Source organism: Pinus tabuliformis, chromosome 8 (assembly GCF_031772625.1).
Source record: "Pinus tabuliformis cultivar Carrire ecotype Pingquan chromosome 8, CPIR1, whole genome shotgun sequence".
In the NCBI taxonomy this organism is placed as follows: domain Eukaryota; kingdom Viridiplantae; phylum Streptophyta; class Pinopsida; order Pinales; family Pinaceae; genus Pinus; species Pinus tabuliformis.
This window is the reverse complement of record NC_142294.1, coordinates 641,428,416-641,572,594: the sequence shown is the minus strand read 5'-3', so window position 1 is coordinate 641,572,594 and position 144,179 is coordinate 641,428,416.

Here is a 144,179-nt window from a genome sequence, read left to right as displayed (position 1 = left end):
CATATCGAAGTGGTCTCAATTTCCGATAGGCTCCAGTAAGGCGTTCCTTTTGCAAATGCAACCAGACTTTGTCGCCCACCTGAAACTTGTGTGGCACCCGGTGTTGATCATGTCGCTGCTTGTACTTGGCATTTGATTTCTCAAGAATGTCATGGACCTGCTGGCGAATATGTTGGATGCGCTCAATGAAGCTGGTGGCCTTATCTGTTTCGGACTGGACATGAGCTGAATTCATGTGAGTAGCTGCAAGTGGCATGGCCACATCAATGGGGCATAGTGGCTGGAATCCTAAACCCACCTGAAAAGGGCTATGGCCAGTGGAGCTGTGAAGAGCTCGGTTGTAGCTGTGCTGAACATAGGGGAGGCTCTCGTCCCATGTGCGTGGATGCTTTGAGTTATACATGCGCAGAATGTGCACAATCATCCTGTTGACAACCTCTGTCTGGCCATCAGTTTGAGGATGGAAGGCTGTGGACTTCGTGAGTTTGGTGTCCAGCATTGACCAGAGACTGGACCAAAATGTGCTGAGAAACCGACTGTCCCGATCTGAGATGATAGACTGTGGGATCCCAAAGTGCACCCACACTCGTTCAAAGAAGAGTTTAGCAGTGGCTTCTGCTGTGATATTCTTCTTGCAGGCCATCATAATGGCCATCTTTGAGAACCTGTCGACGACCACAAAAACACAGTCATTTCCATGCTTAGTGGAAGGAAGGCCTGACATGTAATCCATGGAGATGGATTCCCAAGGTCGACTAGGGGTAGGCAACGGGGTATAGAGGCCTTGCTTCTTAATGGTCGGTTTGGCAATGGCACAGGCAGTACATGATCGGATGTACTTCCCAACATCCTGTCGAAGATTCGGCCAATAGAAATAGTTTTGCAGTACTGCCACTGTTTTCTCGACCCCGAAATGCCCAGCAGCCCGACTGTAGTGTGCTTCCCAAATCATCTTGGCACGCTCGCTTGAAGGAACACAAAGGTGACCGAGGTGGCATAATAGGGCATCCTGGAGGTGAAAATCTGCAACCTGCCGACCCTCCAAGAGTGTCTGGTATGTGTGGCCGAATTTTGGGTCGCTTTTGTAGAGAAGTGGCCAATCAGAAGTCTCGTGCCCGCAAGAGTTGAGCACGGTGGTTAGCGCCATGATCGGTGGTCGACTGAGGCAATCTGCAACATTATTGGTGCTGCCCTTTTTATACTTGATATTCAAGTGAAACTGTTGCAGGTATGTAGACCACTTCTGATGGCGATCATTCTGCAATTTCCCTTGGGTCTGTATGAATTGCAGAGGTCGGTGGTCTGTGTGGATGACCGTTTCCTTCCCCAAAATGTAATGCTTCCATTGTCGGCAGGCCTGTACAATGGAATACATCTCTTTATCATAAGTGGGGTACTTCCGGACTGTGTCTGAAAGTGTTTCACTGTGATATGCCACTGGATGTCCATGTTGAGTAAGGACTGCCCCAATAGCATAGTCAGAGGCATCTGTCTCGACCTCAAATGGTTGTTGTAAATCTGGTAACGCGAGCACTGGTGCCGTGCAGAGGCGATCCTTCAACTCCCTGAATGCCTTCTGTTGAGATTCAGACCAAAAGAATTTTGCTTTCGCCCCGCCCTTGGTGACTTGACTCAAGGGCCAAGAAATATGAGAAAATCCCAACACAAACCTGCGGTAGAAGTTGGCAAGACCTAGAAAGCTGCGGAGCTCTGTTAGAGTGGTTGGAGAGGGCCAATCCCGAATGACTTGGACCTTGGCTGGATCGACATGCACCCCCTGTTCATCAATGATGTATCCCAGATACTGGACCTCGGTCATGCCAAAAGTGCATTTCTCCAAATTGGCACATAGCTTGTGTTGCCGCAGTGTTTGGAGAACCTGTCGGATGTGGTGGAGGTGCTCTTCCCAACTCTGGCTGAAGATCAGAATGTCATCCAAGTATACTACTACAAAGGAGTTGGTGAATGGCCGCAAGATGTCATCCATTAGCCTCATAAAGGTTGCAGGAGCATTCGTCAATCCGAAAGGCATGACCAACCATTCGAAGAGGCCCTCCTTGGATTTGAAGGCAGTCTTCCACACATCTGAGGGTTCAATTGGTACCTGGTGATATCCTGACTTCAGATCGATCTTGCTGAAATATTTCGCCCCCTTTAGTTGGTCTAGGAGGTCATCAATCCGCGGGATCGGGTACCTATTACGGACAGTGATCTTGTTCAGCGCCCGATAGTCAATACAGAGTCTCCACGTCCCATCCTTCTTCTGTACCAACACTATCGGGCTCCCACAGGGCGAAGAACTCGGACGGATGTGACCTTTCTGTAGGAGCTCCTGAATCTGCCTCTTGATTTCATTGTTCTCCAGAACGGAGCGCCGATAAATTGGTCCATTGGGTAGCGGCGCACCTGGGGTCAGATCAATGGAGTGCTTGACTTGACAGTGCAGAGGAACCCCTGCCGGGGAGGTGAAGATGTCTTTGTACTCCTCCACAATCTTGTCCATTTGTAGCTGCCGTGCAGAGGGACCTCGTTTGGAGGCCGCGGCCACTGTCTTCTTCTTCCCTTGAGGGCGTATCATCAGGAAAACAAATTTCCTGGTTTTGGAAATGATCTTACTGCATTGTTTTGCAGTAATCAAAGAGATGGCGGCAGGTGGTGGTACCTCTGGTATCCTGAACAACTTATTTCCCAATGTAATAATAACAGCACGGGGCCTTGATTCATACACAGCATGTCGCTTCCACAAGTATGGTTGTCCTAGTAATACATCACAAACTTCAAGGGGAGCAATGTCACACAATACCTCATCCGTGAAGGGCTTGATGTTGTATGGAAGGCGACACTGCTGGCTCACGCGAAGATCTCGCCCTTGGTAAAGCCACCCAATGGTGTATGGTTGTGGATGTGCTGTGGTCGGTAAGCCCAACCGCTTCACGACCTCTGCCGAAATGAGGTTCTTTTGACTCCCGCTATCAACAATGAACTGTATCGGGGAGCCCTTGACCCACATCTGGGAGTGGAAGAGACGCTCCTCCTCCTCTGGATCTTCGGGTTCATTTTTCTGGATCTTTGCGGTAGCAACAGTGGCGCTGGGATCCGCATCAATGATCTGCTTCCCTTTTTCATACCCCTTATCGGGTTCTGACTCAGAGTCGGAACATGCATCTGATTCTGAAACCTTTAGCTCAGCCACCAGTGACTGTTTGGCCCGACACTCACTTGTGTTGTGAGTGGAGCTCTTATGGAACTCGCACCATTTTCCAGTGTCCTTTCTCGGCTTCGCGGCGTTGCTCTTTGCTTGCAGCTTCAGCTGGTTGTCTTGGGCTGTCCCGCCTTGGCTTTGTCCTTTGTTCTGTGGTTTAGGGGCACCTTTCCCCTGCTTTGGATTCGCAGATCCAAAGTCTCGCTTCTTTTGTTTAAACTTCTGCTCGACTTTGACGGCATACCGGTATGCTGCGCCGAGCGAGGGGATGTTTAGGAACTGTATTTCTTCCTGGATGTACTTGTGCAGGCAGCCACGGTATTTGAGTATCAAATGTTGCTCCGAATCCTTGATACCCAACTTTGTGCGAAGGGTATGGAAAAGATTGGTGAACTCCGGCACATCTTGGTCCCTTCCCTGCCGCAGCGTGGTCCACTTTATGTATTCATCCTCATAGCTTCCGACAGGGTAGTACTGCTCCTTGATGGCATCCCGGAACGAATCCCAGGTGGGTGCGGCTGAAAATAGTGAGCCAGTACTTTCATCCTTCTGCTCGCAGTAGGTTTCCCACCAGTCCTTGACGTGGGGGGCTGCTTTGAGAAGAGCAAAAACAATCTTTTCCCGACTCGAAAATTCATGAACAGAAAAATAACCCTCTAGCAGATTTAACCATTTATCTACGGCATCGGCGTCTATCTGACCCTCGAATATGGGGATTTCAAAATTAACTTGTACCTTAAAGGGTGTGGCGTTTCCAGAGGAGCTGCTGGAAGCCGATGCGCCGCTTCTGGGTAGCCGCTGAAGGATCTGCGCAAAGCTGTCCATCATCGCGTTCCGTTGTCGCTCGAGCGCTTCTTCGAGCAAGATTTTGATGGGATCTCCTGCCCCCTCGTCTTTCTTCTCGTCCGCCATGGGAGGCCGTCGGGATTTGCGAGGCTGGTCTTGCAAAGGTTCAACCAGTTCAAGCCCTAACTCCTTATATCCCGACCTTGTTGGGGACATGCAAAGAAAAACAGAGAAAAAGCAGACCGCTCTGATACCACTGATCCAGATTTAAACAGGAACGCAACAAATTACAGAGATAACCATATACACAAAGATGCAGCGGAAATAATACTTCATTTCATTAATGGAAAATACTGACATATGCTTACAAACAGAAATGGCAATAAACTAGCTAGGGCGATGGTAGCTTATCTCTGAGAAGAGATGTGATGGCTACATGCCTCTGAACTGTATTACAATGAGGCTCGAAGGCCTATTTATTGTTGAGAAACAATGGAAAACCCTTCACATACCGAAACCTAACCCTAGAAGATGAAACGCCAAATTGTGGGCCCCGTTTGGGTAAATTGGTACATCAATTTCCCGGGGTCGTAACTTTGGCATACGATCTCCGTTTGACGCGTACGATAGCTCGTTAGAAAGATCTATCCGAGTACTACCACTTTGGGAGGCAACATAGGGCTCGGTTGCCCCAGAATTCCAAAAAAACGTCGTTTAGGGCCTCAAAACGGCTCCGGAAGTTCAGGACCCGAAAAACTGCTAAAAATAGTAAACTGTGCTACAATTAAGGAAACTGAAAATGCTGAGAAAGACAATGGTGGGGGTCCAGGTGGACCTGGCAGGTGGCCACCAATATCCACCTGGATCATTCCTCCCCCCTTAGGAAGCAATGGTCCCCATTGCGTTGAGCTCCTCCATGAGATGAGGAAACCTCTGCTGAACTTGTTCCCTGGTGAGCCACTTGCCCTGCTGAAGGAGTTGGCCTGCTTTGACAACTCGATACAGTTGGATATGCTGTTGGCGAGTGTTCTTGATCTGTGTGTCCATGATCCGATCAGTTGCAGCTTGTTCCATGCAATCTGGATTTAATTCTGTGGGTTTGAGCTGTTCTGCAATGTCGGATGTGTCTAGCAATGGTGGAAAGTATGGCCGAAGGCGGTCCACATTGAACACTGGGTGCAGGCCAAGGAATGGGGGAATGCTGAGCTCAAATGCATTGTCTCCCATAGCCTTAGTAATGGTGTAAGGACCATATCGAAGTGGTCTCAATTTCCGATAGGCTCCAGTAAGGCGTTCCTTTTGCAAATGCAACCAGACTTTGTCGCCCACCTGAAACTTGTGTGGCACCCGGTGTTGATCATGTCGCTGCTTGTACTTGGCATTTGATTTCTCAAGAATGTCATGGACCTGCTGGCGAATATGTTGGATGCGCTCAATGAAGCTGGTGGCCTTATCTGTTTCGGACTGGACATGAGCTGAATTCATGTGAGTAGCTGCAAGTGGCATGGCCACATCAATGGGGCATAGTGGCTGGAATCCTAAACCCACCTGAAAAGGGCTATGGCCAGTGGAGCTGTGAAGAGCTCGGTTGTAGCTGTGCTGAACATAGGGGAGGCTCTCGTCCCATGTGCGTGGATGCTTTGAGTTATACATGCGCAGAATGTGCACAATCATCCTGTTGACAACCTCTGTCTGGCCATCAGTTTGAGGATGGAAGGCTGTGGACTTCGTGAGTTTGGTGTCCAGCATTGACCAGAGACTGGACCAAAATGTGCTGAGAAACCGACTGTCCCGATCTGAGATGATAGACTGTGGGATCCCAAAGTGCACCCACACTCGTTCAAAGAAGAGTTTAGCAGTGGCTTCTGCTGTGATATTCTTCTTGCAGGCCATCATAATGGCCATCTTTGAGAACCTGTCGACGACCACAAAAACACAGTCATTTCCATGCTTAGTGGAAGGAAGGCCTGACATGTAATCCATGGAGATGGATTCCCAAGGTCGACTAGGGGTAGGCAACGGGGTATAGAGGCCTTGCTTCTTAATGGTCGGTTTGGCAATGGCACAGGCAGTACATGATCGGATGTACTTCCCAACATCCTGTCGAAGATTCGGCCAATAGAAATAGTTTTGCAGTACTGCCACTGTTTTCTCGACCCCGAAATGCCCAGCAGCCCGACTGTAGTGTGCTTCCCAAATCATCTTGGCACGCTCGCTTGAAGGAACACAAAGGTGACCGAGGTGGCATAATAGGGCATCCTGGAGGTGAAAATCTGCAACCTGCCGACCCTCCAAGAGTGTCTGGTATGTGTGGCCGAATTCTGGGTCGCTTTTGTAGAGAAGTGGCCAATCAGAAGTCTCGTGCCCGCAAGAGTTGAGCACGGTGGTTAGCGCCATGATCGGTGGTCGACTGAGGCAATCTGCAACATTATTGGTGCTGCCCTTTTTATACTTGATATTCAAGTGAAACTGTTGCAGGTATGTAGACCACTTCTGATGGCGATCATTCTGCAATTTCCCTTGGGTCTGTATGAATTGCAGAGGTCGGTGGTCTGTGTGGATGACCGTTTCCTTCCCCAAAATGTAATGCTTCCATTGTCGGCAGGCCTGTACAATGGAATACATCTCTTTATCATAAGTGGGGTACTTCCGGACTGTGTCTGAAAGTGTTTCACTGTGATATGCCACTGGATGTCCATGTTGAGTAAGGACTGCCCCAATAGCATAGTCAGAGGCATCTGTCTCGACCTCAAATGGTTGTTGTAAATCTGGTAACGCGAGCACTGGTGCCGTGCAGAGGCGATCCTTCAACTCCCTGAATGCCTTCTGTTGAGATTCAGACCAAAAGAATTTTGCTTTCGCCCCGCCCTTGGTGACTTGACTCAAGGGCCAAGAAATATGAGAAAATCCCAACACAAACCTGCGGTAGAAGTTGGCAAGACCTAGAAAGCTGCGGAGCTCTGTTAGAGTGGTTGGAGAGGGCCAATCCCGAATGACTTGGACCTTGGCTGGATCGACATGCACCCCCTGTTCATCAATGATGTATCCCAGATACTGGACCTCGGTCATGCCAAAAGTGCATTTCTCCAAATTGGCACATAGCTTGTGTTGCCGCAGTGTTTGGAGAACCTGTCGGATGTGGTGGAGGTGCTCTTCCCAACTCTGGCTGAAGATCAGAATGTCATCCAAGTATACTACTACAAAGGAGTTGGTGAATGGCCGCAAGATGTCATCCATTAGCCTCATAAAGGTTGCAGGAGCATTCGTCAATCCGAAAGGCATGACCAACCATTCGAAGAGGCCCTCCTTGGATTTGAAGGCAGTCTTCCACACATCTGAGGGTTCAATTGGTACCTGGTGATATCCTGACTTCAGATCGATCTTGCTGAAATATTTCGCCCCCTTTAGTTGGTCTAGGAGGTCATCAATCCGCGGGATCGGGTACCTATTACGGACAGTGATCTTGTTCAGCGCCCGATAGTCAATACAGAGTCTCCACGTCCCATCCTTCTTCTGTACCAACACTATCGGGCTCCCACAGGGCGAAGAACTCGGACGGATGTGACCTTTCTGTAGGAGCTCCTGAATCTGCCTCTTGATTTCATTGTTCTCCAGAACGGAGCGCCGATAAATTGGTCCATTGGGTAGCGGCGCACCTGGGGTCAGATCAATGGAGTGCTTGACTTGACAGTGCAGAGGAACCCCTGCCGGGGAGGTGAAGATGTCTTTGTACTCCTCCACAATCTTGTCCATTTGTAGCTGCCGTGCAGAGGGACCTCGTTTGGAGGCCGCGGCCACTGTCTTCTTCTTCCCTTGAGGGCGTATCATCAGGAAAACAAATTTCCTGGTTTTGGAAATGATCTTACTGCATTGTTTTGCAGTAATCAAAGAGATGGCGGCAGGTGGTGGTACCTCTGGTATCCTGAACAACTTATTTCCCAATGTAATAATAACAGCACGGGGCCTTGATTCATACACAGCATGTCGCTTCCACAAGTATGGTTGTCCTAGTAATACATCACAAACTTCAAGGGGAGCAATGTCACACAATACCTCATCCGTGAAGGGCTTGATGTTGTATGGAAGGCGACACTGCTGGCTCACGCGAAGATCTCGCCCTTGGTAAAGCCACCCAATGGTGTATGGTTGTGGATGTGCTGTGGTCGGTAAGCCCAACCGCTTCACGACCTCTGCCGAAATGAGGTTCTTTTGACTCCCGCTATCAACAATGAACTGTATCGGGGAGCCCTTGACCCACATCTGGGAGTGGAAGAGACGCTCCTCCTCCTCTGGATCTTCGGGTTCATTTTTCTGGATCTTTGCGGTAGCAACAGTGGCGCTGGGATCCGCATCAATGATCTGCTTCCCTTTTTCATACCCCTTATCGGGTTCTGACTCAGAGTCGGAACATGCATCTGATTCTGAAACCTTTAGCTCAGCCACCAGTGACTGTTTGGCCCGACACTCACTTGTGTTGTGAGTGGAGCTCTTATGGAACTCGCACCATTTTCCAGTGTCCTTTCTCGGCTTCGCGGCGTTGCTCTTTGCTTGCAGCTTCAGCTGGTTGTCTTGGGCTGTCCCGCCTTGGCTTTGTCCTTTGTTCTGTGGTTTAGGGGCACCTTTCCCCTGCTTTGGATTCGCAGATCCAAAGTCTCGCTTCTTTTGTTTAAACTTCTGCTCGACTTTGACGGCATACCGGTATGCTGCGCCGAGCGAGGGGATGTTTAGGAACTGTATTTCTTCCTGGATGTACTTGTGCAGGCAGCCACGGTATTTGAGTATCAAATGTTGCTCCGAATCCTTGATACCCAACTTTGTGCGAAGGGTATGGAAAAGATTGGTGAACTCCGGCACATCTTGGTCCCTTCCCTGCCGCAGCGTGGTCCACTTTATGTATTCATCCTCATAGCTTCCGACAGGGTAGTACTGCTCCTTGATGGCATCCCGGAACGAATCCCAGGTGGGTGCGGCTGAAAATAGTGAGCCAGTACTTTCATCCTTCTGCTCGCAGTAGGTTTCCCACCAGTCCTTGACGTGGGGGGCTGCTTTGAGAAGAGCAAAAACAATCTTTTCCCGACTCGAAAATTCATGAACAGAAAAATAACCCTCTAGCAGATTTAACCATTTATCTACGGCATCGGCGTCTATCTGACCCTCGAATATGGGGATTTCAAAATTAACTTGTACCTTAAAGGGTGTGGCGTTTCCAGAGGAGCTGCTGGAAGCCGATGCGCCGCTTCTGGGTAGCCGCTGAAGGATCTGCGCAAAGCTGTCCATCATCGCGTTCCGTTGTCGCTCGAGCGCTTCTTCGAGCAAGATTTTGATGGGATCTCCTGCCCCCTCGTCTTTCTTCTCGTCCGCCATGGGAGGCCGTCGGGATTTGCGAGGCTGGTCTTGCAAAGGTTCAACCAGTTCAAGCCCTAACTCCTTATATCCCGACCTTGTTGGGGACATGCAAAGAAAAACAGAGAAAAAGCAGACCGCTCTGATACCACTGATCCAGATTTAAACAGGAACGCAACAAATTACAGAGATAACCATATACACAAAGATGCAGCGGAAATAATACTTCATTTCATTAATGGAAAATACTGAAATATGCTTACAAACAGAAATGGCAATAAACTAGCTAGGGCGATGGTAGCTTATCTCTGAGAAGAGATGTGATGGCTACATGCCTCTGAACTGTATTACAATGAGGCTCGAAGGCCTATTTATTGTTGAGAAACAATGGAAAACCCTTCACATACCGAAACCTAACCCTAGAAGATGAAACGCCAAATTGTGGGCCCCGTTTGGGTAAATTGGTACATCAATTTCCCGGGGTCGTAACTTTGGCATACGATCTCCGTTTGACGCGTACGATAGCTCGTTAGAAAGATCTATCCGAGTACTACCACTTTGGGAGGCAACATAGGGCTCGGTCGCCCCAGAATTCCAAAAAAACGTCGTTTAGGGCCTCAAAACGGCTCCGGAAGTTCAGGACCCGAAAAACTGCTAAAAATAGTAAGTTGTGCTACAATTAAGGAAACTGAAAATGCTGAGAAAGACAATGGTGGGGGTCCAGGTGGACTTGGCAGGTGGCCACCAATATCCACCTGGATCATTCCTCCCCCCTTAGGAAGCAATGGTCCCCATTGCGTTGAGCTCCTCCATGAGATGAGGAAACTTCTGCTGAACTTGTTCCCTGGTGAGCCACTTGCCCTGCTGAAGGAGTTGGCCTGCTTTGACAACTCGATACAGTTGGATATTCTGTTGGCGAGTGTTCTTGATCTGTGTGTCCATGATCCGATCAGTTGCAGCTTGTTCCATGCAATCTGGATTTAATTCTGTGGGTTTGAGCTGTTCTGCAATGTCGGATGTGTCTAGCAATGGTGGAAAGTATGGCCGAAGGCGGTCCACATTGAACACTGGGTGCAGGCCAAGGAATGGGGGAATGCTGAGCTCAAATGCATTGTCTCCCATAGCCTTAGTAATGGTGTAAGGACCATATCGAAGTGGTCTCAATTTCCGATAGGCTCCAGTAAGGCGTTCCTTTTGCAAATGCAACCAGACTTTGTCGCCCACCTGAAACTTGTGTGGCACCCGATGTTGATCATGTCGCTGCTTGTACTTGGCATTTGATTTCTCAAGAATGTCATGGACCTGCTGGCGAATATGTTGGATGCGCTCAATGAAGCTGGTGGCCTTATCTGTTTCGGACTGGACATGAGCTGAATTCATGTGAGTAGCTGCAAGTGGCATGGCCACATCAATGGGGCATAGTGGCTGGAATCCCAAACCCACCTGAAAAGGGCTATGGCCAGTGGAGCTGTGAAGAGCTCGGTTGTAGCTGTGCTGAACATAGGGGAGGCTCTCGTCCCATGTGCGTGGATGCTTTGAGTTATACATGCGCAGAATGTGCACAATCATCCTATTGACAACCTCTGTCTGGCCATCAGTTTGAGGATGGAAGGCTGTGGACTTCGTGAGTTTGGTGTCCAGCATTGACCAGAGACTGGACCAAAATGTGCTGAGAAACCGACTGTCCCGATCTGAGATGATAGACTGTGGGATCCCAAAGTGCACCCACACTCGTTCAAAGAAGAGTTTAGCAGTGGCTTCTGCTGTGATATTCTTCTTGCAGGCCATCATAATGGCCATCTTTGAGAACCTGTCGACGACCACAAAAACACAGTCATTTCCATGCTTAGTGGAAGGAAGGCCTGACATGTAATCCATGGAGATGGATTCCCAAGGTCGACTAGGGGTAGGCAACGGGGTATAGAGGCCTTGCTTCTTAATGGTCGGTTTGGCAATGGCACAGGCAGTACATGATCGGATGTACTTCCCAACATCCTGTCGAAGATTCGGCCAATAGAAATAGTTTTGCAGTACTGCCACTGTTTTCTCGACCCCGAAATGCCCAGCAGCCCGACTGTAGTGTGCTTCCCAAATCATCTTGGCACGCTCGCTTGAAGGAACACAAAGGTGACCGAGGTGGCATAATAGGGCATCCTGGAGGTGAAAATCTGCAACCTGCCGACCCTCCAAGAGTGTCTGGTATGTGTGGCCGAATTCTGGGTCGCTTTTGTAGAGAAGTGGCCAATCAGAAGTCTCGTGCCCGCAAGAGTTGAGCACGGTGGTTAGCGCCATGATCGGTGGTCGACTGAGGCAATCTGCAACATTATTGGTGCTGCCCTTTTTATACTTGATATTCAAGTGAAACTGTTGCAGGTATGTAGACCACTTCTGATGGCGATCATTCTGCAATTTCCCTTGGGTCTGTATGAACTGCAGAGGTCGGTGGTCTGTGTGGATGACCGTTTCCTTCCCCAAAATGTAATGCTTCCATTGTCGGCAGGCCTGTACAATGGAATACATCTCTTTATCATAAGTGGGGTACTTCCGGACTGTGTCTGAAAGTGTTTCACTGTGATATGCCACTGGATGTCCATGTTGAGTAAGGACTGCCCCAATAGCATAGTCAGAGGCATCTGTCTCGACCTCAAATGGTTGTTGTAAATCTGGTAACGCGAGCACTGGTGCCGTGCAGAGGCGATCCTTCAACTCCCTGAATGCCTTCTGTTGAGATTCAGACCAAAAGAATTTTGCTTTCGCCCCGCCCTTGGTGACTTGACTCAAGGGCCAAGAAATATGAGAAAATCCCAACACAAACCTGCGGTAGAAGTTGGCAAGACCTAGAAAGCTGCGGAGCTCTGTTAGAGTGGTTGGAGAGGGCCAATCCCGAATGACTTGGACCTTGGCTGGATCGACATGCACCCCCTGTTCATCAATGATGTATCCCAGATACTGAACCTCGGTCATGCCAAAAGTGCATTTCTCCAAATTGGCACATAGCTTGTGTTGCCGCAGTGTTTGGAGAACCTGTCGGATGTGGTGGAGGTGCTCTTCCCAACTCTGGCTGAAGATCAGAATGTCATCCAAGTATACTACTACAAAGGAGTTGGTGAATGGCCGCAAGATGTCATCCATTAGCCTCATAAAGGTTGCAGGAGCATTCGTCAATCCGAAAGGCATGACCAACCATTCGAAGAGGCCCTCCTTGGATTTGAAGGCAGTCTTCCACACATCTGAGGGTTCAATTGGTACCTGGTGATATCCTGACTTCAGATCGATCTTGCTGAAATATTTCGCCCCCTTTAGTTGGTCTAGGAGGTCATCAATCCGCGGGATCGGGTACCTATTACGGACAGTGATCTTGTTCAGCGCCCGATAGTCAATACAGAGTCTCCACGTCCCATCCTTCTTCTGTACCAACACTATCGGGCTCCCACAGGGCGAAGAACTCGGACGGATGTGACCTTTCTGCAGGAGCTCCTGAATCTGCCTCTTGATTTCATTGTTCTCCAGAACGGAGCGCCGATAAATTGGTCCATTGGGTAGCGGCGCACCTGGGGTCAGATCGATGGAGTGCTTGACTTGACAGTGCAGAGGAACCCCTGCCGGGGAGGTGAAGATGTCTTCGTACTCCTCCACAATCTTGTCCATCTGTAGCTGCCGTGCAGAGGGACCCCGTTTGGAGGCCGCGGCCACTGTCTTCTTCTTCCCTTGAGGGCGTATCATCAGGAAAACAAATTTCCTGGTTTTGGAAATGATCTTACTGCATTGTTTTGCAGTAATCAAAGAGATGGCGGCAGGTGGTGCTACCTCTGGTATCCTGAACAACTTATTTCCCAATGTAATAATAACAGCACGGGGCCTTGATTCATACACAGCATGTCGCTTCCACAAGTATGGTTGTCCTAGTAATACATCACAAACTTCAAGGGGAGCAATGTCACACAATACCTCATCCGTGAAGGGCTTGATGTTGTATGGAAGGCGACACTGCTGGCTCACGCGAAGATCTCGCCCTTGGTGAAGCCACCCAATGGTGTATGGTTGTGGATGTGCTGTGGTCGGTAAGCCCAACCGCTTCACGACCTCTGCCGAAATGAGGTTCTTTTGACTCCCGCTATCAACAATGAACTGTATCGGGGAGCCCTTTACCCACATCTGGGAGTGGAAGAGACGCTCCTCCTCCTCTGGATCTTCGGGTTCATTTTTCTGGATCTTTGCGGTAGCAACAGTGGCGCTGGGATCCGCATCAATGATCTGCTTCCCTTTTTCATACCCCTTATCGGGTTCTGACTCAGAGTCGGAACATGCATCTGATTCTGAAACCTTTAGCTCAGCCACCAGTGACTGCTTGGCCCGACACTCACTTGTGTTGTGAGTGGAGCTCTTATGGAACTCGCACCATTTTCCAGTGTCCTTTCTCGGCTTCGCGGCGTTGCTCTTTGCTTGCAGCTTCGGCTGGTTGTCTTGGGCTGTCCCGCCTTGGCTTTGTCCTTTGTTCTGTGGTTTAGGGGCACCTTTCCCCTGCTTTGGATTCGCAGATCCAAAGTCTCGCTTCTTTTGTTTAAACTTCTGCTCGACCTTGACGGCATACCGGTATGCTGCGCCGAGCGAGGGGATGTTTAGGAACTGTATTTCTTCCTGGATGTACTTGTGCAGGCAGCCACGGTATTTGAGTATCAAATGTTGCTCCGAATCCTTGATACCCAACTTTGTGCGAAGGGTATGGAAAAGATTGGTGAACTCCGGCACGTCTTGGTCCCTTCCCTGCCGCAGCGTGGTCCACTTTATGTATTCATCCTCATAGCTTCCGACAGGGTAGTACTGCTCCTTGATGGCATCCCGGAACGAATCCCAGGTGGGTGCGGCTGAAAATAGTGAGCCAGTACTTTCATCCTTCTGCTCGCAGTAGGTTTCCCACCAGTCCTTGACGTGGGGGGCTGCTTTGAGAAGAGCAAAAACAATCTTTTCCCGACTCGAAAATTCATGAACAGAAAAATAACCCTCTAGCAGATTTAACCATTTATCTACGGCATCGGCGTCTATCTGACCCTCGAATATGGGGATTTCAAAATTAACTTGTACCTTAAAGGGTGTGGCGTTTCCAGAGGAGCTGCTGGAAGCCGATGCGCCGCTTCTGGGTAGCCGCTGAAGGATCTGCGCAAAGCTGTCCATCATCGCGTTCCGTTGTCGCTCGAGCGCTTCTTCGAGCAAGATTTTGATGGGATCTCCTGCCCCCTCGTCTTTCTTCTCGTCCGCCATGGGAGGCCGTCGGGATTTGCGAGGCTGGTCTTGCAAAGGTTCAACCAGTTCAAGCCCTAACTCCTTATATCCCGACCTTGTTGGGGACATGCAAAGAAAAACAGAGAAAAAGCAGACCGCTCTGATACCACTGATCCGGATTTAAACAGGAACGCAACAAATTACAGAGATAACCATATACACAAAGATGCAGCGGAAATAATACTTCATTTCATTAATGGAAAATACTGAAATATGCTTACAAACAGAAATGGAAATAAACTAGCTAGGGCGATGGTAGCTTATCTCTGAGAAGAGATGTGATGGCTACATGCCTCTGAACTGTGTTACAATGAGGCTCGAAGGCCTATTTATTGTTGAGAAACAATGGAAAACCCTTCACATCCCGAAACCTAACCCTAGAAGATGAAACGCCAAATTGTGGGCCCCGTTTGGGTAAATTGGTACATCAATTTCCCGGGGTCGTAACTTTGGCATACGATCTCCGTTTGACGCGTACGATAGCTCGTTAGAAAGATCTATCCGAGTACTACCACTTTGGGAGGCAACATAGGGCTCGGTCGCCCCAGAATTCCAAAAAAACGTCGTTTAGGGCCTCAAAACGGCTCCGGAAGTTCAGGACCCGAAAAACTGCTAAAAATAGTAAACTGTGCTACAATTAAGGAAACTGAAAATGCTGAGAAAGACAATGGTGGGGGTCCAGGTGGACTTGGCAGGTGGCCACCAATATCCACCTGGATCATTCCTCCCCCCTTAGGAAGCAATGGTCCCCATTGCGTTGAGCTCCTCCATGAGATGAGGAAACCTCTGCTGAACTTGTTCCCTGGTGAGCCACTTGCCCTGCTGAAGGAGTTGGCCTGCTTTGACAACTCGATACAGTTGGATATGCTGTTGGCGAGTGTTCTTGATCTGTGTGTCCATGATCCGATCAGTTGCAGCTTGTTCCATGCAATCTGGATTTAATTCTGTGGGTTTGAGCTGTTCTGCAATGTCGGATGTGTCTAGCAATGGTGGAAAGTATGGCCGAAGGCGGTCCACATTGAACACTGGGTGCAGGCCAAGGAATGGGGGAATGCTGAGCTCAAATGCATTGTCTCCCATAGCCTTAGTAATGGTGTAAGGACCATATCGAAGTGGTCTCAATTTCCGATAGGCTCCAGTAAGGCGTTCCTTTTGCAAATGCAACCAGACTTTGTCGCCCACCTGAAACTTGTGTGGCACCCGGTGTTGATCATGTCGCTGCTTGTACTTGGCATTTGATTTCTCAAGAATGTCATGGACCTGCTGGCGAATATGTTGGATGCGCTCAATGAAGCTGGTGGCCTTATCTGTTTCGGACTGGACATGAGCTGAATTCATGTGAGTAGCTGCAAGTGGCATGGCCACATCAATGGGGCATAGTGGCTGGAATCCTAAACCCACCTGAAAAGGGCTATGGCCAGTGGAGCTGTGAAGAGCTCGGTTGTAGCTGTGCTGAACATAGGGGAGGCTCTCGTCCCATGTGCGTGGATGCTTTGAGTTATACATGCGCAGAATGTGCACAATCATCCTGTTGACAACCTCTGTCTGGCCATCAGTTTGAGGATGGAAGGCTGTGGACTTCGTGAGTTTGGTGTCCAGCATTGACCAGAGACTGGACCAAAATGTGCTGAGAAACCGACTGTCCCGATCTGAGATGATAGACTGTGGGATCCCAAAGTGCACCCACACTCGTTCAAAGAAGAGTTTAGCAGTGGCTTCTGCTGTGATATTCTTCTTGCAGGCCATCATAATGGCCATCTTTGAGAACCTGTCGACGACCACAAAAACACAGTCATTTCCATGCTTAGTGGAAGGAAGGCCTGACATGTAATCCATGGAGATGGATTCCCAAGGTCGACTAGGGGTAGGCAACGGGGTATAGAGGCCTTGCTTCTTAATGGTCGGTTTGGCAATGGCACAGGCAGTACATGATCGGATGTACTTCCCAACATCCTGTCGAAGATTCGGCCAATAGAAATAGTTTTGCAGTACTGCCACTGTTTTCTCGACCCCGAAATGCCCAGCAGCCCGACTGTAGTGTGCTTCCCAAATCATCTTGGCACGCTCGCTTGAAGGAACACAAAGGTGACCGAGGTGGCATAATAGGGCATCCTGGAGGTGAAAATCTGCAACCTGCCGACCCTCCAAGAGTGTCTGGTATGTGTGGCCGAATTCTGGGTCGCTTTTGTAGAGAAGTGGCCAATCAGAAGTCTCGTGCCCGCAAGAGTTGAGCACGGTGGTTAGCGCCATGATCGGTGGTCGACTGAGGCAATCTGCAACATTATTGGTGCTGCCCTTTTTATACTTGATATTCAAGTGAAACTGTTGCAGGTATGTAGACCACTTCTGATGGCGATCATTCTGCAATTTCCCTTGGGTCTGTATGAATTGCAGAGGTCGGTGGTCTGTGTGGATGACCGTTTCCTTCCCCAAAATGTAATGCTTCCATTGTCGGCAGGCCTGTACAATGGAATACATCTCTTTATCATAAGTGGGGTACTTCCGGACTGTGTCTGAAAGTGTTTCACTGTGATATGCCACTGGATGTCCATGTTGAGTAAGGACTGCCCCAATAGCATAGTCAGAGGCATCTGTCTCGACCTCAAATGGTTGTTGTAAATCTGGTAACGCGAGCACTGGTGCCGTGCAGAGGCGATCCTTCAACTCCCTGAATGCCTTCTGTTGAGATTCAGACCAAAAGAATTTTGCTTTCGCCCCGCCCTTGGTGACTTGACTCAAGGGCCAAGAAATATGAGAAAATCCCAACACAAACCTGCGGTAGAAGTTGGCAAGACCTAGAAAGCTGCGGAGCTCTGTTAGAGTGGTTGGAGAGGGCCAATCCCGAATGACTTGGACCTTGGCTGGATCGACATGCACCCCCTGTTCATCAATGATGTATCCCAGATACTGAACCTCGGTCATGCCAAAAGTGCATTTCTCCAAATTGGCACATAGCTTGTGTTGCCGCAGTGTTTGGAGAACCTGTCGGATGTGGTGGAGGTGCTCTTCCCAACTCTGGCTGAAGATCAGAATGTCATCCAAGTATACTACTACAAAGGAGTTGGTGAATGGCCGCAAGATGTCATCCATTAGCCTCATAAAGGTTGCAGGAGCATTCGTCAATCCGAAAGGCATGACCAACCATTCGAAGAGGCCCTCCTTGGATTTGAAGGCAGTCTTCCACACATCTGAGGGTTCAATTGGTACCTGGTGATATCCTGACTTCAGATCGATCTTGCTGAAATATTTCGCCCCCTTTAGTTGGTCTAGGAGGTCATCAATCCGCGGGATCGGGTACCTATTACGGACAGTGATCTTGTTCAGCGCCCGATAGTCAATACAGAGTCTCCACGTCCCATCCTTCTTCTGTACCAACACTATCGGGCTCCCACAGGGCGAAGAACTCGGACGGATGTGACCTTTCTGTAGGAGCTCCTGAATCTGCCTCTTGATTTCATTGTTCTCCAGAACGGAGCGCCGATAAATTGGTCCATTGGGTAGCGGCGCACCTGGGGTCAGATCAATGGAGTGCTTGACTTGACAGTGCAGAGGAACCCCTGCCGGGGAGGTGAAGATGTCTTTGTACTCCTCCACAATCTTGTCCATTTGTAGCTGCCGTGCAGAGGGACCTCGTTTGGAGGCCGCGGCCACTGTCTTCTTCTTCCCTTGAGGGCGTATCATCAGGAAAACAAATTTCCTGGTTTTGGAAATGATCTTACTGCATTGTTTTGCAGTAATCAAAGAGATGGCGGCAGGTGGTGGTACCTCTGGTATCCTGAACAACTTATTTCCCAATGTAATAATAACAGCACGGGGCCTTGATTCATACACAGCATGTCGCTTCCACAAGTATGGTTGTCCTAGTAATACATCACAAACTTCAAGGGGAGCAATGTCACACAATACCTCATCCGTGAAGGGCTTGATGTTGTATGGAAGGCGACACTGCTGGCTCACGCGAAGATCTCGCCCTTGGTAAAGCCACCCAATGGTGTATGGTTGTGGATGTGCTGTGGTCGGTAAGCCCAACCGCTTCACGACCTCTGCCGAAATGAGGTTCTTTTGACTCCCGCTATCAACAATGAACTGTATCGGGGAGCCCTTTACCCACATCTGGGAGTGGAAGAGACGCTCCTCCTCCTCTGGATCTTCGGGTTCATTTTTCTGGATCTTTGCGGTAGCAACAGTGGCGCTGGGATCCGCATCAATGATCTGCTTCCCTTTTTCATACCCCTTATCGGGTTCTGACTCAGAGTCGGAACATGCATCTGATTCTGAAACCTTTAGCTCAGCCACCAGTGACTGTTTGGCCCGACACTCACTTGTGTTGTGAGTGGAGCTCTTATGGAACTCGCACCATTTTCCAGTGTCCTTTCTCGGCTTCGCGGCGTTGCTCTTTGCTTGCAGCTTCAGCTGGTTGTCTTGGGCTGTCCCGCCTTGGCTTTGTCCTTTGTTCTGTGGTTTAGGGGCACCTTTCCCCTGCTTTGGATTCGCAGATCCAAAGTCTCGCTTCTTTTGTTTAAACTTCTGCTCGACTTTGACGGCATACCGGTATGCTGCGCCGAGCGAGGGGATGTTTAGGAACTGTATTTCTTCCTGGATGTACTTGTGCAGGCAGCCACGGTATTTGAGTATCAAATGTTGCTCCGAATCCTTGATACCCAACTTTGTGCGAAGGGTATGGAAAAGATTGGTGAACTCCGGCACATCTTGGTCCCTTCCCTGCCGCAGCGTGGTCCACTTTATGTATTCATCCTCATAGCTTCCGACAGGGTAGTACTGCTCCTTGATGGCATCCCGGAACGAATCCCAGGTGGGTGCGGCTGAAAATAGTGAGCCAGTACTTTCATCCTTCTGCTCGCAGTAGGTTTCCCACCAGTCCTTGACGTGGGGGGCTGCTTTGAGAAGAGCAAAAACAATCTTTTCCCGACTCGAAAATTCATGAACAGAAAAATAACCCTCTAGCAGATTTAACCATTTATCTACGGCATCGGCGTCTATCTGACCCTCGAATATGGGGATTTCAAAATTAACTTGTACCTTAAAGGGTGTGGCGTTTCCAGAGGAGCTGCTGGAAGCCGATGCGCCGCTTCTGGGTAGCCGCTGAAGGATCTGCGCAAAGCTGTCCATCATCGCGTTCCGTTGTCGCTCGAGCGCTTCTTCGAGCAAGATTTTGATGGGATCTCCTGCCCCCTCGTCTTTCTTCTCGTCCGCCATGGGAGGCCGTCGGGATTTGCGAGGCTGGTCTTGCAAAGGTTCAACCAGTTCAAGCCCTAACTCCTTATATCCCGACCTTGTTGGGGACATGCAAAGAAAAACAGAGAAAAAGCAGACCGCTCTGATACCACTGATCCAGATTTAAACAGGAACGCAACAAATTACAGAGATAACCATATACACAAAGATGCAGCGGAAATAATACTTCATTTCATTAATGGAAAATACTGACATATGCTTACAAACAGAAATGGCAATAAACTAGCTAGGGCGATGGTAGCTTATCTCTGAGAAGAGATGTGATGGCTACATGCCTCTGAACTGTATTACAATGAGGCTCGAAGGCCTATTTATTGTTGAGAAACAATGGAAAACCCTTCACATACCGAAACCTAACCCTAGAAGATGAAACGCCAAATTGTGGGCCCCGTTTGGGTAAATTGGTACATCAATTTCCCGGGGTCGTAACTTTGGCATACGATCTCCGTTTGACGCGTACGATAGCTCGTTAGAAAGATCTATCCGAGTACTACCACTTTGGGAGGCAACATAGGGCTCGGTCGCCCCAGAATTCCAAAAAAACGTCGTTTAGGGCCTCAAAACGGCTCCGGAAGTTCAGGACCCGAAAAACTGCTAAAAATAGTAAACTGTGCTACAATTAAGGAAACTGAAAATGCTGAGAAAGACAATGGTGGGGGTCCAGGTGGACCTGGCAGGTGGCCACCAATATCCACCTGGATCATTCCTCCCCCCTTAGGAAGCAATGGTCCCCATTGCGTTGAGCTCCTCCATGAGATGAGGAAACCTCTGCTGAACTTGTTCCCTGGTGAGCCACTTGCCCTGCTGAAGGAGTTGGCCTGCTTTGACAACTCGATACAGTTGGATATGCTGTTGGCGAGTGTTCTTGATCTGTGTGTCCATGATCCGATCAGTTGCAGCTTGTTCCATGCAATCTGGATTTAATTCTGTGGGTTTGAGCTGTTCTGCAATGTCGGATGTGTCTAGCAATGGTGGAAAGTATGGCCGAAGGCGGTCCACATTGAACACTGGGTGCAGGCCAAGGAATGGGGGAATGCTGAGCTCAAATGCATTGTCTCCCATAGCCTTAGTAATGGTGTAAGGACCATATCGAAGTGGTCTCAATTTCCGATAGGCTCCAGTAAGGCGTTCCTTTTGCAAATGCAACCAGACTTTGTCGCCCACCTGAAACTTGTGTGGCACCCGGTGTTGATCATGTCGCTGCTTGTACTTGGCATTTGATTTCTCAAGAATGTCATGGACCTGCTGGCGAATATGTTGGATGCGCTCAATGAAGCTGGTGGCCTTATCTGTTTCGGACTGGACATGAGCTGAATTCATGTGAGTAGCTGCAAGTGGCATGGCCACATCAATGGGGCATAGTGGCTGGAATCCTAAACCCACCTGAAAAGGGCTATGGCCAGTGGAGCTGTGAAGAGCTCGGTTGTAGCTGTGCTGAACATAGGGGAGGCTCTCGTCCCATGTGCGTGGATGCTTTGAGTTATACATGCGCAGAATGTGCACAATCATCCTGTTGACAACCTCTGTCTGGCCATCAGTTTGAGGATGGAAGGCTGTGGACTTCGTGAGTTTGGTGTCCAGCATTGACCAGAGACTGGACCAAAATGTGCTGAGAAACCGACTGTCCCGATCTGAGATGATAGACTGTGGGATCCCAAAGTGCACCCACACTCGTTCAAAGAAGAGTTTAGCAGTGGCTTCTGCTGTGATATTCTTCTTGCAGGCCATCATAATGGCCATCTTTGAGAACCTGTCGACGACCACAAAAACACAGTCATTTCCATGCTTAGTGGAAGGAAGGCCTGACATGTAATCCATGGAGATGGATTCCCAAGGTCGACTAGGGGTAGGCAACGGGGTATAGAGGCCTTGCTTCTTAATGGTCGGTTTGGCAATGGCACAGGCAGTACATGATCGGATGTACTTCCCAACATCCTGTCGAAGATTCGGCCAATAGAAATAGTTTTGCAGTACTGCCACTGTTTTCTCGACCCCGAAATGCCCAGCAGCCCGACTGTAGTGTGCTTCCCAAATCATCTTGGCACGCTCGCTTGAAGGAACACAAAGGTGACCGAGGTGGCATAATAGGGCATCCTGGAGGTGAAAATCTGCAACCTGCCGACCCTCCAAGAGTGTCTGGTATGTGTGGCCGAATTCTGGGTCGCTTTTGTAGAGAAGTGGCCAATCAGAAGTCTCGTGCCCGCAAGAGTTGAGCACGGTGGTTAGCGCCATGATCGGTGGTCGACTGAGGCAATCTGCAACATTATTGGTGCTGCCCTTTTTATACTTGATATTCAAGTGAAACTGTTGCAGGTATGTAGACCACTTCTGATGGCGATCATTCTGCAATTTCCCTTGGGTCTGTATGAATTGCAGAGGTCGGTGGTCTGTGTGGATGACCGTTTCCTTCCCCAAAATGTAATGCTTCCATTGTCGGCAGGCCTGTACAATGGAATACATCTCTTTATCATAAGTGGGGTACTTCCGGACTGTGTCTGAAAGTGTTTCACTGTGATATGCCACTGGATGTCCATGTTGAGTAAGGACTGCCCCAATAGCATAGTCAGAGGCATCTGTCTCGACCTCAAATGGTTGTTGTAAATCTGGTAACGCGAGCACTGGTGCCGTGCAGAGGCGATCCTTCAACTCCCTGAATGCCTTCTGTTGAGATTCAGACCAAAAGAATTTTGCTTTCGCCCCGCCCTTGGTGACTTGACTCAAGGGCCAAGAAATATGAGAAAATCCCAACACAAACCTGCGGTAGAAGTTGGCAAGACCTAGAAAGCTGCGGAGCTCTGTTAGAGTGGTTGGAGAGGGCCAATCCCGAATGACTTGGACCTTGGCTGGATCGACATGCACCCCCTGTTCATCAATGATGTATCCCAGATACTGGACCTCGGTCATGCCAAAAGTGCATTTCTCCAAATTGGCACATAGCTTGTGTTGCCGCAGTGTTTGGAGAACCTGTCGGATGTGGTGGAGGTGCTCTTCCCAACTCTGGCTGAAGATCAGAATGTCATCCAAGTATACTACTACAAAGGAGTTGGTGAATGGCCGCAAGATGTCATCCATTAGCCTCATAAAGGTTGCAGGAGCATTCGTCAATCCGAAAGGCATGACCAACCATTCGAAGAGGCCCTCCTTGGATTTGAAGGCAGTCTTCCACACATCTGAGGGTTCAATTGGTACCTGGTGATATCCTGACTTCAGATCGATCTTGCTGAAATATTTCGCCCCCTTTAGTTGGTCTAGGAGGTCATCAATCCGCGGGATCGGGTACCTATTACGGACAGTGATCTTGTTCAGCGCCCGATAGTCAATACAGAGTCTCCACGTCCCATCCTTCTTCTGTACCAACACTATCGGGCTCCCACAGGGCGAAGAACTCGGACGGATGTGACCTTTCTGTAGGAGCTCCTGAATCTGCCTCTTGATTTCATTGTTCTCCAGAACGGAGCGCCGATAAATTGGTCCATTGGGTAGCGGCGCACCTGGGGTCAGATCAATGGAGTGCTTGACTTGACAGTGCAGAGGAACCCCTGCCGGGGAGGTGAAGATGTCTTTGTACTCCTCCACAATCTTGTCCATTTGTAGCTGCCGTGCAGAGGGACCTCGTTTGGAGGCCGCGGCCACTGTCTTCTTCTTCCCTTGAGGGCGTATCATCAGGAAAACAAATTTCCTGGTTTTGGAAATGATCTTACTGCATTGTTTTGCAGTAATCAAAGAGATGGCGGCAGGTGGTGGTACCTCTGGTATCCTGAACAACTTATTTCCCAATGTAATAATAACAGCACGGGGCCTTGATTCATACACAGCATGTCGCTTCCACAAGTATGGTTGTCCTAGTAATACATCACAAACTTCAAGGGGAGCAATGTCACACAATACCTCATCCGTGAAGGGCTTGATGTTGTATGGAAGGCGACACTGCTGGCTCACGCGAAGATCTCGCCCTTGGTAAAGCCACCCAATGGTGTATGGTTGTGGATGTGCTGTGGTCGGTAAGCCCAACCGCTTCACGACCTCTGCCGAAATGAGGTTCTTTTGACTCCCGCTATCAACAATGAACTGTATCGGGGAGCCCTTGACCCACATCTGGGAGTGGAAGAGACGCTCCTCCTCCTCTGGATCTTCGGGTTCATTTTTCTGGATCTTTGCGGTAGCAACAGTGGCGCTGGGATCCGCATCAATGATCTGCTTCCCTTTTTCATACCCCTTATCGGGTTCTGACTCAGAGTCGGAACATGCATCTGATTCTGAAACCTTTAGCTCAGCCACCAGTGACTGTTTGGCCCGACACTCACTTGTGTTGTGAGTGGAGCTCTTATGGAACTCGCACCATTTTCCAGTGTCCTTTCTCGGCTTCGCGGCGTTGCTCTTTGCTTGCAGCTTCAGCTGGTTGTCTTGGGCTGTCCCGCCTTGGCTTTGTCCTTTGTTCTGTGGTTTAGGGGCACCTTTCCCCTGCTTTGGATTCGCAGATCCAAAGTCTCGCTTCTTTTGTTTAAACTTCTGCTCGACTTTGACGGCATATCGGTATGCTGCGCCGAGCGAGGGGATGTTTAGGAACTGTATTTCTTCCTGGATGTACTTGTGCAGGCAGCCACGGTATTTGAGTATCAAATGTTGCTCCGAATCCTTGATACCCAACTTTGTGCGAAGGGTATGGAAAAGATTGGTGAACTCCGGCACATCTTGGTCCCTTCCCTGCCGCAGCGTGGTCCACTTTATGTATTCATCCTCATAGCTTCCGACAGGGTAGTACTGCTCCTTGATGGCATCCCGGAACGAATCCCAGGTGGGTGCGGCTGAAAATAGTGAGCCAGTACTTTCATCCTTCTGCTCGCAGTAGGTTTCCCACCAGTCCTTGACGTGGGGGGCTGCTTTGAGAAGAGCAAAAACAATCTTTTCCCGACTCGAAAATTCATGAACAGAAAAATAACCCTCTAGCAGATTTAACCATTTATCTACGGCATCGGCGTCTATCTGACCCTCGAATATGGGGATTTCAAAATTAACTTGTACCTTAAAGGGTGTGGCGTTTCCAGAGGAGCTGCTGGAAGCCGATGCGCCGCTTCTGGGTAGCCGCTGAAGGATCTGCGCAAAGCTGTCCATCATCGCGTTCCGTTGTCGCTCGAGCGCTTCTTCGAGCAAGATTTTGATGGGATCTCCTGCCCCCTCGTCTTTCTTCTCGTCCGCCATGGGAGGCCGTCGGGATTTGCGAGGCTGGTCTTGCAAAGGTTCAACCAGTTCAAGCCCTAACTCCTTATATCCCGACCTTGTTGGGGACATGCAAAGAAAAACAGAGAAAAAGCAGACCGCTCTGATACCACTGATCCAGATTTAAACAGGAACGCAACAAATTACAGAGATAACCATATACACAAAGATGCAGCGGAAATAATACTTCATTTCATTAATGGAAAATACTGACATATGCTTACAAACAGAAATGGCAATAAACTAGCTAGGGCGATGGTAGCTTATCTCTGAGAAGAGATGTGATGGCTACATGCCTCTGAACTGTATTACAATGAGGCTCGAAGGCCTATTTATTGTTGAGAAACAATGGAAAACCCTTCACATACCGAAACCTAACCCTAGAAGATGAAACGCCAAATTGTGGGCCCCGTTTGGGTAAATTGGTACATCAATTTCCCGGGGTCGTAACTTTGGCATACGATCTCCGTTTGACGCGTACGATAGCTCGTTAGAAAGATCTATCCGAGTACTACCACTTTGGGAGGCGACATAGGGACTGGTCGCCCCAGAATTCCAAAAAAACGTCGTTTAGGGCCTCAAAACGGCTCCGGAAGTTCAGGACCCGAAAAACTGCTAAAAATAGTAAACTGTGCTACAATTAAGGAAACTGAAAATGCTGAGAAAGATAATGGTGGGGGTCCAGGTGGACCTGGCAGGTGGCCACCAATATCCACCTGGATCAATGGGTCACACTGTAGCTTTTCGAAGGCCTCATCCTTAGCTTGCAGCTGGTGTAGCAATCTTTGTTTCTCCTCTTTCTCTTCTTTTAGGAGCATCTTCAATTCAATGTTCTTTGTTTAAAGATTCTTGTTGTTGTCCTTCAGTTCTTCTAGGGCCTCTTCCGTGGCTCGCAACTAAAGCTACAATCGCTCATTTTCCTCTATCTCTTTTTGTAGAGCTTCATACATTATTTCCACCTTTTGGGATTTAATTCTGAGCATGGTCTCGTACATCTCTTTTTCATCCTCCATCGCTGCATGTTCCATTGTTCCTGCTCGCAATTCACATCCACACAAAGACTACTCTGATACGAAACTTGATCTGAGTTGACTCAACTCCCAGATTTAACCAAGATCTTTTGCTTTCGTGATGTGATTAGAATTGCATTTAAAAGTGCATAAAGGAACATATATGCATGTTGTAAAGAAGAAGGAACATGACAAGAATCAGTAACATAAAACAGAAGACGTTGATAACAGAGTTCATCTAGGAGGGACTATGTCTCCAGGGCCAGGTGTCAAGATGGTGTAGGCCGCTGCATTAAGTGTTGGAAAGAGTGATGATGTACATGCATGTGTTTTCTCTATCATACAAGGAATATGCCCTCACGCAGGAGTGGCTCCAAGAGATGTTTCGCTACAGGAACTCTCATTCAAAAAGGACTCCTATCAGCATGACATAATTTCACGTATGTTAATAATGAGCATCCTGCCAACATGGCATCAAAGGGATCTCAATTCAAACATACATGGCGACACATGATTATCTCGTCAACATGACGACAAGGGGATCTCAATCAAAACATGAAAATAAGTACATCTCACATCAAGAACAAAACAAGATCCCACATCAAACATCAAATAGGAATCTATACAACACAACGCATCTCAAGCAAAGAGACACTGATGTACATGATCACACTGCATATACCTCACATCAAGGAGTTATCTGAAGAAAAGGATGATAAACTGCTGAATCTGGCTATACCATCAATCTCATGGCATCGAATATCATGGAAATGACTACTCGCACATTGAATGTCAACACCTGCACTCCACTTTGAAAATTGGCCGAAAAATGGAATGATCAAATGGAAAATCTAATTACACCATCACATTCGTGGTATCGAATAGTGTAAAATCGGCTTTCAAATTTATGAATTTTGAGAAAGTGAAAATCTAGGGCTACAAGAATCTTTTAGATTCCCCCTAGATTCCTCAAAGATTCCCTCCTCCGAGTCATATGAAGATATGCTTCTTAGATCAAAGTTTTGTCTGCACCATCAAGTTCATGTCGTTGAGAGGTGTAGGATTGACATAAATTTTGTCCAATTTGGACACTGAAAAAATTTGTCCCTCTTGAAAATTAGGCTCAATCATGGTTCCGCCTGCCTCTGCTCCACGCTCATGGTTCCACTTGAAATTCATTAAAAAAAATTACCTCGAACTCTGCGCTCTGCCTTTAGTGCTTCTCCCTCCTGTGAAAAATGAAAATCGGGTCTATATATGATTTCATTAGCAGAGGATTCAATGAGGAGCACTGTGGGCCGATGGTTCTGAGGGCAGATGTTGTGGAGGTAGGTCGGGTTCAAACCCCGCCCGCTCCAAAATAGTCCTTATTTTGTTAACAGTTACATTTTTTTGGGTGCTTTTTGGTTTGTCGTAACACCCAATTGGAGCAGAGTGGTTGGTGTATCTGTTTTATATTTAAACATGGATCGTAGTTTGGGGTTGGTGTGATATGATGCGGTTTGGGTTGGGCTGCCCGTGGAGTGGGCCAGCCACGTGGCTGGGCGGGTTCGATTCTTGCCGGCCCATAAATAACATATGTTATGTTTAGTGTGTTGCGGGGGCGTGGGCCAGGTCCACCGAAGGTGACTCGCCTGCCCCCATATATATAATGCAGTGATATATGGAGTTGGGGCCAACGGGGGTCATCGCCTGTCGGCCATTTTTAATTAAAATTTGTTATATTGTTGCGGTTTGGGATGACAGGTGGCGGGGGTCATGGACCGCCACCTCAACATGTATTTTTTATTTTATTTTATTTTTATAATCAGGCCATTGTTTTTATTTTTTCTAATATAAGGGATATTAGACAAATTAAGTACCCAACAAATTCGCCAACTTTCGGGAGCTAGGTTTCATGCCCCAGGGTCGGTCAAATTGTAGGACATTTAAACCTGGCCCACAACCCAACTTTGACTGGCTCTTTCTCCCTCATACGAGCTCGGATTTGAGTTCCATTCACACCGTTGGAATTAGGGTGACGAGCACTTCGATCTGGTTCTGGTTTGGGAGCAATATGACCACTTTGAATTTTGATCCTTTCTGAGTCCTCTGGGACTTCTGCCTATGTCTGGAGCCACCTGGATCATTGGGTGTTTTTGAGTCATCTTTGAAGAGGAAGAAGAGTTTCTTGAGCCCCAAAAAGGGAAGAAAAACAATCAAACGAAATGCAAGATTGGAAATTGACTTGAATATCATTGCAAATGAAGATGAACCATTTGAGTTTGAACAAATCAACAAGCGAGGTCTCCCTCGCTCCAACAATGCATGGCTTTCTAGGTTTGTTGTGATGCATTTGTTTTCAATTTGATTTTAATATTTATTAATGTATTACATGTATTTGATGTATTATTATTTTTTTAATATGTTCAAGTATGTTTGATTGGTGGTCAGGATATGTTTGTTGATTTGTCTAATTTTTGTGAATTGACATTTAAGGCCAGTAAATAACTCCATGCATTTACACTTAGTATTTCAATACATCGATTATTTTGTATGTTATGGAAGATATATTTCACGAGGTTTTCCATACTTTCATTATGATTGGATACATTGGTGTCTAAAGATGAATCTAATATATAAATTGGAATAAAAACAACGGAAATGTAACAAAAAATATAGAGGAAAAGAAACAAAATTGTAACTAACCATGTAAAACACAATTTTACCAGTTTTTATAACTGCTCAATGCTAATGATGATATATTATTGGATAATAATATATATTACAAAATCAAATATTATATATATTACAACATGAGAAACAGTAAGGGAGTGAATATCAACAAAAACACAGGGGTTAATCTCAATCTGAGAATGAAGGGGGATTTTCATGAATATTGCTGATAAAATAATCATTGTGTCTTGCTTCACCAAGACAAAGATACCCTCCTGTTTCTATAATTTCATTCCAACATTCAAACTCTTTTTTTCATGGTATATGACTTTTTATATGTCCTTGTTAGCAGCCAGATCATTGGATAACGAAATCTAAGACCGATCCAGTTATTCCCACACTGTTCCATTGAAATAATATACTGAGAAACCCTTGTTAAGGATATCTTTAAGTTTATGTAGTTGAATGGATATTTACTTCTATTTTGTTTTCCCGAGGCATCCCACCTTGCTTTACATTCTTCTTGTGTGGTAGTCTCCAATATTTGAATCTAAGTTGCACAATATGAAATGGTCTGCTACCTATTCTTGGCGATATACTCTGCTACCTTTGAGGAAATGGCCAACTGTTATTGTTATTTTATCACCTCTATGGGTATTTCATATTCTCCTCTAACCCACATAATTATCTCGGAATTACATTTAAAAATTTTAAGAGCTTCCACCGAACTAGCCTAATTTCTCAAATACGATACAAAGGCTCTCAATTGGACATCCCCCACATCAGGGTTGGGATTTCATTTTTTGTTAAGAGATACCAGAGAACTATGTTGGTACAGTTCACAGAGCAAGTATTTTTCTAGATTCCTGCAGGCCCTATATGCTTCTATGAAGCCATGTTTGTATTCAACCTGGAAAGGCTTATTGCTTATGATAGCATTCTTTTTAAGCACCAACAATATTTTTTTCAAGTACACATTGTAATTGGTTGAAGGAGCCCTGCAACTAAGCACATCGTCCATTATATGTTCAAGTTGTTTCTTATCATTCTCCATCTTGTTCACCTTTCTTTCTAGCTCAGCGACTGTGTTTTTATGTTCTCCTTCAACTTTGTTTATATATTCTTCCCATGCCTTGCAAAGGTGATGAATTAAGTTTTCGCGAAATTGGAAAGGTATTAGTTTTCCCTTATAAGAGGGTATAGACATGACTAATTTATCCTTTTCTTCCTCATCCTCTGTTTGCAGAGCAACTTGTTTGGTCAGTTTGATCTCTGGTTCTTGATCCTCTGTTAGTTTCATCTCTAGTTCTTGTTCCTCTTTTTGTACAACCATTTCTTTTGTTAGTTTCATCTGTGATTCCTGGTCCTCTTTTTTCACAATTGTGCTTTTGGTCAATTTCATCTCCGACTTCTGGTCCTCTGTTTGCACAACAATGTCAACAATCTATTTTTTTCCAAGGGGTATATTTTCTTGGACCCCTCGAGAAGGTATATCTATTACACCAATGGGTAGGGACTCTAAAACATGGGCCAAGCAATTTAATATATCAAAAGTTTATTTTTGTCTCAGTTGATCTGTTAGGGTTTTAACTTTGATTTGTAGCTCTCTATTTTTCATATGCAGAATCATATTCTTCCTTAACAATGAAATATATAGAGGAAGATATGTAGGGGTACTTGCTATTCCAACATGCTTCTTTGTCAATTCTGGTGGTGCAGTTGGTTGGTCGTCCTCATCATCCCCATACAATTCTTGTGGTGCAATCGGGTTGTCCTCCTCATGATCCCTACACAATTCTTGTGGTGAAGTTGGTTGGTCCTCCTCATTCTCCCCATACAATTATGGTGGTGAAGTTGTTTGGTCCTCCTCATTTTTGGACGAAAATTCTAGTGGTGCAGTTGGTTAGTCCTCATTTTTGGAGGAAAATTCTAGTGTTGCATTTGATTCATGCTCCACATCATCCCCATACAAAATTTAAATTGAGGCAAGGCCCTTTGTTTCTTACCATTCAGATACTCCTCATATGTACTCATTGTTAGAATCAGGAGAGGGAACCTTTTCAACTTGTTCTTTTGTGTCAACAAGGTGGCCTAACCCTTGTTCCATGAATCCTTGTTGCATGCATCCTTGCTCCATGATTGCTTATTCCATCAATACATCTTGTGGATGATATTTCTCTTGCTCTTCTGTTGTTTATTTTGTAACGACGGGGATGGTTTTAGGAACTAGAGTAAGACAAACTCACTTTCTCATGTTCTTCTTCGCTTTTGGCACTATTGTTGGGCGTTTCCTATATCCCATCAATCTTCTGGTGTCAGGTTTACTCCCCAATATTTCTACTTCATCATCATCATCTTGTTCATCTCTTTTCTGTGGGGATTTAGCAACATAATCCTTAGCAATCCTAGTTTTTACATTGGGCAGCTTGGTTGCCATATGGAAAGCTTTCGTGGAAATTTCTATAGCTGGGTGGTCATGGGGTAGAGTTGCAACTGAGGGGTCATGGGGCGAAGTTGTAGCTGGGAGGTCATGGGGCAGAGTTGCAGTTGGGAGGTCATGGGGCGAAGTTTCAACTAGGAGGTTATGGGGCGGAGTTGTAGCTGCCAGGGCATCCTCTAGTGGGGCGGTAACTTTAGCATGCAATGACCTTCCAACTAGTTCATCCCAAGTTCTCCCTTCCCTTTTCAACACAAAATCCACCGAAAGTTTAATGAGGAAATGGTGGGATAGGATTTCAAATGTCCGTTTTGATTTTTGCATAGATCAGGCCATATACTCTAGGATTTTTGCAAGAAATAAAGGCATGTTAACCAACCTGCCATGACGCAAGTGGTCTAACAACTAGATGTGATGGTAATAAATAACGACATACCTTCCTTTGCACGTGAAAAATCTTTAGACAAGGAATGCAACATCTTTCTAGGGTTGTGTTAATTCCCTTTTGTCAAATCCTGTGCTTATATTCTGCAGTTGTTCACCTACCTCAAGGAATTTCCACACAACATCAGTTTGGGGTTTTTAGGGCACAAAACATTGTTCTCCCGTCTGGGGTAACCCGGTCACTTCTGCAATTGCTTCTTTTTCCACATGCACCACTGTCCCTACTACCTCAAATCTAGTTGTCTAGTCAATTTAACATCTTAAATTGCTCTACATAAATTATCAATCCGGGTATCGTAAACTGATGAAGTGTGGTGCACCATATGTGCTTAGTTAACCTTTTTATTACTTCGTTGTTTTATAGTTTTTATCTTGTTTTGGGGTTTTGTTCTTGTTGATCTCCTAAAGTGTCTAATGCAAATGGAAATCCTATTCTAAGGTATTAAGAATATTTTTAAAGGTCAAGTATGGATGGAGATTTCAAGACAAGGTTTATGTCCCTTATGGTAACTTTCAAAACTTAGCACTTCAAAAGATCTTAAAACATGCTATTAATACTTGAATAGGAATGTAAATATGTAGCTACTTAAATCAAACAAAAGATGAAATACTGATCATGAAAACACTATCTCTGCTGTCCATCTAATTACAGAAATAAAATCTAAACTATTGCACTCAAACAAACAAAAAATTGTGGACTAACAATTTACTTCACTTATAATCCGATAGCTCGCCAAGTATCTTTTTCGGGTTAAGCCATGGCTCTGGAGATAACGTCAATAACATGAAGAATTGATATCTAAATTACCTACTTGCAAATGAAAGTAAAATCAAGTCACTTCACTTATAATCCGATCGCTGGCCAAGTAGCTTTTCGGGGTTAAGACATGGCTCTGGAGATAACGTCAATAACATGAAGAACCTGATATCTAATTGCAGAGATGAAAGTAAAATCAAATCACTTCACTCATAATCTGATAGCTCACCAAGTAGCTTTTCCAGGTTAAGCCATGGCTCTAGAGATAACGTCAAATGACATGATGAATTTGATATCTAAACTAACTAACAACAATAAATAAATAAGACTGAAATCAAAGCATAACTGAAATTGAAAAGATTAAGAAAAAGTTCAGCAGAGAGGCGAATCTCATGTCACTATTTGATGCAAAAAGCTGTAAATAAAAACTGATCTACAATCAACCGGTTGAACACACTTTCATGAATTAAAATTGCATCAATGGAAACTCTAATCTATTAAACTTGAAAGCAATCAAATGACATAATTAAATCAAAGAAAAATTACAAAATAAAATCTAATCTACCTTACATTCTAATGTGCTCCAAAACATCTACTTCACATCTCCTTCTATGTTGAAAACATCAAAGCTTTATTCAAATTATTCAAAATTACAAATTACAACAAAGCTTTCAAAAGCCATCAAGGAAGAACTATAAACTCCAAGCTAAGCTAAGACTAACAAGCTCTAAAAACTAACAAATGAAGGAGAGAGATCTTCTATTTATACAAAAAGATGAGAAGCCATCTCATTAATGAGAGTCCATGAATCTCTCCCTCTACCTCTAGAGTCCTAATCAAAATAGGAACTGATAAGACACATGTCTTCTTAGAGTTTCAATACAATTAGGAGATGTGACACATATCCTCATGATCCCATGATTCTTTCCACTCAAATTCGAATTTGGCCTTAGAGTGCCACATAAGGGTCTTCTAGAAGCCTCCTTTTAACCTACACATGTCAACAATCTCAACCCACTTGTTATGTATAAGCATATGCACATTATTTCCTAATTTTTAACCACAAATTCACTTAAAAAGGCTCAGAATTAATAAAGTTTGGAAAAACATAAATGCGGCCCAATGATAATGAAAGTGGGATGAATGTAGTGACATAGTAATGAAATGGAGGTGATATAATGGACATAATAGTGAAAGTGTAATGGAAATGAATGACATTTTCAAAACTCAACATATCCCCCAACTGAAGTTATTGCATGTCCTCATGCAATATATATTACATTAACTCTTTTGATCCTTGAGCTTTGGCTTAACTTTGCATGATATCATTTGATAACTTCATATTTTTGCAAAGTGTTTTACTTGAATTGCAACATGGTTGGTTCTTGTGTTACAACCATTTTTTTTTTGGTTGCATTCTATTTTGATTTTTGAACTTTGTATAATGATATTTTGATTATTGTTTGCAAAGTATATCTTTATTAGATTGCATGATGGTTGGTTTTTGTGTGACAGCTATGATTTTGTTTGTATCCAATTTATCCTTTAAGCACTTTTTCAAAAGCCATTGTATGCTCATAATAACAATGTAATAGTAAATATATGTTGAAAGTATGTGGGCTTCTGAATATGAAATGGACATGGCAAGATATGAATATGAATCTATTCCCCCCCCTAACTGATGGTATTGGCAATTTTATGAAATGAGGAAGAGAAATGTTTTTCCAACAATTATCATTCTAGATTTTTATGGAATTCTATGGTCAAAAGTTAGAAAATGATGTACCTTAACTTACCCTTTGGAATGGATGAGTTGTATGTGTGGTGGCTGCAAAATTCTGATCATATTCTTCTTCAAGTGGCTGAACAAGAGGAGTCATGGATAAATAGTTAAGATGACTTTTATTGCTTCTACTAAAACTTGCTGAATCTACTCCAAAATACTGAAAATAATAGTCTTCATGTCTTCAAAACTCATTGGAACAATTCCTACTATGTGAAAAGATGTTCTGATGTCAAACATAGCAGGAAATTGTTGACTTAGTGGCCATTGATGGATGATAGTAGTCAACACGAGAACTCTCACCATTGATGACAATGAGAGTCAAGATGCCCAAACACATCTTGCTAGGTACGAATAGTTTTGCCGATGTCGAATCACCTGGAAGATCTGATGAACAAGGGACATTAATGTATTCCCATTGTTTGTCAGCATGAGAACTTTCCATTAAGGCATGCAAGCCTCAAGGTGTCTTTACAAGGAACTTAGACTGAAAGGACTATGGACTCAATAATTTGGATTGAAGCAAAGCTTATTTGTGAAATGAAAATGACAAGAAATGGAAGATGAAAATAGAAGATGGCAATGGAGCGCAGAAATGGAAATGGGAAATAAGCATGTGAATGAGCCTCTTGCTTTTATTTGTGGGTTATGAATGGACAAAAAGAGATGGAAAGTGTATGTGAATGTAAATGGAAAATATGGAGTGAAATGAGGTGAATGGTTTATTATGAGGTATGGATGTGATGGAGACAATAGTATCTGAAAGTTTTTCAAGTGTTTGGATTTGATTTTGCATCAACATATTTCCTTTTTGTTGCTTATCATCCTCTTATAAAACAAATTGGTCTCTTAGAGAGACACCATTCTCTTGTAGTCATTTTCCCTTCCTCTTGGAACCTGCGAAAAAAGCTAATACTTCTTCTGCAATGGAATGTAAGATTATCAAAAGAGAGAGGTGATCAATCTCTCTAGTTATGATATTTACGCACAAAACTAAGAATTTGTATTAATAAAACAAGTTCTCAAAGGAAAAATCAAAATAATTTATACCTGCTTTGGAATTGGTGCCCCAAGTTGAATGTTGCTTCTTTTCAGCAATTTATTTCATTATTTGCCATTTCAAACTCTAATGATGGATTTCTCACTGTGTAGATATTTTTGAGAACTTTCCAACGGTACTTGAATCATCAAAATTTGATTTTGTATGAGAAAGATAGGCTAATTTGAACAATGAGGTTTTTTCGGTTGCGGAATTAGAGAACAGCTGCGGAATTGGATTTTAACCGCGGAATGTGCACTGTTTCTGTAGCTAAAAATCTTGAATAAAAAGTTAGCCATTCATCCTTTATCATCAGTCCAAAATTAATCAATACCTTCAGAAAAGTAAACAAATAACTTATTCATTTCATTGATTCAAAACTGTTTTTTTTTCTTGACATGCGGCAACTTAGTGATAACACACAACTTGACCAGAGTCTTTTTCATCGACTTGGATCAAATGAATAGGACACCATCCATGTACTAACATTTTCCGAGCTACTCATGTGGCTCGTTTTGTCTCTCGACACCTGTAACCTACAAAAGTATGGAAATGGTTGCGGAATTGCCAGTTAGCTGCGGAATCAGGGTGCATTCCGTAGCTAAAAGACAACCAACCATCAGTTTTGAATTTATTTTTATTTTTATTTTTTATTTATTTTTTTTTTCTTTTTTTATGTATAGAGGATTATTTTGCAGACCAACTACTGCAACACTCAAACTTGTTTTGGATTTGACAATTCTCAAGAAACCATTTCCCAAAATTTCATAGTTGTTGAATGAGATAGCCATGGTTTTTTTACATTTCCTTTGATAGAGTTTAGCTATTTTTGGTTCAGGCATGCATATACTGAGCCATAGCTCATGTTTTAAGACAACTCCCAGGAATATCCAGGCGATGATTCTAAAAACAAACAACACAACTACCTGCATGGGATTCATTCCACTTTGATACTTTTTCTTCCTCTCTGGTAGTTCCAGGCAACCAATGTAATTAGAGGCAATTTTGGGTTTAACTCACAGGAAATATACATGAACAGAATGTGAGTGAGTTTTCGAATGGCCTCTGCATCGAATGCCAAGAAGCTCCATGCCACGTCTATTGGTTGGTTGCAAAGAGCCATATCCAATTAAGATTTTTGTTAACAAGTGTTACATCTATTAGCGAAGAGCCATATCCAATTAGAACTATTGTTAACAGGTGTTACATCTATCAGCGAAGAGCCGTATCCAATTAGAATTGCTATTAAGCGAGAAGTGGTAGAGCAGGTGTTAGATGGGTGGCAAAAGGCGGGAGATGTATAATCAACAAATGGTTAATTATCAGTATGCCATTGATTTCAAATCAGAAGTAGCCGAATTAAATCAATTGTCAGTTAATTAATTCAAATTCCGTTTTTTCCTCGCAGCCTGCAAAAATGGGTTTCAAAGAACTGATAAATTCTCTCAAACTACCACGAATTTCTTAAAACGATTTCTGGGTTATCTAATTGACCCTACTGCCGAAAAAACCTATGTTTTATTTTCTCAAATTCGTCTCCGTTTGGGCAAATCATGCATTCAAAGTCTGACATTTTTTCTATTCTGCATTTTTTCTGAGTTGATGTTTTTACTGTTTTGCATTTTATGAATTGCTACATTTCACTTTCTGGGTTTCATTTGCTATGCAATGGCTCTTGAGGCTAGCTATTTACCTATACAATAAGGATATATGCATTCTAAATCCATGTTTTAAGATCTCCATATCATCAAATCCCTGTAGCCTCGTGCTAAACAACATGTTTGATTTGCAGTGCAGTTTTAATCACATTCCCCCTTGTAAGTAACCCAACCAGTTTCTCATTATTATCCACTATAAGCAATCTGGATTGGCCTGGTTTACTTAGTGTTGTGTGCCTAGGAGGGTTTAAGCTTGTCTCGACCAAAGATAGAGGAGGGTTGCGTGCTTTGTAATGAACCTCTGCTCAATTGATATCATCACAATATACTCCTATATTATGATCCCTGATATTGTATGGCTCGCATCTCATTGGAAAGTTACTGATTTCCTTATAAATGTTGGCAGACATCTCCATATAGTTATGGTCTCAGTTGGGATGTTCCAGCAAGATGGAGGGATAGAAGAAATGATTGAGATGAGAAATAGCAGCTGTAACAATGCTGATGATACTTCAACAATGGATGGAATATGGATGAGTGTTGAAAATTTTTACTAACATTGGCCTGCTGCTATTGATTACAAGAGTCAGGTAAACAACTAGAGGAGGCTATTGCAGGTTTTATTTTTATTTTTTATGGTTTTACAGGTTTGTTTCAAGGCCAAAGCTCATATAGGAATGCAGATTTTCTATTGAGACCACAGTGAAGACTGGAATTGGGGATAGCCTTTGATTGGTTTTCTTCTTTTTTCTCTGAAATTGTGAAATTTTATAAGAAGGATTAATGATTTTCAATTTCAGGCAACAAATACTTCAAGGTAAATGTATTGAAAACAGGACTTTGACTGAGGTCTTAAGCTGATTTTTTTATCAATCTGGGTTGGGTGACTAGGATAGGATCCATGTCAAGACAATTCTGGAGATGCCCATGTGGTCGATTTCTTCATTGGATGCCTGTAACCTGCTAAACCTTGAAACTAGCTGTGGAATTCACAATTAGCTGCGGAATCAGGCCACATTCCGCAGCTAAGTTGCAAAATCTTATTAAAATAGGATATAGTGTTTTAAGGACCACTACAAACCATAACCAGTCAATCTTGGACAGTTGAACCTATCAAAGCAGTTGGGTTCCATTTTTTTTTCTTTTATTTTGTTTTTCTTTATTATTATTATTGAATCAATTGAAATGATGAAGTTTATTTTGTCTCTTTTTTTTTTAACATAACAATTCTTTTTCTGATCCTCTAGATCAGACAAAGTGTAGGAGGAGAGCATACTCAAGAATTATTAATTATTATTTTTTTACATAACAATCCTTTTTTTGATCCTCCAGATCACACAAAATGTAGGAGGAGAGCATACTCAAGAATTATTAATATTTTTTTTAGATGTAAGAAATAAGGTTTCCTAATTACACTTCCCTAGCAACGGTGCCAAAAATGTCTAGTCAATTTAACGTCTTAAATTTCTCTATATAAATTATTAATCCGGGTATCGTAAACTGATGAAGTGTGGTGCACCATATGTACTTAGTTAACCTTTTTCTTACTTTGTTGTTTTATAGTTTTTATCTTGTTTTGGGGTTTTGTTCTTGTTGATTTCCTAAAGTGTCTAATGCAAATGGAAATCCTATTCTAAGGTCTTAAGAATACTTTTAAAGGTCAAGTATGGATGGAGATTTCAAGACAAGGTTTATGTCTCTTATGGTAACTTCCAAAACTTAGCACTTCAAAAGATCTTAAAACATGCTATTAATACTTGAATAGGAATGTAAATATGCAGCTACTTAAATGAAACAAAAGATGAAATATTGATCATGAAATCACTGTCTCTGCTGCCCATCTAATTACATAAATAAAATCTAAACTATTGCACTCAAACAAACCGAAAATTGCAGACTAACGAAAGCAAGATCAATTTACTTCACTTATAATCCGATAGCTCGCCAAGTAGCTTTTCCAGGTTAAGCCATGGCTCTAGAGATAACGTCAATAACATGAAGAATTGATATCTAAATTACCTACTTGCAAATGAAAGTAAAATCAAGTCACTTCACTTATAATCCGATAGCTTGCCAAGTAGCTTTTCGGGGTTAAGCCATGGCTCTGGAGATAATGTCAATAACATGAAGAACCTGATATCTAATTGCAGAGATGAAAGTAAAATCAAATCACTTCACTCATAATCCGATAGCTCGCCAAGTAGATTTTCCAGGTTAAGACATGGCTCTAGAGATAATATCAAATGACATGAAGAATTTGATATCTAAACTAACTAACAACAACAAATAAATAAGACTGAAATCAAAGCATAAATGAAATTGAAAAGCTTAAGAAAAAATTCAGCAAAGAGGCAAATCTCATGTCACTATTTGATGCAAAAACATGTAAAGAAAAACTAATCTACAATCAACTGGTTGAACACACTTGCATGAATTAAAATTGCATCAATGGAAACTCTAATCTATCAAGCTTAAAAGCAATCAAATGACATAATGAAATCAAAGCAAAATTACAAAATAAAATCTACTCTACCTTACATTCTAATGTGCTCCATAACATCTACTTCACATCTCCTTCTATGTTGAGAACATCAAAGCTTTATTCAAATTCTTCAAAATTACAAAGTACAACAAAGCTTTCCAAAGCTTTCAAAAGCCATCAAGAAAGAACTATAAACTCCAAGCTAAGCTAAGACTAACAAGCTAACAAACTCTAAACTAACAAATGAAGGAGAGAGATCTCCTATTTATACAAAAAATGAAAAGCCATCTCATTAATGAGAGTCCATGAATCTCTCCCTCTACCTCTAGAGTCCTAATCAAAATAGGAACTGATAAGACACATGTCTTCTTAGAGTTTCAATACAATTAGGAGATGTGACACATATCCTCATGATCCCATGATTCTTTCCACTCAAATTCGAATTTGGCCTTAGAGTGCCACATAAGGGTCTTCTAGAAGCCTCCTTTTAACCTACACATGTCAACAATCTCAACCCACTTGTTAGGTATAAGCATATGCACATTATTTCCTAATTTTTAACCACAAATTCACTTAAAAAGGCTTAGAATTAATAATGTTTGGAAAAACATAAATGTGGCCCAATGATAATGAAAGTGGGATGAATGTAGTGACATAGTAGTGAAATGGAGGTGAAATGGAGGTGATATAATGGACATAATAGTGAAAGTGTAATGGAAATGAATGACATTTTCAAAACTCAACACTACTCTCCCTATAATGCATGGAAAATTCTAGAGCTATGTCATCGTCATACCCTTCCAACCTGCGAATATACTCTATCCATCTAGCCTATTCAAAAAATGGTTTAACGTGTGGAAATTCATCTATCAATTCTTCGCTACCTTCTCTGAGAACTCTTGATCCTCCCATCTTTATTCAGAGTTCGGAGTGGTTATGGCTATGTTTTTTTTTGGAACAGTTTGAATGCAGGAGAACGACCCAATGGAAGAGTTGAGATAATGAGTCCAGTAATAATAACATGTGTCTTCATTTATTATGACAACAATACCCAGTCAGGTGTTGTCACAATGATTGTAGCCCATTTTCCACCGACCATTCATTGTGTTCATTGTTAGGTTCTTTGTTTCTGTTGTATGCAGTCAGGTGTTTCTGCAATGGTTTCCTTCCATTTGGCAGCAACCATTCTTTGTTTTCATGGTTAGGGGAGATTTTCCATCATAATAATTTAAAGTTTGATTATGTGCAACTTTGTCGACCCATGAAGAATTACATTCAATCATTAAATTACTTTCCTTAAAAAGTATTGGTTACAGTTTATTAGTTATCCTTGAATGCATATTATAATTTTTCATGCTTATCATGTTAACTTCATTGATTTGCAGGTTATTCATATTATTTTCATTGTTTGCAGGCTTAGTTGTTGTTGATGTCATGTATGTCTAAATGTGCTTCAATTCAAATCACCTAATCTTGTGGTTGTAGATGTTGATAATGGAGAAATTCATAGAAATTGAATTGTTTGTTTGCATATTTATACAATTTTGTCCCATGAGGTTGGATCTATGGATTGGAAAAATGAAAGATATCATTATTGCATTTTGCATTTAACCATGTGTGAAGGGAAAATCATGATTGATCTATAAGCTATCTTGGTTGGCCCTTAACCAAGGGTATCTCACATAATTTGTTATTGAAGGGGCTTCTTTAGGAATTCAATCTCATTCGAATTTTATTAGAGACTTGTATAAATATTGCATGTGCTACTCATGGATAATGAATGAATCAATGTTACTAGAAGTTGGAAATGTGAAGAGGTGTTGAAGGAATTCTACGGTCTCATTTTGTAACATGTTTTGGAGTCCTCTATTTGATAATAAAAATATTTATTTTTTTATTCATTTTTGGGTTCTGTTTAAAGTGTTCTTAACTTATAAAATAATATTTGTAAAAGGATATAGTGATTCTCCCCCCACCCTTCTCAGTATTTCCGATGGATAGACAAAATTGGACTGTAATGAAAATGACACAATTGAACTGAAATGAACTGTTAGACACAACTAAACTATAATCAAAATAAGACATATGAATTGTAATTACAATGTAGTTCCATTAATAACATTGATTGAAAAATACATTTTTTACATACACGTGTTGAGATATTAAAAAAGTACCAAAAAATAAAGTAGGCCCATCTATAAAAAACAGAGCTCATATAAATACATACAAAATCATGGACATAATGGTTGTTTATGCTGCTACAATCTATCACAAGAAATAAGAACACCATAATAGGACTCCCACCATAATAACCCTAATAGAAATCACAGGAAAAATCCATTCATTAACACGCCACATATATCGATGCCTCTCAATGAAAATTGGTGGAGCACATGTTCGCTCCTCCACATATCTTGCACATTCGCATCCATTGGATGTTGATTCACTGAGTAGATAATAAACAACAGTTTAGACATCTGATCGGTAAGTTATGTTAAAACTTTGAAATTGTGCAACAATGTTTTTGGCTTGTTTGTGGAAGGGTTTCAATTTTTTTTTTTTTTTGACTTGGTAAATTCCAATCATTTGATTTGTTATAAACTCTAAATTGGTGTAAGTGACAATGTCACTTGCACCATAATTCCTTTCTACTCTTAGCCCATCAACCAAGGAAATATATAGGCTTCATTTTTTGTTGTTGTCCAAAGAATTCCTCTACTATTTTGATATACTTGGCTTAGTGCTTCATTATGAAGCACAAATCTAGTCTATGCTTGGACTAGGATTGGATGGCACCAAACCAGGATGATCAGTGTCCACTTTTGTACAATCTGCAAAAGAAGAAAATAATTTAATGAAATATTGTTAGATTTTTAAAACAAGGTTGTAGCAAATCATTGTTGTAGTAGCGGAAACTCACTGTTACAGTGGCGACAACTCACTAGTATAGTGGTTTCAACTCACTATTATAGTGGTTGTAACTTATTGTTACAGTGGCTAAAAACTCACTGTTACAGTGGTGAAACTCACTCTTATAGTTGCGGTAACTCCATGTTACAATGGCAACAAATCACTTTTATAGTGGCGTAAACTCCCTGTTACAGTGGTGGAAACTCACTGTTACAGTGGCATAAACTCCCTGTTACAATGGCGGAAACTCACTGTAACAGTGAGTTGTCGCCACTGTAATAGTGAGTTGTTACCATTGTAACAGTGAGTTGGCGACACTGTAACAATGAGTTGTTGCCACTGTAACAGTGAGTTTCCACCACTATAACAGTGAGTTGCCACTAATAGGATAATAGCCAATGTAACAGAGAGTAATAAAACAACACCACTATCACTTTATCAATAAACCAGGTTAACATGATAGCTCATATTGACATGGTAGGTCCTCCCACACTAGGTTAACATGATAACTCATCTTTACAGCTCCTGTTTACTCTTTAATTCTATAAAGATGATGAATTTTCCAATGCATTCATAATGTAAATATGAATCAATAAAATTCTTCATGATCTTAGTTATAAGAAATATTAGAATTGTTGGATGATGGATATGTGTCATAAATATTTCAATAATAAAGTATAAAAAGCTAAGAATTTTCTCATTTGTTTCTATGGCACACTAATTCCATGCCCATTTATACAATTTTATTAGTCTTCTCTATATTACTTTTTTAGAATCTTCAAACCATTGTGAAGTTCCTTTGATAATACAACATTCAATATGGAAATGAAACAATGTCCTAATGGCAAAGGAAGACTCCTATGGAAGTACCTACACCTAAAATACCTATACCTTAATGGAGATTAAAAACAATATTCAATATGAAAATGAGACAATGTATTTTTATAAAGGGAGACTCCTATGGAAGTACCTATACCTGAATGGAGGATAAAAACACATGTAATAGAGTAATAACAAAATCATAATGGCATTTATATTAGAGTAGGTATCAATATAATTAGCCTATCAATGATTTTATATTAAAAACTGATTTTCATTAGTTGTTCTTTTAATTTTTCTTTGAATACACATATTATATATAAATATACATGAATTTACAACCAATATTATACATAAAGTTATGAGGGTTAGTTCAATATGCTCATTTTTAATTGAAATGTCCTTTGATGTATTTCATTCAAAGAATACCAGTCCAGACTTGAGCCAAACTAGATCACAATACAATGAAAAGGAATAAATCCACACAAAAAAGTTCAAGTAAACTAGATGAAACAAACTTAGAAAAATATCAAAGAATTGATGAACTATTCTACAAATTAGAAACAACATTTCAAACAAGATGAGACAGATAGAGAACTGTCCTCTTGTTGTCCCTTTTATTGTGACTGTGCTGGCACTTGTAATTCGGATTTGGCTCTTTCAGTTGATTTGTAGTTATGTGGTGGAATCACTTTCTATCTTCGACCTATTGATACTCTTTACTTGTTCTGCTTTGACCCTGTATTACCTGTTTTACCTTGAAACCATTTTTTACAATGTAGATTTGCTGCAGTAACTTTATAGTAAATCTGTAAGTTTTCTCCACCATTCACTATCAGGTAATTTCATCCTTATCATTTTCCTGTATATCTCATCAGCTTCTGTATACTTAGAAAAATTTGGCTTGCTTGTAAATAAGTGCTTGACCTCATGCTCTATGTAAAATAGATTTTCAAGGCCATCATATAGTACCTTTCCAGTGGGCAAAGATTTCACCCCTGAAGTACTAGCTTGGTTTCTGGCCAGCTTGTTTAATCTTTCAATATAATCTTCTTGAGTCATCAGCTTGTCATGTATTACCATAGGACTGGGAAGTCCTTTTTCTCTTAATATGCCATATTTTATCATAAAATTATCAATGTCTGCTTGGATGCTTTGACACCTTTTCTCTAGATTTAGCATCAGGTTCCTCTTGGTGAGAACCTTCTTTATTTCAATGATGGTTGTTGTTCTATCATCAATTTCTAGTTCATCCAGCTGGTACCTGTTTCTGTTGTTCAAAAATGTGATCAATTGATTGGCTTCTTCAAGTTTATCTCCCAATTCTCTTGTTGTCTTGTGGATTTCTTCTGTGGCCATTTTGACTAATTCAGTCTGTTCAAAAATAACCTGAATAGAAGGCCAAACATCATTGATGGAATCAATGATGTTGGTCCAAAGAATTTCTTTCATGTCTCCCAGTGGCTCTTGCAATGTCAAGTCCTTTTCAAGGACTTTTATTCTTTCTACCATCCTTTGGTTCTTTTGAGCTTCTTCTTTCTGCTGTATTTGTGCAAGTTTATAATTGGTTTCTAAACTTGACACTTGTTCTCTAATTTTCTTAAGCTCAGTGGCCTAGATGCTCATTTCTTCCATGGCCTTGATCAATTCAATAGTCTTTTCTGTAGGTGTCCCTGTGCTTGTAGATGCCTCTGTGCCTGATGATGTACCTGTTACTGGCAAAGTTGTAGCTGGTGGAAGTGTGGGTGCTAAGGCAGCAACCAAGGTGGAGGGCACTGCTGTGGAAACTGTAGGGATTACAGTATGAGGAGTGGTGACCAGCACACTCTGTTTGGACTGTATCAAATTATCTAATTCTTTCTCTATCTCCATCAATTGTTCATTCAACTTAAGGACTAAGTCCATAAGCTCTTCCTCCTTCTGTGTTTCCAATACTTTCGTTGTATGAGGATGATGTAGAGGAGGAACCTTGAGCTGCTTCTTCAGTGCAGCTATGTCATCATTTTTCTTCTTGATAAGATTTTCTACTGCTTTCACATCCTTGCGATCATGTCCCAGTTCTATGAACAAGTCCTCTAAGGACATTATTCTGGTGTCTTTGCCCTGTGAAGAGGCCTTCTCCAATTGGAATTGTGCTGATATATTATTCAGCAAATTCTGGAGTTGGTGGGCTGCAATTGATTTATTGGTCAAGGTGGAGTAGACCGTTTCACCAGTCTGCTTGTGTAGTTCTATTTGGTGAATAGGATGAATATCCTTTTCCAATACTTCAAAGTCTGTTTTCAGATAATCTGCCGTTGATTTGGGTTGTTGTATGGTTGGCTTCAAAAAACTCATCTGCATCTTACCTTCCTTTATGTCAAAGGCTGACATTAGCCTTGTTTGGTTTGTTGGAGCCATTTTCAAGTAGTGTGCATAGCTTTGTGCCTTTAGCCTTTCATTTCTTGCCTTGATTTCTTTGTATTTCTCTTTGATATCTTGGCTCTGGCCAGTAGGAGCCCTGAAGGAGGATACTTCCACACTCTGTTGTCTTTCCAACATTTGAGCCTGTGAGGTGGAAGGTTCTTGTGTACCTCCTGAAGGTGTGGTATGCATGCTTTTGGTTCTCTCTGCACCTATAGTTCCTGTTGTCTCCTCAGTATACTCTTGCTTTGTAAATGGATTCAGCCTTTGCCTCTTATCATAGTTTTGGGCAATAGGTCTGCTGGAAGTAGTGGCCTCCTCTCTATCTCTTTTGAGGTTCCTCTTCTCAATTAGAGGAGTCTGCAACATAGGAGGATTGCTCATGATTTGTTCTAGCTGAGCAAGTTCCTCTGAAATCTCAGGATGTTTAGATTCCTCTAGTTGCTCTGAAGGTTCTGCTTGCTTTGATGGCCTTGGTTGCTCTGATGGACCTTCTTGCTCTGATGTTTTCCCATTGTGTCCCTGTGATTTCCTTTGAGATTGAGTTTCTCCTGGCACCTATACAAATGAATCCTCATCAAGTATTCTATCTAAATCAATCAAAACATTATTGATAGCAATTTTTGTGCTATCCCCGTCTACCAAAGTGTTTTCCACCCATTCAAGCTGATTTGCATACTGTTTAATTTCACGTATTCTATGGTGGATGTAAGGAGATAATTTATTCTTCTGTCTCCTATTACAAATGAAGTCTAAAGGGTCATAGTTCCAGATAAAAATTTGTTTGAGTCTCAACCTTTGTAGGATTTCCTCTGCTTCCTTTCCTGATTCTCTACTATTACATATGAATGGGCCAAGCTGATCCTTTATCCTAAGTTGAGCCTTCTTCTTGGCTTTCACAAAATGCACCTCATCTGAATTGATCATTTGCCTGTAGTACTCCAGGGCAAACAATCTCATGGGGAGGTACCTGGGAAGTTTGTAGGGAGCCAACTCACATCCATAGATTTTGATTTCAGTGTGGTTTTGGTACAAGTACCAATCCCCCACTTTATATTTCTTAGACAACTATAGGACCCTCCTGATGTTTGCACTGATTCTGGGGGGAGGGCTTCCTAGTAGCATAGTTGTCACAGGGTACACAAAGAGATCTATGAAATCTATATAAGAATATTGAGAGTCAAATTGATGGATTAATGAAGTCCAGAAGATCACTGATCTGGGGTTGCCTTTGGTATCAAGCTTTTGGAGGGCGATTGGAAATCTATTAGCTTGATAATACAAGAATAAATGATATAGAATTGAGGAATATTTAAACACTCTTTCATTTTCCAATCTCATGAATTGATCATGCATTTTATCAGCAATGAACTTAGCATAATCAAACATGATGGCTGGTGGTTTCCCAAGAGAGTAGATGGACATAAAAGATATTATGATTTCATCAACAAATTCACTTGTAGTATAGCCTAGCACACTGGATATCATGTCTATGATGTCTCAGCCAAGATTGGAGAATATAGTCCACAGGTAAGGGGGAGAGTCCTTTGGGGTGTATTGTTCTTCTCTGATGAAGGTCTGGTATAACTAAGCAAGTCTGATTGAGGTGAGTGTAGGGTATCTGTTCAACATATCTCCAATAGAAAGAGGAGTCAGGCTTTGGTTTGGCTGTAATTGTAGCATTTTGTTAATGGATTCAGCAGTGATGGTAAATAGAACAGACTGGTCAGGGGTTCTCACTGCCCTTTGGATGGGATCATAGTTCATGTGATAGTAATGTACAATCTCTAGGAAGATATGAACTCTGGGGAACTGGTACTTGGGTAAACCTGATTCCCAAAGTCCAATGGAGTTTGCATGGTTCAGGTACTGGTCTCTGTACTTACAGAATAGTTTCAAAGGGGATTTTTGGATGGAAGTATCTTTAATCTGGAAATCTTTGTCTACAAGTGGGAGATGGTCTAAATCCCTGTGAGGAGTCGTAATGGGCATGACATTCAATGCAATTGGGGCATCCATCCTTGGTTCTTGTGGATTCAAGGATAGGGGCAAAGGGTTTCAGTGAAATTGGGAAAAAGTGGTCTATTCCAGGGTATTTTAGAGTCACTAGGAAACTTATTTTACTAAATTACTTAGTATTTAAAGCAATTTAGTTCATGGTTTGGTAAGAAAATAGGGTTTCTCAGTGAAATTGGGGTAAATACCTAGTTTTGGCTTTTGAACGGAGTAATGGTGATTGTGCCCTGTTTGTAGGAAGCACACGCAATTGAAAGGTGGTCACGAATTTCAGCAGGTTCAGTAAGTTGACGGTTGGTAGCAGGTTGATGGTTGCACGTACTTCTGTGCCTGCATGGAGGTCAGAATGTTCTTTTTCACGATAAAATGAAAAACTATAAGTTTTTTGGTTTTATTCGTAAAGTCAATGACTTTGGCGGGTACATTGGGAAAAGGACAGTTGGCGCCAACGGGGGATGTGACATTTTGGCGTGTAGTGGAGGTGGTAAGCGGAATGTATCACACCGCTTTTGGGATAAAGTGGTTTTGGGGGAAGGCCGCCCGATGCCATTCATCGGGCACCACGTAGTGGTGGGGTGAATAGTGAAACCACTCACATCGGGCGGGTAAAGGTTGGCTTTCGAAGGCCGCCTGATATGAGTGTCGACCGTTGGTTCTGACGGGGTCAGATCGCATGGTGATCGGGGGATGATTTCATCGAAGTTTTAATGGAGGGGCCCGACAGGGTTTTAATGAGCAGAAGGATTAATTAATTGCATATTAGGGAGGCTTAATGATGTTAGGGTGATTTGATTGGTGGAATGGGTTATTAATTAATCACTAATTGATTAATTAACCCTTTTTATTCGGCAGAGGGTCATAGTTATTAACTGGCCGCTGATCGACTAATTAATCCATTTAATAATGTTTATTAATAAGGCTTATGTTTCAAACCTCGGGGCGGGATATTAACATATGGGTTTTAATGAAATATACGGGAAAGGGGTATTCTTTTGGAGTTAATATAGCAAAAATCAAGAGTTAATATGAAAATGGCGGATAATGTTTTTAGCACTAAGTATAAATTAGTTCCTTTGCAATTTGTTCTTTGCTTTTCTCATAAAATATTATAACTTAAGCTAAATGCGTTTTTGTGGGTTTTTGTGGAAAAGAGGGGTTTTGTATGCAGGTAATTACTTTCCCTAGGCAAATGGTGATTTTACCTTAGGAAAAGGGATTTTTAGATGAAATGAATGAATTATGGAGGGGGTGAATGTTGGTGAGGGGGCTTTAGTACTTAGATCCTATAAGTTATTGGGCCAAGGGTCGGTCCCTCCAGAAGTCAGAAAAATGCTCTGAGCCCCTTTAACTCAAGGTTTTAGGTACTTTTGACTTTATGGGAAATTAGTAAACTTAAGGGTAAAATGAATGGGGAAATTAATCACTTGGCTTTATGTAACTGCTCAATTATCATCCATACTTTAGCAACTTGATGATAAAAGTAAATGATATGATCTTAGCTAATCATTCATTATAATTCTGCAACCATACAACTACTTACCCATCTACTCATCCTACCATTTTTTCTACTCTTTATTAGGGTGCACTTAAGCTGGCAAACCCTTATCAAAACATTTTTCTTTTCTTTTACAAAAAATCTATCTAGGTCTATCCTTATTACATCCAAGGGCTCAGATTAAACTATTGAGCTCCTTTTATTTACTCTACCTATCTACTTATCTGCCAAGATTAAAGAGTTTGGTCAGATTTTATTCTCTATTTCTAAAAACATGAAATTGAAAACATGGAGTAACCAAGATTAAACTATTTGGTTACCATGGATTGTGGCATGAATAACAAGTTACACACAATCATTATTATGCAAAAAAGTAAATAGTTGTGGCATTTGGACTTGCACACTTTCATGGTATTTTTCTTTCTTGGGGTTCATTTTTTCATCTTTTTTGACCTTTTTTAATCTTTTTGTCCCTTGATTTTTCTTTTGGGACATACCCTCTTTACATTTTTTTTATTTTTTATTTTTTATTTTTTGAATATGGAAAACATTTGCAGAAAGCAAAGGTATGTACATATTATAGATTTGACCTTAGCCATTCAAAAATTATGACACCTATTGGTATAGGAACATAACAGTGGCTCCACTTGGGGATGACATTTCCTGGTGAAATGTCAAGAACTAGTAGATCAATGGCCATTTTGAATTACTGTGGTTTTACTCTGCAACTTTCACTTTTACTTTGCTGCTTTATTGATACTTATTGATAGTGAAACATTTGAAGCTTAGGGCCTTCTCTTCGGGCTTCAACTCCAAAATTTACCATCCAATCCACACTAAACTTTATGAAGGATATATTATGTACAAGTGATTAGTGAAATCAGTGACTGGGATCTATATAGTGCTTAAGCATCTGACCATTGACTGGTCCTCCTTCAACTTCTGCACCATCCAATTCTTTGAGGAAATAAGCATTATTACCTCTTAAAGCATAAATAATGTAAGGGATTTTCCATAGGAAGTCAAACTTCCCATGTTTACCTTTGTCCTCCCTTCTTGAGTCCCATTTCAAGACTTTATCTCCTAGATAGAAATCTTCTACCTTGGTTCTTTTGTCAAAAGCTTTCTTGATTCTCTCCTGCACAACATGGGATCTGATGTACACTTCCTCCCTGGTTTGTTGCAAGTGAATTGTCTGGTTGATCCTCATTTGAATATCATTTGGCTCAACCTGTGCTTCTTGGAGTAATTTCATCACTGGTGTTCCCAAAGAATATGGGAAGACAACCTCCATTCCATAGACTAACTGATAGGGACTGGTACCAATGGATTTCTTGGTGGTTAGCTTGTCTGCCCACAAGGAATTTACTAGTTTCTTGTTCCAGGTTTTCTTGTTATCTTCCAAATTTTTTTTGATGATATTCATTAAGCTCGTATTGGAAGACTCTGCAAGTCCATTTCCTTGGGGATAGTAGGCTGTGGAGTGACCAAGGGTTAGGTGATATTTGTTGCAGAAATCAATCATCCTCTTTGATTTAAATTTTTTTGCATTGTCTGTGATAATTTTGGTGGGGCAACCGAATCTGGACAGAATGTTGGCCTCAAGAAAGCCTATTCTGACAGTATCAGTGGCTTGTCTGGAGGGTATGGCTTCTATCCACTTTGTAAAATAGTCTGTGGCAGTTAAGATCCATCTATGTTGGGTAGAGGAAGGGGGATGAATTTCACCAATGAAGTCAAGACCCCACTGTTGAAATGGTGTTTCAGTAGATATAGGTTTCAAAGGTAATGGCAGTAATTTTCTTTTTCCTTCAAAAATCTGACATTTGTGGCATGAGGTTACAAACTTCTTTACATCAACAAACAGAGTGGGCCAGTAAAAACCAGCCCTTAAGATTTTATCAGCTGTTGTTTTCCAATAAATATGTCCCCCACAGTCACCTGCATGAAACTCTTGCAAAATTTTATCAGATTCTTCCTTTAACAAACAATTTAGAAGGATGCCTTCATGATTTTTCCAAAATAAAGCATTGTCAATTATGCAAAACTTCAAAGATTTCATTTTTAAGAACCTACTTTTAGTCCTGGATAACTCTGGAGGAGCTTGAAGGTTTTGTAGAACGTATATAATGTCAACATACCATGGTGAATCTATAAAGGCTTGGTTGATCTGTGGAGTCGCCATCTCCTCTTCGTTATCCAGTTCTACAATGAAGTTTATGTCTAGGGCCTGACAATTTGATTCAGCCATGAGCTTGGCTAAACCTTGGCCTTTGATCAATTTTTTAGGTTTAACTTCTAAATCATACTCTAATATTGTAGCTATCCACTTTCCTCTCTTTCCATCAGGTCCATCCTGTGTTAGAGTGTCTTTGACTACAACATTGGGAACATAAGCTACTATATGAGAGTACAAGATATAAACTCTAAAATCTTTAATAGTTTTAACTAGAGAAAAAGCCTACTTTTCCATTATATTATACTTTAAAGGTGCATCTCTTAGGGCTTTGCTGAAGAAGGCTATTGGTTGTTCAAAACCCTAATCATTTTTCTGCAGTAGGACTGCAGCAATCGTATGCTCTAAGGCGAAAGAAAAAATGATGAAATCCCTATCAAACATTGGACTGATGAGAACTAGTGTCCATTTAATAGTCGAATCTTTCTTTAACATGTTGTTTAGTAATCTAATCAGTTCAGTTAGGTTAGAGATAAATCTTCTCAAAAAAATTATTTTGCCTAAAAATGCTTGAAGTTCTTTGATGTCCCTGGGGTGCGGTATCTACAAAATGGCTTCAATTCTTGTTGGGTCAATCCAGATACAATATTTAGAGATAATGTGGCCTAATAATTTCCCCTCTTCCAACCCGAATAAAGTTTTTTTAGGATTCAGAGAAATTCCATACTTCCTACACTTAATGAAGACCTGCCTAAGATGATCCAGGTGTTGTTGATCTGATTTAGAGAATATTGTGATATCATCTAGGTATATTACCAGGAAGTCATGAATTTCCTTAGAAAAGGCTATGTCCATTGCTCTTTGAAAGGTGGCCCCTGCATTTTTTAACCCAAAAGGCATTTTCACATACATGAAAGTGCCCCATGGTGTAGTGAATGTAGTTTTTGCCTGATCATCTGGGTGGACTAGGATCTGGTTATAACCAGAAAACCCATCTAGCAGTGAGATTCTGGTGGAACCTACTACCCTCTGTAATATGTGATCCATTTTAGGAAGAGGATAGTTATCCTTAAGTGAAACTTTATTTAAATTCCTAAGGTCAACACACAGTCTAATTTCGCCAGTTTTCTTTCTTGTAGGTACCAAATTAGAAACCCAGTCTGAGAATCTAATTGGTGCAATAATCTTAGCTTCATACATTCTTTTGATCTCCTTTTCGATAGAAGGCAGTAGAACGGGGTTAATCCTTCTAAGCTTCTATCTAAAAGGCTTTTGGTTTTCTTTTAATGGAATGGTGTGTTGTATTATGCTGGTATCATAGGACTTCAGGTCCTCATAATTCTAGGCAAAAACATCTTGGAATTCTTTTAGCAGTTCCATATACTTCACTTTTTCATTGGGAGGTAATGATTTTGAAAGTTTTATCAGTTTGGGATCTTCTTCAGAGCCTATGTTACATTCCTCAATGTCTAATTTCAAGGGTTCCATTTTAGGCTTTTTAGGAATATCATTTGAATCAAATAAGTCCTCCAAAGGAGTTAATCCTTTGGGTAAAAAATTGTCTTTAAGGTTGATGACTTCAAATTCTTCATCGATTGCTTCATCAATTTCCATTTGTCTTAGGTTTCGAATATCTTATTTTGTAAACTTTGTGGGATGAAATCTATCTATCTGATTATCTTCTACTTTGTTAATTTCTACTTCATCAGTGCAATCAAAATCTAATGCTATGTCTGTGTCTATGTTGCTATTTACAAATTCCTCATTTAAAGTCAAAAAATTATTAATTTGTCGATCATTCTCGAATACTTGCCAGTTCTTTAAGTTGTCAGGAATAGCAGGTCTATGCCTAACCTCAGCAGTGTACTGATGGTTGGGCTGAAAAGGCAACTTACAAGTACTAGCAAACATGACTAAGCTGTGAGCTTGCATGTTGTGTTTTCTTGGGATTATAGAAAGCTTGGTTTCTAAAGAGGTATTTAGTATTTCTACAATTGTCCCTCTATAAAATCCTAACCTAGGATCCCTAGTCATATAAAAAGCATTAATTTGTTTGATTACCAACTCAAAATCTCCCATAATAGAGACTCTTATGGCTCCTAACCTTTTGACCAGTTTTAGACCTAACAGAAGTGCTTCATATTTGGCCATGTTGTTTGTACATTTAAAGTTCAATCTGTAGGCATGACCCTCCGAATGATCATTTTCTAAGTTGTAAATCCATACACTTGCTCCTACACCCAGTTTGTTGATTGACCCATCGAATTCAAGATGCCAAAGAATTTCATGTTCATAATTCTTATTGGCTGGGGGAACAAAATCTTTTTTGACTAAGGTATCTAGGTCATCTTTGTTATTTGAAATCTCATGAATTTGGACATTTTGATTTTCTTTTAATACTACAATTTCTTTTGGTTCTGCTATTATGTTGTTTGAAGTGTCTTCTTGATTAGATTCAGCATTGTAAAGTATGAAAGAATCAATATCATAATGTATTGAATATATAGGAAAGTTTTGAGGCCTCTCATGAGTACTCACTAAATACCTCACCAGAGTCTCTCTATACAGTTACTTTGGATGTCCAAAGACTGATATGGTAGCATATGACATGTCAAGTTGCAGAGATCCTTAGAGTTTGGCACCCCAAGATCTAGACAACAACATACCATACTTAGGTGGTATATCAGCAACAACTATGTCCATAAGTATGGTCTTAGTAGGGTACTACACTAGGGAAACACAAAAATCTTTTATGAGTCCTAAGCACTTAACTTGGCTTGAATCAAAGGAAAACAGATCCTTGTAAGGTCTAGTGATATCCAAGTTTAGCTTCTCCATAACAGACTTAGGCATAAGATTGTGTGAAGCCCCAGAGTCAAGCATGGCATTATGTAGGATTTTATCATGGATGTTAAGGCTAATGTAGAAGGGTGGTATCCCTCCTTCCACTGGCTTTCCATTAACATCAGGTCCGAAAATTAGCTCAGGTTGATCATCAAATAGGTTCACAGAGTCTTCATTTTCACGGAATTTTAAAGACTTACTTATTTGAGATCTATAAGTTTCATGTTTAACCAATTCTGTCAAAGGCACTGAGATTTTGAGTTTGGCCACCTCTGCTCCCAAGTTGAAAGGCAGAGGGGACTTGTCTGTTTGGACATTTGAAATTTTAGCACCAAGGTTTTGAGTAGTCTGTTCTTCTTTTTCATTGTTTGGAGTGTTCTTAATTGGATTTTCTAGTATGATTTCTGGAGGTTGTTCCACTGTGTTATGAAACCAGCTCACAAAAAGATAGAAAAGAGAGATCCACGCCTTAGAATTCAGCCTCTTCGAGGGGGCAACCTCCTTTACATTACATAAATGAAAAATTCTTGGATGATACAAATGAAAATACCTCCTTTCTATATATAGGAGTCTAAGTGGTCCCAATACAATCAAAGCCTACATAACAATAATATTGTAGGGCACAACAATAACAATAGTGGGCTTCTATGTGGCACAATAGTAACAATATGGGCACTACATGGGTACAACAATATAAATAAGGGGTATAACTACAATAGTAATGGGGTAATCACTAGTATTATAGGGACCCAACATGCCCCTCTCCTTCAAAAAAGTGTTGTCCTCAACGCTTGAGTAGTTCAGGATACTTCTGCATAAAATTCTCATCCTCCCATGTGGAATCTTCAGCGGATAAGTTCTTCCACTTGATAAGATACTCTGAAATTGATCGATTTCGTAGCTGTCGAGTTCTTGTTTCTATGACTGCTTCCGGTTCCAATATAATTTTTCCTTCCTCGTCAAGTTTTGGCAATATTGTTTGAACTGGGAGCTTGTCGCCTATAACCTTCTTTAAGCATGAAACATGGAAAACTGGGTGCAATCGAGAAGCTGCAGGAAGCTCCAATTTGTATGCCATAGTACCAATCTTTTGCAACACCTTGTACGGACCATAATACTTTGGTGATAATTTATTATCCTTCTTAGCTTGCTTGAGGGACATTTGCTTATATGGTTGTAGCCGTAGGAATACCCAATCACCTACATCAAAACTTCTTTCACTGCGATGTTGATCTGCCTGTTGTTTCATTCTATTCTGTGCCAACACGAGGTTATCCTTTAAGAGTTGGAGGACTTGTTGTTGATGTTCGATGTGATGTTCCACTGCCTGAACCTTAGAATTTTCTCTTAAATATGATGTGATGGATGGTGGTTGATACCCATAAAGTGCCATAAATGGGGTCATTTTTGTTGCTGTATGAAAGGAAGTGTTATACCACCATTCAGCCAGAGGCAACCATTTGACCCATTGTGTCTGTTTATCAGATACAAAGCAACGAAGATATCCTTCCAAACATTTGTTTACTATCTCAGTTTTCCCATCAGATTGAGGATGATAAGATGAGCTATGAGCTAACTGAGTACCAAGACAAGAAAATAATTCTGTCCAAAAATTTCCAGTGAAAATGGGATCTCTGTCACTTACAATAATCTTTGGGTTTCCATGTAGCTTTTGAATTGTTTCCATAAATGCAGTAGAAACTGTACTGGCTTTAAATGGATGTGATAATGCACAAAAGTGTGCATACTTGGTAAGTCTGTCAACTACCACCATGATGACACTCTTTCCCTCAGACTTGGGTAAACCTGTGATAAAATCCATTGAAACCTCCTCCCAACGTTGGCTTGGAATGGATAAAGGTTGTAATAGACCCGGTGTCTTAATTGTTTCAACTTTATTTTGCTGGCAAACCAAACATTCTGCCACAAACTTTTGAATATCTGATTTAAGGCCATCCCAAAAAAATTCCTTCTTAACCCTGTGGTAAGTTTTTAAAAATCCTGAGTGCCCTCCTAAGGGAGAAGTGTGCAATTCCATAAGAATCTTTTGTTTTAGCTGGGAATTCTTACAGAGGTATAAGCGATCTTTGTACCATAACGAATCATTTTTCCAGCTAAATGTATCAGACGTACTGGAATCTTGTTGTAGCTTTCGAATAAGTGCCCACACTTCTTCGTCATTCTTCCATTCCTCCCTTGCTTCATTTATCCAATCTGGTTGGATAATAGAAATGGCGCACAACAATGCTTCCACATCCTCATCCTTTCTTGAGAGTGCATCTGCCACCACATTTTGCTTCCCTTTTTGTAGATGATTTCAAAGTCATAACCCAACATCTTTGTGACCCACTTTTGTTGCTCTTCAGAGGATAATCTTTGTTCTAAAAAGTATTTAAGGCTATCATGATCTGTTTTTACCTTGAAGTGTCTTCCCATTAGGTAGGGTCGCCATTTCTTAAGTGCATGGAGTATTGCCAACATTTCCTTCTCATAAATAGCTTTTCTTAAAAACTTTCCCTTGATTGGACGACTTTCAAAAGCAATGGGTCTTTCATCTTGCATTAGAACAGCACCAATTCCATTTCCTGAAGCATCACATTCCACAATAAAGGTTTTTGTGAAGTCCGGTGTAGCTAAGACCGGTGCTTGGCACATTGCCTCTTTAAGATGTTCAAAGGCCTTTGTTGCTTCTGGAGTCCATGAAAATGCATCTTTCTTCAATAATGTTGTTAGAGGTGCTGCTATTCTCCCATAATTCTTAACAAACTTGCGATAATACCCTGTCAACCCAAGAAATCCTCGCAGATGCTTTATGGATGTGGGGATTTTCCATTCCTTAATGGCTTTAATTTTGCTAGGGTCTACCTTAACTCCTTCATGAGATACAATATGACCCAAATATTCCACCTCCTGGACTCCAAAGAAACATTTGGATCTTTTTGCATATAATTGTTTCTCCTCCAATAGTTGTAGCACCCTGTCAACATGTTCAACATGATCCTTCCAAGACTTGCTGTAGATTAGTATATCATCAAAAAATACTAACACAAATTTTCTAAGGAATGGTTTGAAAATTGAATTCATCAAACCTTGAAATGTTGAAGGTGCATTGGTAAGGCCAAAAGGCATGACCAAAAATTCATAATGACCCTCATGAGTTCTAAATGCCGTTTTCGGAATGTCTTCAATCTTCATTCTGATTTGATGATATCCTGAACGAAGATCCAACTTGGTGAAGTAAATTGATCCATGCAATTCATCCAGTAATTCATCAATGACAGGAATGGGGAACTTATCTTTAATAGTGAGCTTGTTGAGCTCCCTATAATCCGGACACATGCGCCATGATCCATCCTTCTTGTGCACCAATACTACTGGAGCAGAGAAAGAACTTTGACTCGGTTGAATTATACCAGCCTCTAGCATTTCTGCAACCATACGTTCAATTTCACTTTTTTGGACATAGGGATATCTGTACGGCCTGATGTTTGGAGGAACACTTCCTGGAATCAGATGAATAGCATGATCATGATCACGCATAGGTGGGAGACCTTTGGGAGTCTCAAATACCTTGGAATGATTGTCCAGGACTTTTTGGAGATCTGGAGAAATAGATGATTCCAATGTGGAAACATCTAGCGAACATAATTGTGCAATTACACCTCTTTGCTCCTTTTTTAGAAGCTTTGTCATACCATTAGAGCTGATTATCTTTCCTGGTTTCCCTGCAATACCCCTTAATTCAACTTCCTTTCCTTCCACAGAAAATTTCATGAAAAGTTCTTGAAAATTAAAAGCTATTGTACCCAAGGATTGTAGCCATTGGACTCCTAGTACAACATCAGCACCTCCCATTGGAATGGAAAGCATTGGGCTAGTCAATACATATTCTCCCATGGATAGCTTGATATTATGGCACTTTCCAGAGCAATTTATTGTTCCTCCATTTGCAATCATCACTTGACACTCTGGTGCTGGATATAGGAAGCAATTCAATTCTTTTGCTACCCTACAATGAATAAAATTGTGGGTGCTTCCTGAATCAATCAACACTATTACCTTTTTCTTCTTGATTTGTCCTTCTATCTTGATGGTTTGAGGAGTGGTAATTCCCGCCAATGCATTACAAGATATGGTCGGATTTATTTGTTCTTCATCTAGGCTTTGTTCCTGGAATATATCCTCTTCTTTTGACCTTTCTTGCTCCTTTTCTTCTTCCTCTTCACAATCTATGTAGAATAATTTCTTCTCAGCACACTTATGACCTTTTGTGTATTTGCTATCACAATTGTAACAAAGCCCTTTTGCTCTTTTTTCTTCCAATTGTTGTGGTGTCAACCTTGTAGGTTGTGGAAGACTATGGGCAACAACACTTCCATCTTTATAGTTGTGAATGGTATGCTTCCTAGTTGCCATAATTTTGCTTTCCATTTTTCTTGCTAACCTGAATGCCTTCTCTAATGAATCAGGTTCCCAAAGGCGCACATCATGTTGGATATTATCCTTTAAAGACCCTATGAACACATCAATCCTATGCTCCTCTGGAATATCTTTTACCCTTATGTTCAATTTTTGGAACTCCTCAATGTGCTCCATTATTGAACCCTTTTGTTTGAGACTTATCAATTGGCTAAAAAAAGTGTTGCTTTTTGTATCCTCATAATGTGCTATCAATTCTTCCGTAAAAATTGCCCAAGTGATAAATTGTTTACGAGAACAAAGCCATTGATACCATACAAACTGATTTGGTTCCAAATATAAAGTTGCCATACGTACCTTTTGTGTGTTTTGCACATTATTGAGATCGAAGAATTGCTCCATCTGTAATATCCATGTGGCGGGATCCTTGCCATCAAACTTCCTCATATCGATTTTTGGAACATGATGAGTCTTCGATCCAACATTAGAGTCTATGGAATCATGATTAACATTTCTTTTGTTCTCATCATGAGTTTCCTTTACTACCTTTTCACCATTAGTGACCCTTTCTTGTAGCAACTTCTTCAATTCATCCATCTTATCATCCATGCCATCAATTTTAGCGTCCATGCCATCAATTTTAGCGTCAATATTAGCTTCCATGCCATCCATCTTAGCTTCCATTCCCTTTATCTTAGATTCCACGCCATTTACCTTAGATTCCACGCCACTTATCTTAGCTTCTGTTAGCTTTTGTGAGCGTGACATTTGTTGCACTTGTTCTTGTAATTTTGATATATCATGTAGCATTTCTTCCTCTTCTTCATGAGTCATGCTAGAGCTTTCAGGTTCCTTACTAGGTGTTTGCATTTTCTTTCCTCGGGGCATCAGTTACCGATAATAAAGTTTTACTATGCCCTTTGAATTCCGTTAAAGCAAGCTTACACAAAAATTAAAAAAAAACTACACACCTTTTTTAACTTGATATTGAATCTGATGTATCTCTGTAATTTCGGATCCTCCAATTCTGAAATTGCTACTTGTAGTAGCCTTCTGCGTCCTCTTTCCAATGCCACAAGTCTGAGCCAAATTGGATTCTCCAAGGAAGAGTTATGTGAAATCTCCCACAGTGACTTGCATTTAGACTGGTTCAGTAGAGCAAACTTGTACGACGTGCCACGAGTCACTGTTTCAACCTTTGAATCTGAAACACACACACAAGAAACTAAAGTCCGTCCTCTTTCTGTACCTTTTTACGAAATTTTAATCCGATCCTCAGAGAGAGAGTTATGACGAGTTTCCCCAGGTCACCTGTTTTGAATGTAATTCAGGAGTCTGCAAAAAGGTCAACTTCCTTAGATCATATCTCCGAAAATATCACGCGAAAAGATCTGAAATTCGGACCCGAGGTTCAGCGCCAATTCTTCTCAAATGGGTTTTTTTTGCGACTTCTGAAACATCACAGAAAACAAGTTATAGCGAAAATTCCACGATGACCTGTTTGGAGCAGCGAAACCCTAGAATCCAAAGCTCTGATACCAAATGTTATGAAACCAGCTCACAAAAAGATATAAAAGAGAGATCCACGCCTTAGAATTCAGCCCTTCGAGGGGGAAACCTCCTTTACATTACATAAATGAACAATTCTTGGATGATACAAATGAAAATACCTCCTTTCTATATATAGGAGTCTAAGTGGTCCCAATACAATCAAAGCCTACATAACAATAATATTGTAGGGCACAACAATAACAATAGTGGGCTTCTATGTGGCACAATAGTAACAATATGGGCACTACATGGGTACATCAATATAAATAAGGGGTATAACTACAATAGTAATGGGGTAATCACTAGTATTATAGGGACCCAACACACTGTTCCCTTGAGAGGGACTGAAGTGAAAGGTTGCTCATTAGAAGGTTCGTCATCGGTTACATCTTCAATGGTGGGACTAGGAGGATTTTGATGTGGTCTAGAAAGGATTTGTAAGGTTTTTGTAACATGAGGATTCTGATTTGTAGCTTTTACTTTCTTAGGCTGATTAAGTATTGCTTTTTTATTCTGGTCTGGAACATCAGTGTTCTTTTTGCTTCTAAAATTATATTGTTTATGCACTTCGAAAATAGCAGAGTCATACCCTTGTTTATAGTCGAAATATTCTCCAGTTTGGGTCTGTAACTGTTGAAGCATGAATAACTCTTGATCATCCTGAGTAAGAAAGACAGTCTCTTCATCATCTAATCCCATTAGGTTGATTTGGGTGTCTATCTCAGGGTCTTCTTGATGGGAAGTTTCAGCATAATTTTCTTGGAAAGGTGGTCTAATGTTCTGATCAGGCCCATTTTTACCAGTGTTTTGGTTCTGGTTCTTCCTAAAGTTTGGATTCCTTACTGGATTTGCCTGTTGGTTATCCCAGTGAGGTTTCCTTTCAATGACTTCTATCCTATCCATCAACCTTTCCATTCCTTTAGCTAAAGCATCCATTTTTTTAATCAAAGGGTGAAGTTTCATCTTTCAAGGGTATTCTTCTCTCGTTTCTAACCCTAGCCCTTTATGATAGCATATTCGCTTCTACACTAACTGCTACACTTTGCATATCTTCAAGTGTAGGGGGATTCCTTTCTCTAAGTTGAGAAGCCATATCTATGTCAAATCCATCTGGAAACTTAATCAGGGATAAGCCAGGTGGAGGCCTAAGGTCAAGTGGGATTGCATTATAAACATTGTTAAACTTGGTACAGTAGTCCTAAACAGTTTTGTTAGGTCCCCTTTTAAGGTTTTAATATTCAAAAATAATTTGAAGGGGGTTCTTTTTCTTCTCCCACCTATTTAAAAATTGTTGGTAAAGAACTTCTAAACTATCTATACTCTGGGGAGGCAAAGATCTAAACCATGTTCTCACTTCTCCAGCTAGAGTTTGGACAAATATTCTCATTTGGACATCTCCTATGTCAATCTCAGGAAGTTCAAAATACTCCGTCATTTTCTTAGTGTTCTGTTGTGCCGTGTAGGTTCTAGTGCCATCAAATAAGGTAATTTTACTCTGGTAATCTACTGGCAAGACACCTTGAGGAGCAGGCATCACAAGAGGAGCATATCTGAGTGCCATAGCTCTAAGTTGGATAGGATTGAGAACAAGAGTTGGGGTAACAGGAGGATTTGGGACAACAAGGAGAGTTGGGGTAACAGGGGTAATGGGTATTTGAGGGGTAGTGATGGGCTGATGGGGAGTGAAGGTATGAATGGAGATGCGGGATGATCTTCAGAGGTGTGGGGAAACGATGGTGAGCTAAAAGATGTTAAAGTTGTTTTAGAAGGTTCAGGGATTCTATCAATGGTAAGGGATGACTGAGGGGAGTTCAGTAGGTACTGATCAATTGACAAGTTGGCTCGTTGGACTTCAAGTTCTCTTGTGAATTCTGGATCTAGGACTGTGTCCACAATTTCACTCTCAGACTTGGTTCTAAACAGAGAAAGGTCAAAGTACTCATCAAAAGGGATGTCTTCAATGAATAACCACTTAGCAGGGAAGGAATTGGATCTAAAAACAGGTCTAGGGCTTACTAAACTTTCTTGTCTTCTGATTATTCTCGGAAAAAGGTTGGGATTGTCAAATACTGGGGGAGGATTTGGATCAGGGTTGGCCCTAGTATAATGGGTTCTCCCTGAAGCTAGATTTCGAGCTTTTTCTAATTATTTTTCTTTTTTATGAATTTTTGAAATAACTTCTAATAATCCTTTAAGATGCTTAAAAAAATTGAATTTCTCAAAGGTTTATTAAAACTGAGGGTTTTGAAGTCCCCAGTATGGTCGCCACTATGATATCACTCAGATTTTTTCCTTTGAAGTTATCAAAGAAGGAATAGTCCGAGGTAACCACAAACCTAATCTTTTAGACTCGGGTTCTAGCCAACCTAAGTCCAGAGAGGGCTCTCTCTTTATAATTTAACTTTGTTTTGAATAATATTTCAGGCTAGTTCTTAGTGTTCATGATTGTTTTGTTTTGATTGGGTGGTGGAATTAAGAAAACATATGGGCAGAGCAAGTATTTAGGCCATTGGGCTATGGAGTCAATCAAGGGTGGTTGAACTGGGTCTAATCAATCACTGAGGTAAGAGTTCACAGGGAAGGCTAGCACAACAAAAGCAAATTTGCAGGTTCAAATGGATGATGCAGTCCTAACCAGGGCAAAGGGAAATGAAGAATCCTTAACCAGGATTCAGATGAAGAAAGGAAGGATGATCAGTAGCAAAGGGCAATGAAGAATCCTTTAGTATGGACCAAAGGGGGGGTAAATTATGGAAGTAAGGGAGCAATTAATAATTCCCAGACCAAGACAGTTTAGTAGAAAACATAAAGAAAGAAAATAGTTAAAACAGAGAGCACTTAAGCTAATTCTGATGATATCATTCCTTGTTTTCTTTTAAGATTTCGTAAGAGACACATATGAATATTTATAACATGAAGAGAAAACAATATTTAAACATGAAGAGATAATACTTATTTGTTCCAACTGTGCACAAGAATCCAGTGAAATGTCCTCAACTTTATTTCATATCCAGCAAAACCAGTCCAGCCTTGAGTACAATAGCTCCTTAGCTTGAAATAAAATGTCTACAGAAATGTATTTTAATCCACACCTAATTACTTCAATTTGTGAAGTATTTATACAAAAAAATGATACAAAATATCTCATAACAATATGAGAACTATTCTAGGAAATAGAAAATATCTTCAACACAAAGATAGAGACAGATGGAGAACTGTCTTCTTTTTGTCCCTTTTATTGTGACTGTGCTGGCTGTTGTAATTCAGATTTGGCTCTTTCAATTGATTTGTAGTTATGTGCTGGAATCACTTTCTATCTTCGACCTACTGATACTCTTTACCTATTCTTCTTTGACCCTGTATTACCTGTTTTACCTGGAAACCATGTTTTACTATGTAGATTTACTACAGTAACTTTATAGTAAATCTGTAAGTTTTGTCCACCATTCACTGTCAGGTAATTTCATCCTTATCATTTTCCTGTATATCTCGTCAGCTTCTGTATACTTAGCAAAATTTGGCTTGCTTGTAAATAAGTGCTTGACCTCATGCTCTATGTAAAACAGATTTTCAAGGCCATCATATAGTACCTTTCTAGTGGGTAAAGATTTCACCCCTGAAGTACTAGCTTAATTCTGGCCAGTTTGTTTAATCTTTCAATATTATCTTCTTGAGTCATCAGCTTGTCATGTATTACCATAGGACTGGGAAGTCCTTTTTCTCTTAAGATGCCATATGTTATCATAAAATTATCAATGTGTGCTTGGATGCTTTGACACCTTTTCTCCAGATTTAGCATCAGATTCCTCTTGGTGAGAAACTTCTTTATTTCAATGATGGTTGTTGTTCTATCATCAATTTCTAGTTAATCTAGATGGTACCTATTTCTGCTGTTCAAAAATGTGATCAATTGATTGGCTTCTTCAGGTTTATCTCCCAATTCTTCTGCTGTCTTGTGGATTGCTTCTGTGGCCATTTTGACTAATTCAGTTTGTTAAAAAATAACCTGAATAGAAGGCCAAACATCATTGATGGAATCAATGATGTTGGTCCAAAGAATCTCTTTCATGTCTCCCAATGGCTCTTGCAATGTCGAGTCCTTTTCAAGGACTTTTATTCTTTCTACCATCCTTTGGTTCTTTTAAGCTTCTTCTTTCTACTGTATTTGTGAAAGTTTACAGTTGGTTTCTAAACTTGACACTTGTTCTCTAAGTTTCTTAAGCTCAGTGGCATGGATGCTCATTTCTTCCATGGCGTTGATCAATTCAACAGTCTTTTTTGTAGGTGTCCCTATGCTTGTAGATGCCTCTGTGCCTGCTGATGTACCTGTTACTGGCAAAGCTGTCGCTGGTGGAAGTGTGGGTGCTAAGGCAACAACCAAGGTGGAGGGCACTGCTGTGGAAACTGTAGGGATTACAGTCTGAGGAGTAGTGGCTAGCTCACTCTGTTTGGACTGTATCAAATTATCTAATTCTTTCTCTTTCTCCTTCAATTGTTCATTCAACTTAAGGACTAGGTCCATAGGCTCTTCCTCCTTCTGTGTTTCCAATACTTCAGCTATCTGAGGATGATGTAGAGGAGGAACCTTGAGCTGCTTCTTCAGTGCAGCTATGTCATTGTTTTTCTTCTTGATAAGCTTTTCTACTTTCACATCCTTGGGATCATGTCCCAGTTCTATGACCAAGTCCTCTAAGGACTTTATTCTGTCGTCTTTGGCTTGTGAAGAGGCCTTCTCCAATTGGAATTGTGTTGATATATTATTCAGCGAATTCTGGAGCTGGTGGGCTGCAATTGATTTATTGGTCAAGGTGGAGTAGACCATTTCACCAGTCTGCTTGTGTAGTTATATTTGGTGAATAGGATGAATATCCTTTGCCAATACTTCAAAGTCTGTTTTCAGATAATCTGCCATTGATTTGGGTTGCTGTATGGTTGGCTTCAAAAAACTCATCTGCATCTTACCTTCCTTGATGTCAAAGGCTGACATTATTCTTGTTTGGTATGTTGGAGCCATTTTCAAGTAGTGTGCATAACTTTGTACCTTTAGCCTTTCATTTCTTGCCTTGATTTCTTTGTATTTCTCTTTGATATCTTGGCTCTGGCCAATAGGAGCCCTGAAGGAGGATACTTCCACACTCTGTTGTCTTTCCAACATTTGAGCCTGTGAGGTGGAAGGTTCTTGTGTACCTCCTGAAGGTGTGGTATGCATGCTTTCTATTCTCTCTGCACCTATAGTTCCTGCTGTCTCCTCAGTATACTCCTGCTCTGAAAATGGATTCAGCCTTTGCCTCTTAGCATAGGTTTGGGCAACAGGTCTGCTGGAAGGAGTGGCCTCCTCTCTATCTCTTTTGAGGTTCCTCTCCTCATTTAGAGGAGTCTGCAAAATAGGAGGATTGCTCATGATTTGTTCTGGCTGAGCAAGTTCCTCTGAAATCTTAGGCTGTTCAGATTCCTCTGGTTGCTCTGAAGGTTCTGCTTGCTCTGATGGCCCTTCTTGCTCTGATGTTTTCCCAATGTGTCCCTGTGATTTCCTTTGAGATTGAGTTTCTCTTGGCACCTATACAAATGAATCCTCATCAAGTCTTCTATCTAAATCAATCAAAACATTATTGACAACAGTTTTTGTGCTATCCCAGTCTACCAAAGTGTTTTCCACCCATTCAAGCTGATTTGCATACTGTTCAATTTCAGGGATTCTATGGTGGATGTAAGGAGATAATTTATTCTTCTGTCTCCTATTGCAAATGAAGTCTAAAGGGTCATAATTCTAGATAAAACTTTGTTTGAGTCTCAACCTTTGTAGGATTTCCTCTGCTTCCTTTCCTGCTTCTCTACTATTACATATGAATGGGCCAAGATGATCCTTTATCCTAAGTTGAGCCTTCTTCTTAGCTTTCACAAAATGCACCTCATCTGAATTGATCATTTGCCTGTAGTACTACAGGGAAAACAATCTCATGGGGAGGTACTTGGGAAGTTTGTAGGGAGCCAACTCACATCCATAGATTCTGATTTCAGTGTGGTTTTGGTACAAGTACCAATCCCCCACTTTATATTTCTTAGACAACTGTAGGACCCTCCTGATGTCTGCACTGATTCTAGGGGGAGGGCTTCCTAGTAGCATAGTTGTCATAGGGTACACAAAGATATCTATGAAATCTATATAATAATATAGAGAGTCAAATTGATGGATTAATGAAGTCCAGAAGATCACTGATCTGGGGTTGCCTTTGGTATCAAGATGTTGTAGGGCAATTGGAAATCTATCAGCTTGATAATACAATATTGAATGATATAGAACTGAGGAATATTTAAACACTCTTTAATTTTCCAATCTCATGAATTGATCATGCATTTTATCAGCAATGAACTTAGCATAATCAAACACTGTGGCTAGTGGTTGCCTAGGAGAGTAGATGGACATAAAAGATATTAGGATTTCATCAACAAATTCACTTGTAGTATAGCCTAGCACACTGGATATCATCTCTATGATGTCTCGGCCAAGATTGGAGAATATAGTCCACAGGTAAAGGGGAGAGTCCTTTGGGGTGTATTATTCTTCTCTGATGAAGGTCTGTTATAACTGAGCAAGTCTGATTGAGGTGAGTGTAGGGTATCTTTTCAACATATCTCCAATAGAAAGAGGAGTCAAGCTTTGGTTTGGTTGTAATTGTAGCATTTCGTTATGGATTCAACAGTGATGGTAAATAGAATAGACTGGTCAAGGGTTTTCACTGCCCTTTGGATGGGATCATAGTTCATGTGACAGTAATGTACAATCTCTGGGAAGATATGGACTGGTACTTGGGTAAACCTGATTCCCATAGTACGATGGAGTCTGCATGGTTCAGGTATTGGTCTCTGTACTTGTAGAATAGTTTCAAAGGGGATTTTTGGACAGAAGTATCTTTAATTTGGAAATCTTTGTCTGCAAGTGGGAGATGGTCTAAATCCCTGTGAGGAGTCATAATGGGCATGAAATTCAATGCAATTGGGGCATCCATCCTTGGTTCTTGTGGATTCAAGGATGGGGGCAAAGGGTTTCAGTGAAATTGGGAAAAAGTGGTCTATTTCAGGGTATTTTAGAGTCACCAGGCAACTTATTTTACTAAATTACTTAGTATTTAAAGCAATTTAGTTCAGGTTTGGTAAGAAAACAGGGTTTCTTAGTGAAATTGGGGTAAATACCTGGTTTTAGCTTTTGAACGGAGTAATGGTGATTGTGCCCTGTTTGCAGGAAGCACACGCAGTTGAAAGGTGGTTGAGAATTTCAGTAGGTTCAGTAAGTTGACGATTGGTAGTAGGTTGATGGTCGCACGTACTTCTGTGCTTGCATGGAGGTTAGAATGTTATTTTTCATGATAAAACATAAAACTATAAGTTTTTTGGTTTTATTCGTAAAGTCAATGACTTTGGCGGGTACATTGGGAAAAGGAGAGTTGGTGCCAATGTGGGACATGACATTTTGGCGTGTAATGGAGGTGGTAAGCAGAATGTATCACACCGCTTTTGGGATAAAGTGGCTTTGGGGGAAGGCCACTCGATGCCATTCATCGGGCGCCACATAGCGATGGGGTGAACAGTGAAACCATTCACATCATGAGGGTAAAGGTCGGCTTTTGGAGGCCGCCCGATATGAGTGTCGACCGTTGGATCTGAAGGGGTCAGATCACACGGTGATCGGGGGATGATTTTATCGGAGTTTTAATGGAGGGGCTCCATGGGGTTTTAATGAGCAGAAGGATTAATTAACCCTTTTTATTCGGCGGAGGTTCATGGTTCTTAATTGGCCACTGATCGACTAATTAATCCATTTAATAATGTTTATTAATAAGGCTTATGTTTCAAACCTCGGGGCAGGATATTAACATATGGGTTTTAATAAAATATATAGGAAAGGGGTATTCTTTGGGAGTTAATATAATAAAAATCAAGAGTTAATATGAAAATGGCAGATAATGTTTTTAGCGCTAAGTATAAAATTAATTCCTTTGCAATTTGTTCTTTGCTTTTCTCATAAAATATTATAACTTAGGCTAAATGTGTTTTTGCGGGTTTTTGTGAAAATAAAGGGGTTTTGTATGGGGGTAATTACTTTCCTTAGGCAAATGGTGATTTTACCTTAGGAAAAGGGATTTTTAGATGAAATTAATGAATTATGGAGGGGGTGAATGTTGGTGTGGGGGCTTTAGTACTTAGACCCTATAAGATATTGGGCCGAGGGTCTGGTCCCTCCAGAAGTCAGAGAAATGCTCTGAGCCCCTTTAACTCAAGGTTTTAGGTACTTTTGACTTTATGGGAAATTAGTAAACTTAAGGGTAAAATGAATGGGGAAATTAATCACTTGGATTTATGTAACTGCTCAATTATCATCCATACTCTAGCAACTTGATGATGAAAGTAAATTATCTGGTCTTAGCTAATCATGCATCATAATTATGCAACCATACAACTACTTACCCATCTACTCATCCTACCATTTTTGCTACTCTTTATTAGGGTGCACTTAAGCTGGAAAACCCTTATCAAAACATTTTTCTTTTCTTTTACAAAAAATATATCTAGGTCTATCCTTATTAAATCCAAGAGCTCAGATTAAACTCTTGAGCTCCTTTTATTTACTCTACCTATCTACTTATCTGCCAAGATTAAACAGTTTGGTCAGATTTTATTCTCTATTTCTAAAAACATGAAATTGAAAACATGGAATAACCAAGATTACACTGTTTGGTTACCATGGATTGTGGCATGAATAACAAGTTGCACAATAATTATTATGCAAAAAGTTAAATAGTAGTGTCATTTGGACTTGCACACTTTCATGGTCTTTTTCTTTCTTGGGGTTCATTTTTTCATCTTTTTTGACCTTTTTTAATATTTTTGTCCCTTGATTTTTCTTTTGGGACATACCCTCTTTACATTTTTTTATTTTTTTTTGAATATGGAAAACATTTGCAGAAAGCAAAGGTATGTACATATTATAGATTTGACCTTAGCCATTCAAAAATTATGACACCTCTTAGTATAGGAACATAACACCTCACTCGACGGAACTCTCCCCTATTTCTTGGGAGCTTGATAGAATGGTTTCACTCTCCCTTGTTTCCTCTCAATGGAATGAAAACCCATATCCCTCTCCCCTGTTTTCTCTCCTATCTCGATGGAATGAAAACCCTCTCCCCTCCCCAGTTTCCTCTCCTCACTTGACAAAATGAAATTGAACGCCGAAATGAAATGAGATGGAGCTTCCAACGATAAAATCTCAAACATAAATTCAACTGTACACGTCCTTGTCTGACTTGCCACACGGGACATATTTGAGGATAATGGAGGATAATCTAACTGTATGTAACATTTAGGGAGAACATTTACGGACATTTACTCCCCACCCTCCTCTGGTTAATTTCTAATATATTGGGGTGGATTTGCTAATTCAAATTCAAAATTGGAGCCCTCACTCCGTATACATCTTACAAGTGGCCATTGGTGAAGGAGGGTGACTTGCCACTTTGGAGTGTGTGTGGCTGCGTGCATTTGGTGATCCATCGTGTTGTGATCGATAAGCTAGCCTGCAAACAGGCGTTGGACAATGAACACTAAAATGGTCATTAACTCCAAATAGGAGTTGGATGGCGATTCGTGAAACGAACGTTAATGTTGTGGAGCTCTGTTTCGTTAATGTTGGGGAGGGATGGGACCCGGTCGCTAGAAGGGCCTCGCCAACGATGAGGGGGTGGGAGTGTTGGAAATAATACTGGGACGGGGGGGTGAATCAGTATTATCAAATTCTTATCAATCTATCTTCCTTATTTATACTTTGAATAATTCTTCAAATAGTGATCATTACTTTGTATGTCACTATCATAAAATAATGAGCAGGAACAAGAAAAGCAAATAGTCACACAAAAGAACACCAGATATAAGGTGGAAACCCAATGTGGGTGAAAACCACCTGCTGCAATATGTCTCTATCTTCTTTCAATTAGAAACTTCTTTTACAATGATTTTGTACTGGTGCAGTCCTTTACCAGTACGCAGGCTACAACCTGCAGAGAGATACAACCCTCTCTCGTTCTCCAGCTTCTCCTGGAAGCGAGCTACAACCCCCTTAGCTCTTGTACTAGCCAAGATACTAGTACGTAGGTGCTGGCCTACTAAAGGCTGCAACCTTCTCTTTCTTCCAGGGACCACGTTTCATAAATTTTCAGACTGGATCCATGAACATCAATCAATCATCAAGTATATCTGCATCAAACAATCTCCTTTTCCCAATTAGCACTGAATCAAGTAAACACTTCTCTGACAGCTGTACCCAGAACATAGTAACAGTAACCACACACCAAATTCTGAACCCAAAATACTGCAACAATAGACAAAGGCAGCTAGATCATAATTTAAAGATATACGCTACTTCAACAACCTGAAACCTGCATGCAGATCTATAAAGGATAATTCCTTCTTTCAAATATTCAGACACTAATTAACCCAGATTGTCAAATTTATAGATCAAGCATGCGCCTCATATAACAGATCAAAATCATGCAAAGATACTATTATTCAAGCATAAAGATTATGACCCATCAAAAGAACTTATCCTTCTTTATGTGCTAAGGTTTCTCCTTCATTCAGATCCAGATCTGCACCATAACCCAATCACAAATATTTCAGATCTAGCACTTATTAGATATTCAATTCATTCGATGATACTTTGCCAAATGATCTCCTTCCTGTTTTATAGTCTTAGGCCTTCCACAATACGACGGTCCAAAACCATAGGATCAAAAACTGTTGGACTAATACCATGAACCAACCATGAAAGAGCGTGAGATCAATACTTTTGGATGCAATACCACGAGCCAAAACCATAGGATCAAAAACTATAGGACTAATACCATGAACCAACCATGAAAGTGCGTGAGATCAACACTTTTGGATGCAATACCATGGACCAAAACCATAGGATAAAAAACTGTCGGACTAATACCATGAGCCAACCATGAAAGTGCGTGAAATTTTCTCTTCATGAAAGGAACTTTTCTCTGCATGAAAGTGCGCGAACTTTTTCTCTACATGAAATAAACTTTTCTCTGCATAAAAGTGCGTGAACTTTTCTCTCCATGAAATAAACTTTTCTCTGCATAAAAGTGCGTGAACTTTTCTCTACATGAAATAAACTTTTCTCTGCATAAAAGTGCGTGAACTTTTCTCTACATGAAATAAACTTTTCTCTGCATAAAAGTGCGTGAACTTTTCTCTACATGAAATAAACTTTTCTCTACATAAAAGTGCGTGAACTTTTCTCTACATGAAATAAACTTTTCTCTGCATAAAAGTGCGTGAACTTTTCTGCACTATAATTTATCATCTGAGATGAGTGGGTTGCCATCAAGTACAACATATGTATCATAATGCCAAAAATCTCCCCCTTTGGACTTGATGGCAACAATAACCAATCACTCTCCCCCTTTGACATCAAGGGCAAAGGGTTATGCTCCCCCTAAGAACATGCTCCCCCTGACTATAAACCAGATCTGCAAAGAAGAACCATAATCCATCAAACACCATAAATGACCATGAAAGAGATAGAGACATATTGCAGCAATATTCAGACCAGCATCCATGATCTCCTTCTGTACTTCCTCCATAATGCCAACAATGCATGATATGCTCCCCTTGAACCTGTGCCATTCGATCTTTGACCAATCCGCAACCCAGCACATGTACGCATATACTTCAGATGAACCTTGCGTACAACCAACAATCAGAAGAGATTCAACAACAAGATGATGCATCAACAACCCCCAGCTTTTGCCTGAGGTATTCAAAGGTCTCCCTAGGCAATGGTTTGGTGAGTATATCAGCAACCTGTTCCTTAGAAGGAACATACTCCAACTTGACCTTTTGTTCAAGCACTTGTTCCCGGAGAAAGTGATACTTGATTGGTATGTGCTTGGTTTTTGAATGCATGACTGGGTTCTTTGAAATGCTGATTGCACTTGTATTATCACATAAGATGGAGATGGGTGGTGTACAAGTGATTTGAAAATCCTGCAAGGTCTGCATCATCCAAAGGAGTTGAGTGCAGCAAGATGCAGCAGCAACATATTCTACTTCAGCTGTAGACAAGGCAATCAAACTCTGTTTCTTGCTGAACCAAGATACTAATTTGGAACCAATAAAGAATGCACCACCACTTGTGCTCTTCCTGTCATCCACGCTTCCGGCCCAATCTGCATCAGTATAAGCATGAAGTGTGAGATCTGTATCTCTAGGATACCATAAGCCATAATTTTGAGTCCCTTGAAGATATTTGAAGATTCTCTTTACTGCCTGAAGATGAGTTTCCTTTGGATTTGCCTGAAATCTTCCAACTATTCCCATTGCATGCATGATGTCTGGTCGGGTACCTGTCAAATAAAGTAGACTTCCAATCATAGATCTGTATGTTGGTTGATGTACTGCTGCTGATTCATCATTTGCACTGAGGCTACATCCTGTGACCATGGGTGTACATACTGGTTTTGCATCTTCCATGCCATATTTCTTCAAAATCTGCTTGAGATACTTGGTTTGAGACAAGAAGATCCCTCCTTCCTTTTGTTGGATTTGCAGGCCAAGAAAATATGTCAATTCTCCAAGCAAGGACATTTAAAATTCTTTCTGCATCACCAAGGCAAAGCTTTGACTCATAGATTCTTCATTGCTGCCAAAGATAATGTCATCTACATACACAACAAGTATCAACAATTTGTCATTTTCAATTTTTATATAAAGATTGCTATCTGCTGATCCTTTTGAAAAACCTTGTTGATGAAGATATTTGTCCAAACGATAGTACCGAGCCCTTGGAGCTTGTTTAAGACCATAGAGAGCCTTTTTCAATCTGCATACAAGATTTGGATCATTTCCAAGAATGAAACCATCTGGCTGCTCAATGTATACTTCTTCTTCTATGTCTCCATTCAGAAAGGTTGATTTCACGTCCATTTGAAATACTTTGAACTTTTGAAAGCTTGAGAGAGCAAGGAATATTCAGATGGACTCAAGTCTTGCAACAGGAGCAAAAGTTTCTTCAAAATCTATTCCTTCTTGCTGCGCATACCCTTTACAAACAAGTCTGGCCTTGTTTCTAATTACTTCCCCATTTTCATTCAACTAATTTTTGAAGACCCATTTTGTCCCTATAACATTCTTATCCTTTGGTCTACGAACCAACTCCCAAGTGTTGTTCTTTTCGATCTGCTCAAGTTCTTCATCCATTGCTTTGACCCAACATTCATCTTTGCATGCCTCTTTTACATTTTGTGGTTCAGTGGATGAGAGTAATGCCAAATAGCTTGAAGCTTCTGCAATTATTCTTCTTGTTTGTACACCTGCTTCTTTTTGCCCCAAAATCTGAGATTCTGGATGATTCTTCTGAACGTACCTGGATGGAGTCTTCTCTTCTACCCTTATCTGTTCCTCTGGTGCTTCTTGAGGTTATTCTTCTTCATCATTCTGTCTTTGAGGGTAGTCTTCATCTTCTTCGATATTTTCATGATTTACTTGCCTAGGAATGTATCCTTTTTCATCAACCACTACATCAATGCTGTCAACAATTCTTCCAAGTCTTTTATTGTAGCACTTATATGCTTTGCTGTGTGGAGAATAACCAAGAAGAATGCCTTCATCTGCTCTAGGTTCAAGTTTGCCAAGTTGCTCATCAGTATTCTTAATATAGCATTTGCTCCCAAAGATTTTGAAGTGTTTTACCGAAGGAGTCTCACCATACCAGAGTTCATGAGGAGTTTGAGTGCTGTTCACTTGGACATTTGTTTTATTGAGAATAACAACCGCAGCATATGCAGCTTCACCCCAGAAAGTTGCGGGAGTTCCGGACTCATCAAGCATAGCACGAGCCATTTGTTGGACTGTTCTGTTCATCCTTTCCACCACTCCATTTTGCTGAGGAGTTCTAGCTATAGAGAATTCCATTCTTATCCCATGTTCTTCACAGAAATCGAAAAATTCATTTGAGGTAAACTCCCCACCTCTGTCGGACCTGAGGAACTTAATTTTGTAACCTGATTCATTTTCAACCAAGGCTTTGAAGGATTTGAATTTTTCGAATGCTTCGTCTTTGTGCTTCAAGAGTCCTAACCAAACAAACCTGGAGAAATAGTCAATGAATAATATCAAGTATTCTTCTCCTCGAGGTGACCTCGTCTTGAAAGGACCACATACATCTGTATGGACTAGTTCATGAGGCCTATTGGCTGATCCTTCCTTCTCCGGGAAGTTGGTTCTGGTTTGCTTACCAAACTGACATGATTTGCATATAGTGTTGTCTGGAATTTTGATATCTGGAAGACCACAAACTGCCTGATATTTGCATGCCTTCCTTATTTGTGAAAAGCTTAGATGCCCCAACCTCCAGTGCCATAACCAATGTTCATCATCCTTGCTCAAATAGCATTGTTGTTGTCCTTCTTCAAATATGTATAGATTATTTGGAGTTCTTCTACCCTTGATCACTGTTTTCCCTGTATCAAGATCACGAACGCTACATCCATTTGATCGAAATATTACCTCGGTTCCTTGATCGCACATCTGACTGACACTCAGAAGGTTATGCTTCAAGCCATCAACATACAAAACATTTCCAGCTTTGACCTTTTCTTTTAACTGAGCTATGCCTTTTCCTTTTATAGCTGCTGGAGTATCATTTCCAAAAGAAACTTTCTTTCCTTTTTCTAAAGAAGAATATGATTCAATTTTTTCTTTATCACCTGTCATATGCTTCGAACATCCACTGTCGATGTACCATAGATTTTCCTATCCCTCTACATAAAAGGCTATCCCACATCTTTCTATTTGTGGTTCCTTTATTCTCCATGTTCTAGTGCTTGAGGCTTGTTCCTTTGTCTGCTGAAACTTGCTCCTGCATTCAGAATCTTCATGACCAAAGTTATTGCAAATAGAACATTCAACTTCATTTTCAAGAGCCGAAAAGTTGTTATAGGTCCTTTTTGTAATCCCGATCATACTTCTTTGTTTTTGAGCTTCTCTAGTCATGATTGTTTTATATGCAACACATTGAGCTGCTTTGTGACCAAATTTATGGCAAGAGAAACATTGCCCATTGAATAAACTTCTGCGATTATCAAATCTACCGACCAAATGATTGTAATTTCTATTGTCATCCATTCTTGAAGAAAATTGAGAAGATTTTACCTGTGGCTGGTTGTAGCTTTTGTTCATCCTTAAGACAGATTGCCCCTGGTTTACCTGATAGTCTTTGTTCGTTCTTGATGTAATTCGTCCCTACTTTACCTGGTGATCTCCATTGTGCTTTTGCTCATTCCTTCTTGCTGCATCAAGATAACTCTTTGAGGTGGATGCTTGAGATGTTTCTCCATTATACCCCAGACTTGTCTTGTTTAGCGGAGAATGTTGTACATTGATGATCTCATCCAGAGTTTCAGATCCTTTGACAAACTTAAGATTAATAGCCTTTGTTTTCTCAATTTCTTTTCTAAGGCCAACAATTTCACCTTCTAACTTTTCAAGATATTTTTCTTTTTCATCAATTTTAAATTGTAGAGTATCAATGATCATATTCTTTTCTTCTATACATGTCTTAAGTCTAGAAATCTCTTCATAAAAACTATCCACATCTATAGCATCCATGTAATCATCATCTTCAAATGCCATTAAAAGTTTACAGTCATTACCTAGTTCATCTTCATCACTATTTGATAGACCATCACTGTCTTCATGAGTGTAGTAGCTTTTCTTATTTGCATTCTGTTTCTTGTTCCATCTGGCAGGTTCCTTTCCATTGTCAATCTTATCCTTATGAGGAAATTTGGCAGCATAATGACCTACTCTTCCACAAGAAAAACATTTAAAAGGTAGCTTACCTCTGAACCTTCCAGTACCCCATTGAAGATTTCTGACAAAATTTGATTCTTCTTCTTCTTCTGGCACGTGACTTGATTCATAGTAGTCTCCTTTGCCTGAAGCCTTAAAAGCAGCTTCTCTCCTGTCTGATGGACCTCCTTTTCTCATTTCATAAGCAGTTAGAATTCCGTGTAGCTAAGACATAGTAAGAGTTCGTAGATTTTCCTTTTCTTCTATTGCAGACACTTTAGATTCAAACTTGGGGGACAATGATCTTAGGACTTTTTCAACCACAACAGCCTCTTTTATTTCTTCACCCAAGTTTTTCATACAATTAACAATCTCGTCTACCCGAAGGAAATAGTTAGCCACACTATCATCATTATACATTCTGAGATTCTCATACTGAATCCTAAGGGTTTGAAGTTTTGCACGTTTTACCTGTTCATCTCCTTCGTAGCTCAAAACAATCTTGTCCCATATTTCTTTTGTGGATTTATATTGCATAACCTTCACAAATTCAGATTGAGATAGACATCCTAGAAGAGTATTAACCGCCTTTGCATTTGTTTAATATTTCTTCTTCTCAGCTGAATCTGTAGGAGTAGCTGATGGAAAAGTATACCCTGTTTCTATAATGTCCCATACTTCTGTACCCAAAGATTGAAGATAGGCAGTAACTCTTACCTTCCAATATACGAAGTTTGTTCCATCAAAAATCGGTGGCCTGATTGATGTTTCCCTCTCGTAGTTGCTCATGATGTTAGATCTTCCTTCAAGCGATCAAGCTTCTTCAAAAGAACCTGGCTCCAATACCAATTGTTGGAAATAATACTGAGAGGGGGGGGGGGGGGGGGTGAATCAGTATTATCAAATTCTTATCAATCTATCTTCCTTATTTATACTTTGAATAATTCTTCAAATATTGATCATTACTTTGTATGTCAGTATCATAAAATAATGAGCAGGAACAAGAAAAGCAAATAGTCACACAAAAGAACACCAGATATAAGGTGGAAACCCAATGTGGGTGAAAACCACTTGCTGCAATATGTCTCTATCTTCTTTCAATTAGAAACTTCTTTTACAATGATTTTGTACTGGTGCAGTCCTTTACCAGTATGCAGGCTACAACCTGCAGAGAGCTACAACCCTCTCTCGTTCTCCAGCTTCTCCTGGAAGGGAGCTACAACCCCCTTAGCTCTTGTACTAGCCAAGATACTAGTACGTAGGTGCTGGCCTACTGAAGGCTGCAACCTTCTCTTTCTTCCAGGGACCACGTTTCATAAATTTTCAGACTGGATCCATGAACATGAATCAATCATCAAGTATATCTGCATCAAACAATCTCCTTTTCCCAATTAGCACTAAATCAAGTAAACACTTCTCTGACAGCTGTACCCAGAACATAGTAACAGTAACCACACACCAAATTCTGAACCCAGAATACTGCAGCAATAGACAAAGGCAGCTAGATCATAATTTAAAGATATACGCTACTTCAACAACCTGAAACCTGCATGCAGATCTATAAAGGATAATTCCTTCTTTCAAATATTCAGACACTAATTAACCCAGATTGTCAGATTTATAGATCAAGCATGCGCCTCATATAACAGATCAAAATCATGAAAAGATACTATTATTCAAGCATAAAGATTATGACCCATCAAAAGAACTTATCCTTCTTTATGCGCTAAGGTTCCTCCTTCATTCAGATCCAGATCTGCACCATAACCCAATCACAAATATTTCAGATCTAGCACTTATTGGATATTCAATTCATTCGATGATACTTTGCCAAATGATCTCCTTCCTCTTTTATAGTCTTAGGCCTTCCACAATACCACGGTCCAAAACCATAGGATCAAAAATTGTTGGACTAATACCATGAACCAACCATGAAAGAGCATGAGATCAATACTTTTGGATGCAATATCACGAGCCAAAACCATAGGATAAAAAACTATAGGACTAATACCATGAACCAACCATGAAAGTACGTGAGATCAACACTTTTGGATGCAATACCACGGACCAAAACCATAGGATCAAAAACTGTCGGACTAATACCATGAGCCAACCATGAAAGTGCGTGAAATTTTCTCTTCATGAAAGGAACTTTTCTTTGCATGAAAGTGCGTGAACTTTTTCTCTACATGAAATAAACTTTTCTCTGCATAAAAGTGCGTGAACTTTTCTCTCCATGAAATAAACTTTTCTCTGCATAAAAGTGCGTGAACTTTTCTCTACATGAAATAAACTTTTCTCTGCATAAAAGTGCGTGAACTTTTCTCTACATGAAATAAACTTTTCTCTAGATAAAAGTGCGTGAACTTTTCTCTACATGAAATAAACTTTTCTCTGCATAAAAGTGCGTGAACTTTTCTGCACTATAATTTATCATCTGAGATGAGTGGGTTGCCATCAAGTACAACATATGTATCATAATTCCAACAGGGAAACCCGAAGGGTGTTTCGTCAACACATTAGCCCACTCCTTTAAAACTGTTCAACCATTACTGAGAAGACAATGTTGTCTGACAAGATACCATAATGCCAGAGAGGTATGGTTTGATTTTCACCTCGGCTCTAGAGTGCCTAATCAAGGATTAACACCTACAGAGTGAATATCAAAACTTGGAAGGTATTGTAAACAATTTTTTTGTACTACTTGATGTTTTGTATGGATCAATAAATTTACGACATTTAAATTTGTGAGGCCCATTGGCGCTAGCTAGATCTACGAAAGTAGGCTTTGTCTACGATGGAATATGTTTGGTCTCACTTGTCACCATTGCCACCACCTAGAACATTGAAGGCTGCAATGCAGTAGCTGCTTGCATTCATAGAAGACCAATTTTAATCACTCTAATCCCTTCCTCCCACGAATAATTTCTCTCCAATGTGGGATCCATAATTTCTAAAGCCCTATCTGTTGTATATAGTCTCCACGTTTGCTTCATCAATATCAACCAAAACACAAAAACTTTAGTTAGCAAGGGAAGTAAGAAAAAATTAAGATGACATTGACATAAACCATACTCCTTTGATAAGAAAGCCCATTTCTTCAACAAAACTGTGGTTCATGTCTTCAACCTAACTTCAGTTCTTCATTCCATTGATAACCTCATGTAAGCACTCCAAAAATGAATACATGTGCTTCCTCTATCAACTATCCATGTAAAGGTGCACTCACGGGCCATGTAACATCTACACAGTGTCATACTCAATCAAATATCCATAACATAGCCACTTCAAAACAATATGATCCATATTCAGATATGTGAGTTCTTATTGTTTCATTATTGTTTTATGTACTTTGGCTTATTAAAATAATTAAACAATTAAAACAAATAGTTGCTAACATGGAAAATAAATTCGAGGGGTAGATCTTTTTTTAATATAGTGTAAGTTATTAAAACAATTAGTTGGTAAGAAAAATTTAGGGGCTAATATTGGTAAGTGAGTTAATTTTCCATGTTTAAAAAAAATCATCAATTTCATTTTTTTCTAAAAATAATTCATACAAAATTATTTTACCTTAAAAATAACCAAAAAATTATACCTACTATATAAAATCCTTAGAAATTTGAATATTTTTACACACATTTTACAATTTGCAAGTTAGAATTAATATGTTTACAATTAAAAATGTGTGCATACCCCTCTTGGTTTGGGGGTATGCAAGTGGGCATTAGCACAGGGTTTATGAATGCTTTGATGTGTATATATTGCATTGTAACATTGGAATTAATATGATGAAAATCAATCTGGTAGACTGGGTTTGTTGGTTGGATTGAGTTGTTGATATATTTCTCCAAATTAATCTCCCAACTTGGAATTTTTTGGATCTCATAAGTACTATATATATGGGATTTATTTTGGTTTTGAAATGCAATGTATGAATTTTTTTGTGTGTAATTTGTGTACTATGTCTTCTCCTGAAATATATATTTTGTTATCATAGCTAGTTCTGACTTAACTCCCTCATGGAAGGGCCACAAAAAATTCATAGTTTTGATAGTTGATTCCTTGTAAATATGTAGGCTTAATTGGTAGATAGCAAGAGTAGATCATTGTGTTCTATTTCCCGTGTGTGGAATAATAGGATGTGTTTAGTTTCAGAAATGTTTCCCTTGGATCCCTTCAATATCCTTTTGTTCATGGTTCTCCTCATCCCAACTGGGACTAGGACTCCGAATGTAAGTGAGGTTCAAGGTGGATGCATTGTCAATTGATGGTAGTCTCTCCAAATTTTGGGCAGGCAAATTATCTGATCTGGAAAACAGTATTTCACACAACACATTATCATTATTATTGTCCACATCGAACAAAGTAGAGAGGGCTTGGTTCAAGGTAGAATATCCAGCAATAGCAAGATGAATTTGTTGGTGGGATAGAGAAGACATAGTTAAATAAGGCACTAGGATCTCTAAGGAAATTGCAGCAACCTTACTCCAATATGCCTATATTCAACAACTGAGAGAAGGAGTTCAAAACTTCTTTGTAACCTTTATTTAGGTTCTCCATGACAAACCACCATTTCATGACTCAGAACTTGAACCTGGTGTTACTTGTCAAGACTACCTTTTATGTATGATGCAGGATAAGATTTTCACTTTATGCAAACAATCAGGAGTCTTTGACAGTGAGAATGCAGGAAGTAACTCTTCGATCAGTGGGTTCCATTATTGTTATGTATGAGAATGTTGTAGGGCTCTATGCTAGCTTAATAAATGTTAATTCTTATCATCAACCCAACATGGAAGTGGGAAATAAGGTAGCTAGAGTGGTATTGGCTCTTCAAAAGATGGTCCTTTCTATTCTCAATGAGGCAAGCCGTGGTCCGTAAAGAACCCATTGAGCCTTTGACATTAGCCCAAATAGAAAAATGTTGTCATTCTATAGAATAGATTGAGATGATATATAAAATTGTCACACATATTGCGGCAAATGATCGAGTACTGATTGCTAAAGGTGGTTGTGGGTCCCCTTCCAACATCATGGTTTTTTAGTGAAGAGTGTAATGTTGAAGAATTATATATGGAAGCTTAACTTTTTAGGAATGAATTACATTATTTTGCAGAAGAGAGGTTAAGGTCTCCAATATTGTAAGTGATTCATTTTTGGTACATTTCATTTTTTTCACTAGCTGTATTTTTTAGATTTATTTGGAGTTTGTATTTTAGGCATATTGAGTCTGGTCAACTCAATATGTGAGTGCAAGTTTGTTAGAATTTACCACTATAACAAATACTTTTTCAAGGACATAAACTCCAAGGTAAAGACTAAATCAAGACAAAACATTGAAACATTTATACATGAACAACCGTTGACTTGTGCTAAGAAGGGACATGGTGACTTGTTTTTTCTTACTTGAAAATGGATAGTTTCATGATTATTGGTTTTGTTGTTGTGATATTTGTCGATTTCTTTGTTAAATAGTTTTCCATTTTCTTTTAATTATGTTTGTAAAAAGTGCATAACCAATCAACGAACAATTTGGCATAATCTAAATTGGTGGTCCTTTGTGATTTGAAAGCCCTGAACACATCATTGATTTGATTTTGTCTACATACTATTACGGTTTATAGTTCTTGGAAGATGTTGCGACCCAAGAAAAATATTTATAGGTTATAGTATGATATCCTTGTGTGTTAGATAGGTCAAGTTGTATGATTAACTTCTGAACACGTTCAGTACCTAGGAAACTATCCTAGATAAGTGATAGATATAGCGAGCTATGTCATCTGTCAAATGGGAGTCTTTCCATAGGATGGTTCAGTTATTTGACTATTTTTTCTCACAACTACAACGAGTTATGTAAATTGGAATAATATAGTATATCAATATTTTTAATCATTACAAGTACGTCAACAATGGTCAAAGGAAGTTGTACATTAAATGAGTCAAGTGGGAAGCTCAAAGATTGTGGTGGAGAAAGAGCGTGGTCTGTGATATTTTAAAGTGGGTATAAGTGCTAGTGAATACCATATCAGACATATGTGACTTATAGGTGAACTATAATTTGTGATTGTGATATTGATCCTTGTAATTTTAATTTTGTAATGTAAACTTTAAGGGAGGGACATAGAATTAACTCTTACAATAGTATATTGGTAGATTGGATTTGTTGGTTGGATTGGGTTGTTGAGATATTTTCTCAACAATAATCTCTTAGTTTGGAATCTGTTGGATCTCATAAGAACTATATATGTGGGATGTAGTTGGGTTTTAAAATTTAATATATGATTTTTTTTTGTGTAATCTCTGTATTATGTTTTCTCCTCAAATATCTATTTTATTCAAAGGGAGGCCCGATAGACACCTTAGTTGTAGGGGTATGCAAGGGGTTTTTAGTGCCCTGAAAGAAACCTTTTGGGAAGTTTCTCCAATGGTTTTGTGCATGGTTTTTCCCATGGTTTTCCATTATATAATTGCCATTCTCGCCATTATATAATTTGAATTTTTTTATTTGAGAATTCGTTTGTAGGTATTATTGTACAAGGTTAAAGCATTCACTCACAATGATAGTTTTAAAGTTTTATGAAGATTTTGTTGGTCAAAGTGATTTTATCAAAGTGATTTGGATAAACATTAATAATGATAGTTTTTGAATACTTTTCTAGGTAAATTTTTATTTTATTTTTATGATAGTGAATTTTTTAAATGATTTTTGGGCTCCAAAATTTCTAAAACAAATTCGTAAATATGTTCACATTATAGATCTCACTTCATGGTTTATAATGCATATTTGGTATTGCAATTACTATTTACTATTGGAAAATTATGGTTTTGACAAGTTAATCATTCTAAACAAAAACTTAGTGACATCCATGCTAATGGCCTATACATGTTGACCTTAATAGTCAACATCTGAAAACTTGAAATATCCGTGAATGCAACAAGAATGCCAATCATAATCACAACCCTTGCAATAGCATATCTACAACACGTGACACAATAGCACATGGGAAAAAACAATTAGTTAAGTAATAGGATTATGTTTGGAAATTAAATAACCACTATAGAATTTGCATGTAATATATATATATATATATATATATATTCCGTTCATTATTTTATTTCATTAATATTCATTCTTTCAAGGACATAACTTAAATAGTCTAATATATTTAAATTTCCCTTTGATTTCTATTCTAGAATTGGTTCATTGGTATCATGGTCATACTCTACAAGCATTGTATTTGTATTTAGACTCAAATATTTCATGTGGTTATACAAATATTGTTTTGATCCAAAATTTCTCATTCTTTTTCATTCATTATTTTTCTTCATTAGTGTTTATTCTTTCATGTTAGTAACCTAAATAGTCCAATATGTTTAAATATCCCTTTGATTCCATCATATAATTAGTTCATTGGTATCATATCCATACACTACAATTGTTGCAATTGGGTTGATCATTTTCTCTCAATGTCAACTATATTAAAACTTGTTCTAACTACCAACCCTATTCTATTTTCTATTATCTACCTACAAGATTGTGAAAGGTCATTGTGAGAACTATAGAAGATACCATCGCAATAGTTTCAATAAAGTGGCATAATTAGGATGTCGTCGATATCTATATATATATATATATATATATATGATAGACAAGGGTATGAATATTTTGAAGAACATCATAAGTGTAGATGACTTATTTAGTAGTGATTCTAAACTTCCCTTTAGTGGGGTTTCATCCTTCAATTTCTGTATGAACCTCGACATCTCCAACATCCTTAAGAGAAAGGTTAATGCAAATGTTGTAGGCCACTAGATTTAGTATCTCTAGCTCTACTTCACTATGAATGAATTCACTAGAAGTGTTAAAATTGTCATTTCTACATTGAAGACATCCACCATTGTACTTTGTGTGTCGAAGAAACTTAATACATGATGCATCACATATAATAAACTTCTTATTAACACATGAAAAGACCATGTTGTAGTGGTCAAGGAAGTTTTTTGAAATTCCAAGAAAAAGAAGAAACTTTACAAATAATGGATACAACTGCACCAATGCAAACACAAACTATATAAAGATACATCAAAAAATCCTTTAAACTCATAGAAAATATGCACATCGTAGATTCAAGCATACAACTTTGTACATAAGTGGTCTTAGTCCCTATTTTCAACAACATATTGAGTTCTTTGGTGTCAATATGCTTGCATGCACGTTCAGTTCACTATGAAGTTGTGAAGAAAAGTGTTGCACAAGAAAGAAAAAGATCTTCCCAGTTGAAACATAAATTCAAGACATCAAATAATATGGTGTCTTGATAAAATATACCTAGGAATAAGAACACACCATCAAAGGATACTATATTTGATGAAAATACCAATATTGTGTAATTCTTTGAAGGTAGTTATGGTATGATCTAGAGGTTATTTATCAAGTGTGGCCCTTGCTAAAACAAAATTTCCCACTAAAGAGATACATATCAAGAGGTACAACCTGCAAACACTTTAGGTGTCCATGATATTCAACACAAACTAATGGTCTCAATTATATTTAATCATTTTTATGCATTTTGAAAAACCATGATTTGTAAATGTGAAAAAGAAAAAAAAGGAAAGGCATTTCCACACGAACGTATGGTATCGCTAAGTATGATATACATACAATCATGTACAATGGTATCTAAAATTATTTGACGTCTACTACCTTTATCAAAGAATTGGCATTTCCTGCCGCACTTTATCTACAACCTACAACTTATAATGGAAGAACATAAGAATCAATTTTGTATAACTCACAAATATTGGTTATAGTATTCATAAAAGCTTATGATATATTGTGCCATTTTTTATGTTACATAATTAAAAAATGCATCTGTCTTTGTTGGCCAACCATCTATGGTCAACAACGATTGTCATATTTCCATGTCAATTTTTAAACATGGTTCTCTATGGTAAATTGTGCTTGACCATGGATGAACATTGCTAACCATGGTTGTCAATGTTTAACTATAAAAGAATATGGTTTAAAATGTTCACTATGATTAACCATGTTAACCGTGGGGGGACATGGTGACCATGGATGGCCATAGTTGAGCTAGTTTGACCATGGCTGAGTATGGTTGCACTATTGAAAAAAGTTACAAAATTATTATTATTATTATTATTATTATTACTGTTGCTAATGCTTTTTAAACTTTTACCATGATTGACTATAATTGAATATGACTAACTATTAGCATATTGAGCATGATTTTTATGGTTGACTATAGGCATGTTGTTGGCTGTGGAGCCTGATTATCTTCCTAATTGATCATATATTTTTTTGTTTCAGCCACATTATATCCTTGTTCCTAACCTTGCCTGTTTAATCATCGTTAGGGGGGTGACAACAAATTTTATGAGCCCCCCCGGGTGGGGGTTTGAAGGAACCGCCCCCAAAACTAAAAATAGATGAAATTTTGCCTTGTAAAATATTGCAATTTTGTAGTCAAACTGGGCCATTAATTAGGCGGATGATCTGATGGTAGAAGTTATGTTTAATTTAAGGTTTTTTTTCCCCTAAAAGGAAACCCCTTGGTTTATATGTCATAATTGTATTGCGGATGTGTACTATGATTCTAAGTGAGAAATATAGACGGAACTGTCTCAGAGCGAAGAGGAAATTATAGTGAATCTTTTGTAGGTTGTATCTCTTCATTTTGATGGATAACATAAAATGAAGGACTAGTTGTTTCTCTGTGGACGTAGCTTAAATTGGGTGAACCATGTATATCCATGTCTCTCTTTTTTATGTGTTTCTGTATTTGCATTTCCACAATATTTTATGTATTTCATTTCTTTGTTAATTAGTTTTTAACAACTGGTATCATAGCCGAAGGTTTATTTGGCTGATAAAATCACAGGAGAGAAGGGTTCTTGATTCGAGTGGGAGCAGTGGTGGAGAATGGCACGTTTAGGGTTGAGAAATTTAATGGACAAAACTACCAGCTATGGAAGATGTAGATGGAAGATTATCTATATCAGAAATATTTGTACCTACCATTGAGTGGAAAATCAAATAATCTGACGAGTATGACGGATGCGGAATGGGAGATTCTCGACAGAAAGGCACCAAGAATAATATGGTTGTGTCTGGCAACATCGGTGGCATTCAAAATTTCGAGGGAAACAACAAAAAAAATTTAATGACGGCCTTCGCCAAACTATATGAAAAACTCTCGGCCTCAAATAAAGTATTTCTTATGAAGTTCCTATTTAATTTGAAGATGTCAGAAGGTGTATCTTTTGTTAATAATTTAAATGAATTTAACATGGTTACCAGCAAGTTAAGTTCTGTAGGCATAAATTTTGATGGTGAAGTTAAGGCTCTATTATTTCTGTGCCCATTGCCAAAAGGTTGGAATTTCCTAGTTATGGCTATTAGTAACTCTGTCTCTGGATCTAGTCCTTTAAAGTTTGATGATGTTGATGATGCCATCCTTATTGAGGAAATGTGATGGAAAAGCTCCAGTGAGACATCAAGTAATGCTTTGACTGTAGAGAGTATTGGAAGAAAAATGGAAAGAGGAATGAACATAGGAAATCACAATAAGTCAAGAAAAGGTAGATCTAAACATGGATCAGGGATAGTGCACTACAAATACGGGAAAAAAGGACACTTGAATAAAGACTGCAAATCTCGGTAGGGAAAAGAAGGAGATGGATAGCAAGAGAACAAGCATGAAGAAAATGTGACAAGTAATGTGTTGCAAGATTCTTTTATTATTTCATTAGATAATATTATTGATGCCTGGGTGGTAGATTCATGGGCCTGATTCCATGCCACACCCAATAGGAAACATTTCCATGACTATGTTCAAGGATATTTTGGATAGGTTCGTCTGGGTGATGATAAACCCTGTAAAATTTTTTGAATGGGTAAAGCTTTTATAAAGAAAGAGAATGGAAACCAATGGATATTGAAGGAGGTAAGGCATGTTCCAAATCTGAAGAAAATCTAATTTCAACAACGCAGTTGGAAGGGGAAGGTTGTGCAACTACTTTTATAGACAAAACTTAGAAGGTCACAAAAGGGGTCCTGTTAATAGCACTGGAAAAAGGAGAAAAGGTTGGTACATTGTATTTATTGAATTATTTCTAATTTTGTTAATTCTTTAAACTCCACAGGAGAAGATATGGCACTCTGGCATCATAGCCTCATGCACATGAGTGAGAAGGGGATGCATATTATTCACTCAAGAAATTTATTGCCAAGTTTGAAGCATGTTGATTTGGATTTATGTGAAAATAGTGTTTATGGAAAACAGAAGAGAGTCTGATTTATCAGAGTTGGGAAGGAAAATAAGAGTGAGAAATTAGAGCTTGTGCATATAGATGTATGGGGACCTGCTCAGTTATCATATCTCGATGGTTATTGCTATTATGTTACTTTTATTGATGATGCAACTAGGAAAACCTGGATTTATTTTATTCAAAATAAATCCAATGTATTTGATACTTTCAAGAAATGGAAAGATTTGGTTGAGAATGAGACAGGAAAAAAGTTGAAGTGTCCCATATCAGAAAATGGAGGTGAATATTGTAGCAAAGAGTTTGATAACTATTGTTCAGAGCATGAAATTCGCAGAGATAAGAGAGTTCCACGAACACAATAGAAAAATGTTGTGTTAGAAAGGATAAACAGGACAACCATGGAGCGTGCAAGGATTACCCTTACAATTTTGGGTGATGTTGTAAATATTGTTGTTTATATGATAAACATAGGGCCTTCGAGATCCCTATATGGTGGTATTTTAGAGGAGGCATGGGTAGGTAATAAGGTAAACTACTCATTTTTAAAGACTTTCAGTTGTGAATCCTTTGTCCACATCAATAAAGAAAATAGAAAAAAGATTGAGGAAAATCAAAGAAATGTACCTTTATTGGATATGGTGTAAATGAGTTTGGTTATCGCTTATATCATTATGAAAATCACAAAATAATTAGGATAAGATATGCCATATTCAATGAAAAGTTATTATATACGGATCAAATGCCAGGAAACAAACAAGAAAAGAAAAACAAAAAATACATAGTGCTTGATGAGATCACAACAAAAGTAAAGGTGCACGAAAATCAAAATGATCAGCAGCCACACCAACAACAACAACCAAAATAGCAACAGGCATCCCAAACACTTGAAACTGGCATTAGAAGATCTACGAGGATAAGTAGACCCCCTGAACAATACTGTCCTCCATTACATTATGTACTTTTGACTGATTTTGGTTAACCAGAAAGATATGAAGAAGGAATGCAGGTAGAAACTAGGAAGAAGTGGGAGCAAGCCATGGAATAAGAGATGGACTCCTCGATGCAAAACTAGACTTGGGACTTAGTTAAGTTTCCTAATCATAGAACAACATTACATAATAAATGGGTTTAAAGGTTGAAGGAAGAAGATGGTGGTAAATAGAGGTATAGGGCTAGACTTGTGGTGAAGGGATTTGCAAAAAACAAAGGTATAGACTTTGATAAAAAAAAATCTCTTTTTGTTAAAATGACTTCAATCATAATTATATTAAGTCTAGGGGGAGCAGAAGATTTGCATCTTGAGTGGTTAGATGTAAACACAACCTTTCTCCATGTAACAACCTTGGCCAAATTCCATGTAATAAAGTTGATAAAGGAAACTAATAACCAAAGTCATGGGACACGTATTCCAAGTTGAATGTTGGGAAAAACATCCTAGTGTGGGTGTTCATTTGGTTTATTATGGCTAAGGAAATTGGAAAAGGAAATGGCAGAGGCTTTGGAAAGGCATGAGGGATTAATTGGTATTTTATTTATGAAAATAATGGATATTAGGAGAAAAGGAAGGTGAAAGGTCACAGGTTGCATGTGAAGAGGAAAATGAAGCAAAATAATGGAAAATTGAAGAAAATAGAGGCTTCATTAAAAAAAGGCTTTTGAGGATCAATTGGTTCATTTTTTCAGTTTAGTTTTGGAGCTCTCTCTCTATTCTCCCTCTCCCTCTCACTCTTGGAAACTTAGAGCATTCTTGGAGCACTCTAGCATTGGATCAAGGAAAGCAAAGAAAGGACCAAGAAGGAAAAGATCAAGTAAGGAGGATCACGATATAGTAGCTACAGTGGGATTATTTGCAGGTATTGACTTGCATGTGTGATTTCCTTTCTAGATTTTGCATACATGGTACATGGATGTCTGTATTTCGTTCTCTTTGGCAAGGATTGTTCTAGGTGTGATAGTGTTCTTCAACTTTTCCTTTCCATTTATAGATAGCCATGGTGTGATGGTTTGTCTTGTATTTGGTTGAGCTGGATTGTCAGATGATTTCAAAACTGAGTGAGGTGGTCATTAAAGAAAGAACACATGGCCTAGGAATCACTGAACTGGACTGGGATTATGGTAAAGTCATATTTTGTGTGCCTCAGCGGGCCTAGGAATCCTTGACGAGTGAATGGAGGGATATATGGTAAAGCCTTGAGGTGATTACCCTTGATCAAGCCTAGGAATCCTTGGTCGGTGAATGGTGAGACATATGGTAAAGAATGGAGGGTGGAATCTTAATTAGGCCTAGGAATCCTCAATCATTGTATGGTGGGATACACAGTAAATCCTATGGACTAGGAGACAAGAAAATTCCTCATGATGTAGGTGGAGAAATCTGGTGGCATCCATGCTTTTTTAGGGCCTAGTGATCTGGTGCGGATTGCAGTAAAAACTGAGGAAACTTGGTTTGGTTTGGGTTTGAGTCAGAAATTCATGCTTGGAATATGGCATGGGAGTGATTAGTTGAAAGAAAGATTTGGTTCAGTCAATATATGGTCGGGTGGTTAGTGGTGGTGGTTGGATTTTTCATTTATTAATAAGAGCTCCTTCTGCTTGGTATTTCATGTGTAAATGTACTAGCTTATATGTGGATTTTATGGCTATTATATCCTTGTTATTTATGTTGGTTATATGTTTTTTATGAGTATGTTTTATGACAAAATTGATGTATGGCTATCTGTTAGGCCCCTATAATACTAGTGATTCCCCCATTACTATTGTCATTGTATCCCTTTTTGTTATTATTGTGCCCCTATTGTCCCCATATTGTTATTAGTATGCCCCATAGAAACCCACTATTGTTGTTTTTGTGCCCTTTTGTTATTACTGTTATGTCGGCTTGATTACATTGTGACTCCTTAGACTCCTATATATAGAAGGGAGGTTTAGTCATTGTATCAGCCAAGAATTATTCATTTGTGTAATGTAAAGGGGGTTTCCCCTCGAAGAGGCTGAATTCTAAGGCGTTGATCTATCTTTTCTATCTTTTTGTGAGCTAGTTTCCTAACATTTGGTATCAGAGCTTTGGATTCTAGGGTTTCGCTGCTCCAAACAGGTCATCATGGAATTTTCGCTATAACTTTTTTCTGCAATGTTTCAGAAGCTAAATAACAAACCCATTTGGTCTGAAATCGTTCTGAACTTCGGGTCTGAATTTTGGAGCTTGTCTCGTTATATTTGCGGCGATATGATCTAACAATGTAAACTTTGAAACGAGAACTGATACTATTACCCGTTTCGTAGAGATAGCAAAAAAATGACCCGATTTTCAAAAGTGGTGATGCAGAATACACATGTTTTTTTTAGAACATGGTTTTTGGAACTTTAATTTTTTTTCATGTTCAAGGATGAAATCAAGTTTTAGAATGGTAGTGATTTTCATGCTGATTTTAAAAAATGAGTATTCTGCATCACACCCTTTTTTTAAAAGACCTATTTTTTGACTTTTAATTTTCTAGTGTGTGAAATGTAAAAATTATTTTCTAAATTTGATAGTTTTTGAAGTCGTCATTTTATTCATATTTTCTTGTTCTCTATCTTAATTTATTTTTTTTTTAGGGGGGTTTTTATTGTTTTGCGTTTTTAAATTAGAAAGTCGATAGTTTGAATTTTAGATAATCTACATATTTATACATCCTTAATTAATTTTTCAATCCACATGAAATAATTGTTTCTAAAAAACAACATTTTTTAACAATGGACATAAAAATAACCATTTTTAACATAAATATAACAAAAAAACTAAACGTTTTGATAATTTTTTGCTAGAATTAACATGTCAAAATCACAATTTTTATACAAAAATATTAACTAAAAATGGTCAAATAATAGTTTTTTTTATGAATTTCATGTAAAAAAAATAATAATAACAACTTTTTTTTTCAAAAAATAATAATTAACTTAAAAATAAATGCGAAAATCACAAATTACAAATATTGAACACATAACAACTTTAATTCATTGATTATTCTTTTCATGAAATGTTAGAGTCAAAACATTGCAAAGCTTGATTTCCAGGTATAACTTAAATTTAATCAACAATGTCACGTAATCCAAACTCTTCGTCCTCTAGAGTTTCATCATTGTCATCTTCCACAATATTTTCTGCTTCCTTTTGCGCAATTTCCTCTTCTAATGGGTCTTTGATGTCTGCAAATCTCCCAATATATGTCTTTCCAAACATTCCATGTAATGGTGGTTGGGGTTCCTTTGCCTTTTTTTCCACACGTGATTCACTAAAGTCCCCTTTCCTCAACCCAATTTCTTGCATTTCATCTGGAAGAAATTGAAGAGCATTAATTCTTTGCTGAATGAAATTGCATTGTAATGGATCTTTCTCAATTGCAATGCAATTTCTTCCTTTTTGAAGGCAGCATGCTAGTGTTGTACCTAATTATCAAGCACAAAAAAATAATGAAGTAAATTAGTACAATGACATATTAATTAAAAAAAAGAACATATTGAAATTCAATTCCATGTGGCAAAACCTACCTGAGCCAGAAAATAAATCCAGAACCCAATCTCCTTCATTTGAACATATGTCTATAAGATAGTTAATCAATAATTGTGGTTTCTGATAAATGTTAACTATCTCTCCTTTCATTTCTTTGTCTTCATATGTTAGTTTTCTCACAACAGCATTATAAGTTAGTATTTGGCTATGACTCTTTCTCTCCACCCAATTAAAAATCATAGACATATGGCTATCATCTTTTGCCCAACTATCAATATGAATGAACTCACAGTCATTTATAAATTGTTGATCTTCATTGTTAAGAAGATTTGACTTTTGCCTGTAACATAAAATAGTAAAAGTTCAATTAACTTGTACATAAATGAATTTTTCAACATTAATCAAATATACCTTTAAACATCTTACCATGTAAGCTGCATCCTTGAATTTGTTTTCCCCTTGAAGCTTGACAATACCATTGCCAATTGTGTGTCTGAATGAAATGTCACAAATCTCCATAATGGTGATGACGTCACTTCCATAAATCCCGCCACCACTTTATTAAAAGCTTGATAAGTATAAGGGTCACTATCATAGTAAATGTTTGGAATATTGAAACCATGGGGAATATCTGCAATAACCAGGGCATAATCCCTTTTTGGTACAAGTTTAGCAATGTATTCACAGTCGCCTTGTATTACTTGATATTGAATAGTGTCTAGCCCATTCCAAATGAAATGATTAAGAGTTGGATCAAGTACAACATTCTTAATACGTTGCTTTCTCAGTCTTTCAATCTTTATTTTTTCAATAAAAGTCTTGAAACTGTCTGGTGCTCCATTATCTTCTTTCCTCATATTTTACCAAATAAACAAATGTATGTGTAAGTTTTAAATTAAAAATAGTACACGGATGATTAAAACTGAATGTATAAATCAAGTTACCTTTTTAAATGCAAGATAAAAATCTTTTAATGTTGATGTAGAACTTGAATCTGGATAGTTGCGTACAACATCATCCCAACTATCTTCATTCAACAGTTTAACCATTTGTTCCTGAATTTTCATGTAAACTTTGTGACTGCATAGATAAAGTAAGAAAAAGTTAATATAATGATATGTATAACAAATAATACCAATAACAACATGTTTTATTTAAAAGATAACTATAATCCTGGAAATAAGTAAAAATAATTCAGCAAACTTACTTTTGAAATTCTTCAGACATTTCTTCCAATGATAATTCCCCTGACCTCACACGAGATAATATTGTTTTGACAATTTTTTCATCTTTCACTCCTTGCATCGCCCTCCAAGGCGTGATGGTCATATCGTCTGGAAGTTGCTTCAGTTCAGGAGCTGATTTATTGTTGCTACATATCAATGGCTTAGACTTTTTGACCCTCTGGTTTTTAATGCCAATGTCTTCCCACATGCTAAAAATGTCATCAATCAAATTCCAAATATCTCCAGTTCTAAATGCCAATTGGAAAATGTTATCAATACCTCTAAATAAATCGCTATATCTGTTGTCTTTTCCGCCTTTTTAATTGGTTTTCTCTTCAATTTGATAGCCTATTTCCATACAACATTCCTTTCGGAAATCTGCAGTAATATTTATCTTATCCCCACCACATTTTTCTAGGAATTCACTATGAATAAATCTAACCTTTTGGATCAAAGTCATAGACATCCTATATTCATTATCTGAATTATGATCCAATGCCACTAACTTTGCTTCTGTTTCATTTAAACCAGCATAAATGATACATTTCATTGTTTCAAAACGTGGGTTATTAGGATATTCCTCCATCAATTGTCTTTGAGCTTCAACAGAATGGTTCCCCCCAAGCACATAATAATTGTATTCAAAACATTTTGACTTATCAAATGCTTCTTTGTTGGGAACTTGAAGTGGATCAACAAGAAGCACATAACTAACCACATGAGCATATGGATTGTACCTCATCAATGTCTTCAAGTTGTGAACATGCAGATGATGTGGCTTTCTGATTTGATATTGGCATTGTCCTTCACTTGCCTTATAGGTTTGTCTGACATTTAACTGAAATGTACGACCACCATCAATTAATTTTCTCTTTGTCAAATTCTGTCGAATAGCATTTTGTTTTGTTTTGATTATGCCATCATCTAAATCAGCTCCTGGTGTAATGATTTCTCTGCTTTCTTTTGAAGTTTCACTAGGTTCTTGACTGCTGGTAATGACTACTTCAAGATCTTCAACTCTACTTTTTTTCGTCATAACATTCTCAAGAGATCTATTCTTGGGCATTGTTACTTTTGGTCTTTTACGACCTTCTTCAGTTCCAATGTCATCTTCAGTAATGGCAACATATGCTTCATTGTCAATTTCAACTTCATCGTCCTCAAAAGTAACTTGTTTACCCTTGCTAGATTTATCCACCAGAGGCCTTTTTTTCTGATTCTTTGGATGTAGTTTTGTAGCATCATCAATTACTACATTTTCCATGTTTTCCATATCTTCTTCTGACACTGAGTAAAAATGGCTGACAACTTTCATGATATCATGCTCTATGAAATGAATGCCTCCCAACCTAATTGAACAGCTTTCAACAAAATTCTGCCAAACAAAATATCATATGTTAATATAAACAGAGTTAAAAAAATATAGCGAGACACTTTCAAAACGCAAAATAACAATACTTACGATGTTTTGTGTCATCTCATTTACGATTTATTTACACAACTTTGTAGATACCTCTCTCGTGTCATATAATGAATATGATAGTCGGTATTTAATCCTTTCATGTGACTTGGGAGCTTTTGTAAGTACGTAAACAACTTCAGTGTTTGGTACCGAACACATATCTATGACTCTTCCCATCACCTCCAAATTTTCATTGTTTTGGGGTATATCAATGTATAGATATATATTCACAGTTGTGCTCTCTCTTTCTTTCACATACCAGACTCTTGATGGAAATTTCACCTCTTTTGAACTTTTCCAATCTGAGATTAGCTTCTTATCACTTGAAGCACTTGAAATATTTGTAGGCATGAGCTCAGGTGGAGTTCGTTCACCAATGTTTTTTGAAGATACACCTTTAAGACTCTTTGGTCCAGAAAGATTCACAGAAATTTTCCTTGATGCCATTTTCCTAAAAAAAACACATAAATTAGTAAATAAAAAAACATATTAACTTAAATTAATAACAAAAATATACCATAAATTTTTTATTTGTATAATCAGAATTGCCCAGCCATCTCTAACGGGCAGGCGGGTCGATGGGCGAGCGGGAGGTCAGGTGAGGGATAATGAGGCTAAGTAAACGTTTAGGCAAGTATGGGCGAGCCCCTACCCACACGCCCCCCACAACCCCCTAAGCTTCCCCCCCTCCCCCCCCCTCCCCCTACCCCCTACCGTCCCCCACACCCCCGCCCCCAAAACCCCCTCCCCCCCATCCCCTGCCCCCAAACCCCCTACACACCCCAACACCTCCCCGCGGCTGCCCCTCCCCACTGCGCCCACCACTCCCCACACCACGCGCCCCCCCCTACCCCATCCCCCCCCCCATCCCCGCACCCTACCGCTTGCCCCCGCCACCCCCCCCATCCCTTATCCCCCCCCTACACCCTACCCGCGCCCTACCCTTACCCTCGCCCCCTACCCCCCCACCCTACCCTACCCTACCCCTTCCCCCTACCCCCCCCCCTACCCTACCCCACCCCATTCCCCCCCCCCCCCAACCCTACCCTACCCTACCCTACCCCTTCCCCCCACCCTACCCCCCCCGCCCCCTACCCTACCCTACCCCATTCCCCGGCCCCCTATCCTACCCCCCCATCCCCCCACCTGGCCCACCCCATCCCCATCCCCCTGCCCTAGCCCTACCCCCCCCCCCCCCCCCTACCCCCCCCCCATTCCCCCACCCCCCCGCCCCCTATCCTACCCCATTCCCCCAACCCCCGCCCCCTATCCTACCCCATCCCCACCCGGCCCAACCCGCGCCCCGCCCCTACCCGGCCCACCCGGCCTACCCCGCCCACCCGGCCCACCCGGCGCCCCGCCCCTACCCGGCCCCCCGCCCCTACCCGACCCACCCCGCCCACCCGGCCCACCCCGCCTCCCCCCTCCCCCTCCCCCTCCCCCGCCCATCCCCGGCCCCCTCCGCCTCCCCCTCCCCCACCCCTCCCCGGCCCCCTCCGCCGCCCCTCCGCCTCCCCCTCCGCCGCCCCTCCCCCTCCCCCTCCCCCTCCCCGGCCCCGTCCGCCCACACATCCCACTCCTCCGCCCCCTCCGCACGCGCAGCGCCACCCCCAGGCCGCCCCGCCCCGCCGGTCCGGCGGGGCGGGGCGACCCAGGGGTGGCCCTGCACGGGCGGAGGGGGCGGGGTGGGCGGAGGGGCCGAGGAGGGGGCGGGGGAGGGGGAGGGGAGGGCGGGATGGGCGGAGGGGCTAGGGAGGGCGCGGCGGAGGGGGAGGGGAGGGGCGGGGGAGGTGGAGGGTGGGCGGAGGCGGCCGGGGAGGGGCGGCGGAGGTGGCGGCGGAGGGGGCCGGGGAGGGGCAGGGGAGGGGGAGGGGTGGGCGGAGGGGACGGGGAGGGGGCAGGGGAGGGGGGGGACCGGGGAGGGGTAGGGGATGGGGCGGGGGAGGGGGCGGGGCCAGGGAGGGGTAGGGGATGGGGCCGGCCGGGGAGGGGTGGACGGGGTGGGTAGGGTAGGGGGCGGGGGGGGGTTAGGGTTGGGTAGGGTAGGGGGCAGGGGGGGGGTAGGGGTGTTAGGGTAGGGTACGGCGGGGGGGGTAGGGTAGGGGGGTTAGGGTAGGGTAGGGGGCGGGGGGGGGAAATGGGAGTGTAGGGGGATGGGTTAGTGGGGGTAGGGGGGTTAGGGTAGGGTAGGGTGGAGGGGGGGGGGTAGGGGGGTTAGGGTAGGGCGGGGAGGGGGGGGGGGGGGGTAGGGTAGCGGGGGGGGGAGGGCTAGGGGCAGAAGGGGGGGGGGTAAGGGTAGGTGGGGGGTAGGGGCAGAAGGGGGTGGAGGGAGAGGGGGCACGGGGAAGGAATTAGGGGGTGGGGCCCATGGGGCCAGCGTTAAGGAAGTGGGAAGGAGTTGAGATTGGAGGGGAATGGGAGTTAGGGAGTGGGCTTATGGGGAGGAGAGTTGTGGGGTAGGGAAGGAAGAGTTGGGAAAGGGTGCATGGGTGGGTGAGTTAGGGGTGGCAAGGGCTGGCGCATGGGTAGGGTAGAAGGGGGAAGAGGGCATGGGTGAATGGGAAAGATCGGTAATGGGTTGGGGGAAGGGGGCATGACGACGACCTACCCACGGTTATTGGGTGATTGAGTTTGATTGGGCCCACCATGCTCACGATTGACATAATTATTATTTTGGCTTGGAAAAATTATTAATTTAAAAAAAAAAATCTTCTTCGACGTTAAATTAATTTAATATGAAAATTTTGAAAAAAAAATTGAACTTACCTTTCAATTGCGATAATTCTTCGTTGAATATGTTGTGGATAGCAATATAGCTGCTCCACAAATTCATGTCTTTCAACGAACTTCAGAAAACCTGGATGTGAGGTAAGTAATAGTGATAACGAAATTTAATATATAAGTGAAATTATGAAGATGTTTTTCTGTACGATTAATGTGGGATAATTTGTTTTAAATTATTATAGAGCGAATATTGTAGAGTTATTTTACAATGGATTGAATGTGGGATTAATTTGTTTTAGAATATATTATAAAAATTAAAAAAAAAAAATTAGTTGTTTAGTAAATATTATATACTTTAACTATTAGAATAATTAATATAGAAGTTGTAGTTTACAATTTGAATTTCAGTGATTGATTTCATAAAAAAAATTTAGTTTATGTTTTTCAATGAATTGTAGAATAAAATAATAAAAGTAAATAAATCTAACAAACTTTTGGAGGGAAATATTTTCGCGAAAATTTTTGGAGGGAAATATTTTCGCGAAATTTTTTGGAGGGAATATTTCATTCTTTAAGCTATATAATATTCTTAGGAGACTCCATTTTTATCATTCAACATCTTCTATTTGAAAGGGATGGATTGTTCTGATGGTGAGGTTTCGATTTATACACCATCAACATCTTCATCGCATAACAACTCTATTCATATTGATGAATATAGCGGGAATTCTTCCACTATGAATAGAAAGTCAATTCTTCCACTTAGTCCCGATTCTAAGGACTATGAAAGCAGCGGTGATGAAGAGCATGATGGTGAAGTTCAAAAGAATGGAGTGTCACGATGTCCACTTAGTCCTAATTCTGAGGACTATGAGAGTAGCAGTTTTGAAGAGTGTGATGGTGAAGTTCAAAAGAATGGAGGGTCACGGTGTCCACTCAGTCCTAATTCTGAAGACTATGAGAGCAGTAGTTTTGACGTGCATGATGGCGAATTTCAAAATAATGGAGTGTCACGGTGTCCACTTAGTCCTAATTCTAAGGACTATGAGAGCAGTAGTGATGAAAAGTGTGATAATGAATTTAAAAAAAATGGAGTGTCAAAGTGTCCACTTAGTCCTAATTCTAAGGACTATGAGAGCAACAGTGATGATGAGTGTGATAATGAATTTCAAAAGAATGGAGTGTCAAAGTGTCCAGTTAGTCCTAATTCTAAGGACTATGAGAGCAGCGGTGACGAAGCGCGGGATGATGATTTTCAAAAGATTGGAGTATCACAATGTCCTCTTAGTCCTGATTCTAAGGACTATGAGAGCAGCAGTGATGAAGCGCGGGATGATGATTTTCAAAAGATTGGAGTATCACAATGTCCTCTTAGTCCTGATTCTAAGGACTATGAGAGCAGCAGTGATGAAGCGCGGGATGATGATTTTCAAAAGATTGGAGTCTCACAATGTCCTCTTAGTCCTGATTCTAAGGACTATGACAGCAGCAGTGATGAAGCGCGGGATGATGATTTTCAAAAGATTGGAGTATCACAATGTCCTCTTAGTCCTGATTCTAAGGACTAGGAGAGCAGCAGTGATGAAGCGCGGGATGATGATTTTCAAAAGATTGGAGTATCACAATGTCCTCTTAGTCCTGATTCTAAGGACTATGAGAGCAGCAGTGATGAAGAACAAGATGAGAGCAACAGTGATGATCCAATGATGGAGATGTTGCCAAGAAATATTGTATCGAGGAGTAGGAGTAGACCTTTTCGTATCAATGCAAACTATTCTAGTTATACAAGGGGTAGAGCAGAATATCTGACGAGAAGAAGTTCTATCAGCGCTCTCATTTCAAGTGAATGTTGCCAAAAAAATTGCTTGAAACGTATGGATTTCACATTTGCATTAGAAAGCAGGAAGAGATATTTGTCAATGAATAAAAGCATGCAAAACTCATATTTAGTTGGCTGCATGCAATCTACATTGTCAGGTTATGATTATCATATTAGGAATTTATTATTGTGTAGAAAAGCTTTCAAAATGTTTCATTCAATTGGGAATTTTCGTCTCTCGAGAATTAAAGAAAATTTGGAAAAGGATCCCACATTTTATTCAGAAGTACGTTATAAAAGACAGTTTGGGCCATTATCAAATACTGCAATGTCATGGATGAAAGATTTCTTTTCAAAGCATGGAGAGTGTATGCCAAATAGAGAGACAATACATATTCCAGATAATTTTTCAAGACGAGAAATCTACAACTTATACAAAGAATATGTAGAAAGTGTTGAGGGACAGGGCCAATTTATTACATATCAATATTTTGTGAAGATATGGAAGAAAGAATTCAATAATGTTCGTATTCCTAAGAAGACAAGGATGGGGATTTGCAGTACATGTGCTTCTCTTAAATCAAAAAGGGACAAATGTGAAGGCTCAGAAAGAGGTAAGTGTTCATAACTTTTACTTTCAAAATTGTATAGTCATCAACTATGAAAACATATTTCTTAATGAATTTCTTTTATGTTGTGTAGATTTAATTGTCAAAGAACTTCAGAGCATCGCGAACAACAAACAAATGAAAGGAAGAAGTTGTACAAGCATCGAAAAAAGTGTTATGATAATCCAAATAAATATTTGGGTTTGATAATTGATGGTATGGACCAGAAGAAAACACTTTTACCACATTTTGTTCGCACATCCAAAAATCTACAAGAGGAAAATTTTATTCAGTTTCACTTGGTCGGTTGTATGGTCTTCAATGGGAAAATGTTGCCAAGGGTGTACTTCACAGCTCCAAATATTCATAATGATGCAAATCTGACCATAACCATAATTCATGATGTGATTTCTCATTGGTCTAGTAATCTTCCTGAAGTTTTGTATCTACAATTGGACAACACTTGCCGTGAAAACAAAAATCAGGTTGTTTTTGGGTATCTGAACATGCTTGTTGAATTGAGAATTTTTCAAAAGGTAAAGGTTGGTTTCCTTCTTGTTGGGCACACTCATGACCATATTGATCAGATGTTCAGTTGTTTTTCAGTCACATTGAGGAGGAAAGAAGTTGGGAGCTTGCCATCACTAATTGAATGTATTAAGAAATCATACATGCCAGAGCTTACTTTTGAAGTGTTGGAAGAAACTGTTGACATGCGAAGGTTTATTCTAGGATCATATGGTGAGGGGAAATGCATTGAACAACTTAATGATATTAGCTTCCAACATCAATTTTGTATAAAAAAAATTGATGGGAAAACACTAATATGGGGCAAGAAGTTTTCAACTACTACAGAATGGGCACCGTCATCAGGTTTGCAATTTTTGAAGTTCATTCCAGATCGTCCAATATTTGCATCAAAAATATTGTTATTACAATCAGTTGGTGAAGTTCAGAATGCACACAGACAGAATAGACATATAAATTATTCTAATTGCCTAGAAGAAATTAAAAAGTGTATTAGATATACATATGAGTACTTTGACATTGTTGATTCAGTTTGGTGGGAGTCATTTTTCAATAATCAAAGTGATATCATTTCAACAACAACCAATGAAGATATACCTTTGAAAAATCCATTTATTTGGCCACAAAATGTGTCGAATGAACAAAAGGAAGTAAACATTGTTGAACAGCAACAAACTCAAGGTATTATTAATTCTTCACAGGCAATGGAAAGAGAGATGTATATTGGTTCCAGAAGATCTCGTGCACAACGTGAAGCCATGGAAGACCTTTATAGGGGTTCAGTACATGATATTAAGGAGGGTTGCATGATTGCAGTGCTAGCAGATGGAGATCCCAAAGGCTATCCATTTTGGGTTGCTAAAGTTATAAAGGTCTTTACAGAAAATGAGGATGTTACAAGTGTTGAAGTACATTGGTATGCCACAAATACACACCCATTCAATGGTGTGTATAAGCCAGAGATGGTAGTTGACAAAAAAAATGGTGGAAAAAGAAAAAGAAAGGGTACAAATATAAATCGCCGCCGCACAGACATATTACAATTGGAGGATGTTGACATAATTGTTTATGACTTCAATTTAACAAAGAGAGGAACTCTTCGCTTCAAGACGATAGAGATTCTGAAAAGGTTGTTACCAGAAGGAATAGTGTTGACATGGGAGTCTGCTGAAACCAGTCGTAGATCTAGAAGACTTTTGAAACCTGGAATGTTGGGCATGAATGTGGACTCAGATGGGGCACTAGTTGATGAAAGAGAAGAATATGGAACATCTTCGTCAGCATCCAGTCACTCATCTGAAGATGTGAATTGTGATGGTGTGCAAGAAAATATGAGTGATTTTGAATAATCGTTTAAGACAAATTATATAACTGATGTATGCATCATATCTTCAAATAAAATTAATGTTTTCCATATGTTGTTAAATGAGAAGTTATGAAGCATTTTTATGTTGTTGGATTATGTATTAAGTATGATAAATTTTATTGTTTAAATATCTACAATGCAATATCAAATTAGAGATATAATGTCTGTTTTATTCAATATACAAATAAAGACTTTTGATTTCATTCAGTGATATACTTTGTTCATAATGTCATGGTTTTTTAATTTTATAGTTGAAAAAATTTCAATTTCTTTTGTATCTAGCATGGTGTGGTTGAAAACATGTTAAATTTATACTTAAGAAAGAAAAATGATATTCTACCAGAAACATTAATGTGTTTTTTCCTTAAAAATTAACTTTGTTTGAGACATAAAAATTTGGTTTTATTAGCATTTTTTAAAAAGTTTGAAAATTGACCCTAAAAAAAAAAAACGTTATTCCAGTAGCATCAGTTTCGTTTTGAAGCTATATTTTGCACGAAAATTTCGTATTAAATTTCGTAGTCACTGCCATTTTTAAAACACATTCAAAATTGACACCTAAAAAAAAAACATCGTTCCAGTATACACACTTTTCGTTTTTAGCACTGTTTTTTATGTTTTTTTGGGGTTTTTTGGCCAGAGTTCCTGTTTCAAAGTTTACATTGTTATCTAAAGAAGTTGGCATTTTTGCAGAGTCCCGAATTACATTCCAAACAGGTGACCTGGGGAAATCATCATAACTTTTGTTTTGAGCATCAGATTGAAATTTCGTCAGAAGTTTCAGAACAAGGACAACTTGTAAGTTTCTGTGTATTAGTTTCAGGTACTAAGTTTGAAACAGTGACACGTGGCACATCGTACAAGTTTGCTCTACTGAACTATTCTATAATCAGGTCACTGTGGGAGATTTGGCATAACTCTTCCTTGGAGAATCCAATCTTGATCAAAATTGCGCGGTTAGAAAGAGGACTCAAAGGGATACCGTAGGATGAGATTTCATATATTCGAGATCCACAGTTACAAAGATACAACAGATTCAATATCGAGCTCTTACAAAGTGAAAAAAGGTATGTAGTTTTTTTTTATTTTTCATAAGATTGGTTTGAAAAATTAGTTTGAAGGAATTCAAAGGGAATAGTGAAGAATTATTAGCATTAATTAATGCCCCAAAGAAAGAAAATGGAAACATCTAGTAAGAAACCTGAAAACGCTAGCATGACTCGTGAAGAAAACGAGGAAATGCAACATGATATATCAAAATTACAAGACCAAGTACAACAAATTTCACTCTCACTAAAGGTAAATGAAGCCAAGATGAATGGTGTGGAAGCTAATATGAATGGCATGCAAGTTAATATCGATGGCATGGAAGCTAAGATGGATGGTTTAAAGAAAGGCATAGAAGCTAAGACGAATGGCATGGACGCTAATATGAATGGCATGGACGATAAGATGTTAGAATTGAAAATAAATTTGAATAAGTTGCTACAAGAAATGGTCACTACTGGTGAAAGGGTAGTAAAGGAAACTGATGATGAGAACAAACGAAATGTTAATCATGATTTCATAGACTCTAATGTTGGATTGAAGACCCACCATGTTCCAAAAATCGATATGATGAAGTTTGATGGCAAAGATCCCAGAACATGGATACTATAGATGGAGCAATTTTTCGATCTCCATAATGTGCAAAACACACAAAAGGTACGTATTGCAACTTTATATTTGGAACCAAATTAGTTTGTATGGTCTCGATGGCTTTGCTCACGTAAGCAAATTGTCACTTGGGAAATTTTTACGGAAGAAATGATAGCACATTATGAGGATACAAAAAGCAACACCTTTTGTAGCCAATTGATAAATCTCAAACAAAAGGGTTCAATGATGGAGCACATTGAGGACTTCCAGAAATTGAACATAAGTGTAAAAGATATTCCAGAGGAGCATAGGTTTGATGTGTTCATAGGGACTTTAAAGGATAATATCCAACATGAGGTTCGCATTTGGGAATCTGATTCATGGGAGAAGGCATTCAGGTTAGCAAGAAAAATTATGGCAACAAGGAAGCCTACCACTCACAACTATAAAGATGGAAGTGTCGTTGCCCCTAGCCTTCCACAACCTACAAGCTTGACACCACAACAATTGAAAGAAAAAAGAGCAAAAGGGCTTTGTTACAATTGTGATAGAAAATACACTAAAGGTCATAAGTGTGCTGAGAAGAAAATATTCTACATAGATTGTGAAGAGGAGGAAGAAAATGAACAAGAAATGTCAAAAGAAGAGGATATAATCTAGGAACAAACCCTAGATAAAGAATAAATGAATTTGACCATATCTTGTAATACATTGGCTGAAATTACCACTCCTCAAACTATCAAGATAGAAGGACATATCAAGAAGAAAAAGATAATAGCGTTGATTGATTCGGGAAGTACCATAATTTTATTCATTGTAAGATAGCAAAGGAATTGAATTGCTTCCTATATCCAACACCAGAGTGTCAAGTGATGGTTGCAAGTGGACGAACCATAAATTTCTCTGGAAAGTGCCATAATATCAAGCTATCCATGAGAGAATATGTATTGAATAGCCCAATTCTTTCCATTCCAATGGGTGGTGCTGATGTTGTACTAGGAGTCCAATGGCTACAATCCTTGGGTACAATAGCTTTTAATTTTCAAGAAATTTTCATGAAATTTTGTGCGGAAAGAAAGGAAGTTGAATTAAGGGGTATTGCAGGGTAATCGGGAAAGATAATTAGCTCTAACAGTATGAAAAATCTTCTAAAGGAGGAACAATGAGGTGTAATTACACAATTATATTCGCTAGAGGTTACCACATCGAAATCATCTATTTCTCCAGATATCCAAAAAGTCTTGGACAATCATTCCAAGGTATTTGAGACTCCCAAACGTCTTCCACCTATCCATTATCATGATCATGGTATTCATTTGATTCCAGGAAGTGTTCCTCCAAACATCAGGCTGTACAGATATCTCTCTGCCCAAAAGCGTAAAATTGAATGTATGGTTGCAGAAATGCTAGAGGCTGGTATAATTCAACCTAGTCAAAGTTCTTTCTCTGCTCCAGTAGTATTGGTGCACAAGAAGGATGGATCATGGCCCATGTGTCTGGATTATAGGGAGCTCAACAAGCTCACTATTAAAGATAAATTTCCCATTCTTGTCATTGATGAATTATTGGATGAATTTCATGGATCAATTTACTTCACCAAGTTGGATTTTCGTTCAGGATATCATCTAATTAGAATGAAGACTGAAGACATTCTAAAAACAACATTTAGAACTCATGAGGGTCATTATAAATTTTTGGTCATGCTTTTTGGCCTTACCAATGCACCTTCTATATTTCAAGGTTTGATGAATTCCATTTTCAAACCCTTAGAAAATTTGTGTTAGTATTTTTTGATGATATACTAATCTACATCTGTTGAGCCCCATAAATGGGTAATTATATGGGCTCATTTTTCCTCCTAACTTAGCTTAATCCACCATTATCATTAATTTATTGCATGTTTTTTATTATATTTATGCTAATAGAGTGATTTGGGTTGGTCATTATGCCTTGAAGTCTAATGTGCGCTTAAAGCAGATTTTTTGGTCAATTTTGGAGACAAAGTCAAAGATTTAATGAACATTTGGCAGAAAATATTTGAAGAAGACAAGGGAGAGGATTTATAGGAGGGTTTCCCCCTCATTTATGACTCCCTACTTCGAATTCTCCTTCAGAAAGCTCAGAGCACAAGCAGCCACATCAATGCACCAAAGAGGTAGCCGAGCAAGTGGAGGATAACTGTTGTCTATCTCAAGTTTTGGGAGCCATGCCTCCCTGATTTTAAGGGAGCTGTTGGGAGCTCCAGTTGTATAAGTAGAGAGGCCTAGGGCCTCATTAGGTTGTTAGATTTTAGTCAAATTTTTTCACTTTTGTTGCGGCTTTTCTCTGCTCAACTTCGAGCTTACTTTTGTTGACAGTTTCATGTAATCCTATTGTTATTTTGATAATAAAGATGAGATCTTTTTTGAGCTAGCACTTAGTTACTTCAGAGGACTGAAGCTCTTGTGTTAGGGCCCAATCCAAGCAGCCAAGCTCCTCTTGTTTGTCTTTATATGCTTTGTTTAAGTTTATGAATTAGTTGTTGTTAGATAAATTTCTTTTTTGGTTTAGAATAGGTTGCTTTTGGTGATTTAGAAGGTTGTTTCCATTTCAGTCTTCAGTAGCAGGTTGAAAAATAATAGAAAGAAGATAAAAAAATGCCATAAATAGAGCTTTGGCCTCCTTTCCTCTCCTTGAGACCATGAACTGAGGCCAAGATCTTCTTGCTGCAACAAAAACACAGATTTTCCTTCTCCATAGGATTTCTAGTGTTGCAGTTTGTTAGAAGGTTAATGCTTTGCTTTAGATCTATTCCACCATGCTCATTTCTGTCTTGTAATAAGTTTCCTTCCATACTCTCTCTCATTGAAGCATTTCTCAACATTTACTTTCCTAGATTAGGGTTCAGACTAGCTTGATACAAAATTCTGTTTTTTTTTTATGTATCTAGTTTCCTTGCTTGCTTAATCTCATTGTTTGATTTTCAGTTCTCTTGCAGCAAATCTCTTCTCACAATAAGTCAGCCAATCAGCCATCACCATCTCTCTTTGATCTATGTTCCTCAGGTCACCCAAAGTTCCTCACAAATCTGCCTTAGTTTTCTGCACTTTTCCCATAGACTTTCTTCTCTTTCCTTGAACAAGTCCAGCCATCTTTCTCTCTTCTAATCATTCTTGATAGACCCTAGACACCTTAACACATCATCCTAGCCTTCAACTACCCTTTCCACCCACTTTCCCACCTTAAAAACCTCTAAAACTGCTCTCAACGTCCTCCTATAGACCTCTTGTAGACCTCCTGTAGATCCCTTGCAACCTCCTGTAGATTTTCCTGTAGGTTTCTTTTTGAAGTCCGATTGTGGGAGAAGCCTCCAGAAGGCCACCTGAGACCTCCTAGGACCCATCCACACCTTCCTACACCTCTGCAAACTCCAAATTCGCCTTCCATCACCACCTAATCGCTGCCACATTTACAAACAAATAAATTACATGCATGACAATTTCACCTAAAAATATATAAAAATCCAAAAATATGTTTTTTTCTCATTTCCTTCTAGAAATAGCTTGAGTAGATGTTGGTTACTTCCTAAGTAGGTAATGGCATTCATTTTATGGTGTTTCATCTCTCTTTCTGCAAAAGTAGGATTAGCTGGTTAATTAGGGTTTGCTAGGTTTACTTCACATTTCAGTCTTCTTTCACTTTCTACAAATAGAGTAGCCTTTGTAGGGTAAGCTTTGCTTTCTTTCATCACATCTAAAGCTTCTTCTGGAATTCATAGAAGTTGGCTTGAGCTCCTAGTGATCTTGCACCAGTTGACCAAGTGACAGCTTGCAGTAAGAACTAGTACTTGTGCATACATCACCATCACTTCCAAGTTTGTTACGAACTACCGGGTTGATAAAAGTAAAGTAGGAAGCCCAGGAGTTGTAGCATTATTGCTGAAATACTGGTGCTCACCACTTTTTGGCGTCGTTGTCGAGGAAGCATCAGATTATTTTGTGATTACTGCCTTTCTTCTATTTCCTACTGCAACATTTTGCTAAGTAGTTTATTCAACAAGAGTAGAGTAGTTGTTTCTTTCAATTTCTGCATTTCCTTGCTTTCATTTCAATTCTGCAATTTCCATTCTAGCAAAAGTAGATTAGCCATTTCCTTGCTTTAATTTCAATTATGAAATTTCCATTCCAGCAAAAGTAGATTAGTCATTTCCTTGCTTTCACTTCAATTCTGCAATTTCCATTTCAGCAAAAGTAGATTAGCCATTTCCTTTCTGCATTTCATTTGCTTTCCTTTTTTAGTTGTGCAATTTCATTTCAACAAGTTCATTTCAATTAGTTGCAATTTGTTTGTTTGATCAATTTCAGTTTTGTAGGTACAAGTAGTGAAAAAAACAAAAACCAACCAAAAAAAAAAAAGATTTCCTTTCATGCCTCGTAGGAACAAAGATAATTCAGGAAAATTCTTACCCAACACCCCCACCACATCACATAGCCACCCTTCTCTCTTCTTCGGTGGCAGTGATCAAGAAGAACCTTTAGGTGAACAACCTGAGATATTTGAAGAACCTATAGGGGAAGAAGAAGAAGAAAACATCCCTCCTGAGACAATGGCTGAAAACAGAAATTCTAGGGGGAATGGAGAAAGAGTAGAGGGTACCTTCCCCATCCCAGAGACCAATGGAGACACTAAAATGAAAAACATAAGCCCTTCAGCCCTACTTCACTTCTATATATTGACTACAGAAGATCCTGACACATTTTTGTTTGAGTTTGTTGTTATCTGTCGAACCTATGACTATGCAGAAGATGAGAAAAATTTGAAACTATTTCCTTCTACCCTCAAGGATGCAGCATTGCGCTGGTTCATGGGGTTACCTAGAAGTAGCATCACAACTTGGGCTTAGATGCAGCAAGCCTTCAATAATAAATGTTGAGACTAATGTAAGGTCAAAAGAAACCAAGGAATAAATCTTCCGAATGACCATGGGAATTGATGAATCATTGGAAGATTATGAAGAGAGCTTCCAGCTCAGTTATAAAAGGGCCAGGTGCACACTCGACCCTGAATCTCTGAACCTGGTCCTGCTCAGGGGAATTCCAGAATGCCTTCTAGACACCCTCCATCTACTGGCTGGGGGAGACATCTACCAACTACCTTATGAAGACATAAATGCTATTTTTAGAAACCATTCTAGGGCAGCCAAAAAGAGTGGTAGGGGGAGTCAACCTCCTCATCCAGTTCATCCATAAAAGGTGAACTTGGACGCATGATGGAAGACTTCAAGAGTGAGATGCTGCAGACTCTTGCCATGCAAATGGATACCTTGCATATCAAAAGGAAACAAGAGGAAGTAGAGAGGGATTTGGCCATTTTTTGTCATAGGTGCACTAGAAGGCATCATATGAACGAATGTCCATTGAACTCTATAGAGGTTTGTTCAGTCTGTGAAGAAGATAATTCTACAAATAAGTGCCCTTCCTTGCCCGGACTTAAAGCTGTATACTAAGGGGCCGAAGGAGCCACTGAACCACTCTATTTCATGGACCAAAGGAGACCGCATGGACCTAGACCATACCAACATGGAATGCAAGGGACATCTCAGGCATACTACAACCCAAACCAAGCCACTTCCATACCTTCTTAGGGCCCTCCTTCTCATCCTTCCTGGTCGACACCTCCTCCTTGGTCCTATCCATCTCAATATCATGCCCAACCAACTGATCATGCATTTTAATCCTATGCTCAGCCACAACCTCAATGGAATGCATCTCATCAGGGGTGGAGGCCCTAGTACAACTCTCCTCCCACTCTTTTGCCTCCACCACCTGCTCAACCTCAACTATTGCCTCCTGCTCCACCAAGGCAACCCCAAGTTCCTGCTCAACCTCAACTATTCCCTCCTGCTCCACCAAGGCAACCCCAAGTTCCTGCTCAACCGAACCTGAACCTGAACAACAGATAGGCTCATCAAGTATATAGTGGGGAACCATCATGCTCAACCTATGTTGTGGAGATTCAAGAGATTAACCTATGATCTAGGAAGGTTCTCCCAGATAGCCAGCCTCCTCCTCGGGAGGTTGAGGAAGATAAAGATGAAAGTGAACTGAAAGCAATTCCACCCTTTCCTAAGGGACTATCTGGGATAACACAACCCACCCCAGAAGAAGCTGAACTTCTGGGAGAATTGAAACAATTATGTGTAAAGATACCACTTCTCCAAGCCATAAAAGATGTGCCTATATATAATAAAATGATCAAAGAGAAGTTCTTCAGGCATCCAGGTAGGTGCAAAAGAGATGCCCCAACCATCAATGTCATAGGACAACTGTTCGACCTGATTTTGGGGCAGGTAATCTGTCCGAAATATCTTGACCCTGGAAGCCCAGTAGTTGATGCCCACATCAATGGCACCATGATCCCACATACCTTGATTGATCTGGGAGCTACCATTAATGTGATGAAAAAGGACACCATGCTCAAGCTCAAACTCCAGGGCTCCTTGAGAAAGACCATGATAGTATTGCAGCTAGCAGACCGTTCCACCGTGACCCCTGAAGGGATTGTGGAGGATGTGATGTTCTCTATTGATTCTTGGGAGTACCCTGCTGATTTCTTGGTTCTCCAGCCGAAGGCAAAGCTCACTGGGTACCCTTTCATCCTGGGAAGACCTTAGTTGGCCACTGTCGATGCTTACACCAGTTGTCGGGCTGGGAACATAACAATCAAGAACGCGCATATGTCCAAGTAGCTAATCCTATACCCTCCTTCCCAACCCCTGCTAGAACATGATCTACCTCTCTGGTTGGAGGAGGAGGATGAGAATGAAGTCTATTCTGCACCACTGTGTGTAGTAGAAACTGTCATGGGGGGGAACTGTAAAATGAGGATGATATAATTGGAAATTTAATTCAGAATCCACCCCCAAGTATTTTGCCATTAGAAGATCTAGTGAAAGAAACCCAAGATAATCCCCTAACCAATCTCTGTGTGGCCGACCCGACCTCTCTCTGTGTTAAGAATATAGAGTTCGGCCCAGAAAGAACCTTGACAATCAACTCATCCCTATCCACCCCTCAGGAGAAGAAACTGTGCAGCTTATTAAGAAAACATTTATATGCCTTCGCCTAGAGTTATAAGGAGATGAAGGGAGTGCACCCTTCAGCTTGTACTCATCACATATACATTAAGGAAGATTGCAAACCAGTCAGACAGCCTCAAAGGAGGATGAATCCAACCCTTAAAGACATTGTTAAGGAAGAATTGAAAAAACTACTTGATGTAGGATTCATCTAACCCATCTCTGATAGTGAATGGGTCTCCCCTTTAGTGCTAGTACCAAAGAAAAATGGTAAGTGGAGAATATGTGTCGATTATCGGGAACTGAACAAGGCCACTAAAAATGACCATTTTCCTTTGGCTTTCATAGATCAAGTGTTAGATGGTCTGACAGGGAAAAAGTTTTTCTCCTTCCTAGATGGATTTAGTGGGTACAACCAGATTCAAATCTGCCTGATAGACCAAGATAAGACCACTTTCACTTGTCCTTGGGGTACCTTTGCATATCGGGTCCTTCCTTTTGGTTTGTGCAATGCTCCAGCCACTTTCCAGAGAGCAGTATTGAGTATATTTTCTGAATTGGTTCATGATGCAGTGGAAATATATATGGATGATTTTTCTCCTTATGGTTCTAACTTTCAGGAAGCTTTATCTAACCTAGGAAAAGTTTTGGACAAGTGTATTGAAATGAACCTGTCCCTCAGTCCAGAAAAATGTGAATTTTTTATGACTAAAGGGACCGTGCTAGGTCATGCAATATCTCAACAAGGATTGCAGGTGGACCCCAACAAAATTGCCATCATCCAAAGGGTCCCATCTCCTCAAAAGGTGAGAGATGTCTGAAGTTTCCTAGGCTTATCGAGATATTACAGAAGATTCATTAAATATTTTAGTAAGTTAGCCTCTCCTTTATTTGGTCTTTTGGGAAAAGATGTCGAGTTCATATGGACTGGAAATTGTCAAGAAGCCCTAGATACCTTGAAAAGAAAACTTGTGACTGCCCCAATTTTGAGAGACCCAAACTGGGCCCTACCTTTCCACATTCACATAGATTCCTCGAACAAAGCAATAGGAGCAGCCTTGGGACAAATTGATGAAAAGTTACCTTGCCATATACTTTATAAGTAAAAATTTGTCAAAGGCAGAGTTAAACTACATGGTCACCGAGAAGGAACAACTAGTTGTAGTGCATTCATTAAATAAATTCAGACATTACATCACAGGCTATCAAACCTTTGTACACACTGATCATACTGCAATTAGGTATTTAATGAATAAACCAGATGTAAATTCTCTCATTATTATATGGTTGCTTTTACTGCAGCAGTTTTATTTAACCATTGTTGATGAGCCTGATAAAGAAAATGTTGTTACTAACTTTTTGTCTAGAGTAAATTTTCCTACAGGTGAGGAAGGAATGGTGGATGATCAAATGCCAGATGAGCACCTATTTTCTATCTCAGTACTCTTTCCATGGTTTGTTGATATAGCAAATTACTTGGTTTCAACACAGTTCCCACCAGACCTGTCCTCAAAAGAGAAGAGCAAGATCGTGAGGAAAAGCGCCCCTTTCACTTGGATTGGGGGCAATCTCTTCAAACTTGGCCTAGATTAGATCTTGAGAAGATGTGTCAGGGAGGAGGAAGTTTTTGACATTCTCCTAACCTGTCATGACGGGCCTTGTGGAGGCCATTTTGCAGCAAAGAGGACTGCCTTCAAAATCTTGCAAGCAGGCTACTATTGGCCCACTCTTCATCAAGATGTGAAGAGATATACCAACCAATGCGATCAGTGCCAAAGGATAGGGAAACCTACTCCAAAGGATGAGATGCCCATGCAACCTCAAGTGACTTTTGAGCCATTTGAGAAGTGGGGCATGGACTTTGTGGGTCCTATCAACCCTCCTTCAAAATAGAAGCAATACATCATTGTGTGCACCAATTATCTGACAAAATGGGTAGAGACAAAAGCAATCAAGGTAGCAACAGAGGAAAAAGTAGCTGAGTTTTTAAGAGAAAACATATTCTATAAGTTCAGGTATCCAAGAGAACTAGTTACAGATCAAGGCAGTCAGTTCACTTCCAATTTGATTGAAGACCTACTCACACATCATAAAATCAAGCACAGGACTTCCACCCCTTACCATCCACAAGCCAATGGGCAGGTGGAAGTCACTAACATAGCTTTTGAAGGAATTCTTACCAAGGTAGTGAGTAGCAACAAAAGAGATTGGGTGGATAGACTAGTTGAGGCCACCTAGGCCTACAACACAACATTGAAGACCACCACAAGGTTCGCACCCTATGAACTGGTCTATGGGAAGAAGGCTTTGTTGTCAATAGAATTTGAATACAATACACTAAGGATGGTAGCTCAGCTGGACCTAGACCTCAACCATGCATAAAGGAAAAGGCTACTCCAGCTCAATAGATTGGATGAACAAAGATTGCAGGCCCTTCTCCACACAAAGGTAGTCCAGCTTCAAAGGAAAATAAGGCATGATAAAAATATCAGGGAGAAGCAATTCCAAGAGGGAGATTGAGCACTGCTCTATGACTCAAGGTATAAAGAATTCAAAGGAAAGCTGAGGACAAGATGGCTGGGACCCTACACTATGGAAAAATGAAATGACAATTGTTCAGTTCTGATCAGAACCATTGATGAGGAAGCCATCCCCATGCTTGTCAATGGACATAGGTTGAAAATTTACAAGAAGCCCTTCTCCAAGCAAGAGTTCATTGAAGATCTGAATAAGATAATGTTGGTAGTGGAGAAGGTCTCAGCCTCCACTCCACCCACTTACTAAAGAAGCAGAAAAAATAATAAGGACTCAAGTGAAAACCTCCATGAGGCGCTTGAGTCCCATCATTGGGTTGAAAACCTCTTTTGAGGTGGCCCAGTGATGACAAAAACCAAAAAGGAGAGAGAATAAGATCCCTAAGTGAAAACCTCCCTTGGAGGCACCCAGGGCAGGAAATTAGGGTGAAAACCTCCTTGAGGCGCCCTAGTTGTCTTTCAAAAAAAAAAAGAGAGAAAAAACAGAAAAGAAGGAAGAGGAAATTGATTTTTAAAATGCATTGCAGGTTATAGGTGGACCACAGGAAGCAAGAAAAGATGCCACAAAGCCTATTTCACCTCCTCCATACTCTTCTCAATCATTTCTGACCTTTCTTCCACCTCACTGTGTGTTTTTTCCGAACACTGTGTATCCTACAGGAGGCCCTGTGTGTTCTACAGGAGGCTCCTGTAGAAATCACAGAGAGCTCGAAATGGATTTTAAAAATAGTTTGAGGAGCTGGGAAGTTTCATGAAGAGCATGTAGGCCCTCCTACATCTATCCACCCTCCTGGCCATCCATCCCACACCTGCACCACCTCATTATCATGGATTTCTTTCCTTCCTGCTAAAAAAACACAGAAACCAGTTTTTAGGAAAAAAACAAAGAAATAAAAAGAACAACACCTCCAATGCTCACTTGCAGCTTACCAAATACCTCTCCATCGCCATCAACATCTTTGGTAGCATCTTCACAGCTCCCAGCACAAGAATCAACTAAAAATTTCAAAGGGAGAAGCAGCTACAGGAGCTCCTGTAGGATTTCCTGTAGCAGCTAATCCCCTTAAAATCAAGCCACAACAGCAAAATAGGTGCAACCATAGGATTGAAGAGGATGTTTGAAGCAGATCTAGCCAGAGGGTACCTGCACAAAGCAAACAAGCCACACATCAGGGAGCAGAAAGCATACAGCAGAGGAGATACAGGCATGCAACAACAAAGGAACCAAGATGCACCACAACAAGAACATTCGACTTGCAGGTAAGTGTCTAACCCTCTCCTCTGTTGCATCTGTGTAATTCAAAAATATGCATAAGCAAATGAGGTGGTTAGGGTTGAACGAGAAAAGGTGGCCAGTTAACTGGCCACCCTCATATAGTTGACTGCGCTCATCCGGAGATGCCACCACACATGTGCCTAGTCAACTCACAGAAAATCCAAAGGACAATTAGTGGAGGCTATACAAACTCCGATGAACTCCGATGCAATGATGGGAAGTGATTGCGGGAAAGAGTCATGAAGAGCCATGACAACAGTGCAGTGGGGACCAATGGTCCAAATAGGGCAACGTACCTTTTTTCCAGCTCACCCCATCACCGGAAATATCTCAAAGAAGACATAAGTATTCTCCTCGAAACTCCTTCACCACCTTTTCTTCCATTTCGTCCTTGTCCACTTAGCTGTAGCAAGCTTTATACCACCTCCATAGCCTAGAAAACATCGTTCTCTATCAATTTAAGCCATCCTTCTACTATCGGAGTCCTACAGGAGCAGTAACAGGTTCTACAAGAGCACCTATAGCTAGTTCTACAGGAGGGGCAGTAAGCAGTTTTTAAGGAGGAAACACAAGGTTTTTGCTCAAATTCTGGCTTGAAGAGGTAGGTTCTGTATAGAACCACCTTGAATATTAATATGTGCAAGAAATGATATAATTTTAAGGAGGAATTAAGCCTGTAGAAGGAGAGGAATTCCATAAAAACATTTTTGCCTGTTTTCTTAAAAAAAAACATAGTTTTTCTCTATTTCCTGTGTCTTCAAAATTTTTTGTCTCCATCTCTACCTGGGGTGTTCCAAAAGGGTATAAGAAATATGACAGGGGGATTCATGAGGAAGGAACCCACAAATTCAATCAGGCTCCATGAACATCCCGAGGTGGTAGCCATTTTCACCAGAGCAAATTGGATGCCATTTTTCAAAAAAATTTGAGGGTTTGATGAAGAAGTGGCTCAAGAGTTTGCCCTTGCTTTAGTACCTCACTCAAAGACCCATGTCACTGTTACGTTTAGAGGTCTGACCATGGAAATCACCCAAGAATTTATCAGTAGAGTTACCAGCCTTCCCCTTGGATTACCTTGGAGCAAAGATGAAAAGCCAATGGGACAAGTTGCCAAGAAAACCTTCTTCCAACCAAATGAACATCCTATAGAAGACAAAAATGGCATTAGAAGAACAAGCATACCTTACCCTTGGGATGAGGTCAGTTATGAAATCATCAAGTATATTTCCTGTGAAGAAAGGTATAGCATAGTTTCTGGCTACCATTTTAGACTTCTCCATGAGCTGAGATATGGCATTGACACTCCCACACCCCAAAAACTCAACATCCCCTATTTTCTCCTACAGTCCCTTATAGACTCCAACATTAAGTTAAAGGCAGGAGGTCCAGATCAGTTGGCTCACCATGTGTTAATTAAACTATTAGTGGAAGAAGCCCTGCACACTTTCACAATCCCCATAGCATGGAAAATCTTCAGAAATATGACAAGAGAAGATGATATAAAGGCCCTCCAATATGACCACGGTCCTTCTGAAAGTGAGGGGGAAGAGCAGCAAGGAGAAGAAGGGTAGGAAACTGAGGAACAAATAGAGGAGGAAGATACCAAAACAGAGGAAGAAACTAAACCAGAGGAGGAAGGAACCAAACAAAGCAAGAGGAAACAAAACTAGCAGAGACAAAGAAGACAAAAGGAGAGGAACAAGGGGAAGAAAAGACAGAAGCGTCTCCTGAGACCCTAGAAAGGGAGGCAAAAGCTGCTCTTGCTACCCTTAGCACCCCTGTTAAACCCAAACAAAAGAGGAAGTGGTGAACATCAATGTACTTTACGGCTCAAAAAAGCACAAGGATAAAAATAGGGAAACTACAACCATCTGCAACAGTGCCTATTGTAATTGAAGATTCACCCACTGTCAAAGGGGAAGAAACGCCCTCTAAAACCCCCATCACATATGAAAGAGGAAGTCCCAAATCTTCCACCTGGAAGGAAAGAGTGCAACTATAGAACTCAAAAACAACTCTACAGGAGGCATAGACTGTTCTACAAGAGACCCTGACTAAGGTACAGGAGACCGAAAAACTTGAGAAAAGGGTAGAAGAACAGCCAAAGGGGAAGGAGGAAACATCAGAGGCACAAGAACCTGACCCCCAACCTAGTTTGGGCTCTTACTACAATCTCCTTGAGGGGGGGAAATCATTCCACAGAAATTTTCAGTCCCACTTTTCTTTGAGTTAGAGAAAGAGAGGATAAGGAGCCATAGATGGTTGCAAATCACCAAATCCAAGGGGGTAGAGTATATTGGCCACATGGAGAACAAGCTTAGAGAAATGGGCAGGGAGTTAAGTGTTGTAAGACATAGAGAGGTAATCACAACTCACTTGGAAACAGAAAATGAGTTGCTAAGAAGATAGCTGCAAGAAAAGGAGAGACAATTAGCATGCATGGCCAGCTAGTCTATGGAGGCACGACAGTGTAGAACACCAGCAAAATCATACGGAGTATACCTCAAATACCAATGGCTACAATTTCATATCAAGACTTTGGCATAGAGAGGCACAATGCCTTTTAAGGATTACAAACAGTTCATGGACCTATGTGACCAAAGCTCTTCAGAAGACAAGGCAAAAATAGCAGAGTTCTATTTGCATAACATGGCCCTCATAGACATGAACATGTGGGACCCCAATGCTAGGCTAGGGGACCTACAGCTAATGGTCATGGCCTCATGGATGAATCATGAGGAGAAAAAGGCAACAAAAATCAAAAAGTTGATGGCAAAAGAGCAAAATGAACCCTTAATGATCAGAGCTGAGCCATCAGACACCATGGCTCTCATCAGCACACACCAGCTGCTTGCAAATAATCCTCAAAGTGCCCCTAGGTATATCAATGATAAGGCTTAGGCCATTGCACATTTTGAGGACATGGAAAGATTACTTGGGGAAGACTGTATTCATGCTTGTATGAGGAGGTGGAACACTCTCCCACACAGTCTACAAATCGGGGAGTATCACTCCCCAACAAGGATGAAAGAAGCATTAAGGATAGTGCCACTGTACAAGCACTCTATGTAGAGTTTGAAGGCCAATTGGATTGACCTCAAATTGAGTCCCCCACTACTGGTAGGCCTACTGGAAGGTAGAAAAGAGGAAGAAGAATAATAGCAGTGGGAAGAGGTGGACAGAAAGGCAGGATTCCATGACAAAGAAGAGGACCTCGCATGAGAAGCATGGGATGCGAGGGAGGCCATCAGGGCCATCAAAGATGAGGAGATGGACTAGTTGCTCAGAGGATGAGCAACACATTCAGTAGGGGGTGATGATGAGCCCCATAAATGGGTAATTACATGGGCTCATTTTTCCTCCTAACTTAGCATAATCCACCATTCTCATTAGTTTATTGCATGTTTTTTATTATGTTTATGCTAATAGAGTGAGTTGGGTTTGGTCATTATGCCTTGAAGTCTAATGTGTGCTTAATGCAGATTTTTGGTCAATTTTGGAGACAAAGTCAAAGATTTAATGAACAGTTGGCAGCAAATATTCAAAGAAGACAAGGGATAGGATTTATAGGAGGGTGTCCCCCTCATTTATGACTCCCTACTTCAAATTCTCCTTCAGAAAGCTCGGAGCACAAGCAGCCACATCAATGCACCAAAGAGGTAGTCGAGCAAGTGGAGGATAACTGCTGTCTATCTCAAGTTTTGGGAGCCAAGCCTACCTGATTTTAAGGGAGCTATTAGGAGCTCCAGTTGTATAAGTAGAGAGGCCTAGGGCCTCATTAGGTTGTTGGATGTTAGTCAAATTTTTTCACTTTTGTTGCAGCTTTGCTCTGCTCAACTTCGAGCTTACTTTTGTTGACAGTTTTATGTAATCCTATTGTTATTTTGATAATGAAGATTAGATATTTTTTGAGCTAGAATTGAGTTACCTCAAAGGGATGAAGCTTTTGGGTTAGGGCCCAATCCAAGCAGCCAAGCTCCTCTTGCTTGTATTTATATGCTTTGTTTTAGTTTATGAATTAGTTGCTATTAGATAAATTTCTTTCTTGGTTTAGAATAGGTTTCTTTTGGTGATTTAGAAGGTTGTTTCCATTTCATTCTTCGGTAGCAGGTTGAATAGTGATAGAAAGAAGATACAAAAATTCCATCAATAGAGCCTTGGCCCCCTTTCCTCTCCTTGGGACCATGAACTGAGGCCAAGACCCTCTTGCTGCCACAAAAACACAGATTTTCTTTCTCTATAGGATTTCTAGTGTTGTAGTTTGTTAGAAGGTTAATAGTTTACTTTATATCTATTCCACCATGCTCATTTCTGTCTTGCAATAAGTTTCATTCCATACTTTCTCTCATTGAAGCAGTTCTCAGCATTTACTTTCCTAGATCAAGGTTCAGACTAGCTTGATGCAAAATTCTGTTTTTTTTATGTATCTAGTTTCCTTACTTTCTTAATCTCATTGTTTGATTTTCAGTTCTCTTGCAACAAATATCTTCTCATAATAAGTCAGCCAATCAGACATCACCATCTCTCTTTGATCTATGTTCCTCAGGTCACCTAAAGTTCCTCAAAAATCTGCCTTAGTTCTTTCCACTTTTCCCATAGACTTTCCTTTATTTCCTTGAACAAGTCCAACCATATTTCTCTCTTCTAATCATTATTGATAGACCCTAGACACCTTAACACATCATCCTAGCCTTCATCTACCCTTTCCACCTGCTTTCCCACCTTCAAAACCTCTAAAACTGCTCTCAGCATCCTCCTGTAGACCTCCTGTAGATCCCCTGCAGCCTCTTGTAGATTTTCCTGTAGGCTTCTTTTTGAAGTCCGATTGCGGGAGAAGCCTCCAGAAGGCCACCTGAGACCTCCTAAGACCCATCCACGCCTTCCTACACCTCTGCAAACTCCAAAGTCGCCCTCCATCGCCACCTAATCGATGCCACATTTACAAACAAATAAAATACATGGATGACAATTTCACCTAAAAATACATAAAAATCCAAAAAGATGTTTTTTTTTCATTTCCTTCTAGAAATAGCTTGAGTAGATGTTGGTTACTTCCTAAGTAGGTAATGGCATTCAATTTATTGTGTTTGATCTCTCTTTCTGCAAAAGTAGGATTAGCTGGTTAATTAGGGTTTGCTAGGTTTACTTCACATTTCAATATTCTTTCACTTTCTGCAAATAGAGTAGCCTCTATAGGGTAAGCTTTCCTTTCTTTCATCACATATAAATTTTCTTCTTGAATTCATAGAAGTTGGCTTGAGCTCCTAGTGATCTTGCGCTAGCTGACCAAGTGACAGCCTGCAGTAAGAACTAGTACTTGTGCATATAGCACCGTCGCTTCCAAGTTTGTTGCAAACTACCGGGTTGATAAAAGTAAAGTAGGAAGCCTAGGAGTTGCATCATTATTACTGCAATACTGGTGCTCACCAACAGCAAGTCTTGGAAGGATCATGTTGAACATGTTGACAGGGTGCTCAAACTATTGAAGGAGAAACAATTATATGCAAAAAGCTCCAAATGTTTCTTTAGAGTATAAGAGGTGGAATATCTGGGTCATATTGTATCTCATGTAGGTGTTAAGGTAGACCCTAGCAAAATTAAAGCCATTAAGAAAGGGAAAATCCCGACATCCATAAAGCATATGCGAGGATTTCTCAGGTTGACAAGGTATTATCACAAGTTTGTTTAGAATTATGGGAGAATAGTAGCACCTCTAACAACATTATTGAAGAAAGATGCATTTTCATGGACTCCAGAAGCAACAAAGGCCTCCGAACATCTTATAGAGGAAATGTGCCAAGCACTGGTCTTAGCTACGTCGGACTTCACAAAAACGTTTATTGTGGAATGTGATGCTTCAAGAAATGGAATTGGTTCTGTTTTAATGCAAGATGAAAGACCTAATTCTTTCGAAATTCGTCCAATCAAGGGAAAGTATTTACCCAAAGCTATTTATGAGAAGGAAATGTTGGCAATACTACATGCACTTAAGAAATGGTGACCCTACCTAATGGGAAGATAATTCAAGGTAAAAATGGATCATGATAGTCTTAAATAATTTTTAGAACAAAGATTATCCTCTGAAGAGAAACAAAAATGGGTCACAAAGATGTTGGGTTATGACTTTGAAATCATTTACAAAAAAGGGAAGCAAAATGTTGTGGCAGATGCACTCTCCAGAAAGGATGAGGATGTGGAAGAATTGTTGTGCGCCATTTCTATTATCCAACCAGATTGGATAAACAAAGTAAGGGAAGAATGGAAGAATGACGAAGAAGTGTGGGCACTCATTCGAAAGATACAACAAGATCCTAGTACATCTAATACATTTAGCTCGAAAAATGATTTGTTATGGTACAAAGATTGCTTATACCTATGTAAGAATTCCCAACTCAAACAAAAAATTCTTATGGAATTTCACACTTCTCCCTTAGGACGACACTCAAGATTTTTAAAAACTCACCACAGGGTTAAGAAGGAATTTTTTTATGATGGCCTTAAATCAGATATTCAAAAGTTTGTGGCAGAATGTTTGGTTTTCCAACAAAATAAAGTTGAAACAATTAAGACCTCGGGTCTATTAAAACCTTTATCCATTCCAAGCCAACGTTGGGAGGAGGTTTCAATGGATTTTATCACAGGTTTACCCAAGTCCGAAGGAAAGAGTGTCATCATGGTGGTAGTTGACAGACTTACCAAGTATGCACATTATCACAACCATTTAAAGCCAATACAGTTTCTATTGCATTTATGGAAACAATTCAAAAGCTACATGGAAACCCAAAGATTATTGTAAGCGACAGAGATCCCATTTTAACTGGAAATTTTTGGACTGAATTATTTTCTTGTCTTAGTACTCAGTTAGCTCATAGCTCATCTTATCATCCTCAATCTAATGGGCAAACTGAGATAGTAAACAAATTTTTGGAAGGATATCTTCGTTGATTTGTATCTAATAAACAGGCACAATGGGTCAAATGGTTGCCTCTGGCTGAATGGTGGTATAACACTTCCTTCCATACTGCAACGAAAATGATCCCATTTATGGCACTTTATGGATATCATCCACCATCCATCAGATCATATTTAAGAGAAAATGCTAAGGTTCAGGCAGTGGAACATCACATTGAGCATCAACAACAAGTTTTGCAACTCTTAAAGGATAACCTCATGTTGGCGCAGAATAGAATGAAACAATAGGCAGGTCAACATTGTAGCGAAGAAGTTTTGATGTAGGTGACTGGGTATTCCTATGGCTACAACCATATAAACAAATATCCCTCAAGCAAGCTAAGAAGGATAACAAATTATCACCAAAGTATTATGGTTAGTATAAGGTGTTGCAAAATATTGGTACTATGGCATACAAATTGGAGCTTCCTGCAGCTTCCCGAGTGCACCCAGTTTTCCATGTTTCATGTTTAAAGAAAGTTATAGGTGACAAGCTCTTAGTTCAAACAATATTACCAGAACTTGACGAGGAATGAAAAATCATATTGGAACTAGAAGCAGTCACAGAAACAAGAACTAGACAACTACGAAATCGATCAATTTCGGAGTATCTCATCAAGTGGAAGAACTTATCCGCTTAAGATTCCACATGGGAGGATGAGAATTTTATACAGAAGCATCCAGAACTACTCAAGCATTGAGGACAATGCTTTTCAGAAGGAGAGGGGCATGTTAGGACCCTATAATACTAGTGATTCCCTCATTACTATTGTCATTGTATCCTTATTGTTATTATTGTGCCCCTATTGTCCCCATATTGTTATTAGTATGCCCCATAGAAACCCACTATTGTTATTTTTGTGCCCTTATGTTATTACTGTTATGTTGGCTTGATTACATTATGACCCCTTAGACTCCTATATATAGAAGGGAGGTTTAGTCATTTGTATCATCCAAGAATTTTTGATTTGTGTAATGTAAAGGAGGTTTCCCCCTCAAAGAGGTTGAATTATAAGGCGTTAATCTATCTTTTCTATCTTTTTGTGAGTTGGCTTCCTAACACTATCATCATGTCTTGAATAGTAATTGAAAATACAATGAATACATGACCTAATATACGATAATGCAACTATTGTGATATGGCAACAATGCTTCTTTACGAATATCAGATAAGTCTGAGACCCCTATGCTCACATTTGGTGTTATGACCTATAGATTGCATATTTGTGACATGTTTGACGAAATGCATGTCATGGATAGTAGGAGTCCAATAAAATAATTGATCAATTGTTTTAATTAGTACATTTTCTTCATTGTTATTTATCACTTCTAAAAGTTTCATGAAGTTCTAGGTAGTGGCCTGAGTGTCGGCCCTAAAAAAGTGGCACAAAATTCGGGGTCCCTCACTTGGAACTAGCTTAAAAATTCCATAGTCGCTGGCATGCCCTTGTTGTGGGAGCAACTGGAAGGCCTCAGTCACAAGCATGGCTTGTCATGGGAGCGACTAGGGGTCTAAATTTGTGAAATGTCAAGTTGCGTCAGGGGTTGGTTGGCTCCTAAAGGTTTTGTGGCATGTGCAGAAGGTCATAATGTTTTTTTTTATTGGTTCCACTTCCTTAACTGCACATGGGGAGTTGAATCACATCATAGTATCCTCCCGTCACATGTTTACCGTATCAGACTGGTTAACTTGTGTAAATTTGGGAGAATGGTGCTATAGAGTGGTACCAGAGCATGGTTCAACCCTTGGACTAGATGGGAGGTGTGTTGGTCATGCATTCATGTCAGTTCCATATATGTGTTCCTTATGCTTTTGGTTTATGTTCTTGTTGTGTATGTATGGTGGTGGTCATGGTTGCAGTGGTTTCACCATGTGAAAGTGGATGGTGTGTTATTGTATGTGGTTGTCATGAGTGTATGTTGGTTATGCATATCAATGTTTATATATTGTTATGCATACATTGATATGGTTTTAGTTGTCATGCATGAGGTCATGGTATGTGGTTGGTATGATTAGGTATTGATAACTAGATAATGGTTAAACTAATGTTATATGTTGATGTGATTATGATTAAACATGTGTTGTGCTAATTTGGTTGATCTTGCAGACAATATATCCTCTGCTGAACTATACTGAGGTATGTTACTTATATTGTGTTTTGGTCTTAGATGACATGGTGTACTTGCAGGAAAGAAATCAAAGATGACTAGCAAGATGGTAGACTACCTTTAGGGGAATTTTTAGGTCTAAAATGGGCCTCCTAAGAAAAATGTCTAACCAAAATAAAATTTATAAGAACCAATAGGATTCAAGATAATGATGTCAACATGGGAGATGATTCACCATTTTTGTAGTAAAAAAGTAAAAAGATTAAAAAATAATAAAATAATAAAACTACTTTTTCAACTCGTATTTTCAACTTATCTCCAAGTTTTTACTCAAATTTCAAGTGAAATCACTTGTTTGATGAAAAATTTAATTCCTCATCCAAGGAGTATCCATGTTGCATAATTTCAATGGACCCTTCTACACAAAAAATGAGAAATACATGGAAAAATGTGATTGTAATTACGTTTTTCATGTATTTCTCATTTTTCGTATAGCAGTGTCCATCGAAATTATGCAACATGGGTACGCCTTGGATAAGGAATCAAATTCTTCATCCAACGAGCGTTTCCACTCTAAATCTGAGTAAACCCACAGGGAGATAAGTTGAAAATACGAGTTGAAAAAATAGTTTTCCCTTTTTCCGTCTAAAATTTAATGATGTAATCTAATCTTATTTTATTATTTCCACTATTATTTTATAATTTCCTTAGGAGGCCCATTTTAGAACTCAAAACTCCCCTAATGACTTCACGAGATTCTCCATATGGGTCAAATGAGTAGTGTGATGTTAAGCATTCTTCTGACTTAGCAGACACATTGAGAAACTTGAAGGCAAAAATACGAAGTTGCAAGGAAGATAATGACAGGATCATTCAGGCACATGAGAAACAAGCAAAATTCAATGTGGTAATCCTTTAGAGTTTTTCATAATTTTAGAGATAGGGACTGCTTAAGATCATCCATGGTAGGTGGACATAACTAGTGGGGCATGTGGCAGTAGATATCATGGTGGGCACAAGTTGGATAGGGATGACACGATAAAAAATTGAAGGCTCTTGGATACTATGGATAGGAAAGGTGATGGAAATAGGTTCTATTCTAGTTCTGATTCCGATAAGCACTATGATCATCATCGTTATCATCCTTACAGGAAGAGTGACAGAGGATATTCTCCAGATAAGTTCAATAAAGCAAAGCCACCTACCTTTGATGGGCATTTGAAGAAACCGGAGGATGTAGAAGCATGGATACTTAGGATGAAGAAATTATTTGAGTTACATGATTACATAGAGAATATGAAGGCCAGAATGGCTATATTTAGCCTCAAATGGAAAGAAGACATCTGGTGGGAAGATGTGAAGCGTGTTAGAGACATCAGAAATAAAAGAGTTGAGTTGGCATGAATTCAAGAGACTTTTCAAGAAGAAGTACTTGTCAGAGAGGGATTATGACAAAAAAGCGGAGTTCTATGAGATAAAGAGGGGATCAATGAAAGATGAGGAGTATATGACTAAGTTTCTGGAGTTATTAAGGTATGTACCATATCTTAAAGATGAGAAGGCCAAAGTTCAAATATTTGTCAATGGATTTCCATTTGCATTTACATATCGGATTGAGTATGATGAGCCTTGGTCGCTTGAGGAAGTTACTGGGAAATTGAAGCATTGTTATGAGCAGTCAAAGTGCAAGACAAAACCTCAGCATGGTTGGAAAGGGAAAGGAAATCTAAAGGTAAATGGAAGCCGAAAATAATAAGGCCTCAGGATGTAGGTGAGAAATACAATGTTGCACCTTACAAGAATTTTAATGGGTCACAGCATGGAAGGAAACAGAATAAAGATGATGGTAAATGACGATTGCAGTGTTGGACATGTGTTAAGGAGCACCTTAAGAGGGATTGTCCATAGAATCAGGGTGTTAGGCCTCAGATTTAAAGTGCACAGGAAGATCACACAATTGGGGATGTTGGGCAGAGAATTCCACATATTTATGCAGCGCTGGATAACAAGGAGGCAAATCACCAGGCAATTTTTATCGAGATGGATGGTAAGATTTGTGATCAAGTTGTTTCCATTTTGATTGGCCCTAGATATAATTATAGTTATGTCAGTCCTGAACTGGTGGATAAGTGTGGTTTGAATAAAGAAGTGCATGCATAATCTTGTTTAGTGCAGTTGGCTACAGGTACAAAGAAGAGAGTGTATCACTGGGTAAGGACTTGTGCATTAGAGTTGAATGGTATGCCTACCTCAACACATTTGAATGTATTGTCATTGGGATCATAAAATATGATTTTTGGTATGGAATGGTTGTATCTTCATCAGACCAAAGTGGATTTTTATGACAAGGTCATTGAGTGTTTGGATGGCAATGGAGAACATAGAATCTTGCAAGGTAAAAAAAATGCAACATCAGTTAGAATGGTGACAACTATGCAGGAAAAGCACAGTTGCAGAAAAGGGTGTGTGTTATTTGCAATGCATATTTCCAGTGATAAAGGTAAGGATGTTGATGATGCTTAGGTACCTAGTAGGTACCCGATCTTGCAATAGTTTCAGGATGTGCTTCCAGCAAATATTTTAGAGTTTTCGCCTCACAGGGAAGTGGACTTATCCATTGAGTTGGTACCAGGGGAAGCACCAACATCGAAGGAATCATACATGATGAGCACACCAGAGTTAGTAGAGCTGAAGTTACAATTGAAAGAAATACTTGACAATGGATACATTAGGCAAAGTGTATCACCTTTCGGTCCACCGGTGTTGTTTGTGAAGAAGAGGATGGTACTCTTAGGCTATGCATTTATTACAGGAGGTTGAACAATATGACTATCGAGAACATGTATCCATTGTCGAATATTGGTGACTTGTTTGATCAATTGAGGGGCACAATAGTGCTCTCGAATATTGATCTTAGATCAGGATACCATCAGGTACGCATCAAGGAAGAGGACATATACAAGGCAAATTTCAGGACCAGGTATGGGCATTATAAGCTTTTTGTAGTTCCATTTGGTTTGACTAATGCTCCAGCTACTTTTATGAGCTTGATGAATAGTGTATTGCATCCTTATCTGGACAAGTTTCTTATTGTATTCATTAATGACATCTTGATATATTCTAAAAATGAGGAAGAGCATGCTGAGCACTTAACAGTAGTGTTGAGATTACTGAGCATCAGTTGTATGCTAAGCTTAGAAAACGAAATTTCTTTCAAACAGAGGTACATTACTTGGGACATGTTTTTTCCAAGGAAGGCATAACAGTGGATCCAAAGAAGATAAGGGTTATCATTGAGTGGGCAACTCGTAGAAATTTGGATGAGGTAAGATCATTCATGGGGCTAGTAGGTTATTATATGAGGTTCATTGGAAACTTCTCTCACGTTGCATATCTTATTATGTCACAACAGAGGCAAGGTAAGAAATTTGAATGGATAGAGGAATGTGCAGCAAGTTTTGAATAGTTGAAGCAGTTGTTCATGAATGCTCCAATGTTAAAGATTACAAATATAGAAAAAGATTTTGTGGTGTGTACATATGCTCACAAGAGAGTACTTGATGGAGTCCTTATGCAGGAAGGATAGTTAGTATGCCATGAGTAACGAAAACTAAATGAACATGAGAAGAATTATCTGACACATGATCTTGAGTTGGTAGCGATCATCCATGCGCTGAAGATGTCGAGGAACTATATTCTTGGAAGGATGTTTGTATTGATGAGTGATCATAGAAAAATGAGGTATATAGTTAACCAACCAAATTTGAATGCCACACAAGCTAGATGGTTTGCCACAATCAATGAGTTTGACTTTGAGATTAGGTACATCAAGGGTAAGGAGAACAAGGTTGTAGATGCTCTTAGCGGGAGAGTACATGTGAATCACATAATAGCTATGAGTTGTTATCAGACAAAATTACAGGGTCAGGTATTACAGGCAGGACAATAGGATGGAGGGTACATGGAGCTTACAATAGGGTACAGGTGGTCAGGATGTGGACTACCATCTTACAACAAATGTTTCAGTCAAATTTAGGGATAGGATATATGTGCTGAATGACAGTGAGCTCAAGAAGAATTTCTTGTGAGAGTTTCATGCAAAATCGTATTTAGGTCACCCAAGATACCAGAAGACATTGACAACAGTGAAGCAGTTTTATCATTGGCTGAATCTAAAGAATGAAGTGGCTATGTTTATGGCTAGATGTTTGGATTGTTAGTAGGTGAAAGCCAAATGTAAGAATCTAGGTGGATTACTACAACCTATTCTGATTCCAGAGTGGAAGTGGGAGGTCATTTCCATGGATTTCATCACAGTTTTGTCGAGGACATCTAGACAACATGATTCCATCATGGCTGTGGTGGAAAGGTTGACTAAGGTAGTGCACTTAATTCCAATGAAGTCTGTGTATTCAACTAGTGATGTGGTACAAGTATTCATTAGAGATGTCATGAGGTTGCATGATGTATCAAAGAAGATTGTGTCAAATAGGGATGCCAACTTCACTTCTATATTCTAGAAAGAGATATTTGTAGGTCTTGGTATAGATTTTGCCTTCAACAAAGCCTATCGTGTGCAAAAAGATGGAGAGACAGAGAGAGTCAACAAGATATTGGAGGATATATTGAGGACATATGTGATGCATCAACACCAGAAGTTGGAAGAGTATCTTCCACTGGTTGAGTTATCTTACAATAATGGGTAACAGGAATATTTTAGGATGAGTCCTTTTGAAGCATTTTATGGGCGAAGTTGTAATACGCCCATTAGTTGGAGTGATCCAGTGAACATGGTATTGATAGGAATATACATGTTGGAAGAGATGGAATAGGAAATGTAGGTTACCAAGAAGAATATAAAGCCAACATAGGACATGAATAAAAATTATGCAGATCAGAATAGGTTTTTTAAGGAGTTTCAGGTTGGGGAACAGGTGTACTTGTGCATCAAGCCGAAGAAGAGCTCTTTGAGGATTGGATCATGTGCCAAGATGGAACCTCTCTTTTGTGGACACTGAAATATTCTTGAAAGGATTGGACCAGTAGCTTATCAACTTGCATTGCCTCAAACAATGAAATTCCATGATGTTTTCCATGTTTCATTGCTTAAGAAATATGTTAAAGATGTTGATCATGTGATGGATTGATCTGTATTGTAGGTGTTGCTAGATGGATAATTCCAATTGGAACCTTAGTGTATATTGAAGAGAAAGATGTTCATGCTCTGAAACTGAGCAATCAAGCAGGTTAAAGTGTAGTGGAAGCACTTTGGGCCTGATGAAGCTACATGGGAGATGGCGGATTAGATGCAGGTTATGTATCCTTTTCTATTTGTTGGTTGAGTGGATGCTTTTGGTATATAATTTGTTTTTATGTTTTTGGTATATGTACACACACACACACACACACACACATATATATATGGATGTAAATACCACTATCAACCATGTTATAAAGCTCCAATAAGTAGTATGGTTGTCATGTTGTTATGTGTTATGTTGGTTTTCTTCTCACTGGGTTGATCATTGTAAATGCTGCATTGAGCTAACTTATAAAGCTCCATGGGAAGTATTTTTTCTTTCAGTAGTCTTGTTGGTTGTAGGTGTCATTGAACATCGAGAATGGTGTTCCCCTAAGGGGGAGGGTTTTGTAACAACCCTAGCCGAAATTCCATGTAATAAAGTTGATAAAGGAAAAATAATAACCAGGGTCATGGGAAACATATTACAAGCTGAATGTTGGGGAAAACATCCTAATGTGGCTGTTCATTTGGTTTATTATGGCTAAGGAAATTGGAAAAGTAAATGGAAAAGGCTTTGGAAAGGCACGAGGCATTAATTGGTATTTTATTTTTGAAAATAATTGAAATTAGGAGAAAAAGAAGGTGAAAGGTCATAGGTTGCATGTGAGAAGGAAAATGAAGTAAAATAATGTAAAATTGAAGAAAATAGAGGCCTCATTAATAAAATGGATTATGTGGATCAGTTGGTACCTTTTGTCAGTTCAGTTTTGGAGCTCTCTCTCTATTCTTCCTCTCTCTCTCACTCTTGGACACAGAGCATTATTGGAGCACTCTAACATTGGATCAAGGAAAGAAAATAAAGAACCAGGAAGGAAAAGATCAGGCAAGGAAGAGTAGGATATGGCAGCTACAACGGGAGTATTTGCAAGTATTGATTTTCATGTGTGATTTCCTTTCTAGTTTTCACATGCATGGTACATGCATGTGTGTATTTGGTTCTCTTGTTGTCATTGGCATGGTTTTGTCTACATGTGATAGTGTTCTTCAACCTTGGCTTGTCATTTCTGGATAGCCATGGTGTGATATATTATCCTCTATTTGGTTGAGCTGGATTGTCAAATGGTTTCGAATCTGATTGAGGTGGTCTCTCAAAGAAAGAACACATGACCTAGGAATCCCTAAACCAGACTCAGATTGCGGTAAAGCCAAATTTGGTGTGCCTCAGTAGGCTTATAAATCCTCGACCGGTGAATGGTGGGATATACTATAAAGTGTAGAGGTGATTTCCCTTGATCAGGCCTAGGAATATTTGACTAGTGAATGGCAGGATATACGATAAATCCTGCAGAGCGAAGTCTTGATTAGGCCTAGGAATCCTTGATCGTTGTATGGCGGGATATACGGTAAAGCATAGAGACTAGGAGACATGAAAATTCTTCACAGTGTAGGTGGAGAAATCTGGTTTCATCCATGCTTGTTTAGGGCCTAATGATCCAGTCGGGATTGCGGTAAATATTGAGGAAATTCGGTTTGGTTTGGTTTTGAGTTCCACATTCAAGCTTAGAATATGGCATGAGGGTGATTGGCTGAAAGAAATATTTGGTTCAGCCAATCTATGGTCGGGTGGTTTGTGTCCCATACCTGGTTCAGGATTTTTCATTTATTAATAAGAGCTCCTTCTCCTTGGTATTTCATGTGTAAATGTAGTGGCTTATATGTGGATTTTATGTCTATTATATCCTTGTTATTTTTGTTGGTTATATGTTGGTTATGAGTATGTTTTATGACAGACTTGATGTATGGCTATCATCATGTTTTGATTAGTAATTGAGAGTACAATGAATACATGACCTAATATATGGTAATGTAGCTATTGTGATATGGCAACAATGCTTCTTTACGAATCTCAGATAAGTATGAGACCCCTATGCTTAGATCTTATGTTATGACCTATAGATTGCATATTTGCGACATGTTTGACGAAATGTTTGTCATGAATAGTAGGGGTCCAGTCAATTCATTGATCAATTGTTTGCAATCGTACCTTTATTTAATTATCATTTATCATTTCTAAGAGTTTCATGAAGTTATGGGGAGTGGCTTGAGTCCCGACCTTGAAAAAGTGGCATAGAATCCAGGGTTGCTGGCTCAGAACTGGATGAAAAAGTCCACATTTGATGGAATTCCCTTGTTATTGGAGTGATTCGAAGGCCTCAGTCACATGCATGGCTTTTCATGGGAGCAGATGGGGATCTAGATCAATGAAATGTCAATTTTCCTCAAGGGTTGGTCACCTAGAAGGGTTAGTTGGCTCTTGAAGGTTCTGTAGCATGCGTGGAAGGTCAAAATGGTTTTATTTTGTCAGCTCCACTTCCTTAACTTCACACGGGGAGTTGATTCACATCATAGTATCCTCTCGTCACATGTTTACCCTAGCAGGCTAGTTATCTTGGGTAAATGTGGGAGGAGGGTGTTAAACTCCATGGGGATTTAGAGGAAGAAATATATATGCAACAACTACAAGGGTATAAGGTCAAATGGAAGGAGAAATTAGTGTGCAAATTGAGGAAGAGCTTGTATGGCTTAAAACATGCTCTAAGGCAGTGGAATCCAAAATTTGAGAGGTTTATGTCTGAACAAGGCTATACTAGATGTCACTCTGACCATTGTGTTTATTTTAAAAGGAAAAATGATGGAAGCTATATTATGTTGCTATTTTATGTAGATGAAATGTTTGTTGCAAGGTTTAACATCCAAGAAATAAAAGTGCTCAAAGGAAAATTGGCAAATTCATTTGAAATGAAGGATTTCGGTGCTGCAAAACAAATCCTTGGTATGAGAATAACTAGAGATAGGAAAAATTGCAAATTAACATTGTCTCAGAGTGAGTACATAGAAAAGGCGTTGGAAAGATTTAATATGCATAATGAAAAACCATTCAGTACACGTTTGGCTAGCCATTTCAAACTAACTTAGGAGATGTGTCCCAATACCCAAGAAGAGGTGGATTATATGTGTAAAGTTCCATATGCATTAGCTGTTGGAAGCTTAATGTATGCAATGGTCTGCAAAAGACCTGATATTGCACATGCGGTGGGACTTGTAAGCAGGTATATGAAAAATCCAGGAAAAGGGAATTAGATAGCACCGAAATGGATTCTCGGGTGTTCGATAGGTACCACAAATCAAGAATGAAGTTTTGGAGGTTCAAACATTGCTCTACAATGATATGTTGATGCAGATATGGTAGGTGACAGAGATAAAAGGAGGATCACCACATGGTATGTGTTTACCGTAGGTGGAATAAATGTCAATTGGGTTTCGAAATTGTAGAACATTGTTGCACTTTCAACAAAGGAAGAAGAGTATGTTGCTACTACAGAGGATAGTAAAGAAATGAAATGGTTACAAAAGATTATGAATGAGTTGAGCAAGAAGCAGGAGATGAGCAGGTTATACAGTGACATCCATAATGGCATTCATCTTGCAAAGAACTCAAAATTTCATTCAAAGGATAAACATATACATCTCAAGTCCCATTTCATATGGTCATTGTTGGAAGATGGACAATTCAAGCTGGACAAGATACACACTAGCCAGAATCTCGCAGGTATGTTAACAAAAGTTGTAACCAGGGAGAAACTAGGATTCTACTCAACTTCAATTGGCCTTCAAGTATGATGGTGAAGATGAGAAACAATCAGGTTCAAGTGGAGTCATTATCTAGTAAGTGAAGCAACAATGGAGTTTATATAATCAGTCTCCAAGTGGGAGATTGTCGGGTATGGAGCCTAATTATCTTCCTGATTTTTCAAAGATTTTTTGTTTCAGCCACTTTGGATCACGATTCCTAATGAGACGGTAATGCCTCCCATTTAATCAGCATTGGGAGGGTTCATGGAGGGGGAGACAATGAATTTTATGAGCCCACCCCTACGGGGGTTAAGGGGCAGCACTCCCGAAGCTAAACATATATGAAAAATTGCATTGTAAAATATCGTAATTTCATAGTCAATATGGGCCATTCATTAGGCAGATGATCCGACAGTAAGATTATGTTTAATTTAGGATATTTTTCCCTAGAAGGTAACCCCTTGGTTTATATGAGGGAATTTTATTGCGGATGTGTATTATGATTTTGAGTGAGAAAGATAGAGGAGACTGTGTGAGATCGAAGAGGAAATTACAACGGATTTGTTGTAGGTTGTATCTCTTCATTTTGTTGGATAATATAAAAGGAAGGACTGGTTATTTCTCGATGGACATAGCCCAAATTGGGTGAAACATGTATAACTGTGTCTCTCTTTTTTATCTATTTATGTATTTGTGTTTCTGCAATATTTTTTGTATTTCATTGCTCTGTTAATTAATTTTTGACACATGTTAATGCCTATGGTTAATAATGGACGAACACAACCTACATGTTAACTATGATTGACGAAGTCAATCATGATTGACATGTATTAACATATAGATTAATATATTAAATTTAATGTATCACTTAAGATCATAATGTGTAAATTAACTTATTATTAATATGTAGATAAATGTATCCTAGATCCAAGTGTTATATTAATGGCAAAGGCCTCTCAGAATTGGCATGAAAACATTCAATCTTGAAATGCTTGAGCCCTTCAAGTGGTGTCCATGCACCATAACTGCTCTCCATGTGATTTTCATGAGAGTTATTTATGCTCATCCAGAACATTCATTCAACATTCTCTTTGTGATCTCCCTCACTTCCGCTTTGATGCATCAGTTAATGCTTGTGTCCCTCGTTATGTCTCTTCTCATATAACAATCATATGGTCCTCCCTTGCATCAATTCATGCCATGATCAACCGTTGATAGGCAAAATCATTTTTTTCTCTCACCGACACTTCCATCAGAGATCATTGCACAAAGCTCTTTAATCCTTAATCTGCCACCATGGTCCGTGAGAGAGGAAGAGTTAGACAAGGAGGAAAAGATCATCAGTGTCCTCCCTGAATTCTCTAGATTGATGACCACATTGAGATTTTCAACCTTAAAATCCTTGTTCATGTTTGCAACAGAATTTGTTCCCTAGAGGTTGAGGAACGAAGAAGAATGAGAGATGGACATTAGGTTTTCTACAACTTGTTGGCATGCCATATATGGACTCAAGAGCTAGCCAGAGAGGGCATGGAAAAAAGAATGGTAGAAACAAATGCCTAAGTTAGTAGAATCCATCAATCGCTTCGCAATATCTCCAGAAGCATTAAAATAGACTTCCCATCAACTCCTTTATCCTTTATGCCCTCCATCTCCCTAGAAAGTTCTGAGGCTTGAATTTCCACCCACCCACCACACACCCCTCCTCCCCTAGTAGGTGAAATGTAAGACTAAGGCCATACAATCCATGGCTTACCAAGCCAGAAGCCAGAAGCAAAGATGAATAGCTTGAAGCAGCCCCCCACCAGCGTTGTTTAGAATGCAACAACATAACCTTCTCAGCGAGTCACAAGATGATATGGATGCCTCATTATTGAGGAAAAGATGGATGACGAGTCCCCAGGAAATGTAAAGGTCGACCAAACTGGAATAAAAAAAGCACAACAAGTTTCGTCTAGCTCCAAGGGGAAGTACGTGGCCTGAATAGGTTCTCTATTTAGTTTGTTTTTCTTTATTTCCCTTTAGCTCTCTACATGGCATAAGTTTTGATAGCCACACGTGTCGGAATCCCGATAGAAGCTACTTTTGTAAACTCTTTTTATTTTTGCATGGACTATGGTACTTTGTCAGACCTACATTCTCATTGAGGGACCATCTGGTTTCCCCTTACCGGGTAGATGGTTCACATTTAGCTCCTCCTAGTTTGATCTCAGCCTAAGACCTCTCAATGAATCTATGATTATACTTTATGTATCATATTTTTGCTAATATAAAGTTGTTTCCTTACAAACAAAAAAACATGTAGATAAATGTATTGCTAATGTATTAGAATATAATTAAATGTGCTAATGTATTAGATTATAATTAAATGTGCTAATGTATTATCGTAACTACACTTGTGTGATGCTTGGATACACTTCTGCCCCACATATAAAGACAAAATATTCTGATGTTTTTAACTCATCTAACTATGGAAATGACGCAGATTCGACATGTAAATCTATGTGAGCATTTGCTAATAGTAGCGACATGTTTGAACGAAGGTGCTTGTATGCGAGCTGGCAAATGGAATTCAAATTTTTGGAAACCACATTCATTGAATGTACAAAGCTGTAGCCATAAATTAGCAAGGTAACGTGTTGGAAGACAATAAATTTAGAAAAGAACTTAAACTTTAATTTTCATTATTAAATCAATATTTATTTTATTATTAAAAAATTCAACTCTGTTGAGTTGAGCAACAAAAGCATAATGCTAAAATAGATTTAATTGTAGAAAATAATGGAAAATAAACAAGATAGCAGAATAATCAAACACATAAATTGATATAGTGTTTTACGTTGTAAAATCCTCTTTGTGACAAAAACATCCACGGGGCAATCATAATCGGTATTCTTATTATTCAAGGGAGATTTACAATAGCCAACTAACATGCATACATTATCCAACCATTCGAGAAACTCTCCTTTCATTTTTGTGTCTTTATTGTTTCTACAGACTTCCGTGGATAAATAGCAACCTTTCATATTTTTTCTAAATTTGTCCAACACTTTTAAAGCAATGACATAAGAAATTTTTTACATAAAACACATTTGTTCCTTTTATGTGTTTTTCCTAAACAAACCAAATTTAGCTACTATCCAAAGAATATAGGAAAATAGCTGGAAACTTCTAACCATCTCCGCCTTGACAACAACTTACCTGATATATCATGAACAAAATTATCATCACCTCCCTTGCAAGCCAAGAGAAGCCAAACACCATTTTAGCTTCTCTAACAAAATTAGTTTTTTGACCATGTCTGCACAATTTTGCTTTCTATGGACTTTTTCTAGAGCCACCGCTCTGCCTTCATCAATAACATGTCTTACAAAATGGTATTTTATAGTTATATGTTTTTTCTTATTGTCATAAGCTAGATTCTTAACCAAATAAATAGCACTTTCACTATCACAAAATACTTTCACCTTCTCCTACATCCTTCCAAACTCAGCCAACAAACCTTTTAACCGAATTGCCTCTTTGCAATCATGTGAGGTAGCTATGTATTTTCCCTCAGTAGTGGATAAAGCAACTATGTTCTAAAGGTTTGACATCCAACTAACAGCTCCACCTGCAAGAGTAAAAACATATCTAGAAGTGGATCACCTCTTGTCCAGGTCACCTGCAAAATTTGAATCAACATAACCATAGACTAAAACACTACTACCATTATAAGTGATACAATAATTACTTGTGCCCCTATGATACTGAAACACCCATTTCACTGTTTCCAATACTCTTTACCTAGATTTGTCATGTACCTACTAACAACACCAATTGCATGTGAAATATATGGCCATGTACTAACTATTTCATACATTAATCACCCTACTACATTAGCATATGGTACACGAGACATATACCCCTTTTCTTCATCATTACTTCATTTGATATTGATCATAAATAAAAATGAAGTAGAATTGAATATTTGCCAACAGTGAATTGATTGTTAACTCGATCGCTTAATGTGGAAGACTGAAGGAAATCAATTGATTTATGACTTAATCAAGAACTTAAGAAGCATCATTAAACATGAAATTGCAGCAAAGAACAGAGATAGAAGACAACACATTGATTACGGTTCGTCCCTGATGGACTACTTCTCCGGGTCCGCTTTCAAGACGGGCATCTGTTTTATTAAGGATTGATCTAAGGAACTCGTTACACAACAAATACACTAGACTGAATGTGCTCGCAGGCACCTATGGTCTCTCTCAACATAAATCTCTCTCCCCTATCTTTCCAACGCCTGTCTCGGTTCCCAATTCCGCCTCCGAACTGCCAAGAAACACTGAAAACAAATCTATCTCTCTCTCACAGAAATCTAACTACAAAGCTTCAAAACCACTCTCATTGTTTTCTCCATGAACAAAAGGATGAATTTATAATTTTCTTGGTTCATTCAAGCCCCTAATGCCAAACTAGGCATGAATTTGCTGCATTGAATGTTCATTTTCCTTGGTCTTGTCACCTTGTGACACCTAATGAAGAGGTTACATGGTGGTTTAATTAAAAATAACACAAAACTCAATGAAAAACCCAATTTAGACTTTAGGTTAAAATAAACCCGCTGACGGTCTGCAGACGGTGCGAAAAATGGAACTGTTAGCATGTGACGAGTGAGCAGTCAACTCAGTGGCAGACACCTGGTTGTCTATTGCCGGCGGTTCCGATGACGGTTGGCGTAGACCCTACTCCATGTGACAACTGTCATCTCTAATGGTTGCGTTATCAATACTGCACGATGACACCAACTGCGTGACTGTTCCGCTGTGGTTCCCATAGTACATTGTTGCGATCAACATCACCTGTTCACATGTTTTAGAACTCTAATGATTTACAACCTCCGCTGCAGTCTTCGATGCGGTTAGGGTATGTGTAATGTATTTGCATGGGTTTTAATATATGGTCTGAAATGTGGGTTTTGTAATAGATATTTATACATGGTTTATAACATAGGTTTGTAACATTTAAGTGTGAGGTCCACACTTAGGTTTAGTGTTAGGATTTAGGACTTAGGTTATGTCCTTAGCATAGGACTTAACACTTAGGTTTTTAACCTTAATAAAAAACCATTACAAAAGATATTGTCACATTATGACAATAATCATCTTCATACCCATGATGCCAATCTAGACCATAATTAACTGAAGACCATACTGGCGAAGCTAATGAAGCTGAAGACAAACTGGACTTCCTAGACACACTTAACTCACAAGATCCTCCTAGATCAATCCTCTCCACTTGAAATATTTTGGACCACAAAAGTTTGATTTAAGCAGATATCAAGTGAGGGTACAACTCCCTCACTCTTCCGATCTCAATCCACCTTGCCTTGCTCAGATTCATGCCCTTGAGTCCCACTCGAAGATATTCAACATCTCCATGCCTTGAAGAACGAACCTTCCTGTGCAAGATGGTATCTTCCTGAAACTCATTCATATACTCAGGTGCCAAATCATCAATAGTCGGAATCTGTGTATCTTCCTCAAGATCCATGATCATCGAAGGTTCATACAACTTCATATTTTCTACATTTACAACTAAGTAAATATGCATGTAAGGAGGTAAATCTAATCGAAATGAATTATTTCCAATATTCTCAACAATCTTGAAAGGACCATACCTAATGGGTTTCAGTTTCTTACCTTCACCTTTCAACCTGTCTTTACTGATACACAACCATACCTGATCACCGACCTAAAAATGATGATCTACTTGATGCTTGTCATGGCACATTCTGTACTTGGCCTGACTCTTCTCTAACTGATCCTACACTGATTCATGTATCAGTTGTATTCGTTGAATGAACTTAACTGCTTTATTTGCATCATCGTGTCCACCCACTTTACCTTCTTCACCAAAAATGAAATCCATTGGTGACTTTGGTAGATACCCAAAACATGTTTGAAATGGCAATCGATTAGTCAAAGAATGTAAGGCTCAATTGTAAGCATGTTGCACATAAGGTAAATATTCATCCCACAACTTAGGATGTTGACTGCAGTAACCACGAAGGATATGTATGACTGTGATGTTCACCATTTATGTCTGTCTGTCGTTTTGTGGATGAAAAGTTGTGCTCTTCTTCAGCTTTGTGTCAATGAGTCCCCACAAAGTGGACCAAAAATCTCCTACAAAATGAGTGTCTCGATCAGAAATAATGGAAGTAGGTAACCCAAAATGAACCCATACATGTTGAAAGAACATCTGTGCAGTATGTTTGACAGTCACTTGCTTTTTTCATGGAACAAGAATGCACATCTTACTGAATCTATCAACCACAACATACATGTAATCATGCCCTCTCTTCGACATAGGAAGTCCTCCAACAAAGTCCATGGAAATGTTGTCCCATGGTCGCAAAGGAACTGGAAGTGGCATGTACAAACCGATCTTTCGATTACTTGGCTTGCCAGTCGAAAACATCACACATCCTTTAATGTTCTTAACAACTGTTTCCTACATGCGAGACCAGTAACAATACCTTTGAATTTGTTCCATTGTCTTGCTTACACCAAAATATCCTAAAATGCGAGAAGAATGTGCTTTGCGAATAACATGTGCCCTTTCTGTCTGTGGTATGCACAACCTACCGAGATGATATAACAACCTGTCATGAACATGAAAATTGACTTCTTCCACCTGAGTACCATGAGTTAGTGATTCATAAATATCTTTCAAATCAGCATCGATACTACATTGTTCTATATAACTTTCATGTTTTAAAGAACTATTATGCAGCACTACTGAAGCATTCAAAGATTGTTTAGACAACATATCAGCTACTTTGTTTGTTACACCTTTCTTGTACTTAATTACTAATGGAAATTGCTGAAGAAATCTCATCCATATGTAATGACGAGATTGTTGCAACTTAGTCTGAGACTGAAGGTACTGAAGCGGCTGATGATCTGTGCGAATCACGGTTTCCTTACCCATTAAGTAGTGTTTCCATTTTTTTACACTTTCAACCAAGGCAAACAAATATTTATCATATGTAGGATAATTTATAACTGCCTTAGAAAAAATTTCATAATGAAAACAATTTGGTTTCCCTTTTTGATGTAAGATTGCACCCATTGCATAACCACTAGCATTTGTTTCAATTTCAAATGGCTGTTGAAGATCTGGTAAAGCTAAGATTAGTGTTGTGACAATTTTCTGCTTAAGTGTATCAAAAGATTTTTGTTGTTTCCCTCCCCACTGAAAGGAAACTTTAGAACCTGTTAAAGCATGTAACAATGATGCAATCAAAGAAAACTGAGCAATAAATTTTCTCCAATATTGAACTGCGCCTATAAAACTCCTAACTTCAGTCACATTATGTGGTCTTGGCCACTTAAAAATCACATCAATTTTAGCTGGATCTATTTTCAAATTACCACCTCCAACTATGTAACCAAGATAATTCAATGAAGTTTTTCCAAACCCACATTTGGAAAGTTTAAGGTACAATTTTTCCTTGTGCTACGCTTCGAAAACTTTATTAACATGCCTAACATGCTCTTCCATACTGGAACTGAAAATCAGGATATCATCTAAGTATATTATGACAAATTTATCAATGTATGGGCGGAATACATCATTCATAACCCACATTAAAGTTGTTGGAGGATTACACAAACCAAAAGGCATTAGTAACCATTCAAATAGTCCCTACCTAGTTTTGAATGCAGTTTTCCAGATGTCATTTTCTACAGTGCGAATTTGATGATACCCACTATGCAAATCCAACGCAGTGAAATAGACATCATTTTTCAACTGATCAAGTAAATCATCTATCCTGGGAAGAGGATACCTGTTTTTTATTTTGATTTTGTTTAAGGCCCTAAAGTCGACACACATTCTCCATGTCCCGTCTCTCTTAGGAACCAAAATTATGGGTGAGCCACATGGAGATGAACTAGTTCGAATGAAACCTTTTTCAATCAACTCTTGGATTTGTTTCTTTATTTCCTCGTTCTCTATTACTGACATGTGATACATTCTGACATTAGGAAGAGGGTCATCTGACATCATTTGTATCTCATGTTGTATTTCCCATTTAGGAGGAAGATGTTTTGGTTCTTTAAATAGACTTTGAAAAGAATCTACCACGTTAACCAATCTATCTTTAAACTAAGATTCACAACCTGAAAAAGCATCATGTTGATCCTTATGTTGGTCTTTTACAACCATGAGTACATATATCTTACTTGAACTTATTAATCGCTTCATCTGATTAACAGTTACTAAATCCAAGTGTGTTTTGAGTTTATGTGCCTTGACAATATATTCAATCCCATCTTTCTCAAGGTGATATTTATGTTCTTTCCTATGAAACACTACATCATGATCATAGACATAAGGTCTCCCTAGAACTACTCTACATATGTCTACTAGAATCACATCTAAATCTACTTCATCAATGTAATTAGTTGTGATGGAAAATTTTAAACGACACTTCTTTGTGACATTAATCTGAGTCTCTTTATTTAGCCAACCTAATGGGTATGGTCTTGGATGATTCTGTGTCTCCAAACCCAATTTTTTAACTAAATCTTCAGATATTAAATTTTCTTGTGATCCACTGTCAAAAAACGTATCGATTTTTTTGTGCTTAGAGGTTATCCCTATATGAAATAATTCAACTCTTTTATCCTCATTCAGATGATTTATGTTTGGAGAAGTTGCAGAAGTACTAGAAGTTGAACTAGTGTCAAAAGTATTACTTGTCGAAACCATTGCAATTATTTTCCTTTCATCACCTGAGTCAGAGCCCAAATCTTGTTGGATTGCTGCATTAGCCTTCGTTTCACCTTTCTTCTTCTGGAACTTCTTTGGTCTGAGTTCTAGGTGAAGTTTCCAACATTTGGCTTCATCGTGTCTAATCCTATGGTAGTGAGTACAAGCAGGTCTTTTCCTTTCCTTCTGAGTTGTCATTGATCTCTTTCCCTTCCAATTGCTCTTCCTCTTGTTGTATTTGGAATCCTTGATTTCAAACTGTCTGGATGCTTTTGGTGAAAACTTGAATGGTCTTCCACCTGATTCAATATGTATGGCTTGAACACAGACTTCATCAAAGTCATCAGGATTAAACATCAATAATGTATATTGTAAATATGGATGTAAATTGCCAATGTACTTTAATAATGTTTGACGTGTATCCAATGGAATACTAATCACCAAATATTTCTTCCTGAACTCCTGACTAAACTCCTGAACATTCTGCCCTTTACCTTGCCTCAAATGATGCCAATCAATAACAACTTGCTGCATGTATCCCAAAGGATAGAATTGTTTTCTGAGAGCTTTTAAAAACTTATACCATGAAGAGATGACTTTACCTTTCCACTTTACATCTATTTGAGTTTTACTTTCCCACCAGATTAAAGTTGTTCCTCCCATTCTAAGTGTAGCTAACTGAATTTTTGTTTTTTCATCAGAAATGTTCTAAATTCTACAATACACTTCTAACTGCTTAATCCAGTTATCTAGCTTTTCAGGATTCATTTCGCCATCATAAATAGGTAGTTCAAATTTAACATAGTTTCAAAAGGGATGATTTCTCAGGTTTCTCTTTTGTTTCAGAATCTGACCTAGAAGAAGAATAAGAAGAAGATGATGATGATGGAGATGATGGAGGAGAAGGAGGTTTATCAACCTTGCCCTTTCCCTTGTCCTTCTTCGATGTCTTTGAAGAAGAATTTGCATCTCTCACCTTCTTATCTTCATAGAGTTATCCCAACATCTGTTGCATGCTCAAAAACATTTGCTGAAACTGTTCCTAATCCATGACCTTCCCTTCAGGAGTTTCACCTGCATCGGATCCTGTCATTGTCGATCGATGAGCGACTTTTCACTTTCTAATTTATGGATCGAACTCCTCAAGTGTTCCTTCTCCACATCATGAACTTGACCTGGTTAACATTCACTCACAAAAATTCTACAAAATGCAACTTGCTCTGATACCAATTTATATGATCTGATATTTATCATAAATAAAACTGAAGTAGAATTGAATATTTGTCAACAGTGAATTCATTGTTAACTCGATCGCTTAATGTGGAAGACTGAAGGAAATAAATTAATTTATGACTTAATCAAGAACTTAAGAACCATCATTAAACATGAAATTTTAGCAAATGACAGAGATAGAAGAAAGAAAACATTGATTACGGAGTTCGTCCTTGATGGACTACGTCTCCAGGTCCGTTTTCAAGATGGGCATCCATTTTATTAAGGATTGATCCAAGGAAGTTGTTACACAACAAATACACTAGACTGAATGTGCTCGCAGGCACCTATGGTCTCTCTCAATAGAAAGCTCTCTCTCCTAGCTTTCCAATGCCCATCTCGGTTCCTAATTCCACCTCCGGATAGCCAAGAAACACTGAAAACAAATCTATCTCTTTCTCACAGAAATCTCACTACAAAGCTTCAAGACCACTCTCATTGTTTTCTCCATGAACAAAAGGATGAATTTATAAGTTTTTTTATTCATTCGAGCCCCTGATGCTAAACTAGGCATGAATGTGCTGCATTAAATATTCATTTGCCTCGGTCTTGCCACCTTGTGACACCTAAGGAAGAGGTTACGTGGTGCTTTAATTAAAAATAACACAAAACTCAATGAAAAACCCAATTTATACTTTAGGTTAAAATAAACACGCGACGGTCTACAGACGGTGCAGAAAACAGAACTGTCAGCATGTGAGCAGTCAAATCAGTGGCGAACACCTGGTGGTTTGTTGTCGGTAGTTCCGATGACGATTGGCATAGACCCTACTCCATGTGACAACTGTCATCTCTAACGGTTGTGGTTATCAAGATTGCACTCCAAATTGTGCGATAACTCCAACTGCGTGACTATTCCGCTGCAGTTCCCGCAGTACGTTACTGTAGTCAACATCACCTGTTCACATGTTTCAGAACTCTGATGGTTTACAACCTCTGCTGAGGTCTCCGACACGGTTAGGGTCTGTGTAATGTATGTTCATGGGTTTTAATATATGGTTCGAAATGTGGGTTTTGTAATAGATATTTATACATGGTTTATAACATAGGTTTGTAACATTTAAGTTCTAGGTCCACACTTAGGTTTAGTGATATGATTTAGGACTTAGATTATGTCCTTAACTTAGGACTTAACACTTAGTTTTTTAACCTTAATAAAAACCATTACAAAAGATATTGCCACATTATGACAATAATCATATTCATACCCATGACGACAATATGGACCATAATTAACTGAAGACCATCCTAGTGAAGCTGATGAAGCTGAAGACGAACTGGACTTCCTGGACACACTGAACTAACAAGATCCTCCTAGATCATTACTAGGACACAAACCTGAAGAAATCTTGAAATGAGAAGCTAAAGGGATTTTAACAAGTTTCACATTATTCATACCAAATATCAGAAGTATTTTCTCAATACATTTTTGTTGTGATAACCATAACTTACCATTTTTCCTGTCTCTATGTATCTCCATGCCTAGGATTTATTTTTCTACTCTAATATCCTTCATTTCGAATGTCCTAGCTAACTGAGCCTTTAACCTATTGATCTTAACCAAGATTTTTCTCACTACAAGCATATCGTCAACATATAACACCAATATAATGAATATTTCATTTTCCAACTTTCGAATGTAAACAAAATGATCATACTCACTTCTAGTAAAATTGTGCCTTATCATGAAGGAATCAAACTTCTTGTACCATTACCTCGGAGACTGCTTTAGGCCATACAATGACTTCTTGAGTTTACAAACAAACCTCTTGTTGTTATTTTGAACAAACCCTTTTGGTTGTTTCATATATATATCCTCATCCACATCTGCATGTAAGAATGTTGTTTTAACATCTAGTTGCTCTAAGTCTAGATCAGGTAATGCAACTAATGCTAACACTACTCAAATTGAAAAAAACTTACCAACTCGGGAAAAAATCTCTTGGAAATCAATAGATTTCTTCTGACAATATCCTTTTGCAACCAGTCTTTCTTTGTACTTCTGAACAATATCATCAACTCCTTTCTTCAATTTGTAAACCCACTTGCAACCAACAACCTTCTTGTCCTTAGAAAGTTCCACCATATCCCATGTCTTATTACTTTGTAAGGAATCCATTCCCTCTTTCATTCCTAATTTCCATTTATCACTATCAGATACTTCAATTACTTCCTGATAATAACCAAGTTCTCCATCATTAGAAATTAAAGCAACATATGTAAAAAATATTCATACCTTTTAGGAAAAGCCCTGATTTGGGTAGATATTTGTGGAAGTTGTTGCAGTATTTCCTCAATTTATTGAAAATTGTATGTATCATCATCTTCTTCTACATGATTT